The following is a 112,507-nucleotide window of genomic DNA, read 5'->3' as shown; positions in this document are numbered from 1 at the left end:
TTGCAAATGAGCAGTAGTACACAGTTTGTAGCAAAGCCCCAGATGCACAAAATATCTCCGTTCTGTATAACACAATTCACCCAGACATCTATCTGTTTCTCCACGTTACTTCTTTGTAGCTATCGTTGAGTTGTTGAATGAAATTCTGCATGTAATCCCCCTCTCGCCTCCCCCCCCACTTTAATCAGGATTAATCCCCACAGCTGCTTTGTTGTGTAACAGCATCCAGTGCTTTTAGTGAACAACGTGCCACATAATGAATTTGTCTAAGCGGAAGATCCTACTGCAGTTTCAATCAGAGGGCCTATTGCACCGAAGGGAACTTGGAAAATCCCAAAATAACAACTTACCGTAATGTGAAGGCCATTACAAGCTGCGCTTTGGGGACCAGTGCTTTAATGCATTGTTGCATAATGATTTGTATCTCATTGAAATGGCTAATTGCAGGAGATATTTGACTGCTTATTCTACGTTGTTTGGAATGTGCTAATCCTGGTCGATTTGTGAGGAAGAGCTTTCCTGACATTCTGGAATAGCGAGGGCCTCAGCTGGATTGGTTTCCCACTCTTCAAGTGTCTATAGTGAAAAGAAAAAAATGTACACTTGCAGTGCGATCATATGCATATTTATTTTACTCATTTATTTGGAAGCAAGTTTCTTTGAACTCAGTGGGATGTACAGCAGTATCCCCTGTGCATCCACTAGGCAAGTCTCACTGGGGCTCATAGGTGCATAGGGATGTGCTTCTTTCATGTGGCACACTGCTAGTTTGAAAGGGGGTGTATTCTGAAGGATGACATTGGCACCCTGCCATCAAGCCACGTGTGCATTCGGCCTCTCTGAAGGACTGTTTTTTAATGTTGATCTCTTCAATATCATTAACAATATTGCCAGCAGAAGCAAGTACTTCCTTAGCTGTTATTTTAACTTCAGAACTGTTTAAAACTTTTTTGGCTGGTCCACGTTGTTGAACTTTTTATTATTATTTAAGTATAGTTGTTGTTTTTGTCCAAAATCACTTTCAAAATGCTTTTAGATGAGAAAACGCATTGGGCTAGAAATTAACCCTGTATCATTTTCTTTCCCCCCAATGCAGGCTCACAAATAGGTAGGTCATATTATAATCCTTGCAGCTTGGTTGGGTAAAGGTAAAGGACCCCTGACAGTTAAGTCCAGTCGCGAACGACTCTGGGGTTGCGGCGCTCATCTCGCTTTACTGGCTGAGGAAGCCGGCATTTGTCTGCAGACAGCTTCCGGGTCATGTGGCCAGCATGACTAAGCCACTTCTGGTGAAACCAGAGCAGCGCATGGAAACACCGCTTTCCTTCCCACCAGAGTGGTACCTATTTATCTACTTGCACTTTGATATGCTTTCAAACAGCTAGGTTGGCAGGAGCTGGGACCCAGCAACGGGAGCTCACCCCGTTACGGGGATTTGAACCACCAACCTTCCGAATGGCAAGCCCCAGGCTCAGTGGTTTAGACCACAGAGCCACCTGTGTCCCTTAGATTGGTTGGGATTGTAGCCTAAATATTAAAATTCCTTCAATAGATGACATAAGTGCATATTACAGGTCTACTGGTAGCTAAATCTGGAAAGGTGTTCCATAGAGGGGTTTTTTTAAATACTCCAAACAGGAAACTACAGGTGTCCAAATGTTTTGACTGCACCAGGTATGATTTAGGCCCCTTCACTTTGCTTTCAGTATGCTCTTCCTGCTGGCTTGGGAAGTGGTGTACACATGACTATTAGCCACAATCCATGCCTATCTTGTTTCTAATGAAATACTCTTTCCCTCAAAACCAACATTGTTCCAAATTGAGAAAAGGAATGACCTACCTGCATTCTAAACTTGTAATGTGTACACAGCTTGCAAAACACAAGCTGGCATGCATTTTATTGGTGTAGAGTGAGAATTTTACAGAACAGCAAATGAAGCATTTAGATTACACTCCTACTCAGTGTAACAATAACCTTCAACCTTTCTCTTACAATGTGGAGATCTAGCTTTTAACCCAGAAGTGGAACATGGGCTCCGTCTTATCCCCCCCCCCCCCATATATGCTCACCCTTCCTTGTGGTTCGCTACCACTGTTTTCATGGTAGAGGCCAAAACACAGTAGCAGTAGTAAAGCATGTTGTATGCATGCAGGAAAAGTTTGTTCACTGGCATCTCTAGTTAACAGAAAAATCTGAAAGACCTGTACCACAAACTGTGGTACACTAAGTCAGACACTAAGTACATATTAGAGATAGCAAAGTGTCTGAGATGTATAAGGTAGCTTTTTAGACTTTTGCTTGTCCTTCTGTTAAACTTTAAACAAGGAAATGATGTGATGGGTGTGGTGCTACTGGTGTAACACAGCTGAGATCAAGGTGAGACCCAGCGGCTGTTCAAAACCCACCAGTGACCAATGCTGGGAGAGATAAGTCTGATGAATTACTAGCATGCTGTGCCGGTCATCAGGGAGGCAGCTTTGACTGTCTTTGATAAAGCATGGGGTAGTTATTTTATTGGAGAGGCAAATGTCCAAGATGCTGGGTGCAAGTTTTTCAGTGATGCAGGCCTCTTCCTCTTCCATTTGTGCTCCAAGCAAAAATTAAAAAGTATGATATGGCCAGCCTGCTTTTTAAAATCACGGGGGGGGGGGTAGGACATTTAACCAGGGGCAATGATAAGTGGATGCTGCCCTTCCAGTTACTGTACATGATCACTCATAAATGAAGCATAACAAATTGCAACAGGGCAAGGTGGTGAGAAAATTAAGCCAGGAAGTATGCACTTACTTTTAGAAAAGGCTCAGCCTTACTGGGTTAGCATTGGGCTGTGCATGTGAAATCAAATACGTTGCTTTGACAGCTGATGCCTGACAGCTAATTTTGTATAACTCAAAAGCCCACTTCCAACATTGTGGAAACACTAGCTGATGCAAGAGAATAATCGTATCACTTGTTCTGTGAAACTACACACACCGACTACCTCACTCGGGAACAATGTGAGCTGCAAACCAACAATACAGTGGTACCTCGGGTTAAGTACTTAATTTGTTCCAGAGGTCCGTTCTTAACCTGAAACTGTTCTTAACCTGAGGTACCACTTTAGCTAATGGGGCCTCCTGCTGCTGCCGCACCGCCCGAGCACAATTTTTGTTCTTATCCTGGAGCAAAGTTCTTAACCCGAGGTACTATTTCTGGGTTAGCGGAGTCTGTAACCTGAAGTGTATGTAACCTGAAGCGTATGTAACCCGAGGTACCACTGTATCTGGAGGGCCAGAGGCTAGATGCTGCTGCTTTAGCCAATACTGAGCTGCAAGCACAAACAGCGTGACTGTAGAATTGCAGCTTTCTGTCTGGTCCTACCCTCCATAAAACTAGCTTGGCTTGAGAAATAAATGGCGGAAGATGTGTGGATCCTATATAATACTGAGGGAAAGCAGACAAAACATTCCAGTGCTAATGGAGAACATTTAGCAGGTGGGTAAAATCCAGCTATAGGAAGATATGTAGCTGCAAAATACAAAAGGATGTCATCTGTTGTGATGTCAGGAAGCAAATGTGGTGTGGTAAGCAGAGGAGAGGGAGAGAGAGAATGCTGAGAAATAAGTAAACAGGATGTAAGCAGTTACAACAGCTTGCAATCACCATGTGCAATTATATGGTCATAGAGGTCATATGGTAATATGCTAAAACCAAATAGCGTACTCAGGCATTGCCTCTCATTTTGCATACAGTATGCTGGGGGGGGGGGGGAGAGAGGAAATGCCACGACAATCTTATCATATTCAACAACAGAGCTGTGAGATTGGAAGGTGTGCTGCTCTACCCGCAAATAAAACATTCTGCTTCTTTTCTGAGAGTGATGTATAGAACTCCCATTAGATTAGATTGCATTGTAGGCAGCATGTGACAGGTGAGGATGTACCTCCTTAGTTCATTCATTAACTCATCAGCCCCTTCTGTTGGAGTGAGTCAGCCTGCCCACTCCATTTCCTCTGGCAACGCTGTCATTGTTCATCTCTTTTTCCCCCCCTGGAGCCACATATGTAAAAGCCTCTGTGCTTTCTCTGTTAGCAGTATTTAATTAAAACATGCATTTGGAAAGTAAAAACATTTGATTATCTTCAGCACAATACTATCCTTTTCTTAAAAAAATATATACCGTATTTTTTGCTCTATAGGATGCACCCAATCATAAGAAGCACCTAGTTTTAGAGGGGAAGAACAAGAAAAAAAAACTCTCTCTCTGTGCAGCGCCCCTTCAGGGAAGCGGCAGGAGAAACTGAGCCCCTGCCATTTCTCTTCCCGCTTCGCTGAAGGGGCACTGCGTGAGAGGGAAAGCTGCACAGCTCCTCTCCAGCGAAGCCAAGCCAGGAGAGCAAGAGGGATCAGTGCGCAATGATCCCTCTTGCTCTCCTGGCTTCAGCGAAAGGTTGGTGCACTCCAAGCCCTCTCACTCTCCAGGCTTCAGGGATAGCTGCCTGAAGCCTCCCAAGCATGGCGGGAGCGCTCCCACTGCGCTTCGGAGGCTTAGCATTGCTTTTGCTGAAGCCATGGAGCCTGCATTCGCTCCATAAGACGCACACACATTTCCTCTTAATTTTTGGAGGGGAAAAAGTGCGTCTTATAAAGCGAAAAATACGGTGTATGATGGTTTTGATCTTCATTACAGCACAGTCATACTGATGTTGGTAACCAGGAGACCCACTTTAAGTAAACTCAAGGTTTACATTACACCAGGAATGGGGCACCTCCACCAAGCCCTGCAGGAGGAAAAGAAGTACAGTGGTACCTTGGTTGTCAAACTTAATCTGTTTGACTCCCGAAACAGTTCGAAAACCAAGGTGTGGCTTCCAATTGGCTGCAGGAGCTTCCTGCACTCAAACAGAAGCCACGCCAGACGTTCGGCTTCTGAAAAACGTTCGCAAACCAGAACACTTCTGGGTTTGCGGCATTCGGGAGCCAATTTGTTCAGGAGACAAGCCGTTCGAGAACCAAGGTATACCACTGTATGTCTTTTTAATTTTTGGTTCTCCCAGCCCCTCCGGCCACCACTGAAACTAGAGCGGCCAAATATGAATCCAACCTTTATTTATTTTGTATATTTATTAAATTTCTATACCACCCTTCACCCGAGGATCACGGGTGGTTTACAACATAAAAGCACAAAAATACACAACGTAGCAGCAAACAAAAACAGAGCCCCCCCCAAGTTAAAAGGCCATAGTTTAATTAGCCAGAGGCCTGAGAGAAGAGGAATGTTTTTGCCTGACACCTAAAGATGTGTAACACAGGCTGCAGGTGAGCTTCCCTGGGGAGAGTGGAACTACTGCAGATAAGGCCTGTTCTTGTGTTGCCACCCTCTGGACCTCTCATGGAGGAGGAACACAAAAAAGGGCCTCAGATTATGATTGCAGAGTCTGGGTCAGTTCATATGGAGAAAGGCAATGCCTTAGGTATTGTGGTCCTGAGCCATTTAAGGCTTTATAGGTCAAAACCAGCACTTTGAACGGGGTCTGGAATCTAATTGGCAGCCAGTGCAGTTGGGCGAGGATTGGCGTTTTATGCTCAAAGTGTCTTACCTCAGTGAGTAACCTGACTGCTGAATTTACAACACCCGAGTTTCTGAACTGTCTTCAGAGGCAGTCCCACGTATGATGCGTTGCAGTAATCTAACCTAGAGGTTACCAGAGCATAGACAACAGATAGTTGTGGGGCTGGCTACTATATTAAGGAAGGTGAAGTATAAATTACAGGCCTTTTGGGAAAACCCATGTATATTCAAAAGATTTTGTATGTTCACAATGGGACACAATTTCGTCTTCTCCCAGTCAAGTACCTTCCACGAAATCCCTTAAGGTGGTTTGGATGGATTTATTTATTTATTTTTTGATGTAGGGACAGGGCAGGGCATGTGGCATTTGAACCCACAACCACTTGTACGAAATGTGAGGGCCATGACCTTACAATTGATGAGGACATGAGGCACTGGAGTGTGCAAGGTAGGCCAAAATGGACAATTGTATCTGTACACTTAGCTATGAATTTGTTCAGGGGTGACATGCTAGCAAAATGTTTGGATATCACTTCTGTTCGTGGTACAGCTTTTGGAATTGAGTGTGCTGGCTATACCATGAATGCGTGACATTAATTTTATAGAAGAAGGATGGAAGTGTCTGTACGTGTATGCATTTGAGGAGCTGCTGTTACATGTTGCAGAAAGGTGCACCTGAACAGTGTATTCTTAGCGCATGTCATCATACTATAATAATATGCTCAACCATCCATCTTCATTCAGCTGAGTCTGTCACCCTTCAACAAGCATGCGAGGAATGCAAGAATACAGGGGTAGGGGAGTAATTAAGACATAATTGCTCATTTTCTAGTGACTAAAAGATGCCAATGCTACTTGGCATATTTGTTTACAGAACCAGTCAAGACAATTCATACTGTTAAAAGGGCTCCATTCTCAGATTTAAATGTCTGGCTGCTTCCCTGGAAACATAATTCAAGACGTTTCCTCAACAGATGTTCTCTGTGCTAAAACTTAGGTAAATATGCTTTTGTATATCTTATGTCCCACTGCACAATTTAACAAACGCACAATTTGGGCTGCATGCATCTGAAGAAAAAGACAAATATGTTTCTGAACCAGCTAAATTGTTCAGTGTTGTGTGCCTTACACTAGGGATGGAGAACATGTGGTCCTCCAGATGTTGTAGGTCTACTCTTATATTGGGGGAGTCCATGCCATCAATGGCATGGAAGATCTTTGGTTCAGTACAGTACAGTAGCTCACAAACTGTTGTTTTGTTGCCTGTTGCAGGAGAGAGGACAGGTATTTTTCTCAGACTGGGCCTCTGGATTTTGAAATGAGAGGGAAGGATGGATAAATGGCCACTATTCAAGCTATGCTAGAATGGCCTATAGTGTGAATAATATACAGAGTTAGATACATACAGAGATAAGTTATTTGGAGCTCATCAGTTGCAGCAACACAAAGCGAAGTTTATTTTTCAAATTCACGTTTCAAAGAAAGCTTTGCTTTTATATCTCATTCTTGCCATTTGAAGTTGTTTTTCATGGGGTTAGGTGCATCTATGCTGAGCTTTCCATAGCCCTTTGTACAGATTGGATTAAGTTTTTTAATGCTTGGGGTTTTCCTTTTAACTTCTCTGAACGGCTTGTGATTTTTTTTCTGGGCTTTGGCCTACAGGCAGCCTTGAATATGTTTAATTTTTATGTTGCTTTCCCCTTCTCCTTACTTAATTTATTCCCTGTAAAGATTTCACCCCTCTATTTTTAAATATTCTCATTTTCCACTGAATTATTTTTTCTTGGGTCTTATATTGGGCTGATTTATACAAAATTTCACATGGGGATCAACCTGCCTTCCTTAACCTTTATTTCTATCTGCTATGCAGCGTGCAGTGTATAAACCTTAACTAGAAGGTTGTTGGAATTTAGGTGGGTTGGTGGCTAGAGTGCATTTAATTTTAATCATGCATGCTGCAATCTTACATAAAAGCTACTTTACCTGATTGCTTCACATTTTCTCCCGCAATCACTGTGTTCCAATTTTTGCCTCTTGTATACACAGCTTCTTATATTTTCTTTTATCCCAAAATTAATTCATGTAAAATGTTATTTTGATTTTCCTTTGACATTATTTGTGGACTATGCTTACATCTTTCACATACTAAATTGCATTCACTGGTCTTCTGTTGCTAACTGAAATCCATTTAGACAGTTTATCTTTGTACATAACTCCCTTGTTTACTAGGGCAAATTATGAACTTCACATTCAAACTCCCAACTCCCATTGCCCCTGATTACTGACCATACTGGCTGTGGTAGCTGGAGTCCATAACATCTGACAGGGCACAGTTTCCCTTTTAATCTTAGTCTATCCTGTTTGGATGCAGATCTGAGGGAGGTGTATGGGAGTTATCGCCACGCCAATCCCGAGATGTAAATTAGGCTAAAAGATTGGGATTGGCACAAGGCTATCTGGTGAACTGTATGAACCAAGGAAATGGGATTTCCTCAATCTGTCTGTCTTTCATGAAGGGGGGAAATCATACAAGCAACGAGGCAGTGTGCATAGAATGTATAACCTACCATAATGAGCATTTTAGCTATACTACAATTGGAAAAACCAATATATGGAGAATATGTCAGCATAGGAAACGAGTGCATCCTGTGTACAGTCTCATATTACACACATACGTTTACATACATTTGTTTTTAGATTTACACTCACATGTGGGTTGCATCTTATTCATATCAAAGTACTTTCCCTGTAAGAATTTTTTTTGGTTTTTTTGGTGCACCTTTAGACAAATGCCAGCAGTTGGAAGTATGGACGTTTGAGAAGCTTATACTAATTGGATTGTTCTAAATTCAGACCTGTTTGCCTTTCCTTCTTCTAACCAAACACCATATGTGTGCCTGCTGAACATATTCTTCCTGAGAGACTATGCTCATTTTTCTTGGATGTTATGAAAATATTTCTAAGGAAACAGAAGGCATACAGAATCAGTAACTCACCACACTCTTTTCGCCAATAATTTCCCCTTCTGTCCAAAGGCCCTTTATATCGTTATCAGTGATGGGCAAACTGTGGCTTTGCAGATGTGGGTGGAATCCAAGTCCTATCAGCCTCAACCAGCATGGCCATTGGTCAGGGTTGAGGACCAGGGCAGGAGATACATTAGCTGAAGCCTTCTCACAGATTTAGAGCATTGAAATACATTAGGAGCAGTAACATGTATGGGCGAGGAAGTTCTACTGACAATGTTCTTGATATAGGCTGAGTTTGGAAATATGACATAAATTGTTGATTGGGATAATTTGTGTGACTTCTTGAGCTCATTTCTGAGATAGTTCCTTGTTCCAGCAAATGAGCAAGTCAGTTGTGCTTGCAAACACAATTTCTGGCACAAATAGTAGATGTAAGTACATTGGACCTTGGCCACAGTCCCAAGTCCCTTGCATACACAAGGGCTCGCTGTTCTCTCCCTTGAAGGGAAGCAGTCTGTGTGAAATGCAGCAGCAGTTCTCTATGAACAGAAATGAGTGAGGAAGTCTCAATGTAGCTGTATATATGCTGATAAGACCTGCTGGATGATTGATCACAGCCTTACTTTTTCAAATCCAACACAATCTGAGTTAAGCCAGTACTGGTCACACTCTGACCTATGATTTATAGTTCACCACACATATACAACCACCTTGGTTATTTGTTACAGGATGCAAATGATTAACTTTAGAAGAGCCCTGCTGAGATCTGACCAAAGATCTTGCTGCCAGTAAGTCAAAACTTTTAGGACTCCCTTAATTCATCAGACATAGCTTCAGTTTCTGATGTAGGCCTTGAACCTAAAAAGGCTGCCCCAAATTACAGGAGGTGAAAAGGAAATTGATAATATGGCAGAAATTCCAAGCTAGATTCTAAGGCAATCAATGAGAGTGTGACAGCTGAAATGGTGATGCAGTTAATTTCTCTGGACAAAAACAACAAATGACTCTGCTCACTGAGAAAATGTGGGCAGGGGTAGTGGTACAGGAAAGTGGATTTTAAAAAGTGCGTGTGTTCTTAAGAATAACATTAATAACTTAAAGAACTGCGCCTGAGGGAATAATCTAAGATCATACAGGATGCTAGACTATGATGAGGTGCTGAACCAGAACATTTTGCAAGGGTGCTTGGTTGAACTCACAGATATATCAGAAGATAAACTGCTTACCTAGCACGTTCTTAGTTTGTGTTAGCCTCCATTGATGAAAGCTACAAAACCAAAATACTTCATGTTATCTAGAACAAGAGCTCTCATACCTGGGTCTTGCTGTACTCTTGGAGGCATATTGAGAGGGCTTCCTCATGCGGTAGATGCTGAAGGACATGGTGGCTGTCCATGGTCATTTCTCTACGTGTTCCTCCTTACAGGTATTGCCATTTTCCTGAACTGGTATCTTAGTGGCAGTGATGCTTTCCTGTTACAGGCTGGGCTTTCTGTTTTGCCTGGTCACATTTCCCAAACCACCTCACAGTAAGGTGTGTTGAATTTTTCAACTTTCAAACTGCAAAAAATGAGGGGTGCTAAAAAGTTTGCAACATGACTTGGGCATTCAAAGATATTTTGGTTACATTAATATAATGGTAGTTTTGCTTGGTAAATAATATGTATGTAAAATTGCATAGACATAATTATAAATGATTGCCAAGTACAGTGGTACCTCGGGTTACAGACGCTTTAGGTTACAGACTCCACTAATCCAGAAATAGTACCTTGGGTTAAGAACAGAAATCGCGCGGCGGCGGCAGCAGGAAGCCCTATTAGCTAAAGTGGTACCTCAGGTTAAGAACAGTTTCAGGTTAAGAACGGCCTCCAGAATGAATTGAGTTCTTAACCTGAGGTACCACTGTACTTGCAGTCATATTATATATTAATATTATTTTTTCATTTACGGTATATATTATACATATTTTATATTACCTGACACTTTCAAAAGGTAAAATTAAAATTCTTTGTTTCTCCAAGAATAGTTTATGTGCTTCTTCATCAAATGTCGACTTACCAAGCTAAATGTTGTCTATTCACAAAAAAAGCAGGTTTGAATTCCTTACCCCCCCAACATATTTTTAATACCTCTCACTGAAGATATTTGCAAAAATTAAGATCCACCCCCTAAAATGACATGCTCTGACCTCACACTGTTAGGAAAGTTGCCTATGCAGGCAAGCAGTCAGGCAGACAGAGGCAACCAGCCCAGGTCATGTGCTCCTCCATTCATGTGTTGCACAATGGTGCTGCACTGCAGCATTGGAGCAGGCAGTGAGCAGGAAGCAGGAAGCAGAGAAGCCAGTGAGTAAAGTTAGAAGGGAGATCTACATATATCACGTGGCCTGCCCTGCACCCTCTTAAGCTAGCCTGCTACTCCCAAATCCTGTGGAGGACTCTCTCTTGTCAGCAGTGCTGAAATAAGACCAAATTGCCTCGATGGCAGATGGGAGGTGGAACACCTTCGCTCCAAGCGGCAAAATATATTGGGCCAGCTCAGATCATATTCTGTTAAGTAACAGAAATGATGGAGATGAAATTTGGGATTCAACCACCTTTTACTGTATGGCTTTATGCCAGTTTACTAATGACATTTGCATCTCACTGCCATTCAGCTCCCACAGTACAATTTTCTCCTTTATGCACTTGCCAACTTAGATTTCACTTCACTCACCTGGCAAAGTGGGTTTGTCCATGAAAGCATAAGCAATTTGCTTTATTGTTTTTATTTATTTCATAAAAATTATACACCGCTTGATTGTAAATAACCTCATTAGTCTTTATTTGCTTGTACAAATTGTTAAGTCTCCAAAGTGCTACAAAACTTTGTGCTGCTTTGGCTGCAAGATAGTAATAAGATAGTAACACCTTTAGAATTTGTTTCACCTAAGAAAGCTTAATGAAACTGGAGTGTTAGGGATACTTTACTTTACTTACATGGTTTAAATGGGAGAAACGGATGGCTATTTCTAAAATAGTGTTATTTTCTGAAATGTATTATGAAGAAATGATTCAAGGATTTTCAGCAAAATTACGCAAAATGTTACATCATCTTTCTGCTTTCAGTGCCATGGAGTTTGATAAGTTCAAACACTTGTCTCAAATAGTGAATCTTCCTCTTTATCAGTATCTTGAATTGAGGCACATTTTGTTCATTTCTACAGAAGTTTATTGTTCACTGGACTCTTCTGCAATATTGGTTAGAAGTGCACAATGTTGCCACTAAATTAGTATTGTAATATAGTACATCAGTACTGATGGGGAAACTTCTATAAAATTACAATGAAACAATTGCTTTTAAATGAAGCCACTGATTATGCAAAATGCAACCACCACCACCACCTCAATGTGGGTGGTGACACATAAAACAATGAAATTGGAGTTTCTGCAGATATTTCATCCTGTGATAAATATCCAGGTTGAAGTTTGAATAATACATTTTTTGTGGGGGTGCACACAAACACAAAGTTTAAATCATAAAACAAATAACTGCTGAATATTTCCATTCTGATTTTATTTGATCCTCTTTTATATTGTTCTATTTTTCTATTTTCTGGATCAGTGGAAATAATAATTTATAATAATTTATTATTTATACCCCGCCCATCCCCAGCCACTCTGGGTGGCTTCCAACAAAAGCTTAAAAATACATTAAAACATCAACATTAAAAACTTCCTTAAACAGGACTGCCTTCAGATGTCTTCTAAATGTTTATTTCTTTGACATCTGATGAGAGGGCGTTCCACAGGGTGGGCGCCACTACCGTGAAGGCCCTCTGCCTAGTTCCCTGTGATTTCGCTTCTCACAATGAGGGAACCGCCAGAAGGCCCTTGGCGCTGCACCTCAGTGTCCAGGTTGAACGACGGGGGTGGAGACGCTCCTTCAGGTATACTGGGCGGAGTCCTTTTAGGGCTTTAAAGGTCAGCACCAACACTTTGAATTGTGCTCGGAAACATACTGGGAGCCAATGTAGGTCTTTCAAGACAGGTGTTATGTGGTCTTGGTGGCCACTCCCAGTCACCAGTCTAGCTGCCGCAATCTGAATTAGTTGTAGTTTCCAGGTCACCTTCAAAGGTAGCCCCATGTAGAGCGTGTTGCAGTAGTCCAAGCTGGAGATAACTAGAACATGCACCACTCTGGCGAGACAGTCCGCGGGCAGGTAGGGTCTCAGCCTGTGTACCAGATGGAGCTGGTAGACAGCTGCCCTGGACACAGAATTGACCTGCGCCTCTATGGGCAGCTGTGAGTCCAAACTGACTCCCAGGCTGCACACCTGCTCCTTCAGGGGAACAGTTGCCCCATTCAGGGCCAAGGAGTCCCCCAAACCCACCCGCCCTCTGTCCCCCCAAAACAGTACTTCTGTCTTGTCAGGATTCAACCTCAATCCGTTAGCCGCCACCCATCCTTCAACCGCCTCCAGGCACTCACACAGGACCTTCACCACCTTCACTGGTTCTGATTTGAAAGAGAGGTAGAGCTGGGTATCATCTGCATACTGATGAACACCCAGCCCAAACCCCCTCATGATCTCTCCCAGCGGCTTCATATAGATGTTAAAAAGCATGGTAAAGAGTATGCTGTTGCCAAAAGCTGTGTAATTGATATGCTATAGTGTATTTTTTTTGGCTTGACTTTTAAAGCTGAATTTATGTTTTGCATATCTTCTGTTGTATCCAATAAACTACTTTGATAAACATAGTTAAAAAGGTGTGGTGGTGGTGGTGGTGGAAGGAACCATAATAGGAGATGAAGTGCGTGAAACAACTATAGCCCAGTCTCAAGAAGGCTGATCTCTAAATCACCGACATAAAAATAACCATATTCATGGCACCATGCTCTTATGAGCTTTGTAAAATTTAAGGCACAGTCAACTAAGTGGTGTGCTGGTGTAAGTGTTTATATAAGGCTGAAAGAGCGTTTTATCTTGCCGATTGAGAGCTTTCAAAAGGAAACCATCAAAGGAAGTTGGAAGAGAAGTGAAACGGAAGAGAGCATAAGATCAGAAAAAAGCAAAACTGTGAGGCATCTAATATAAGGTTTTTGAATTTCTGCGCTTTATGAGAAAGAAGTTCTTATACAAACTGAAGTTATGTGAATATGTAATTAATTGTAAACTGTTACAAGTGGGAACTGCAAACAGCTTGCAAAGTCATACACGACTTAGGACTCAAGGAGAACCCAGCCTAGAACTAGCCAGCCTGAGTTTTGTGATCTGCAGGGGATGCTTCGCTTGTGTTGTCCTCAGGCAATATGGCTCAGGGGGACATTGCAAGGCTATGGAACTCCTTCCCTGAAGAGATCAAATTGTCTTCCACACTACCATATGTTCAGTAAGACTTAGCTGTTGCAGCAGGCCACTAGAACATAATAGAAGTGACATCATTTGCACAATGTAATGTTGATTATTTTTGTATGTTTTATTGTGGTTCTACTCTTGCTTTTAATGCTTTTTAATAATGTTAACAATTATTAATAATAATAATTAATTTTGCTACATGGACTGCTTCTGTTCAAAACTCTCCATTCCATTCCATTTCCCCCAAACAGGTTTCCATATTTCTCCCCAATGTACAGTGAGCATTCCATGACTACTGCGCATACATAATTCTTTCTCATTGAACTGTACTCTGGGTTCCTCTGAGCCTGCTGATACCCCACTTCTTGTATGTAGGTGGTGTCCTTTTGGCTACATAAGAGTGATACTCACAGCCTGAAGCTTGAAAATAGAAGTAACTATGAGAACATCTGGTTTAGGCGGCCCAGCCACCACTTTCTGCTGGAGGATTAAGCAGAACAAAAACTGATCGCTCATTAGTTTTGTCTTGCATTTGATATGCAGTTTGGATTTGAAGTTCAAGCACTTAGTTTCCCAGAAATAAAAAGTGTAGCTGTATGAGCAGTGAAACAACCCAGTGCAAAGAGCAGTGTTAAATTCCATAACAAGAATATATTACAATCATAAAAACAAAGTAAACTTGAACCACCAACATCAAGATGCATATCCCCCCCCACCCCCAGAAAAAAGAACATTTAACTAATACCTTTAGATTCTGCTTGAGGAAATGAAAATGAAAAGAAAATGAACAGGGAAAATGAAAATGAAATTACCAGAGTCACAACGAGCACAAGGGGATAGATTATAAAGCAAACTTTGATGAATCATTTTAGGGAAAAGGTTGAAAGGCAGATTTTTTTTGGGGGGTGGAGGCATGAAAACTCAACTGAGCGACATAAAGGCATTGAAAGGCCAGGACAAAATCAGTTAGTGGGAACAAGGGGATACAGGAAACCCTGCTTAGGCTCAATAATACTGAGGCTAGGTAGATGAATTAGTAGAGAAAGAAAGGTTGCATTTTCCTAGAGTGTCAGAATCAAGTATTGATCGCAATCATCAAAAAGATGTTCTATTTATTAAAATTATTATTATTATTCTGTTAAGAATTTTGCTTTATGAGTGGTGAATAATGGGTATGTGTGTTGTGGATCTGGTGGTGTGAGGGTTGCCTGTGGTTTGAGACTGGAGGCACAGTGTGTGTGTGGCTTGTCACTGTGGTTGTAGACCACAGTGTCATGTGTCTGCGGTTGCCACAACATGCACTGAACTGAATAATTTGAATATTAAATGTTTGTAAGTGGGACCTGCAACAAAATATTAAAGTATGGAGGGTTCCTGTTCAGTATTCCAGTATTACTACTTTTGGAAGAGTAGTATTATGGGATACAGCACAATCTATCCCTTCATGAGAAGGCTATAATTCAGATACAGTAAGTAAACCAGCAAATAAGTGTGGAACAGCAGTCATTTTGAATGGAATCCACTTCAGAAATAACAATATGTGGATATATGTATGTGAAATACTGTAGATGCTTGTCTTGGCTGCAAAAGGAGAGACAGAATGAGGTCTTAACTCACATCAAATTCTGCACAGGTCTTAGAGAAGATTTCACACACACACACACATACACAGCGAAAGTAGAGAAAGTTCTCTGTACATTCAACCTCTCCTACTTTACCTGGTAAGCTATTGTTATCTTCACTTTTAAGACGAAGTGTGGAAGCCCTTAGTGTCCAGCAGTCTGTTATTCTCAGGTCCACCAGTTGAGCCTGCAGAAAACAAACAAACAAACAAATAAATGCTACAAACTGGGACGGCAATTCAAACCCTGGCCAGGCTTAATGGAGTGGATGGGTGGGTCACTGCTGCATCTGCAGCCCTGCGTCTTACACCGCTCAGTGCAAGAGGACAGGCAAATTGTTTTGCCAACTTGGAGTTAGTGTAGCAATGGACCCAATGTTGGGGATTCAGTGGACTGTGAATAGCGCAACCCCTCAGTGTTTCGGGGCTTTCTGTGGCCTACCTACCAGTGCGGATTCTCCCGGCTGCACTTCCTAGGAGGATGGAGCGAAATATTTTGCAGTACTAGTGCCAGGGGCTTAGCCAAGAGGGGGGCAGGGAGGGGCAGCTGCCCCCATTAATAAAAAGAATAACTGAGGTTTTGTCCCCCCAAAAAACAAAAATCCTGGCTATGTCCATGACTAGTGTAGTAATGCTGGTGCGGAGGAAATTTTACTTGCAGCCTAAAACCCAAGTGCTAAAAAACACTTCCAAACACATTCTAAGCGAGACCTACCCAAAGACATCCAGGTGCTACAGCAGTCAAGCCTTTGTGGAAGCAAATTCCCATCAGGAAAAGTATTGCACTGAAGACTTAATAGGCAAGGTGTTTCATGTTCATCCCCATCCTCAGTGCTAATAATAGATGTGTGGGCACAAGCGGCTCCAACAAGCACAGAAACAGCCTTATTATATATCTTCTTCCTCATCAAAATGTTGATTGCACTCATCAAAGGCCATAACAACATTCGTAACATCAACGAACACAGCAATCAAAACCCAATCTGGTGAAAACGTTTTTGTTACACAAGGCGAGTTAAAATAGAGGGGAGTCACATATGGTCTGTGCGTGTTAGATCCTCCGAATCTCTTTTACAATGAACGGATAATATATCCAAATTATTCCCCTTATACTACTCTAGGGCAAAGTGAAGTGGCAAGTGCTGGGGAGCAGCACAGGTGATGCAGGACCTTGCTGCCTACGTATGCCAGGTAACCAAAGACAATCCTGCTGCTGCCTCAGGTGCAGTGGGAGAAATCCCTTTTCCAGGCTCGAAGCGAAGCCCACTCCGTGTCAGTGCACGGAAATGCGAGGTGTGCTGCATCCACACTGCCCTTCACCTCAGGCAGAAGAAAGGTTTTGAACCGCTCGGATTGGGCGGGGAGAGGCCAGAGAGCTTCAGGGGAGAATGACCCAAGGCTTTGCTCGAAGGGCGTCCCGTGTGAACCCCAGCACATTCCCGTGCGCCCCTTCTCCAGCATGGAGGGCTTCGACCCTTACTCCCCCTTCAGCAGCGCATCCCCCCCCCCCCGGCTTCGACGGGCGCCTCTCCTAAGATGGCGCCGGCCCCTCCCCTCGGCTCTCTCTTGGGAAATCGAGCTGGGGCGGGATGCCGCCGAGGCTCGTCCTCCTCGCCGCTTGGAGGCCGGCCCAGGGTGTTGTGTGTGAGAGAGCGTGTGTGTGTGTGAACGCGCACGAGCGGCGGGCGGGGCAGCGGTGGCGGCAGTAGCCCGACGAGCAACGGCGGCTGAAGGAAACCGAGGGAGAGCGAGAAGCAACAAGCTGCGGACCTGGGAAGCGGAGCGAAGGGAGGGCGCGCTTCGGTTTCTCAGTAAGCGGCGCGCTCGGGTCAGGGGGGCGCGGGGAGAGAGCAGCCTGCCGTCCCCCTTCGGGGCGAAGCCGAGAGCCGGCGGAGGTGGTGCGGAGGAAACTTTCTCCTCCCGGTCCCTGGCGGATCCGCGGCCATGTTGGGATCCCGTCTGTTCTGGGGAGCGAGGACGGCGGCGGTGCGAGGAAGGGGGAAGAAGGAGGCGTCCCACAAAGACCCGGACGGTGTCCCTTGACTTAGGGGCGGCCCCGCGGAACCTCCCTCCGGAGGAAAGGCGGCTCCGGCTTTGCCCATTGGGAGCCGGCGTCCCAGGCGCCGTCGGGGCCGTGTGTTTCTGCTTGCGGTGGGTTTCGGGCGCGCCCTGACTCCGTCGCGCACAGGCGGCGGCACACGACTTGGCACGGATGGGGGACCCCTGCCTGGCAGCAGCAAAGGGCGGCTGCGTGAAAGGAGAGAAGAGGGGACGTGGCGGCCTCCCAGAGTCGTAAAATTTAAACCGGTTCCCCTTTTAAGTGACACTTTCCGAAAGTAGTGGTAGCCGAAGCTCCTTTCCCCCTCAAACTCTGGCAAAAGTGAGAAGCGGCCGTCCCCCTTTTGCGTTCAGTGTGGATCTGAGATCAAGTGGCTGCAGCCTAATTGGCACCCCGTGGATGCCTGTGTGTGCAGGGGGGAGTGTGCGCACCTCCCACTCCTCAGCGTGCCATTGATTTGGGGTAAAATGAGGCGTATGTGGTCTCCCCCCCTCAGTAAACAAAACGGAAATCATTTCCCATTTCTCCAGAGAAAATCGACTTCCCGCTCAGTTCTCTTTTATTCTCGCACTGGAATAGTAGTGTTTCGTTTTGTTTTTTAAAATACCATATTTATGAGATTTATTTTTTATTGGGTTGCGGGTGGTCTCTTTGCTTTTAAAGGCTGCCTGTCAAAAGTTGCGTGCGTTGCGTTTCCCTTCTTTCCCGGGCGAGTTTTGTGATGGTGCCTGATTGTTTTGCATCAGAAGGCAGGGAACTTCCTGTGACTGTCAACAAGGGTTAGCAAAGCAAGTGGATTCCGGTTGGAAGGAAGTTAGCTCTCCTAAGTTTTCTTCTGATAGGCTGGGCTTGGCTGAGATGTTGTTCATGCCAGTGGTTTTTTGTTTTAAGTTTCTAATGCCATGGCATCCTGGAGAGGGTGCCAACTTTCTGTTAGCTGCTACAGAAATAAGAAGGGCTGGTTCTTTTTGTGTGTTACCTGTCTGCATTTGGGATTTCATTTGCTTATTTATTTAGCAAACCCATACCTGCTTTTCCCTTAAAATAGCACTCAGTGCAGCTTGTGAAAATTGCTGTTGACAACACAGACAAGTCTAACACTTAAAAATGAGGCAAACAGTTTTATAGGTGTAAAGTCACACAGTGCTAAACATGGCTTTTAAACAATAATGATTGTGATAAGTCTATTGAAGTGGTAAGTCAATTGAAGTGATTAAAGCCTTTTCCCCACATTATTCAGATTTTATTTAAAAAATTGCTTTCTGTTATCAGGTAAGATAAATATGTTACCTGAAAATATTATTTTTTTCTGATGTTGTAACTTACATTGGAATATATTGGTCCAGTCAGCTACTGTTTCTTATATTGATGGCCATGAGACCTAACAGTTTCAAACTAGCCAGTACATTTTCTTTTTCCATATTTACATTCAGATGACCTTGTTTTTTTATTTGTGTAAATATTTTGCCGTGCAGTCTTACACCTCCTCCCAGATCAGCTGATTAGAGAGGGTTAGGAAGGAGGGGAGGCACCTCCACTGGTGGAGAAGAACCTGGCTGATAGAGGACTGTTGAGATCCCTCCCATGCATAGAACTTCAGTTGGTGGTTCTTTTCTCTTTTTTGCCGGTGGTGGTTCTTTTGCCAACAGTAGCTGGCATTAAGCCCTAAAGTGGGATGACCTGGGGCAGGGGTGGGACAGGGGCAGCCCTGGATCTGATAGATTCAAGGTCCCTTTTTTCCAGGTTAGAATGCTCCATCCTCCCTGAAATTGGCTTAACTAATTCCTTCCATGTAGGAATATAGAAGGGGGAATTTAAAGAGAAAAGCTGTGTGAAGCAAAAGAAGCAGCAGCAAGTTCCTTTCACCTTCTGGACTGGCCAGCACAAGCTGGCAGGGCTTCAGAAGTGATAGTAGGTGCAGCACTCAGTGATGTGGGGGCAGTGATGTGCTTTATTTTTCTGCAGAAAACTGTTTCATCCATTCTTCAGTAACAGTGACCGTCAGTGTCCCTTCCAGCTCTACAATTCTATGGTTCTATGCATTAGTTAGCTGTGACTTACGTATATTTCTCCAGGGTTGGTTTCATATAGCATTGGGTGATTGTCTTTTGGCCCCCTAGCAGTTGTGCAGTTTGGGTGCCGCAGGGTATCATATTGTCCCTAGTGTTGTGTAACATATGTATGAAGTCATGGGAATGGTTATTAGGAGATTTGGGGTGAGCTGTCATCAGTATGCTAATGATCCCCAGCTCTCTAACATCTGGACCAGGAGAGGCCATGTAAGCCCGGGAGTGGTGCCTGGACTTGGTGGTGAGCTGGATGAAGGCCAACAAACTGACTGAATCCTGGCAAGACAGAAGTGCTGTGGATGGGTGATTCCTGAGTCCAGATAATTTGTCTTCCCTAAATGGAGTCGTATTCCCCCTAAAAGAGCAGTTTTATAGTATGGGAGTGTTGCTGGGTGCATCTTTGCCTCAAGAGGCCCAGGTGACCTAGGTGGCTAGGAGTTCCTTTCACCAGCTTCAGCCATTCCTGAATCAGGATAGTCTGAGCACTGTCATCCATGTACTTGTAACCTCCAGGTTGGATTACTGCAAAGTACTGCAGGTGGAACTGCCCTTGAGGTTGGTCTGAAAGTTTCAACTAATGCAAAATAGGACAGCTACAGGGTATCTCCACCATGCTACACCACTGCTGAAGTAATTGCAATGACTGCCAGTTAGCTACTGGACTACTTTCAAAGTGTCAATTTTGGTGTTTAAAACTATATACCATATTGGCCTGAATATAAGCCTCACTTTCCCCCCAAATTCCGACCGTGAAAAGTTAAAGTACGGCTTATATTCCCAACCTTATGGTATTGCAGCCAGGAGCGCGGGGCAAACAGCGCCAGGAGTGTGGCCTCTCCCCCAAGGCTGGGAAGGAAGAGAGCAAAGAAGGGGAAAGGCCGCCGGCAACACAGTGCAGTCCCCCCCAGTATGTAGCCAGGAGCAGCGAGGAATGGAGCGACTTATATTTGGGTATTTTTTCTTTTTCTCTCTCCCTCCCCTCCAGTTTTAAAGGTGCGGCTTATATTCGGGCCAATACGGTACAGCTTGGGACCAGGATTGTCTCATTCCTTATATAGTCACTGTGCTGTTTAGTTGAGGGCCTCCTGCAAATACCATGTTATCAGGAGGTCCATTCCACACTGTATAGGAATTGGGCCTCTAGAACTGCGGCACCTGCCCCTTGGAATGTCCTCCCATTAAATAATAGGTGGCAGTTTGGTTGGCTTTTTGGCACCTCCTGAATTCCTTCCTCTTCCAACAAGCCTTTTAAGCAGGCCTTTCCCCCATCTGCATCTGTATTGGAATTGTTTTTAGATGTTTTTATTGCTGGTGTACTTGCCGCTCTCAGCTCCTTTGGTAGGACAGGCAGGATATAAATTTAATACAGTAAATACTTCTGTTCATAGTTCAGCAGTGAAATGCCGAATGCTTGCCAATGTATCTGTGGAGGGAAATATATCCAGTTCACTTCATAACCTACCCATATATTGGTAGGCTGCTGCCCAAAGACGCTTTTTCGATCCCTGTTTAACAATGGATGTGTTTTCTCTACTACCTATGTATCTTGAACATAATACATTTGACATTTCCTTTTCAGGAAATGAATGCTGGCATGTACGGAGGTGGTACTGGCTTTCTCACCAGCTGAGATCTTAGGCCAGTCCTGGTTATTAATTTTTCGTCCCAGCATTCACAGTCATGAGTTTTGATCTTGTTCATGTAGGTGGCCTTGAATCTGTAGTGTAAGATTCTTCATCTGTGTTTTGATAGGAGCTCCTGTCACATTTATGTTTTCCTTACAGTGGTGCCTCGCAAGACGAAATTAATTCGTTCCGCAATTCTCTTCGTCTTGCGGTTTTTTCGTCTTGCGATGCACGGTTTCCCATAGGAATGCATTGAAAATCAATTAATGCGTTCCTAGGGAAACCGCCTTCAGACCAGGTCCGGGGACAGTCTGTCCCCGGACCTCTTCTGAAGGCTGGGGGGGGGGGACAAGGGCTTTTCTTCCCACCCCCAGCATTTTAAAAAACCCCGGGACAGCGGAGGACTTCTCCGCTGTCCGGGCGATCTTAAAATGCTGGCGGGCGGCATTTTAAAATCGCCCCGGGACAGCGGAGGACTCCTCCGCTGTCTGGGGCGATTTAAAAGCCCCTGGGAAGGCAGGCAGGGGGGACAAAGACTTTCGCCCCCCCCGCCCGCCTTCAGAAGGTGTCCCCCCCCCACCCTGCTTCGGGGCAGCGTTCCGAAGCGGGGTGGCTGGGGCAGGTGTTCCTGCCCCCCCGCCCGGCTTCGCAGCACCGCTCCGAAGCTCGGCGGTGGGGGCAGGTGTTCCCTCCCCCCCCACCCTGCTTCGGGGCAGCGTTCCGAAGCGGGGTGGCTGGGGCAGGTGTTCCTGCCCCCCCGCCCGGCTTCGCAGCACCGCTCCGAAGCTCGGCGGTGGGGGCAGGTGTTCCCTCCCCCCCACCCTGCTTCGGGGCAGCGTTCCGAAGCGGGGTGGCTGGGGCAGGTGTTCCTGCCCCCCGCCCGGCTTCGCAGCACCGCTCCGAAGCTCGGCGGTGGGGGCAGGTGTTCCCTCCCCCCCACCCTGCTTCGGGGCAGCGTTCCGAAGCGGGGTGGCTGGGGCAGGTGTTCCTGCCCCCCGCCCGGCTTCGCAGCACCGCTCCGAAGCTCGGCGGTGGGGGCAGGTGTTCCCTCCCCCCCACCCTGCTTCGGGGCAGCGTTCCGAAGCGGGGTGGCTGGGGCAGGTGTTCCTGCCCCCCGCCCGGCTTCGCAGCACCGCTCCGAAGCTCGGCGGTGGGGGCAGGTGTTCCCTCCCCCCCACCCTGCTTCGGGGCAGCGTTCCGAAGCGGGGTGGCTGGGGCAGGTGTTCCTGCCCCCCGCCCGGCTTCGCAGCACCGCTCCGAAGCTCGGCGGTGGGGGCAGGTGTTCCCTCCCCCCCACCCTGCTTCGGGGCAGCGTTCCGAAGCGGGGTGGCTGGGGCAGGTGTTCCTGCCCCCCGCCCGGCTTCGCAGCACCGCTCCGAAGCTCGGCGGTGGGGGCAGGTGTTCCCTCCCCCCCACCCTGCTTCGGGGCAGCGTTCCGAAGCGGGGTGGCTGGGGCAGGTGTTCCTGCCCCCCCGCCCGGCTTCGCAGCACCGCTCCGAAGCTCGGCGGTGAGGGCAGGTGTTCCCTCCCCCCCACCCTGCTTCGGGGCAGCGTTCCGAAGCGGGGTGGCTGGGGCAGGTGTTCCTGCCCCCCGCCCGGCTTCGCAGCACCGCTCCGAAGCTCGGCGGTGGGGGCAGGTGTAACCGGGACCTCTTTTGAAGCAAGCGGCTGCGGAGAGAAGCGATCTCCCTGCAGCCGCTTGCTTCAAAAGCTTTTGAAGCAAGCGGCTGCAGGGAGATCGCTTCTCTCCGCAGCCGCTTGCTTCAAAAGAGGTCCCGGACCTGTTTTGAAGCAAGCAGCTGCAAGGAGATCGCTTCTCTCCGCAGCCGCTTGCTTCAAAAGAGGTCCCGGACCTGTTTTGAAGCAAGCAGCTGCAAGGAGATCGCTTCTCTCCGCAGCCGCTTGCTTCAAAAGAGGTCCGGGACCTCTTTTGAAGCAAGCGGCTGCGGGGAGAAGCGCAGCAGCTTGCTTCAAAAGAGGTCGGGGCAGCGGAAAGCGCTTCCCGCTGCCCCCGGACCTCTTTTGAAGCAAGCAGCTGCGGGGAGAAGCGATCTCCCTGCAGCCGCTTGCTTCAAAAGATGTCCGGGAGATCGCTTCTCCGAAGCGGGGTGGGGGGGCGGGAACACCTGCCCCCACCGCCGAGCTTCGGAGCGGTGCTGCGAAGCCGGGCGGGGGGGCAGGAACACCTGCCCCAGCCACCCCGCTTCGGAACGCTGCCCCGAAGCAGGGTGGGGGGGAGGGAACACCTGCCCCCACCGCCGAGCTTCGGAGCGGTGCTGCGAAGCCGGGCGGGGGGCAGGAACACCTGCCCCAGCCACCCCGCTTCGGAACGCTGCCCCGAAGCAGGGTGGGGGGGAGGGAACACCTGCCCCCACCGCCGAGCTTCGGAGCGGTGCTGCGAAGCCGGGCGGGGGGCAGGAACACCTGCCCCAGCCACCCCGCTTCGGAACGCTGCCCCGAAGCAGGGTGGGGGGGAGGGAACACCTGCCCCCACCGCCGAGCTTCGGAGCGGTGCTGCGAAGCCGGGGGGGGGCAGGAACACCTGCCCCAGCCACCCCGCTTCGGAACGCTGCCCCGAAGCAGGGTGGGGGGGAGGGAACACCTGTCCCCACCGCCGAGCTTCGGAGCGGTGCTGCGAAGCCGGGCGGGGGGCAGGAACACCTGCCCCAGCCACCCCGCTTCGGAACGCTGCCCCGAAGCAGGGTGGGGGGGAGGGAACACCTGCCCCCACCGCCGAGCTTCGGAGCGGTGCTGCGAAGCCGGGCGGGGGACGGGAACACCTGCCCCAGCCACCCCGCTTCTCTCCGCAGCCGCTTGCTTCAAAAGAGATCGGGGGCAGCTTTTGAAGCAAGCGGCTGCAGGGAGATCGCTTCTCTCCGCAGCCGCTTGCTTCAAAAGAGGTCCGGGGGCAGCGGGAAGCGCTGCCCCCGGACCTCTTTTGAAGCAAGGGGCGGTGGGGAGAAGCGATCTCCCCGCCGCCCCTTGCTTCAAAAGAGAAGACCCGCTGTCCCCGGGGCAAGCTTCGTTTTGCGAAGCAAGCCCATAGGGAACTTCGTCTTGCGAGGCAACTCGAAAACGAAAAAACCTTTCGTTTTGCGAGTTTTTCGTCTCGCGAGGCGTTCGTCTTGCGGGGTACCACTGTATTTCTAAAAAAGACTTAAGCGCAAAATCAGTATGTGAAGTACTTCATATTCCTCCCACAAAAGTTTCTTTGCTTGTTAGCCCACAAAATCTTGGAAGGATGTAGGTCAGCATTTCCTAACCTAGTGCCCTCCAGTCGTTTTGGACTGTAACCACCATTAGCCTCAGCCAACACAACTGTGGCAGCTGGACCTGATGGAAGTTGTAGTCCAGAGCATTTGGAGGGCACCAGGCCGGCAAGGCTGCTGTGACTACATGTAGAAGTCTTGGTTCAGATGAAGTTTTTGAACTCTTTTACGTTTTTCCCTTATAAAACAAAAAGGGGAAAGTCTTATGTAAAAGATGAAAAGCCACAACTAAGAGTGTTCATATGTTCATACAATATACAAAAAGCAAGAAAATTAGAGAAAGGAGGCACAAAATAGTAAAAGCATGTCCTATAAATGTTGTCTTGCCAGATCTAGTGACAAACAAGCCAATGGTTGCAGTCTTTACACAGCCACACAGGAAGCGTAGAGGGAGTGGATGATTTTAAGGCTCATGCATTCCAGTTGGGCATATGTTAACAATAGAACTAAAGATTTGTTCTTGAATTGTCACAAACCTGAAATGATGTCTTGAATTCCATGAGAGCATGCATTAGTTGGTTAATCTTCCTGGAGGAATACAGGAAGGAATTCTTATACTTGCATTTGGACTTTTGTGTTAGCTGTTTACTTGAACATGTTTGTACACTTATGATTTGTTTGTTCTGGCAGCTAAAATCCTGTTCGTAGAGATAAAAAAATTATGTGCTTCCTCCTATTATGTGATTTTTTAAATTATGCAATGACTGCAGAAATCACTGCACACATTTACAAACCTGTTTGGGACTATCATATATTGGCTTAATAAGCTGCAAACATTTTGCCAAAGCATACAACCCCTTCCATTCTTCCTTCCCTGAGTGCAGCAATCAAACCTGGAAGTCTACAGTTATCTGTAGTTTACCACATAATCCGATATGGAAAATTATGGTTACCTGGTTCAGAACAAGTTGGGATCTCAAATAAATATCTAACTTATCTGTGAGCTATTGACTTGTTCTGAATGTGGTGGGCATACTTTCCCAGTTAATTATTAATTTGAGGCTTAATTTCAATGAGGAGGGAAGGGGCTGCATGTGAAGGTTAAAAGGCTTTAACATATTTGTTAATTAAGCAGAGATATAATAATCTGAATATGACCAATTGTCAGGAGAAGTTTTTAAAAGACAAAACAGAGCCAACATCGCTCTGATTTATCTGAAACAAACCTGTGTTGTTAAAATGGGTCCTGTGCTGCCATAAGATTCCAGAAATACATTTTTGTACGTAATGAACTTGTTGAGAAGTGAAAGAGCTTTGTTAGGGCCGTTAACATCAGAGCTGAAAAAGCAAAATTTGTTGCGGCCGCCGCATCAAAGATTTGGGGGCCCCAGCCCTAAGAGCACCAAATTTAGTTTCATTGGGGAGCAAAGACTTGCCTTTTTAAGGACATAAAGAGTCTGCTGAATCAGGCCACTGGCCCCTCCTGCTCTAGACCAGCATCCTGTTCTCACAGTGAGCGACCAAATGCCTGGGGAAAACCAGCAAGCAGAACATGAGCACAAGAGCAGCCTCCCCTTCCCTCCTGCAGTTTCCAGCAACTGGTATTCAGAAGCGTTACTACTACTACAACTGTGGAGGTATTATGTAGCCATCACGGCTAAGTAACCATTGGTAGCGCTTTCCTCCATGAATTTGTCTATTAATAAAACAGATCCTCTTGCGTTTCTAATATAAATACATACCGTACTTTTCTGTGTATAAGACTAGGGTTTTTTTAAACTAAAAAATAATGTTAAAAGGGGGGGGTAGTCTTATACACGGGGGCAATCCCCCCCCCCCCATTTTCTAAATTTTGAGTTTCCCAAAATAGGGAGCGTCTTATACATGGGGGCATGTTATACACGGAAAAATACAGTACGTTTTCATTTTAGACAGTGGCCCAAAGGCTCAGAGGGGTTGGTTAAGCCTTTAAGGCAGCAAAAAGAAAACACATCTCTTCCCAATACAAGGTGACATTCATTAATGGCTGATGCCTCTTATGTCTGGTAGGGTGGAAGGCAGAGAGCCCAACAGGAGCTGGAGCCGGAGTCAATGACAGGCAGAGCCAGCTGTTCGAGTTTTGTCCCCAACCTCTTCCCTGTTGAGTTCTACAAAGGCATCAGCTAAAGGCAAGGAAGCTGAAAGGCAGTGCCGTCCCCTGTGCTGGTTGTAAGTAGCAAAGCGCAGACAGGGCGAGGGCAGGCTGAGGTTAGTGGGCCAGAGCCCCATTTGCCCTGATATACCAGCCTCCACTCTGACATCCACTTGTGTCTTGTCTGTGAGCTGAACAGACACCTTCCTCGCCTCCCTCCTGCAACTCCCACATGCGCCCACAAAACTTCACCAGAGGGTTGGTGGACCCTGCCAGAGGGGAGGAATGAACTACAAAGGGAGAAGAGGAAGGGGAAGTTTCATTACACAAGTAGCAGTTGCTCACACAGCATTGCATTTTGCCAACTGTGTAAGTTGTTTTAATGCTGATAATTTCTAAAGTGATACGGCTTGCCTTTCTGTTCCCTTTGGCTACTATGTAAAGTAAATATTATTAAGAAAATTGGCTACATTCCAAATACTGACTAAAACCCCGACTTTCTAAATATGTTTGGCAAGATAAGCTTTTGTGTTCTTGCCTCGAACCTCAGATTAAGAATTTCATCAGTATTCATTGACTACATTCCAGAAGCTTTCAGTAGACTCATTCCATTAAGTTTATTTGGTTGCTGTGAGGATTAAAGCATGCTTGTCACATCTGTGTGTGCTTTTTCTGCACCTGATTTAGCACTATGGGAAAATGGAGACTAGAAGCCAAAACTTACAAAATTATCAAGGCTTTTGAGAGCATGCTGCCACTTTCTTTATAACTAGATACAGTGGTACCTCGCAAGACGAATGCTTCGCAAGACAAAAAACTCGCTAGACGAAAGGGTTTTTTGTTTTTTGAGCTGCTTCGCAAGACGATTTTCCCTATGGGCTTGCTTCGCACAACTGTATTGTGGAGTTGTGACTTGACTTCGAGGAGCAACTCATAGAACGTGATGTGGTAGCCTTTTTTGAGGTTTTTAAAGACTTTGGTGATTTTTGAAGCTTCTCCAAAACTTTCCCGACACCGTGCTTCGCAAGACGAAAAAAATCGCAAGACGACAAAACTCACGGAACGAATTAATTTCGTCTTGCGAGGCACCACTGTACCTCCTTTCCTGAGTTAGTAATATACTTCAAAGAGGAATGAAAGCTGTTAGATCATGCAACAATTTCTGTTATATTAGTTATTCAAGTGGCAGCTTAAAAGGTATTTCCAGTGGCACATTTTTCTTTTTAAAATGTGGTGTTAGTTTCTCACAGTGGTAGTGTAGGGGAAATTAGGAAGTTATTTTACTGGATGTAAATAAGAAGATAATGAATTCAAAAACATTTATTGATTGCACGTGCTACTTTGCATGTGCAATCAATAAATGTTATCAAATTCATTTTCGTGTTATTTACCTCCAGTAAGGAAACCTCCTATTCTCTGCCATTTAATTAATGGACACCTCCATGGGTAGGGCTCGTATTTGGATAGAAAGAAGGCAATAAATTACTTATTAGTAAAAATACAACAAAAACTTTTTGCTTGTAGATTTGCTGTAGAGGACTATGAGTCACCTTTGTCTGTCTCCCTTGCCTATGCAATTAAGAGTGAACCACATTTTCTGAAGCGATTCCTGGTTGGATAGAGAAATGTGCACTTGGTGTTGGAGACACAGGTATTTAAAATATGGAGAACGCTGACTTGCATTTTGAGTTATGGACCGTGTGCAGAAGTATGCTGCAAAAATTTTTTAGCCCATAGGGCACTGGCAAGGAGAGGGCAAGAACTCTGTGCTGGGTGCAGCTGAGGGGGCTTCTCTCCTGTAACAGCCTGCTTGCTTTCTCTGCTGGGTGCAGAGATGGAGCAAAGTACTCCATCCACCTGTGCTGCTTTCTCAATACTCACTTACATGCAATCTGTTGTTGCCTATGGCCACAAGGCTGAAAATAGGGGCCATACTGCACCTATTTTTAATAAGCATTTCTCTATATTCAGTTGCTACTGGCATCATTTTCCAAAGGATTAAATCCTTTGATGTAGTTTTACCTATTTCTTTCACTTTCTTTTGTTGCACATTTGTCTTTTGCAGCTTTGGACTTTCTTGCTGACAGTGGCTGCTTCAGATTTCATCTCCTTTCCGTATAACCTCTCAGACTGATAATTGTTAATGAGTACACTCCCGATTTAATGCTCCAGAGTAACTCAGAGTGGCTTAACCTTCTTATCTATTTTGAGTTGCCTAGAGATTCATGAATCAGTCGCTGGCGAGCTAATCTTCTGAATGCATGCACTTTTGTGATGATTAGTAATCCAAATTTAAGTTTAGATCATGGCCAGTTCAGTTAGCTGTGTCTCTTATACAAACAAGGTGTGCTCTTGAAGTGGTCATTGAACAATAACAAAGCACCCTGAGTCAGGCTGTAGTATCTACTTATCAAAGGAGGAAGAGTGACATTGTCATTCCTAGTGGGTTGCAACTGTTGTGAGATGCGGCATAATTTAGATAGGTTTAGTTTACTTTGGTCCTGTTGGGCAGAGGAGATCGTGTGTTGAAACCTTGCTAATTAATTACAGCTGTGTCTGGCGGGAAAGTTTGGACTTAATTTAAACGTAAAGCAAGAAACGTTTGGTCTTTCTTATTTTCTTTAGGAATAAGGATAGCATAATCTAGAGAAAACTATTTGGTATCCTGTGGATATTTATACAAAAACATCTCAACTCCTCCTCCCAGTTTAGCTTGTTCTACCTTTTGTGCCCCCCAACTCCACCAATCCAGACCCATCTGTGTTGCTTGTGTATAGTATGCCGCTGGTCTTTGGGCTAGGGCATTCCTCTGAAATTGACATTGCATGAAAGAAAGCACAAGAAACAGTGGTGCCTTCCTAAAACTGACAATAAACCAACATTAGGATAAAGCAGCAACTCCTTTTTGCAAAGAACCGGACCTTTATCTTTATCCAAGAGTCCTCTGGAGGTTTCTTCATTGGAAGTGGCTGCAGCGATTGTAAAATGCCAAACCTCAGCTGCACTGAGGCAGGATTCATCTCCTTAAGGATCTTTTTGTACTAAATGTCTCCTTGGCAGGACGATTGATTCCATGCTTGGAGACGCTAGTTTCGTAATAAAGGTAAACACAATATGCAGTAAACAGCTTTATACTTTCCTGATACTCTTTTGATTCAGAGGATCACCATGCCAGTTCAAAATCTTCCCCTCTTTTATGTTATGGATATTGTTTTGAAGTAGCATGATTTGTTTTATATAAAGCCAGGAAACCAGTGTAATTCTATTGGTCCGATGTCAAGCAGATCTTTAATTAATAACATAGTCATTTTAAAAGACACTCAAATCCTTGATGTGTGTCTATATGTTCTGCATCTGTCCAGTAACTCATGCTGCCTGTATTACACATTTTCAGTTGCTCGTTGTTTTTATATTCATAGAGAGAACACCATCTTTTTAAAGTGTTGGTGAGCTGTCTAACACCTTTCACAGACAGAGTACAACTTTAAGAAAATTGTGCAACCAGTTTTAACTAGCTTTGCAAACAGAGTGTTTGAAACATCCTAGGGTTTGTGTAAGTATGGTTAGTGCTGGTTCAGATGTAAGGAAACCGGGGTTATCTGGGGCATACAGGCTGATGATTTGGCAACACTCTTCTTATATACTGACTTTGGAAGCAGTATGCATGCACCTGATTATTAGATTCACCTTGCATCTCTAAAGTTTTCCATGAAGCACAGTGAAAGATGCAGTGTCAACTGTGAGAAGTAAAGGGTGAGGGGTGTGGGAGAGAACTGAAACACTTTACAGTAAATGCTTTACTATGCGGTGGGATCACCGAGTAAAACCGAATAGTGTAACAGTTGGATAAATTTAGCAGTATAGTGAATCTAACTCGAGTTCTTGTGGTTAAATACGTGGACTTCCTCCACATCATCAAAATTATTCAGTGTGCTGCATTCGTAGCTTGAATTCTGTTCTTCACGGTACAGTTAGTTCACTTCCAGAACATTTTAACTAGTTATTTACATATTCTTTTTTCATTTATTTGGGTGGTTTATAGTCCAACCTCCAGTTTTAGTGTACAAAAAGTGAAAATTACAACAAAACATATTGGAGCAAAAGCATTAGATGCCATGTCAATTTGAATTTTTTCAAATCCAAATAACAAATGTTTGGGTGATGCCACTATTTATTTTCATATTTGCATTAAGCTTGCTGCATGCTTTACCAGTTAATTTATTTGTATGGGAAGTATGATCTAACCTTATTCTGAGGGATGTATAGTTATTGGGTGAGACAGAGAAAATACATGGGATGCCTATCCAGGCTCTCAGCTTTGAGAGTAACCAATATATCCTGTCATGGGTGGTTGGTCCAGTAGGATAAGAATTTACACTAGAATGACCATCTTCTATGTTTTCAAAAACTACCCTGTTTCTCCAGACACTCGTCTGGTGAGGACTAGATCATTTCAGTTGACCTAGTGAGTTGTTGGACTGTATGTATGTCATTTGGCAGTAAAGGAGTTAGAGGTACAGAAAAAGGGCTGTGATGGCATTGATTGGATGGGACGCATATCTGATGAATGTGCTTTCCTGAAAGATCCTCTTAAGGAGAAGTTTAGTAATGGGTCTTGCCATTCCAGAATGCAAACAATGTACAGTAAAACTGATATGAAATTCACATGTAGTCTCATTGCTCTGCATGTGAAACAGTAAAAGGTCTTGCTGTACCTTGTTTTAAAATATGGTATGGCAACTGGGGGCAAAATATACCGTATTTTTTGCACCATAACACTCACTTTTTTCCTCCTAGAAAGTAAGGGGAAATGTCTGTGCGTGTTATGGAGGGAATGCCTACGGGTGGCATGCCTACGGATTTTCCTCCTCTAAAAACTACGTGCGTGTTAAGGTCGGGTGCGTGTTATAGAGCGAAAAATACGGCAATTGCTTCATGTGCCGATCTAGTTAGCATCATGCCTCGGCTCTGCACCATACAGAATAATTTTATGTTTAAATCATGATTGGGTAAAATTATTTAAGAAAAGGCTGTTTCTTGCACGGAAGATTAAGTCAGATGAGAATCATGAGCTTGTTATAGCATAGTGTTTGTACTGTTGCAAAGTCTTCAATGAATAGCAATCTTCTTGTGGGTAATGCTGAGGGAATCTTCCCAGGAAATCCCGCAGGTCCTACGACAGCAATAGCAGATTATGTAAAGCTGGTTATTGTCGAAGACCTAATTGATGTAACATAAAAACGTAAGAGTCATGCTGGATCAGACCAAAGGCTTTGCTTTCCACCACCAAGTCAGGTGCATTTAGCAGGGATGACTTTTCATGGGCAGCTCAATGATTGTTGAACTCTCTTCCAAAGAAGGCTAGACTGGCCCTGCCTCTGCCAACCTTTAGGTGGGAGGTTGAGAAATTTTTGTTGCACCAGGCTTTTAAATGTTTTAATTTATCTAGTTTAATGTGCTTTTTAGTTGCATTGATGTTTTGTTATAAACTGCCTTTCTTTTTAAGGATGAAAGGTAGTATAAAATGTTTTATGAAATAAAATAGCCCACAGAAAGAATTCTAAATTTATAATTTAGCATAGATTGTTCCATTCCATTATTCCATAAGGAACACGGGTGGCGCTGTGGGTTAAACCACAGAGCCTAGGGCTTCCTGATCAGAAGATCGGTGGTTCAAATCCCCGTGATGGGGTGAGCTCCCGTTGCTCCATCCCTGCTCCTGCCAACCTAGCAGTTTGAAAGCATGAAGTGCAAGTAGATAAATAGGTACGGCTCCGGCGGGAAGGTAAATGGCATTTCCGTGCACTGCTCTGGTTCACCAGAAGCGGCTTAGTTATGCTGGCCACATAACCCAGAAGCTGTATGCCGGCTCCCTCAGCCAGTAAAGCGAGATGAGCGCCGCAACCCCAGTTGTCTGTGACTGGACCTAACGGTCAGGGGCCCCTTTACCTTTATTCCATAAGGTTAGAGGGTACATATTTAGTCTAACAGAGTTTCTGACAGATTCACATCTACTTTTAATTTAATTTATTATACTGTTCCATCTTTCCAAGAGCTCAAGGCAGTATGTATAGTTCATTTTCATTCTCTCTCCCCCCCCCCCGCCCCCTCACAATCACCTTGGCAGGTAGGTTAGGCTGAGAGGAAGTGGGAGGACCAAGTTCACTTGCTGAACTTCATGGCTAAGCAAGCATTTTTACTGATTCTTGTAGCTTCATGGGACTACATAGTCACATTTTGTGGAAATGGAATTAATATAATTATAACTTAGTATTAAAGTAACCCTACTGTTACATTCATGTAAAATTCTTACTGCAGTCTAGCCATATACAGATGCATGCACAAACTGTGCTTTCTAATTATTTAAAAGAGGCAGAGTTGACTGCCATAGCTGATAGTGGAAGTCCACCTCAAGGGCTGATTTTATGCACTTATTTGGCTATGTATATTTCTTTAGGAAGTGATACTTGGATTCAGGTCACTGTTCCTGTTTTGTTTTCCCATTTCTTATTCCCGCAACAAGTAAGTGTAAAAGTTTTAATTTCTGACATGAAGTTTGATTCTGCAGCCCTGATGGCTAAATTCAGTGACTCTATTAACTAAGTCCTTTTAAACGTGAATGATAGTGAATCTGATCCAGCACTTTCAAGTAACATTTTAAAAGCCAATTTGTGACATTTGTTTGCTGTAATAAGCCTTCTTTATAACACTGGTGTATCTTAGAACAAGATTTGCATGATAAGTTGAGCATTGATATAAGAACACAAGGTAAATTTCCAGACTCTCCGTAAATGTTCATGAATTATGATTGCAAAGTGAAGGAATGCAACTGGATACCTGGATTGTGCTTTCATTGACAGGCCCAGGCACCTTTCATGGAATTCATTGTAAACTTCTTTGGAGTCCATTTGAAGGAATGGTTGGAATCCAAGCCACACATATAAATGGACTTCAGAAGAGCTCACTGTAACTGCCAATCAGCTGACTGGCAGTTACAGCAACTCTTTTTTGACAGGTGGGCATAATTATCATGTTAATTGATTGACAGGTGGCAGCCATCCCTGCTGTCAAAGTTGACCTATGGAGAGTGGAGGAACTCAGGATCCAGACTTCCAGCCACTTCCAGCTCCCTACCATGGTGCTGACTGTCATTTTAGTGCAATGGGAACATGCTGCAGCAGGCCCTGTGCTTGTAAACTCTCCTCCACTTCTCCTGCATGTTGACTAGGTCAGGCTTCCTCAACCTCAGCCCTCCAGATGTTATTGGCCTACAACTCCCATGATCCCTAGCTAGCAGGACCAGTGGGCAGGGATGATGGGAATTGTAGTCTCAAAACATCTGGAGGGGTCGAGTTTGAGGAAGCTTGGACTAGGTACTAACCTGCTAAAGAATGGATTAGGCATGCCTCTTGTTTTCATGTAGGTACTTATTTTTAATGTATAGATATAGCTGTATAGCAGAGAGTTTTGTCATGATAATGGATTTCGCCCACCCCTTAGGAGCTATTTTTGGCAGGTGCATAGTTAGAAACCTAGAAACTTGGGCCCTGGGCTGTCATCTGTATATTTTAAATGTAATAGTATACAAGGGACTTCACATACCTGCTCTGGAAGGAGAATTTTCTGTAGCTTCTTTTTTTCCTTGAGCAAAGGTCAGTTTGGGTGCATGCTTTTAATTTTTAAATGCAAGTTGGTTTATTATTGCCTAGGGGTATTAGCTTAGCTCTGCACATGTGAAGAGGACTTGTTTGCATTTGCTTTTTAAATAACATACATTAGGTTAAACTGAATTTACTTCATTCGTGAATCTGAACTAATGCCATGTCATTATAGGATGCAGAACGATATGTCAAGGTGGCTCTCTCTCTCTCTCTCTCTCTGTGTGTGTGTGTGTGTGTGTGAGAGAGAGAGAGAGAGAGAGAGAGAGAGAGAGAGAGTGTGTGTGTGTGTTTGGCTGATACCAGAAGCTGGATACACATAGGCTGGTCTTGTTCTGTGCTGAACCCAAAGCTATGACTTGGGGCTTCACTGGAAACCTAAAGGGGAAGCAAGATCTGCTGGAGTGTTAATGCTGTGAGCCTCCTTCAAAGAAAAACAAAAAACCCTGTGCTCAGGTTGTATATATGTATATATAATATACATCCTAAAAACACCACAGTCTCAATTGATCCTCATTATAAGGAAGCCAAACCCTGGGTGAGCACTGGAACCCCTGGAGTCCCTTGCCACTCAGAGATTGGGGTGTGCACAACAGTATTTAAAGTAGTGGCCTTCAGAAAGCTGGTGCTGCCTACTGCTGAAAATATCATAAAGTTGTAAGGTGGCTAGATTAGCACAACAATATTAGAAATCTAAACTTGGAACAATGTGGTGGTTTTCATAGTTTCCATTTGGCATTCTGCCTTTCTAGTACATTTCTAGGAAAAGGGTATCATGACAAAAGGTTAAAAGACTTTCCACTCAGTGTGCAGTGCTGATGAGTTAACTTCCCTAAAATGAGCAGTATTGGCTTATGGTTTGTTTTTTTGCTGTCTTTGTACGCAGTAGCTTTCACCCTCAAGTCATCTCACCACATATCTCTAAACTGGGACTTAGAAAAACTAATAATTGGATATGACAAAGATCAAAAGTTATAGTTGTGGAAAGGCCACAAAGTTAAAACGAACATATGCAGGACATTCAGCAAGAGACCACTCAGGGCAATGGAATAAAGCAGTGTTATTATGGAGACCCTACAATTTTAAAATGGTATCTCTTGGAAGAAATCTGAAGACAATCAAGTTGCCTTGTGTTGCTCAAATCCTGTTAAGTTTTATAAAGCAGCCTAATAGCCCCCCCTTTTTTTACTGTCTTGTTATTCCTTGGTAGGAAAGCAAAATAAGAGGGGGGAGGTACTGGCTCATTCTTGTGTTTAGTCTTCTTGCTTAAGCTGTTGATTAGTTGAAAAATGCAAACCACAGCTGTGGAGGCTGTCAGATAGCAACAGCCACTATGGAAATCCTTTAATGACAGGCAAGAGGGTGGCAAAAAATGGGAAGGAAGGGTTTCCCCACTCTTTTCTAGTGATGCTCACCAAATTCCCCCTGTCATTTAAAATAACTCTCTACGCTTGGGGGGGGGGGGTTAGGGAAACAGCTTAATGGTTTGGTGAGGGACCTGCTGCTAGAGGAGAAGCTGACAGAAAAATGCATGCTGATAACATCTTGCTTGATCTTCAGCAATTGGCTGAATAGCTGCAACAACCTAACGTTATTCCTTTTTGTTTTAGGATACTAGTGAAAGATGGTGGATCGCTTGGCAAACAGTGAAGCAAATACTAGGCGAATAAGCATCGTGGAAAACTGTTTTGGAGCCGCTGGTCAGCCTCTGACTATTCCAGGCCGTGTCCTGATTGGTGAAGGAGTACTAACAAAGCTGTGTCGGAAGAAACCAAAAGCGAGGCAGTTCTTCTTATTCAATGATATCCTTGTGTATGGTAACATTGTCATCCAGAAGAAGAAATATAACAAACAGCACATCATTCCACTGGAAAACGTGACTATTGAGTCCATCCAGGATGAGGGGGATCTACGGAATGGGTGGCTTATCAAGACCCCGACTAAATCTTTTGCAGTGTATGCTGCTACTGCCACGGAGAAATCTGAATGGATGAACCACATAAATAAATGTGTTTCTGATTTGCTTTCCAAAAGCGGGAAGACTCCCAGTAATGAACACGCGGCTGTTTGGGTACCTGATTCTGAAGCCACTGTATGCATGCGCTGCCAGAAAGCAAAATTCACCCCCGTCAATCGTCGACACCACTGCCGGAAATGTGGATTTGTTGTATGTGGGCCCTGCTCTGAAAAGAGGTTTCTTATTCCCAGTCAGTCCTCCAAGCCTGTGCGAATCTGCGACTTCTGCTATGACCTCCTTTCCACAGGAGAGATGCCTACATGTCAGCCTACAAGATCGGACTCCTACAGTCACCCACCGAAGCTTCCTTTAAATGATATGTCAGATGACGACGACGACGATGACAGCAGTGACTAAGTAATGAAAGCGAATGTCTTAATATTACAATTGGTATTTGAACCTGAGTTGCTGGATGAGGAAACCTCTAGTTGCAGACTCTTCCGAGAGGCCTGACCTAGCCATAAAATCTGCCTGAAAAACCTTCAGCTCAAATGTGCCTCAGTATCTGAATCTCTTAGATATATCATTGCTCTCTTTTCTGCAGGGATAGACTGTTGCAAATATATCCTTTTTTTCCAGCTTTGTATACTTGATTTCCTATTTAGGGGTGAGCTGATGATCATCCTTTCCTTCCCCTTCTTTCCCAGCGGAAGAATAGAGAATGAACAGTTTTTGTTCTTTCCTTTTGCTACCAAGAAGCATCCCACAGTGTGTTTGGTAGTGATATCCTACCACTTCTTTTTAATATTGGGGAGGGGGCAATTAAACCAGCACTGGTATTTTTGGTTAGCGGATTGAATAGAACATCTAACCAGGCTTTGAAATTGATGCTGTGCTATGACCCCTTTTAACATAAATGCATTCTGTAACATTATTAACTTCTAAAACTTTATGCAAGAAGTCATATACCAAGCAGTGCCTTTTAATGACTGCACTGTTGCAGGAAGAAACTAATCCAATGTACCCTCTGTTGTGCAACAAACTAAGAAAAAGTTGGTGCTATTGACAATAATTGCTGTTGTGTAACTTGGATCTGAGTAGTGAGGACTATGTTACGGCAATTTGAGTTGTGCCCCAGCCCCCAGTACCTCTAATAGGATGCATGAGGGTAGATTAAACCTTATTGTGGAGTCTGATGAATACAGCTTGAGCTCCCACACCATGTATACAACTACTCATCTTGGGGACCGCTAATAAATTAGATATTCTTCAAATGGATTTAATATCTTGCTATTTTCAAAACTGTGTGAGATTTTTTAATGTTTATAGCTATCAGGTATTTATAATTGAGAACTGTTTTTTTGTCTCAGATCATGGTATTTGCTGTAATGTTTTTTGATTTGATATTTATAAAATTAATTCCTTAGAACTTACGCTAACCATTTTAAATTTTAGCAATGGGTTTTAAAAAAATAATTAGAATGTCTTTTAAAAGCACAACACCATGGGAAAACATCCCAATCAGCCACCCGAAGAGAACTTGCAAAAAATATCCATCCTTTGTACACAGCTGACCTCGAGATAGAAAAGAAATGCAGATGACTTCATTTTAAATATATAAATCCAGGAAGCAGGGCAGTTAGGGCAAAAAGTGTTTCCAATAGAGTATTTTCTTTTTACCTTTAACAATACTATTTTCTATGATGGTTTCGTTTTTAGAGAAGTGTCAGATTTAGCTCTGTGAAGTTTTGTAAAACCCCAATACATATCTCTATTTTTATATAACGGTAGCGTGTTTAATCACTTTATGTAAAAGTCCCCTGATGGAATTGTGTTGGGAATTCAGTAGCATCTGAGAGTTTATAAAAAGTGTTGAATATTGTTTGTACAAAAAAAAAAGTTATAGTATCTAGAATTTCATTTATTAAGTGACAGTTTCTGCACTGTTTGCCTCATCTGGCACTAACCGGGCTATATTTATTGAATAAACAATCAATTCTGCATCTTGTTCTAGTCTCCTAGTCTGTAATCTGGCCACTGTAGCACAGAAGTCAGTGTTGGCAAAATGAGATGGGGAGTGCACTCCATCAGGGCAGGATGGTGAACTTGTGACCACCCAGTGTTCTACTCCAGCTCCCATCTGTGATTATTGGCCCTGCAGTCAGGGGCTGATGAAAGTAGGTTCCCCATCCCAGCATTAGCTGATGTGGAGCAGCTACCATTCACTTGGGGGTTGCTTGGGAATTTGTTGGAGAATGTGCAGCAGCAGTGCCTTCCTCGTTGGTTATGCCAATTTACAGCTATGGTTTCTATCTTATATACAGATAACTGAATAGTGCTAACAGGGAAGGAAGGAGCCATGGCGTTAATTCAGGTGGCAGCCCAGAATAAGGCACATAATTACTGAGAACTTCTCTTAAGAAATGCTCCCCAAATGTAGCCAATTCCCAAGTTGTAAAGCAGTTCGGGGGATTTGGGAAGAAGGCACTTGAAGGTTAAAATGTTTTCATTTTGTAAACCATAGTTTAGTGTTACAAGTTTCAATGAGCATCGGTCTCTGCATTCCCTCCTCCCCTCTCCTGCTTTGCCAGTTTCAGGTTAACCACAGTTTAGCACAAAATGTGGTTAAACTTAACTATGGTGTGTTAGAGCAAGCCAGCTTCAAGCCATGATCACTATGGTCTGAAGATGGCTTGTTTTTCAAATAATAATAATTACCCATGGTTGTTCTGGGTTGGGACAACACAGCAAAATATTATTAAAATAGAAATGACAGTTTCTGAACTTCTCAGCAGTGCTGGAAGGTGGCTGGGAGAGCACACAAGCCCCATGTTTGTTGAGGCTCATGCTTGTAATGCTAAAACATGGTTTAGCAGTGTGTCCAAACGAGGCGTTTGACTTGCTGTTAAAGCTATAGATCATTAAAACACTAAAAATCAGATGAGCAATAACGTGCAGTTGATGTCAGGAAATGGATGGCCCTGAAACGCTGAGATGTGATCTCAAGGAAGGAATCCTATGTGCATTTACTTGAGAGAAAGTCATACTGAAATCAGACTTTCTTCTAAGCAGACCTTTGTAGGAGCTTTTGCTGTAAATGGAATTCGTCTGTTTCTTCCACTGAAAGCATAATTTGAAGATTGTTTCTTTTTCATGGCACAGATTTGAACTATAAGGTACATCTTGATATAGTTCATCTTCATTCTTATCCTACGTTGTGCAAAAGATTTTGCATAGTCAATATTGAATGTCATACATGTATTTACCCAATTATTTTTGAATGTTGCACAAACGCTTCAGCACTTTCTACCTGCAAGAAAATTTATCCTCCCATTTGGCAATGTGTTCTGCCTACCTACCTTAACCCCATCATTATCTGTGAATGAAATTCACATTATGCTGCAATTGATCCCTGAAGCTGTTACCAAATTCACATTGTAGAGAAAATAATTGTAGGACTAGGAGTGTGAAAATAGGTTGCCACTTTGTGGTTCCATTCAGGATGTTTATTGTGTAAAATAAACTTTTGTCTTGTGTGTTAGTCGAACTTTAAAAGGGCTTAATAAATGGTTTTGTAACTTTGTCAGTCTGGGCTGCTTTCATTTTGTAAATATGCGAATAGTTTTGAATAAGCAAGTCTTTATACTTTTCTTGTAAGGTATCTAAAAAGGAAAGCGTTTTAAAGTGTCATGTCCAAAAGATGAGCGTGGTCAGATAAGCAACAATTAAGCTGCAACTCTGTATGCACTTAACCTGGGAATAAAGCCCACTGAACACAGTAGGATTTATTTCTGAGACGGTATAAGAATGAACTGTAGGGTTATATTTATTTTTAGTAAATGTGCTAATTTCCATTTTCAGACAACAATCTAATTCCCTTTTCGTTACAGTTAATTTATTCCTGATTTATCTCTTTTGTCTGTGTTAATGATTATTGGGGTGCCAAAAGCTGGTGTGTGCCCGCCACTTGCCATCAACTGAACCCTATAATTGAGTGTCAGATTGCATGCAAGCCTGCGATTCTCACATGCAAACTGCACACCTCATAACACTGGAAAGATGGGTGGGAATTAGTATATGGCAAGGGAGGAGGGAAGCAAGGCAAAGGGGGCAATTTTTTGTGTAGGCCAGCAAGACAGTTTTTTAAACCACACTCCGTGGAATGGACCTGAAGGTTTGTTTAATGTACACCAAAATCTGTGGCACTGCTAAGGAAACGTATCATCCCTAGGAAATAGTTATATGAGCACTGTGTAGTCTAGTTGAGGTTTCTGTCCCTATTTATCAATGCTGCTATTTAAAACAAGGTGGGCTGGAGACATCCAGTGTCTTGTTAATAGCATTATTGCTAAGCCTGCACCTGTCCTGACCTTAATGTTATATTGGCACTAGGATTCAAAATGACAAAGGTCAGGGACGAAGCGTACAGTGTCTGTGAGTATCAAGTGGCTGAACTGGCAGAAATGAATGGAAAGATGTTTGCTTCCTCTACCACTACGTTCAGTAAGATCAGCATTGTTTTTTAATACTGCGTGGTTCTTCAGGTATTAACGATCTGTGCGAAAGTCTGCTGTTCATATCAGTAGTGTAATGTGAAGTGATCACGCACTGAATTTTCACCAGCAGTAAAGGGCAGGAAGCATTCACTTCAATCTGAACTACTGTCACAGAGAAGAGAAAGAGTTTGTATGTTGTGCCTCTCAACTTAAAAATGCCCCAAAGTGACTTTAAATGGCTCAACATTTGATTTGGCAATAACATAAAGAACTGAAACTCACCATATATATCCAACAGGTTCCAGGAAGCAAACTACATGCAACAATAAATCATCTTGTCATTTTGTTGTGAAATACCAAAATGGAAAGAAAAACTTGAGGAGGTGTGAAATTTGGTTTGTTGTACATTACATCATAGCAGTGCTTTTTCCCCTTAAAAAATGTGTTTAGGGGTACTCTCATTTTCCTACTCATATTGAAATATTGCCCCTCAATGAGGCCAAACTTAGATTCACAAAATATTTAGGGGTATGCGTACCCCTGCGTCCCCCCAGGAAAAAACACTGCATCATAGTAAATTGGGTAATGTACTCACTTCATTGATTTAAAAAAAAAACCAGGAGCCAGGAGCGAGCTCAGCTGGAAATTGGTGTGTGTTTTCCAAGAGAAGGTGAGAATGCAACTTGGTAGTACTTTCCACAACGTTTGGGTTATCTTTTAGCTATTTACAAATAAACCACTCATTGGGTAATTGTGTGATAGGTGAAAAGATCTGGACATCAGATCAGTCACTTGAGGGGTGCTAACCATTCCTTCAGTTGAACTTTCTGGGAAGACTTGTGTTCCTGTGTATGTGGGGTGTATGTGCTGGTAATGTGGGGTGGCCGCATTTGGTGGAGAGTAGGTTGGTTGAGGCCACCCCATAAGTATAATGGCTGAAGAGGTCTGAACCCCATTTTTGCCCAGCTAAGTCCAGTGCTCTAGCTATAACCCCAACGGCACTTTACATTTTAAGCTGCATGAAACCAGCTTAAATAGTCATTGGGAACTAACTAGTTAAGGGTGATGGTAGTTGTTAGGAGACCCCTGTTCCCCTCACAGAACTGCAGTTCCCAGAGTGGTTTAAGAATTCATCTGCCAGGGAACTCTGGGATTTGTAGCTATGTAAGAGAAATCGGGGTCTCCCAACACCCTTTACAAACCACAGTTCCCAGGATTCTTTGAGGGAAGCCATAGCAGTTTGAAGTGGTGTGGTATTTGCTTTAAATGTATAGGGCAGATGGGGCCTATGTCTCATTTGCTCTACTCTTTGATACGGGAATGTGATCCAGCCAAAATTTAGCACTTACTAAGTCTTGCAGATTTAAGCACAAGTTTAAATCTTTCCCTTTGGAATCCACGAGTCTTTGAATTTCCTGTCTTAGGGTAAGAACGAGCCGAACACATGAAAGAGATGAGCCTTGCCATCTAGGACATGCTCAGACCTGATAGACGTAAACTTGGGTACTGTAAAGGGAAAAAAACCAGTTTCCCCACAGAGGCTTTGAAGGAAAGGAAAGAGATTTGGGTTCATACTCAGTCACAGGTGTGTCTTAACTCTGTAGAAGCAGAGGAGGGCAGAGGACAGTTGAATTAGGATTGGGTGTGCTCTACTTCCACTCTTGGCAGAGGGCACAGAGGGCACCTGTCTTGTGCAACTGGAGTTCAGTCTGCTTTACTGGACAGGTGTTAATCATCATGTTGGGAGGAAATACCTTTGCCGTGTGAGAAATCATTCCTATAACCCCTACTCAGCTGAAGGGAAAGAGTTATCAGATTAGCAATGATTATTTCATATTCGGTCCTCTATCTGAAACAGTGATGTTACTTATCTGGATTTGCATTTTCCTTGGCTCACAGACGATGCACAAGATGCGCTATGGCCAATGTCTTATGGTAGGCAATGCAGACGTGACTCTAGTCTCCTGCATGATAGAGGATGCTCAAATGTGTTCACTGGTTTAAAACTAAAATAAGGGAAAGAAGATAAACATATCCTTCAACAATGAAGGGGTTCCCCCCCCAAACACCCTTCCTCCTAAAAAAATATGTTTTTAAAACAGTGATGCAAATATCTGGAGAACCCCTATAGGGAAAGAAAGCGATACTTTCCGTTTTGTGTTTTCTGTATCTAAAATGCAGCAATCTCCCCTCATGCCTGAATGAATGTTTTCATTTTTTCCTAGGAAAGCAAGCACTCGTTTACTGAAATACTCCTCTTACTCCAGCTTGAATTTGGAGCCTCTTTGTGAAAAGCACTGGCATTGCTTCAGTTAGGATGATAAGAACCAAGGAAGTAACTGTAAGCATCAGACAGGCGAGGGTAAGGCTATTGATAGCTAACAGCCTCCGCCGCTCTTTTTCTACCTCCACTGTCAGAGGCAATGCTAGTGGTTGGGAATTGTTAAGTGCAGGGAGGACTATTACACTTGGATTCTGCTTGCGAGCTTCCCTGTTGCATCATACCACCGTGAGAAAAACATGTCAGACTCGATGGGCCTGTGGCCTGATTCAGCAGGACTCCTATGCAGCGGTGGAGCAAGCCGATCGAGCAACTTGGGCAGCCTGTGCCCCCTGCACCCAGGGGCAGGGCCAGCTGCCTGTGGGGCAGGGCCAGCTGGGGCAGGGCGCTCCACAGGGCCTCTGAGGAGTCTGCCTGCCTCCTCCCACTCAGCTGCCCTACAGCTGAGGGGGAGGCGGCGGGCAGACCATTTGGGGCAGAGCATAGCCTGCAGGCACCCAAGCCGCCGCGTCACTCCCAGGAGAGACGTGTGGCTCGGGCACGCTGCAAGCCCCACAGTGAGTGCCGCCCAGCATTCTGTCTCCCCTCTCAGTGGTGACACCTGGGGCTGCCCGCCCCTACTGCCCGCCCCTTCCTCTGCCCCTGCTCTTATGTGAGGGGATTTTGGCAGGTGCCACTTGCCATGTTTGGAAGGTGAAAGCCAACTCTCTGAAAGACTGTTTCCCTGCAGACCCTTTCAGGTGTTCAGATAAACAGAAGGAACCCTCTTGGCAGTTTCACTGCCCTTGGAAGTTCAGGTGATGCCATTATGGGAGAGCTGTCTCCCCACAGAGATACCTCTGGCACCTTCCTTGTAGAGTTTTTTATCAGGTGCTAAAGACACCTGATAGGTGTTTATCTTTCGGGCCTGCCCTGTTCTGACTGTTAACTATTTTTGTATTGTGGCCACCTACCAGCTCATAGTGAATTGCGTTTAAGAACTCCAGTTAACAACAACAACAATCTATAATTATGCTTGCTAAAATACCTTCTGTAACAAGGCAAATGCGTCCTGACAAGCTTTGTTTTTGGTTATTCTAGGTGCGATAGTCTAATAAATCTCACTAGTTTCCTAAATGGAATAAGTAACCCTGAGTCATCCAGCACCACCTTGTGTTAAAATGGGATGCCTTGCACCTGACTAAAATAATGTAAGAGTAGCAGAGATTTCTTCTATTTCTTCTTTATTATTAAGCGTGCTACAAACACGCGCACAAACTAAATCTGTCTTCCACTCCTGTAGTTCCGAGAGGTTTCTAGCACCGTTGAAGGACTGTGCTGTCTTCTGGTCTGTTCATATGTCTCGTGCTGCGTACCAGGCACGGCTCCAGCTACTGATGGAAAATCCTGTTAGGGTTTTCCTTATTAAAGCCATATGCTTCTTTCTTCACTGTGCAGCTAAGTGGCTAGTATTAGGATCCCTTCCCCTTCCTTGCAGACTGTAATTTCCAGTTAATTGCAGTGTAGCATTTGCCTTCTTGTTTTTCCAAAGTTTCCATCTGAAAGTGAAGTGGTTAATAGAGTAGTAATTTGCATCAGACTTTGCTAAGATGAAAATGAGAACAGGGGCAGGACTGGTGCTGAGAATCATAGCCTTTCGAAGATAGGGCAGCTTTCCCTGTGTGGATTTTAATACACATCTCAAGTTTCGTGGCTTTTATTTATTTAAAAACACCCACAATTACTGGAAACATCCTTTTGAAATGAAAATCCTTCCCAGAGCACAAAATGCAGGAATGAGTGCTGGCTTCTTGCACACTTGGTACCATTTAAGCTCATCCACTGGCCGCTCGTTATTTTTGCATTTGTATTATTTTACTGATTGCTATTTTTAATAAACCATCGTTTAGCATTATATGCAAATCATGCCATACTACAAGGCTGTGTTCATCTGTGTATAAATTCAGGGCTATAGATAGGGAGCTCTGGTCTGTATTTACTATAAAAGATAATTTTCCTAAGAGACAGAAGGCAACATGAAAGGGAGCAAATCATTTTGGAGATTGGAAGTCGGAATGTTCCATTCTATCCAGGGGGTGGTCACAAGCGGCTTCTTTCTGGCCCATTGAATTCAAAGTTGTTTTTCTTTGTGGGTCTGAAGCACTTTGAGACATTAGTCACATTCCTGAATGCCACGGAACCATAGCGATAAATTTTCAGTTATCTGCGTCAATGTTTAATGCGATTTGCAAGCTGGGCTTGTTTTTGTTTTGTTTTGCATTGCTGTAAGAATGACAAATTGGGGTCCCACTGTTTCCTAGCCGAAAACTGAGATGATGAGAGGAGGGTGGGTGGGTTTGTTTTCTTGGTTTAACATCCTCAAGTATCTTGGGAGGATTTCTGGACGACTTACAGCCACAGGACGAAAGGGGACCCTCCTGTTCTCAGCTGTTTCATTTTCAGATTTTCCTTGAAGAGGAAAATCTCAAAACAGCCCAGACTGCAAAAACAAAACAAAACTAAAAAACAAAACAAAACAAAAACCTAGCACAAGCTGACATATGTTTCATTTCCCTGCAGTTAGCAAATATGAAAAAGGAAGTGTGTGCTACTTGCTTTGTATAGTTCCTCAGCAATCAATATAGTTTTTGCCTCCTTCTGGAAAAAATAAATGCGGTTGGGATTTCAAGCCAGGAGCAAGCCTAGAGGTTCTTGAATATGCTCTGCCACTTTCCAACTTGTTTGAGTTTCTACCAGTCTGGAATTCTGCCTCCTGCAGCTTTTGTACATGGGCTTTGACTTGAGAGGCTCAGGATACAAGCGTACAAATATGATGCAGCACAATCTGTGCAGGTGATTTTATTTTATTTTTTACCTTAAAGCATTTTTAGTCACACTTCAGTAGTAACCATCCCCTCAGTTTCTTTTTGCTTTAGTTTTTTTAAAATAAAAAATATGTGATGTCTCCCTCATCTCTCTGGCGCTATTCTCACTCACCAATTAGCTCTTGTGCTGCTCTTTGCAGTGTTGACTATATATATATGCGTGTGTGTGTGTGTGTGTGTGTGTGTGCGCGCGCGCAGTTGCATTAGATTTAATTGACAGCATCTCCAGTTAAAAGATCTTGGGTACAAGAGGAATACCTGCTGAGCCTCTGACAGTCAGAGTAGACAGAGTAGGACCAAATGGTTCAGATTCACCTAAAGCAGCTTAATATGTTCAACACAACAGATTTCAAAAGGAAACTTTGCAAATTCAAGACGAGAGCTTTGAATTATAAAACGTTGCTGAATTTTAGTAAAGGGATCCCTGACCATTAATTAGGTCCAGTTGTGGCCGACTCTGGGGTTGCGGCGCTCATCTCGTTTTATTGGCTGAGGGAGCCGGCATACAGCTTCCAGGTCATGTGGCCAGCATGACTAAGCCACTTCTGGCGAACCAGAGCAGCGCACGGAAATGCCGTTTACCTTCCCGCTGGGAAGGTCTACTTGCACTTTGATGTGTTTTCGAACTGCTAGGTTGGCAGGAGTAGGGACCGAGCAACGTGAGCTCACCCCGTCGCGGGGATTCGAAGCACCGACCTTCTGATCAGCAAGTCCTAGGCTCTGTGGTTTAACCCACAGCGCCACCCGCGTCCCACTGAATTTTAAATGTGTGCAAAAATTACTTTCTGCTCTACTGTCATCATATTGTGGCTGCTGTACACTATTCAGTCTGAATCTAACCATGGCCCCAAAAGTCATTGTTTCCTATTTATGGAGACAAAATAGACCCACCAAAATTTCTGTGCTGCCTGTTACGCTTAATTTGGTTAGTATTCTTTTCTTGATCCAGCAAGGGATATCTGCACATATAGGGGAATGTGTTCAGGTCCGATGCATGCCATTATGTTGGTTTAGTTTCTGTTGGATGATAATCTTGCTAACAGACTGGAAAGAACATCCTCAACTCAAGGTTGGTGTTCATATATACCACAAAATGCAACTGGATCAAGACCAGCTTGTTTAATGGAACTGTTGTGGCCAGATAGGAACCAGGCATCTCTCTGTTAATCTCTTCAACCATAAAATTACAGGGGAGGGCTGGAAAACAGCTGACATTTTGTAATGAAAGGTTAGCACTGGATCTCCTATATAAAGGACAGCTATGGGAGAGGTGGCATTTGCTTGCTGGGGACTGCCAGAAATTAATCTTTGACATCCATGAGGGATTGAATCTCAAAGGAGAAAGATAGTAGTGGGTTAAAGCACTTTATTTAAAGCCTGGAATGATGTTGCATGGATTTTTCCACCATCAAACCATAGAACAAACCACTTTTGGCCCAACCACTAGGCTGGTACGATCCACCAAAAGTCCCATTGAAAGCAGCAGATCAACAAACCTTATTCCATTTCCACAGAACTTAGTTACTGCTAAATTGGGCTGGTTTGTGCCTCTTGTCTCTAGGGATCTAACACACCTGATTTTTTTGCTATGTAGATTTCCAACATGTACAGACATCAGTCTGGTTTTAAGAGAGCCCAAAGCCTAGCCATTAGGTGTGCTTTCAGAGTGTAATTATGACTGTTGCAGAGTTCCAATTGAAAGGCGTAATTTTGAGCTCTTCCTGCAGTAGAATCACCTCTCTCCTCCAGTAAAGAAACAAACAAAAAATAGCAGCGGTTTGTATACACAGAGGGCAGAGGGGGGTGGGGGGAGAAGGAAAATGAGAAGGATGATCTGAAAAACCTCATTGAAACACCCCAAGTCAACATTTCACAGTGCTGGAGATCCAATGTGGGTTTGTTTCTTGCCCCAGCTGAATGTCTTCCAGATGTTTTGGAGTATAACTTCCATAAGCTCCAAGCAGTAGACCAAAACATCTGGAGAGCACTCAGCTGGGAAACACTGGCCTAAATCAGTGAACTGACTTAACTTTGGTCATGTGTTTATAAGCTCATTTTGCATAGCTTAGCTTGGGTGTGTTCAGAGTCAAGTGTTCTGTGTGTAAACAGCAAAGTCGCAAGAACGTGATCCTACATGCATTGGCCGAGGCCAAATTCCATTCCCTTTAATCAGAGAATAATGGCAAAGGAGAATATCTGGGCAAGGAAGGTCATGCTGCAAGATGGGAAGAGGATGGTTTTCCTTTGTTAAGCTAAGTGCTTACTGATGGTGAGGAATTGATTGCTTCCTCAGTAGGATATGGTGGCAAGGAGATGAATGAGAAATCTACTTGCGGCTGAGATCTGAGACTGAGATCTTGTGTGCCTGTGTGAAAGAGAGAGAAAAATGGAGGGAGCTGGCTGTGTGATTGTTGGGGTGAGAGACAAGACGTTCATTTTTTAGATGGAGTTGGTTCTGCTGAAGCATCTTTGAGGTTCAGGTGCTCTGTGGGACCCTCATGCAGGATTAGTGATTGCGCTGCCTGCCTTAGGAGTCTGCTTGCTCCCAATAGGCTCTGCTTATTTATTTGTAAACAACCGATTTAGGAAGCTACCAATGCACTCTATCATCCAAGAGAAAAGAAACCCTGCAATGCTGCTCCTAAACACCTCATATTTGGGGAAGTGGGAATAAATACCAACGCTACAGTATGATGCAACATGATTTAAATTGCAGAGGGAAGACAAACCTGAATGGCTCAGTTGGTTTGAGCGTAGTGCTGATAACGCCAAGGTTGCAGGTTTGATCCCCATAAGGGACAGCTGCATATTTGTGCATTGTAGGGGGTTGGACTAGATCGGGCTTCCTCAACCTCGGCCCTCCAGAGGCTTTGAGACTACGATTCCCAGCATCCCTGACCACTGGTCCTGTTAGTTGATCATGGGAGTTGTAAGCCAAAAACATCTGGAGAGCTGAGGTTAAGGAAGCCAAGACTAGATGATCCTCAGGTTCCCTCCCAACTCTACAATTCTCTGATTCTATGAAATGTGAACACAGGGGGTCTCTAGTCAATTAGTGAATACATATTTTTAACCTCTGTATTATGGCCCCACAAGCCTCCATTCAAAGTCAGTAGCATAACAGAAGGGAGGGGAATAATTTTGCCGACAGAAAAAGGTTTTTATCCATATTGTTCTGTCCCTCTGAAGAACAACAGTAGCAATTATATGTATGCTGCAGCTCTGTGAAGAGGGAATCCATAGGCTCAACTTACATACTTAACCCTGTTTATGGTCCTCTTCTTTCTCTGGCTAAGTGCAGGTAAAGATTGTAGGATCAAATGTTAGCAATGCAGCCACAGCACTGCAAGGTTCTATTAACATGCACTTTATCCTGTGCCACGTTATGGCTTCAATTGGGAGATGCTTTCCTGCGCTGTTCATGGGCTGGGAACAGAGTGCAGGAAACAGAAGACCACAGACGCAGTGATTGTAAGAAGTGCAAAGCACCATGCAGGTAAGACCTCAACCTACCACCTCAATTTGTTTACAGTATCCTGGGACCATAAAGTCCTGTTGGCAACCCATAACTCAGAGAAGGGGTCGCCAACATGATGCCCGTTGGTGTACATGCACCTACAGAGGCATTCACTATCACTCACCTTGCCTCTTCTAGTTAAATCAGACTTGAAAGAAGCATTCTGCTGTAGCCAATAGGTTGTGGTGTGCGAGAGACTGCATGTGTGTTGTGTCCACAAATGCGCCTCTGGCCCCAAAAATTTGGCACCCCCAGAGCAAAAGCAAGAACTGTTGTTTTGCTCCTCTGAAAGTTGCCATATATTTGCATCTGTAAACAAGCACAAGCAAATTTTATGCAAAGTTGTGTCGTGGACTATGCCTTGAGTCTTTTAAATACTTAGCATGCAGCTGTAGTCTGCAGAATGAGATCTCCTTTGTTAAACTTCCCAAGTCTAACAGGTATCATAGCCTAACCGGGATTTTTGTTGAGGTTAATAGGATTTGTCATGGGATTTTAAGTGAAATTCTGTGCTCAGTTACACTCATGTAAACTAAAACTAATTCCATGGGATTATATTGGGCTTATTTCAGTGTGCAGCCCTGAGCTCTCTCACACATACTAGCACCACTGCAGCTCTCCTTGTTTTTGACCAAGTGGCAGCTTCTCTCTGGCTTGATGCCCAAATTTCACAAAATGGCTCTGGTGGAATACAAGTGATTTCATCAGTCCTTTGCATACTTTAACAAACGTACTCTCTGCCCCAATGGTGGTCTAGCAATAGTCTACATACCATGCTATTTTTTTAAACAGATCACTGCAGAGATTATTTTAAACACGCTCTAATCCATTCTGTATTCTCCTCTCATTGTGCACAGAGATTTATGGATGTAACTTCCTGCACATCTGGATTATGACAGACCTCACAGTCGTTCCCCGCACCCACCCCTTACAGCAAAAACACCAATGCTTTCAACAATTTCTGCCCCTGGAAAGTGCTGTGCTTTTAAAACAGAGAAATAGTGTAGAATTAGGGGAGGCAACAAAGATGGAGAGGATCTAACAAATATGAACAAGTGTTTCCTTTGATGCAAGAGGAGTCCTGCATTCACTGAAAATGATCATGTTAGTGTGTGTATGGCCTCCAGAATGTCAGTATTTTGCAGGAGGGACCAAAGCACTAGCCTGAAATTTAGGCTTGCACAGTTGAAATGGATTTAAGTGCTCTTTTGCCCTGGCACATCAAAACCATTTTTCTTTTTAAAAAGTTGGGAAAGTGACAGGAAAATACATTCAAAAGTGTAGGATGAACAAATGGGAAGCTGTGTAAACAGCTCCCAAGCAGATCAGGATGAAGGCTAATTGTCATATAACTACCCCATGAGCAAATGAGAATTAATGATCACTGAAGACAGGACACAACACCATGTAAGCTTTTTTCCCCAAGCAAATCAAATTAACAGGAGGAACCCAGAGAGAAGAAACACAAGTAGTGAAGACACATGCCACAGTCCTACAGTTATGTGCCTGGTGCTTCCTTATTCCCTTTATTCCAAACAATTCTGTACTATGACACCAGAGAAAGTTGCATTACAGGTTTCTCCTGTAACTATGTTTTTAGGAGAAATAGAATGGCACAAGGAAATGCCTCAGTGCTTATTCTACACTTGCAGTACAATTCTATGCACGTCTTCTCAGAAGTCCCATTTAATCCAATGGGCTGTACTCCAAGTAAGTGTGTCTAGGATTGCAGTCTTCAGTATGCCTCTGCTGGATTGTGTCCAAATGCTCCATATAAATGAATCCCCCATATGATTCAATGTGCAGATGAAGATCCTCTCACTCATCTCTGTGCAAACTTCTCAGCTTGATTCTACGTAGGGATGTAAGTTTTCAAATTCCACTAAAATTGAATGAGATCTGATTTAGCAGGTGTTGGTGACACGCAATTTCGTTTTTAATTTACCTCCTTATTTATATCCACCCTCCTTAAAAAAAAAAAAAGTGGGGGAGCAATCCTATGCACAAGAAGCCGGTGTTAAGTTTAGCCACCATAAAGCCACACCGGATCATAAACCCCGTTCTGCATCTGAGCTACTGCTGCTGCTCTGCCTGAGCCTGACAGAGGGAAAACAAGCCTTAAATAATGTTCTAATGCAGGTTTGCATGACTGAGCTGGGTTTAGGATCCAGACTAAGTTCTCTCTCTGGTTCTGTCCTCACGACACTCCTTGAACACCCCTTTTTGGGGAATTTACACTGGCCAGCTTTGGCTCAGCCAGGATGTGCAAGTTACACCGGCATCTCTTTGGCTAAGCCAGGGTTGGGAACTTAATGTCAACCAAGACAGAGATCTGCTGCATCTGAAATTGCTCAGCCCAGTCGATTTTACCACAGGATCGCCCCCCCTAGTTATGAGATTGAAAATACTGTAATCTGTATGCTTCCTGGAGGTTGTCGCTTGCAAACACTTAATCAGAACTGCCACCAGTTAATTGTATGAAAACAACCTGTTTTTTTTAAAAAAAGAAATGGATAGTTTAACATAGGAAAATAAGAATAGTGATTTCCCCCACCTCATATTGCCCTTTTGTGTTTGATCTTGATGTTCTTTTTAATTTATGCCTACCCTGCTGTTTCAAAGTCATCCGTTTGATGACATCTTGTGGTGGTGAGTTCCAGAGATAAACCATGTGCTGTGTGAAGATGTACTTTCTTTTGTCTTTCCTGACAACATTCAGCTTCAGTAACTGATAAATTACTCAACGTAAAGATGTGGGTGGTGGTGGGAACCCCTATCTGAGGTCAAAAGGAGAAGGGGGGGAGGGGAGAACTATTGTTTGACATATTTTTATCAGGCATTATGCAACATACAGAAAACTAGGTTTTGATATCTTGGGTTCATATTACTCAGTTTATAGCCAGAGGAGTGGCTTGAAGGAGCTCTGGGTCAGCTTTTAAGAAGTGCTTAAGACTTCCTGTGCAAATAAACACAAATGCAAGAGACCTACCTTGGTGTAAGTCTGCCCTCTGCAGTTTTGAATAGGAATACTACGCTTACTTTAACTACATGGACAATCAATCCTCCTTTTTGTGATCTGAGAACATAAAAAAAACCCTTCTAAGACGTTAAAATAGTGGACTGGAATGTAGAATCTAGCATGTGTGCTTTTAGCCAGATGGAGGGCAGAATGGGCTGTTACAGGCTCTCAAATAAACTGCTAAGAGGGCTTTTCCTCATATAGAAATAAAATGCTAATTTGGTTCGGCTTAATTTTGGGTGCCTGGCTAATGCTAAAAGCACAGGCCAGGAGCAACATCATACTAGAAGAACCAAAGTAGACATAACAGGGGAAATCCAGTGTTTTTACTTCTGAAGGAGAGGTGCTGAACCTTTTTGGCCCTCTGAGACAGCGTTTTATCCCCCCCGCCGCAAGCAGGCCCACATTGACAGGTTGGTGGTGATCACTCACCTGTCAATTATCCATAAATCTCTGCGTATATATTTTGTTCTATTTGCCCACAACCAGTATTGATTTTTCAGTCAACTATGAAGAACCAATCAGCTTTCCCTTCCTCTGTTGTTTCACCTGTTACATTTAAAACACATAACTGCGAATGGTAGTTTGATAAGGTGGCTGCGAACAGTAGCTCTGTGGGGACAAACTACAATTCCCAGGATTTTGGGGGGGATGGTGGTGAGGAGCAATGACTGTAGAAGTGGTATAAATGAGCTTTAAATGTATGGTGTAGATGTGACCTTTATAAGCTCCTCAGAACAAAAACCCGTCCTCTTGTACTCTGTAAGAGTACCAGACTCACAGATGGCATTAAAATTATAAAAACACTCTTAAGGTTCCTATTTTGAATAGGACTACCTTATACATTCTCGGATATTGGAAACTCCCCTGTGATCCTCAGGTGAAGGGTGGTATAGAAATTTAATAAATAAAAATAATAAATAAAAGTCAGCAGGAGTGGACACAGACCAACGTTGCTAGCAATGTGTTAGATCAATTTCTAAGTGTGATCGGGGTCTCTTAGTATGAATGCTGACTTGAAGCATCCAGCAAACCAACTTGTACAGGTCAAAGCCGGGTTGACCAAAAGCTGAAGTGCGCTGGGAAAAACATGGAAAAGGATGATGATATTTTTATGAATCATCCTGGGGCTAGTTCATATACTTGGCCTGCTGGCAGTTGGATGCTCTTACCCCTGAATAGTCGCTGGAAGGTTTTGCAATCCCATTCATGGAGTTTTATCATGGCAAACAGTACAGGTATCTCATTCGCCATGAGCAAAGGGTTCATGTAAATAAGCCCCCCTTTCAGCAACTCTGAGGGGGGAAAGAATCCTATTTGGCTTCAAACGTGGCATTGTGAAGCCCTCCCTTCAGACTGCCTATGTAGGTCAACTGCTTTCCCAACAGATGGCTCAGAACCAAATAATCAACTCTGTCCATGCCCACTTAGCCCCCTAAATCCTGCAGGTTTCAGAGACCTGAGCTGCCAACATTATCGAGAGAATGAAAACTACAGGACTGCAGGGGATAATACTGTGCTTTGCATTTATAGCGTGTGTTTTAATTTAAAAAACAAACAAACGAAACATCAAGTACAACTTCCATTATCAGATAGTTATGCAGGTAGGAAAGAATAATATGTCAGTGACCCACACACAGCGTGTAACAGAAGATCAACCAGGTAAGTCAAATGAAAAGCAAATAATATCCTACTCTGAATACCACCCCTCCCAGATTCAGTTCTAAGTGCATTAGCTTTGCTTTCTTTTACGTTCTTGCTCATTTGTTATGACACTCAACATTTTTGTATTCTTACGAAGGGTTTCAGCTAATGGTTCTAATGAAGGAACCAATAACAAAGGGAAAAGGGGACACCCCTGTTCAGTTCCCCTATGTGTTTTGAAACTCCGTCAATCACGTCAGTTGACGTGGACTCTTGTCATTATTGGACAATATAGAACTCTGATTACCTGTGTAGAATATTTACCAAATTTTATTCTTTCCAAGACACAAAATGAAAAGGACCAATGAAGATGATCAAACACCTAAACATATGATACTTAATGTCTTGTGCTGTGTAAAATGTGTCATATTTAAAATCTTTCTGATATAGTCTGCAATATTTTAAATTGCCAATTACTGTTTCTATTTCATCTACAATCCATGTCCGGCTAAGATCCTTTTCTTTAATCCCCTCCCACCCCCACCCCCCGAGTTGAAGTCTTGTTTAAGAAGTCAAATTGCTATACTTGTTTGTAACACACTGAGGCACAGGTCAACAGTGTATATAGCATCTTTTAGGCTTTTGAAGTTCTTCAAGCACAATAGTTCAGTAATTCCAACCGTAACCTGATAAGACTGGTCTGTGCTGTTCTCCACATACTGCAGATGGTGTGCGTGTAGGACCAGTGCTTTGTCTAAGGTCACCTAGTGAATTTGTATCTGAGGAACCTCCTGGCTTACACTGCACAGAACTAGCTCTTAAAGATGATAGAATCTAGTGGTGTTTGCTGTGTCAACCACTGTCTAAGTCAGGGATGCCCTCTGGATGTTGTTGGACTACAACTCCCAACTTTCCTGACTGTGGGCTAGGCTGATGGGAGTTGGGAGTCCAACATTTGGACTCCTCATTCCTGGTCTAAAAACACCTTAGGTCCAGCCAGCTATATCTGGCTAGGATCAGTCCCACCAAACCCTGCCAACCATCAGTAACCAATATTTATAGTCACTCCCAACCCCATCTCTCAATGATGATGATGATGATGATAATAATAATAATAATAATAATAATAATAATAATAATAATAATCAGTATTTATATAGTGCTGTTTACTAATTATTCAGTGGGTTTCACACTCCTTATTTCATAAATACCAAACTATGCATGTATTTAACATTTCAGGCATGTGTTAGCTATCAAGACACCATGGGGGCCAAAAAGAACAAATACAACAGGCAATTAATATATGAAATTTAACCAACTAACTCAGATATGCCAAGAATACAACTTTTAATGACTCTGGCATTACAGAGAAATTAGATGGAACGATTTCTGCCTTGTGGACTTTTAGACTCCATATTTTGGTTTAAAAGAAAGTATATCCTAGTTATTTATACTCTGATTCTAAACAGATTACGTGGTCTAAAAGAAATTCCTTGCATAGGATGATGTGTTTTGAGATCATATGAGCAACAATTTTTTTCCCAAATGTGCTATTGTTTCCCACATTCTGAGTACTACTCACTTGCTACAATTGTTTATGCTTCAATGCGCTTTTAAACTTTCAGTGCTACAGAAAAAATTCCTGGAATAGTGCTACATGTGTTGGTTGAGAAAATAATTCAGGATCAGCTAAATCATACAACTCAAAATCATACAACCCTGCTAAGTCATCCTCTGAGCAGACCCACTGAAATCAAGGGAATTCAGTTATGCAAGTCCAGTTCATTTCAATATGTCTACTCTGGGTCTGACTAACACTGGGCATCACCCATCGGCTCAATTCTTTTTTTAAGATGGAAATGGGGATGCAAGAGTTCTGAACCGCTTTGATTATATTTGGTATTCCGATACAAAGATTAAAATATGGAATGTGGATGCACTGACAGTCTCAAAAGACAACTGAAATAGACATCTAACAACAGTTTTCTGATAACTTAAAACTTGCAGAGTGCCAGTGAAGGTGGAATAATCCTACACCTAATAGGACGTTTACCCTTGTCCCCCGCAAAGAAATACACTGATTTTGAATATCTTTCCAAAAAAATTGTTTAGGCTCCGTCGCAGTATCATTTACACGAACAGCTTTGAGTGGCTCAATCCAATGCATTCTACTCAGAAGTAAGTCCTACTGAATTCAGTGGGACTTCGTTCCAAGTGAGTGTGCACAGGATTGCAGACTTAAGGGAGCAGAAAGAGCTCCACCCTAGCTCAACTCTAGTTATGTTTACTTAGAAGCAAGTACCACCGTGTCCAGTGGGGCTAATTCCTGGGATGACGTGCATGAAGACTGCAGCCTAAGAACCTGGCTCACAACTAGAAATGAGCTTATTAAAATGCTGGAGCTGTCGTGTCATTTTTCTTCCCATTGCTGGACTGTCCAAGCTATTTGCTCTTGCTCTGAAAGCAAGCTTCAGCATCTTGCTAAAACAACTCCGAAATGATATTAATTTGAAGATTGGCTCCCTACATACACATCTGCAGGTAAAAAGCCAAAGCCAAAATATCCCACATGCATATTCAAAAAGTGTTCTGACCCAGGTATTAGCTTAGACAGATTTCTCTTTCTTTTCAGGTGTATCTCACACTTCTACATTTGTGGGATGCCTTCTAGGACCCAGACCTTGTTTCCTTTCAGCTTCACTTCCTGCTACACTGGAAGTACTCAACAGTTCTGCCAGCCTGGTCCTCTAGGCCAAGGAAGGTCTCCAGCTTACCATGCCCCCCCAGTTCCATTAGTTCACAAGGGAATTGCAGACAAGGCAAAGTCCAGAGTTTGTATTTGGATTATCAAGATCTAAGTGTACATGGAACACACTCAATTCATCACTCGTGATGCCGAGCGATGAACAGATGGTCTTCATACAGAAATGAGCATGTGGATGACAAAGACAACTTCATTCGACGTGTTTGCTGCAAACCCAGCGGAGCTGTCGATCCACAGTGAGGTCTGTTAATTCATCTATTGATCTCCAAGTGCACTGACAAGCATAGGCCCTCGATCCTTTCTTGGTTAGCATCTTCGTCCTCAACTTGCGGAATTCAGGCATGTTATTCCTACCAATCAAAAATATTCTATTTCAACAGCGTTCTTGTTTTATTATGCTTTTGCGTTTGTTGGAAGCCGCCTGGACTGGCTGGGGCAACCCAGTCAGATGGATGGGATAACAACAACAACAACAACAACAAAAAGACCCAACGCCCTCAGAACCACACAGCCAATCGTTGCCCAATTAGCCACAGAGTGGAACAAAGACAAAGACACTCTACCCTTGTCACTGAAATGAAAGCCTTTGGGTCTTTCTGCTATAGGCTTTCCCCCCCAATCTATGTACTGAAATATCCACATCTGCAATTCTGTAAAGTTGATATCAGAACATTTACAGACCACAGCATTTATATGATACCCCACTGCCATATAGTAAAGGGGTAAAGGGACCCCTGACCATTAGATCCAGTTGTGGCGAACTCTGGGGTTGCAGCGTTCATCCCGCTCTATAGGCTGAGGGAGCCAGTGTACAGCTTCTGGGTCATGTGGCCAGCATGACTAAGCTGCTTCTGGCGAACCAGAGCAGTGCACAGAAACGCCATTTACCTTCCCGCCAGAGCGGTATGTATTTATCTACTTGCACTTTGAGGTGCTTTCGAACTGCTAGGTTGGCAGGAACAGGGACCGAGCAATGGGAGCTCAACCCGTCACGGGGATTCGAACCGCCGACCTTCTGATCGGCAAGTCCTAGGCTCTGTCGTTTAACCCACAGCACCACCCGCGTCTCTCCACTACCATATAGGTCACATCAAATATTCCTATCAATATTACCCGCAAAGCATACCTGAAAAAGAGGTAATCACATGACTGATCCCACTGAAAGTCATCGTATTGCAAAACGCGGAAGTCACATGCAGTACAGCGCAGCTGATCACAGGTTCTGTCCAAAAAAGATTACAAACATTATAGATTAAGCACATGGAACAGTTCAATGAACTAATTTCTTAACTTATTAAACTTGTTCATATTATCCAATCTCATAATAGGTGCATTTCTTAAATCTTGACAGAAGTGTGAAAAGACTCACAACTTAATAAACAGCTGTTAAAAGGAAAGGAATACTCTGTTTCACATTTCCTATCCTAACACACCAGAACTAGACTAACCTTTAAACAGAATGGTTACACTCTAAGCTTTCAGTGCCACTGTTTAAAATTAACCTCCACTAAATAAAATCGATTCTTACCATTCAATAAGATAAAACCTCAGTTGATTAAAGGCTGCAACTCTGGTATTTACTAATTCAATTTTCACCCTTTTTTCTATGTATGGGTAAAAGTTTGGGTGCCTCCATTTTACAGGAATAAGTTAGCCTAGGAAAAATCCTTATGGCAACTGACCTTTATGGCACATCACAGCTGATCTCTCACCACTTCCCTCCTCGCAAGAGGATCATGTCTGTGAAACTATGTGAACATATATCCAAGATCCTCTGTGTTTCTGATTCATATGCTTCTTTAACATGGGTAAGCATGATCTGTACACACGAATGCTAGTGGTATACAGAAATCTAAACAAACATGGGCTGAATCTTGCATGTGCTGGGGGCTTTTCTCACCTGCCTTGCCACTGGCTGATGCAGCTGAATAGTGAAATCAGACTGACTCCTTGTGGCTACCAGACCACAGGCTGAGATAACTGTGTGCAGCAGCTTGGGTGGGGGTGGAGAGGGTCACAGATGGTGCAAAAGCTCCCAGGTTCAGTCCCAGCCATCTCCAAGGAGGACTGAGAAATGCCTCTGCCTGAAACGTCAGAGGGTTGCTGCCAGTCCGTGTAGACAATACTATGCCAGATGGACCAACAGTCTGATTCAGTATAAAGCAGCAGCTTACAGTATGCTCCTTCCTAATATAGCAGTAAGAGAAACATGAAGGTCTCATAATGCAATTGCCAGTATTTATTTATTTTTAAATGCCTACCTCTGAGAAATATTTGTTCCTATACCATGTGGTGCGGTGCTTCCACCAAGATATACAGGGCAACATCTACAAGAAATAAATCAGAAAGCCTTGAAATAGTTGTGAAGAAGAAGAAAACCCCACACCCCAAACCATTTGCCTGCAAAGTTTGTATCATTTGATTTCTCAGGTGTTATTACGCTAGTGAGCATGTGTACCTTTTCAACAAACCTTTTGTTTGTAGAACTATAAGGCAGGACAATTCAGAAGAAATGGCAATATTGTTATCTGCATGATATATGTATCTTGGGGGCAAAAAACCCAACTGGAAGAGAAATACTTCAGAACCCGCAGGGTTTCTACAAAACACAACAGGGGCTAGAAATCAAGCAAACATCATCATCAACATGGAGAATTAAGTTCTGAAAAGCTATTAAAATTCCCCCGCCCTCATTTCATGGCATATTCTATATAGTTAAAAGAAGAACTGTTGCTACCATTTCTTCATAAACATCAACTGGTGCTCCCACATACTCACAAAACTGTCAGCATTAGGGAGACCAGAAGCTAAAGAGTAGAGCGTAGCTTGCCAAACACACATGCTGAAATTCCATCTTCTGCACAGCTATTAAAGATGTAGGAGCCCTGTTCTCTTTTGCATCTGGCTGCTCTAACCAGCAATAATGCAACAAGCAATAAAATTCTGTCCACTGAAAACATAGGGTTTGATCCATGCTATGCTAGTTGTACTTAGGTCCCATTGAAATCAAAGTGAAAAGTTAGCAGTGATTCAAATGAATCTGCCCTTTCTTCCTTACTGTCATGCACAGTGGTACCTCAGGTTAAGAACTTAATTTGTTCTGGAGGTCCATTCTTAACCTGAAACTGTTCTTAACCTGATGTACCACTTTAGCTAATAGGGCATCCCGCTGCACCACCACAGCACGATTTCTGTTCTCACCCTGAAGCAAAGTTCTTAACCTGAGGTACAATTTCTGGGTTAGCTGAGCCTGTAACCTGAAGTGTCTGTAACCTGAAGCGTCTGTAACCCGAAGTACCACTGCAGTTTGAAACTGCGTCCCAGGTAAGACTCTTCCTTCTAATCCACCCTCAAAATACACATACCCTATGTGGATCTTTTGGCAGAACTTTCTCATTCCCATGTTGAACATAGACAAATTTACTTCTGAGAAAACATACATAGTTAGCTTCTGACGAACAATGATATCCTAGAAATAGCTATATGGAAGTACCCTTGTGTTCGATGGGGCTTAGTCTCCGATAACCTGGCATCAGATTGCAGCCTAAACCTATGCACATGTAAATGAAATAACCATACCATTCTTCCAATTTGCCCCTGCCTTCCCTTCCACTGCTGTTTTGCTTATCCTGCACTTTAGATTGTAAGCTCTTTGGGGCAGTGACCTACGCAATGGTGCAATGTAAATAACTCAAGTCCCATTGATTTCAATGAGAACTAACAGCAAAAAGTAAATCCCACTGAGTTCAATAGGACTTACTCTCAGGTAAGTGTGTACAGGCTTGCAGTCTTAGTGCAACTAAGTCACTCTTGATCCAACCCATGCATTCTTTCGTTTACTGACACTCAATAGAGTTAAGTTGAAATTAGCTGTTTACTGTTCAAAGCATTTACTCACTCATGTGATTTTTGCTTACCTCTTACTGTGAACTTGAACGGAGGTAGTTCTATTTTCAGATGTAGGGCTAGGTGACATAGATTTATGTTTCTAATAGAGAGAGAGAGAGATGGGGACCTCTTAACACAAACTAGCAACACGGTAAAGCTTTCCTGCTTTTGTTTCCAAATAACAAGGACCAGAAGTCTACTCGAAAAGGAGGAAGACAGAGGGTAGAAAAACAGCAAACAACACGAGGGCTTCACAAATGGCTCCCATTTCTGCAGTCAGCTGCAGCAAGGATACATGGGGAACCATACTGCTCCATCAGTCAGGCAGCATTTTCCTTCCTCCAGTACCCATTCTCTTAATGTGAACTTTGGGTTCTGGCCTGGAGTAAATGGCTCTGGCTGATGCATAGGACTAGAAATTCTAATCTGATGTGACAACTGAAGCACTGTTAGCTTTACTCCACATTAGGGAATCCAGAACACTTTTTCTCTGCTTCCTTGGCTTTCGTTCTACCCACCACCACCATGCGGCCCTGACTGATTACTCCTGAGGGAACCCCGTCCTTGACTGCGGGGAAAGGTTGTCTATTCTTACTCTAGACTTTCACCACTTTCCCTTTTCATCTGGCTTTCTTCTTCAAAGGTTCTGACTGACACTCCCTCCCCCCCCGCAACTTTCCCTTTCCTCAGAGGTTGCTTTGTCTTGACCTACCACAAGATTTTTGGCATAGCTGTTTTCGTCGATGATATCTTTAATTATGTCATCTATGTCTTCTTCTTCACTAGCACCTTTTGTCAATACTTTGGAAAATCTGGAAAGAAATGGAAGAGGAGCATCCTTTGGTAAGTTTATTTAGAAGACGCTGGCCAGTATGGGGATAGCTGCTTCAGACACTTAAAACCCCAGTGGCAATTGTCACACGTGAAAACGATATGTTTTGTCTCCAAGTATCCGCAGTGTGCACAGTGGCCAAACACAGTTTCCCACAAAGGTGAGAGGAAGCAATGATTGTTCATCCATGATACTTGCTGCTTATGCAAGCCTGCCCAGATGCTTAGAAAGCTGAGGTAATTTTAATCTGTTTTAGTATTTTAACTTTTGCATGTTTTAAAGCAGGGTTGTGATTTTTTATATTTTATTTTACTATATATAATAATAATAATAATAATAATAATAATAATAATAATAATAATTTATTATTTATACCCCGCCCATCTGGCTGGGTTTCCCCAGCCACTTTGGGCGGCTTCCAAAAGAATATTAAAATACTGCAATACATCAAACATTAAAAGCTTCCCTAAACAGGGCTGCCTTCAGATGTCTTCTAAAAGTCTGGTAGTTGTTGTTCTCTTGGACATCTGGTGGGAGGGCGTTCCACAGGGCGGGTGCCACTACCGAGAAGGCCCTCTGCCTGGTTCCCTGTAACTTGGTTTCTCGCAGCGAGGGGAACCGCCAGAAGGCCCTCAGTGCTGGACCTCAGTGTCCGGGTAGAACGATGGGGGTGGAGACACTCCTTCAGATATACTGGACCGAGGCCGTTTAGGGCTTTAAAGGTCAGCACCAACACTTTGAATTGTGCTCGGAAACGTACTGGGAGCCAATGTAGGTCTTTCAAGACCGGTGTTATATGGTCTCGGCGGCCGTTCCCAGTCACCAGTCTGGCTACTGCATTCTGGATTAGTTGTAGTTTCCGGGTCACCTTCAAAGGTAGCCCCACGTTTTACTGTTTTATCTTCTGTAAACCGCTTTGTTAGTTTGTTTGCAGTGCCTAAGTTTTATGAAATATAATAAATAAATGCACAGACTGTGGCCTGCAACTGTGGCTTGAGATGCATCTTCCCTGGGTTTGACATAATTCAGTGGAGCAGTTGGTGGAAGGGGAAGAGGGGTAAACTGAGAGATAAGCTAGAGGGGGTGTTGGAGAATGTTAAAAAGATGCAGAGATGGGGATAGTCTGAAGGACTTGGGAAACGCTGGTGTGTTCATGCAAGCTAAGATTCTGGCAGCAGTAACAGCTGGGTGGTCGCGCGTCACGTCGCCTGGAAACGAGGGAGGGAGTAGAACGGAGAGACTAAGCGGCACCCACAGAGGTAGAACACGCGGAAGAGTCGCGCACAACCCTCATTTCTGGTTTCCGCTCGAACACGCTCCTGTGCGAGCCAGGAGTATCATGCACAAGAAAGAAGGCAAGGGAAAGGCATGTTCCGCCAAAGCACTGGTGTCCTTGCTGTACAGTATTTTCTTCTTTTTCTCTGCATGGGTTGCCCAAAGGCTGGGTGGGTGGAAGGTGGGAAAAGCATGAGATGCGCAAACGGATGCATGCTTGCTCGGAAGAATCACCTAATTCAATTGGGCTACTTTCGTAGCAACTTCGCTTAGGGTTTGGTGAGTGCAACCTAAACACGCTTAGAAAATGAGGGATTTTTTGTTTCGTTTTTAAAGGCTTCGGAGCTTTCTGAAGTTTGCACTACACGCTAACAGGGAACCGGAAGTGCCGCTAATACTTCTCTTTGAAACTGCGCTCCCCTTTAGGGGCATCTCGGAGGGGCGGGGGGAGAAAGGCGCGAGCATGCGCAGTGCTCACCTGGCCCTCTCCCCCGCCGCGGCGGCCTCGGCTTCGGCCTCTTCTTCCTCCTCGCGGAAGCGGTTCCTTTTCCGCCCTTGGCCTGGCCGGCCTCGCTCCGAACAGTCTCGCCTCGAGAGGCGGCAGAACTTGTTCTCTACCTCGTCCAGCAGCTCATCTAGGTCGTCCGCCATCTTAGCCTCGCCTCACGTCTCTCACCCCCCTTCCCCTCGTTGCCATGGTAGCAGCGGGGGGTGGGAGAAGGGCGAGGGCAGGCGCGCCCCGCCCCCTCTGCCCCCACGTCTAAGCCGCCGTGGAGAATGGTTAAATAAATAAACAAAACCTATTCCTTAAAGTCTGGGATTGAAAGTTAAAAGCAGAACGTCACATTCACGAAGCGCGTAAACAAATAAAATTTATTTTTTTCGTCTCGCACGTAGTCGGCAGGATTCGAACCTGCGCGGGGAGACCCCAATGGATTTCTAGTCCATCGCCTTAACCACTCGGCCACGACTACAGAACATACGTGTTGCCTTTTGCACAACAACTGAGCTCACTTTGGAATGCAGCGTCTGCCTGTGCAATGTCTCCTGTTAGGCTGCTTCGCCGCCACAACCGCCTAAAATGATTTAACAAGATTAAGCACAGTTAAAATCATAGCTGTCAACTTTTCCCTTTTCTTGCGAGGAATCCTTTTCGGAATAAGGGAATTTCCCTTAAAAAAAGGAAAACGTTGACAGCTATGGTTAAAATATTATTATAAACATTTTGGAAGACATCTATAAGGATGCACCGTGCAACAGAGAGCACTGGGATTTGGCTTTCCAACAAGGGCAGTTATAAATTTATTCTCCAAATAGCTTTGCAATAAGCATTTTTTTTAAAATTGCTCTTTTGAATTGATACTTGTTTTGTTTTACGACAAGCACAACCTTTTTTTTATTCTGCACCAAATCGCAGTTGTCCTCCCTGCTGTCAGCTTCCTACATTTTCTTTCTCTTGTTTGGACCACAGAGCATCCTCTAATGCTTACTCGGAAGTAAGCCTCATTGTACTCCATGGAACTTACTTTCCAAGGCTGCAGCCCTATGCAACCTTACCTGGGCCTAAGTCCCACTGATGCCTGTGGGACGTGTGTAGACAGGTGTGTAAGATTGCAAGGCTGCATAGAATTTTCTCCTGGAAGTTACTATAGGACTAAGATGGCTATAATATGTATGCCTTTCAAACCCAGGTTCGATGTGAATCCATCTTTATTTGTAGCAATCAATTTTGGGGTACAATTATTTGCAAATGCCACTTAGATGATATTAGAGACTTGGAGTCTGACAACATCTGGAAGGCCACAGCTTTTTAATCCCTGCGCATTTGCAACTGCACATTTGTGTGATGTCTTCTTTTAGAATAAGAGCACTCCTTTTTTAATACAAAATAAAACAATGTGGCTGAGCGGTTGTGGGTTCAAAGTGGCCTCCTCTGCTCTTTCTCATTCCTGCACGGCAGGGGGTTGGACTAGATGACCCTTAGGATCCTTCCAGCTCTACAATTCTACGATTTTATGATTCTATGAAATATACTAAGGCAAGCAACAGCACCACCTACCTTGCTAGCAGGGCAAATGACATATAGTTGCCCTGTTGACTTAAATTTATATTCCATTTCAGGACTAAAAATATACAACACTAAGAATGACAAATTTATAGAAAGGTGGTCAACTATTGAATAGTAAGGCCACACATTTCTCTCTCTCTCCACTTTAATTAATTTGTTTATTAAGCTATGATGATGGAGCATATGAGGAACAAATTAGCTCAAATTACCTCCATGTTTGTTACTCTTACCATTTTTCATTCTATATATTACATATCTATCTATCCATCTATCTATCTATCTATCTATCTATCCATCCTCTTTGCAAACCAGTGCAGCTTCACATTTTATGCAGGAAGTGTAATTAAGAAACATGTGCATTCTCCTCTCTTGAATTTTATCAGCCTTATAATAACTATTATTCTTTGGGCCTGCACAGGTACCATGAAATATTCCAAATGTGTATAGGTATAAAATGCTGTTTGGTGTGCTGTGTGTTCAAAGTCCCTGGCATGTGGCCACTATTGTCTCTTTCTATTCATTCATAAAAGTGACGGAGAGGGAATGCTCTGTTATGTTGTGTTTGATTGGTAACCCAAGGAAACAATCAGAAGAGCCCCTCTGAACTAAGAATCATTGTCTCTTCTAAGCAAAATGACAGAAAACCTATTGCTGGATTTCTGCTGCCAAGATCGCTCAACATTCGTCAGACTCCTTTTTTTCTTTTTTTTCTTTAAAAAGAAAAAGCAAAGCCTGCAGTCCTTAACAGCTACAGGCGAAGCCTTTCAGTTACAAGGTGTTTTATAATCCTCTTGGTACCATAAGTAATGAATTGCAAGCCCTCTTTAGATTCTCTTGTACTTGGAGCTTTTTATATTGTTGTTCCGTTCCCCTTCCTCCACCTCTCAAGGCTCCTATAATATCACTGCCCTATAATGACAGACGTGTTGGGCAGGGCGGTTGTGAGCCCCTCAGTGGCTGATGCTATGGAAGAAACTGAATAGCCCTGATGCCTCTCCAAGTCTTTTTCAAGCACTCCCTTGGTTTAGGTCGTGGTGTCATGTAGGTAAATTGAGTCCAGAAGTTGTGGATCCTCAAGTGGAATTTTTACATCCATCCCTCGCAGCTGTGGAGAGTTTAGACTAATCACAATTCTCCCTGGTATACCATCATCTCTGTAATTTGAAAAAGGATCAGGAGGAGCCTGAAGGCTTGCAGGGGAGGGGGGGGGGAGGACATCTTAAAGAAACCTTTTGTCTCAAAATACATCACATGTGGAAAGCGAGCACTTGTTCCTTCAGTGCGAGGGGCTTAAGGAATGCACAAGTCAAATACATTGTTGGCAGCCTTTCAGGTGTCCCTCAGAAATGCAGCGGCACACGTTTGCAATACAAAATAGCACCTTCTCCCTTTTGGCTCAGTTCCCGACCAGCTTTAGCAAGTGCCCATGTACATGTGTACATGGACAGCAATATCAGAACGGATAGGGATAGAGTATGCTCTCAGACTGTTTTCAGGGGAATTCAATCCCATGCTGGCAAATTCAGCTTGCACAACTTAAGCTGATTTGGAGTTCTTGCGTAACAAAGCCGTTTCTTCCCCGTAAGATAAGACCTTCTGCTGTAAGCAAAGTGATGGGGAAAGTTACAGATAGGTAGCCGTGTTGGTCTGCCATAGTCAAAATAAAAAAAATTCCTTCCAGTAGCACCTTAAAGACCAACTAAGTTAGTTCTTGGTATGAGCTTTCGTGTGCATGCACACTTCTTCAGATACACTGAAACAGAAGTTGCCAGACCCTTCTATATAGTGAGAAGGTGGGGAGGGGTATTACTCAGAAGGGTGGTGGGAATTACCAAACTTAAAACCATGGAGAGACCTGGTCTGAACAAAGTCATTGGATTCTTATCTCATTATACATGACTAAGCCATTTCTCACCTTCTCACCCCTTGCCTTTTCCTGTAAGACCTATTACAGTCGTTAAGAGTCGTCAACAGGCTCATCTCAGCTATCTGCCAATCTCCCATTCCCACCACCCTTCTGAGTAATACCCCTCCCCACCTTCTCACTATATAGAAGGGTCTGGCAACTTCTGTTTCAGTGTATCTGAAGAAGTGTGCATGCACACGAAAGCTCATACCAAGAACTAACTTAGTTGGTCTTTAAGGTGCTACTGGAAGGAATTTTTTTATTTTGATGGGGAAAGTGTGGAGGATGGAGGATGAGCCATATTGGTGATGAATACGCCACTCACATAGTTTTGACCAATTTTCAGTTGCTTGATGTCTGAGCTTCAAAGACAAAGCAGCAACTCCCCATCTTCCCTGCACACTTTTGGAAATGGAAGTGTATATATATTTATTATGCTGTGTCCTTGCTCATTTCACTCACCAGCCTTGCCTACCACCACCTGCTTGCCAAAACCTCTCCCACCTCAAACCACCCCATTTGGATCTCACCCCCTCCTCAATTCCTTTGTTTGTTGAGACCAGGGCTGCCCTGGCCATGAGGCAGGCTGAGGCAGCCACTTCAGGCAGCAGAACCCCAAGAGGTGGTGCCCCCACAGGTCCCCTGCTTTCCTTGCAACTTCCATTGCTGGTGGGGAAGTGGTGGCTTTCAGTGAAATCTAATTGGAACCTGCTGCTGCTGCTTCATAGACACTCAGTGCTTTTTTTCTGGGAGGACACATACCCCTAAACATTTTGTGAATTTAACGGGAGAAGAAACTAAAACTTTTAAATATTTTAGTTTCTTCTTTAGCATGGTGAATCGTTAGTTCTGTTGAATAGTGTGGTGAATCATCAGTTCTGTTGCTACCCCTGATGGTGGCCTCATTTCCTGTCACAGTGTTTCCTGAGTCTCAAGACAGAAGCGGGCGTTTAATGTGTGAAGTAGGAGTTGGACTCTAGCATGGTGATTGGTCAGTTTCGTTGTTACCACCTCTGATGGCAGCTTCATTTCTTTTTCCAGTGTTTCCTGAGTCTCAGATGGAAGCATGTTCTTTGTACTTTTGTCCATTTATTGTATTTATTTTCCCCGAATTGAACTATAAAATGGTGATTTTCTTGAGTAAAAATGAAAGTACCCTTAAACATTTTTTTAAAGAAAAAAAATCACTGGAGGCACTGCAGTGTGACTCAGATGGGGATTCAGGCTTTGGTGGTGGGGATTCTATGGCAGGATAGCAGCACCTTCCTGGTTAGGGCCACACCACACATCTCAAGCCCCACACACGCTTGGCTGTGACAGAAGAGTGAGTGCAATAAGGACAGACAGCAGAGAAGTGGAATGGAATGGTGGGTGGAGTTAAAGTTGAATGACAGGTAGAGAGCATCGGTTGGAAAATGACAGTTGAAAGGAGAGAGATTCGGCTGTGAGAGTCTGAGGGAAAGGGGGAACGAGATGAGAGGCATAATTGAAGTATACGTAACAGAGTTAGGACAGCTATTCTTAAAGGTAGAATAGGCAGTAGCATGTATTTTTAGTCTGGACTTAGAGGAGTAGCTGAGGAACTGACTTTAGTGAGAACTTGGGGACAGGAGCTTGTAGGTTTGCCCAGGAAACGTCACAATTTGTTGGCAGCCTGGTGGGATCCAAAGCCATGAGATATTGCTATACAGGAGTTAAAACTGTGAGAGTGGGATCAAAATTTAGTAGCAGAGTATGATCCTAATATATAGGAGCTAAATATGTGAGAGCAGATTCACAAATTGGCCTCAGTGGTGTGGGATTTGAAGTTATGGTTTATTAATATATGGTTTATTAATGGTTTGTGTATCTGAGAGGAGAATTTGTAAGATTTGAATGTGTGAGATACATGTTAGTGGGATTTTTGAAACAACGGAATAAAATCAGTGAGTCGCCTTGAAATGCTTCAAAATTTGATTGCAGAACAAGTGCCACAACTTTGTTTTGGTCTGAGGAGAGAAATTAAAGAATGCTGTGTAACAAAGCACCCAGGTCAAAAGAGGCTTGTAAGGATGCAGCTATGGATCTTGACTCAATAGACTACTGGAGGATAAAGGAGGTGCTCGAGATGACACGTCTGGAAGTGGAACAGAAGAAGAAAACGAAAGAGAATCAGAAAGAATTGGAATTAATGATGAAGGACAATAAAAGAAACCAGAGAGAGATGGAGCATCAGAACCAGATAGAACGGGAGCAGAGGAAGAAGTATGAATTAGCGATGTTTAGAAGGGAAATAAAGGAGAATGAGGTTGCCAGAGAATATGAGGGGGTAGGTCCTGTGCAGAGTGTGTCCCAAGCAGGCCTTGCATTGAATGTTCCAAAGGTAGAGCAGTTTATCTTGGAGAAACGAAGATTGCCTGAGAGCCAATTTATGCCAGAAGTGGGAGATGCCACTAGTAGTCCAAAGAGACCAGTTGAGGCCTGCATTTTGCCCACTGGCGGAGGGGATGAGCCTGTCTTCTTGGAATTGGCTGATAAGGCCAAGATGCCCAAAGCCATAGGGGGGAAGCCAGCTCAAGAGTCGGAGCGCATTCAAGAAGATGTAGAACGTCTGAAAGAAGAGCTCACAGTAGCCAGTGCTGCAAAGGCAGAGCTACAGTTAAAGCTGGATGAGCTACAGAGATCAATAAAGTATTCTGAGAAAAAATGGGAGGATGAAAAAGAATTCTTGCATAATCAGAACATTCGGTTGGCTACAGAACTGAAGGCAAAAACAGATGAACTTCTGGTTCTTGCTTGGGAAAAAAGAAGTGAAATTGTGGGTCTTCAGTATGACCTGCAGAACAAGAGAGAAGAAGTGTCTTGCATGGAAAAGGAAGTCAGTGAACTAAAAAAATCAAATGAAAATCTACGGAAACAGGTGGCAGATCTTTTAGTAGAAGTGAAGGAGGCAAAAGTACAGCAGCGAGCTAGTATGGAAGAGAGATCCCACAATGAACGAAACACCCATATTGAGTTGTCTAATTCATACAAGAGTTTTGCTGATGAATGGGAGACAAAATGCAAAGCGTTATGCCACGGTATACAGGAGCTGTGCAAATATCTGAAAGGCGCAAGTGAAGCTAACAAAGAAATACAGGATCATTTGGTTGAGATGCAACAATACATGGGGGGAAATAAAGGAAAAGATTCATTAGCTGGAGGAATAATGGGACAATGTGAATGATCTTGTTTCAGTCACCAAATGCATAGTGATCCTCTTTCCAGAGGCTGTGTTTCTTCCATCCCTTCAAGACTCTGAATCAGAGATTATGGATAGTAATCTTGCTGTGGTGAAGCAGAAAGGGAATAAATGCAAGGCCAGCAAAAGAGACTGTGAAATTATTCTTTATAGCTGTGGGAAAGAACTGTGTTTTATTTAAGTCTATAACTTGACAAGATGCTGGAAACAGATAATCCAGTCAAAGGAATGTGGGTGCAAGCTAGGGTTGTACATAATACCTGGGTATCTAAATGAATATGTAAGTGGCATTTCACCAAGGCAAGCGACTGTCAGCCTTGCTGGAACTTTGAACAATGGCTATGTGAATCCTAGAAGGGGCTGCCTTTTTTTGGGGGGGGGGGAATTGCTCCCTGTGAATCTGGATTAAATGTGGACCTTGTTCTTGGGCAAGTGACTCCCCCTCCTAGTTTGAACTGTCAGTCCTTTTGCTATTAAGGCTCTCTGTGGGGTCCAATAAGCAATTTGATGATGATATTATTCATTTTTGATACAATTGTCTCAAGGTGATGTACAATAAACACAGCAAAAACAGTTTAGAAACAGCACAAAAACAGCATATACATCTAAAAGAAAACCAAAATCCTACAAAATAAGATATCCATGGCAAAGATCCATTTATCCAGCTGAGGAAGCCTTTCAGAACTAAATTTGTTTCTGGAAAGTGCAGATGGTTGGTGCCTTTTGTATCTTGTCAGCAATGCTATTCCACAGATGTGTCCTGATTTCCCATACCTACACGGCGCAGATAAGAAGCATGCAAATAATTCTTTAACTTTACAGATGGACAGCTGAGGCTGACTGAGCCAAAGACACCAAATGAGTTCATAATGGAGCAAGCATTGTCCTAGGCATAAATCTAATACATTCTCCAATGGACCAAACTGGCTAAGCACTTTCAAACGTTATCCCTATATACACAGCTTGACTGAGGAAATCTGTACAGTGTATGCTGAATGCACTGTATTTGAACTGACAACACAAAAGGTTAAAAAATATTGCCACCCGTTGCCAGTCTCTTAAGCCATCCAATATGCCTGTATATTAAAAGATCTGGAATATCTCCCCTATGAATTTAGTTCGCCTAGGAATAACATATTTTTAAGTGGTTACAGCCACACAGGAAAAATTATTTTTGGATAAGTAGGTCAGCTCTGTAACAGCACAGGTGTTTCTGCATGTACAAGACACAGCAGGAAAATGTTTTTAAATAAATAAATGTTGCAATGCAAATTAAAAAAAAAAAGGGGGGGAGGAGGAGAGAAAACACCCTCTGAACCCAAAAGCAACCCCTACTCATGAGCCAGTATCCTTTTTAATGAATTTGGCACAGTTTCAAAATTTCCACTCATAACCATGCCTGTTTGATCTCTATGAGGTATAGCAAACAATTGTAAAAGAGTTTCTGGCAGAAAAAAGCACCATTGGCTTATGCTGGTGTGTATCAAAAAGTTCCCACTTCCAAATCAGCAATAATTAAGTGCACCATCAAAAAATAAAAATAAATATGCCACACCTGCTTTCTCTGGCACGCTGTTTCAGATCCTGTAGGCTCAGCAAGCAGCATTTCATTTCTAATGAAAGAGAAGTGTCAGGACCGTAGATAACCTGAAGAAACACAAGCCTGCCGACCTAGGAGTCCAGAAGGCAAAAAAAGGTAAAGGTACCCCTGACTGTTAGGTCTAGCTGCGGACGACTCTGGAGTTGCGCGCTCATTTCGCTCTATAGGCCAAGGGAGCCAACGTTTGTCCGCAGGCAGTTTTTCTGGGTCATGTGGCCAGCATGAGTAAGCTGCTTCTGGCGAACCAGAAGGCCTGTGAGAGGTGAGAGAAGTAGCTTGGGGATTGCTCTCTTGCCATTGGTTGTGCTTGGATATTGAGGATCTCACAAGTATGAGGTCTGAAGCTGGTTTTAACCACTCCTGGGAGGGAGGTGAACCTGGCTCCTCCAAACATTTGGGGTGGGGGGGAGAGACTGCAGTTTGCTAGTAGAGCATATACAAATGCTTCCAGGGTCAGGCCTCAACACCTGCAATTAAAGGACCTGGAATCTCCTTCCTTGGAGAGCCAGTGTGGTGTAGTGGTTAAGAGCGGTAGACTCGTAATCTGGTGATCTGGGTTCGCTTCCCTGCTCCTCCACATGCAGCTGCTGGGTGACCTTGGGCTGGTCACACTTCTCTGAAGTCTCTCAGCCCCACTTACCTCACAGAGTGTTTGTTGTGGGGGAGGAAGGGAAAGGAGAATGTTAGCCGCTTTGAGACTCCTAAGGGTAGTGATAAAGCGGGATATCAAATCCAAACTCCTCTTCTTGGAGAGCTTGGATGGCCATCTGTTATGGATGATTTTGTTGAGATGCCTGCATTGCTGGGGGTTGGACTAGATGACCCTTGGGGTCCTATTCAAGTCTGCAATTCTACAATTCTATGAAACGCTTAAGCAACAGAGCTCCAATTTGGGATGTAGTTCACGGCTGGCAAGACAGCATTCCTGCACAGGCACCAATTTTGTCTTTTTCAAGAAGAGAAATTGTGTGATTTCCCAAAGTGCTGGGATAAGAAAAACTATGAGATTAAGATTGTTGCGAAATATTACGTTTCTTGCAGTGAGAAGAGCGTCGCTAAAAAGCACAAGCAACTCCAATGATTTTGTTCAAACTTTAGGATATCTCCACCAGCAGGGGGCACTGCAGTGTGACATTTAAGGAGCAAGACACAAGTGGAATTACATTTGAAGCAATCATTTCAGTACAAACAGGTTCAACCTTTAGTAACTGTCTCTGGAAAATGCCCAAATTATCACCTGCAAGTTGAAAAGCAAGAGGTACTTTTATTGATATGATTAGTTGGCCAATATAGGTAGAGAATGAAAGGGAGAAAGAATAAAATCCATGTTTTTGTTTTTTAATCTTGCAGGTGACGCACAACTTCTGATATCACCCCTTTAGGGTAATTACATAGAACATGAAGGCATAATTTTAAGAGCAAGAAGGGGCTGCAGTAATTAGAAAACATGCAAAGATTGCTAAGTCATTATAGCGTGCAAGGCACTGACAAATTTAGCGGTTAATGGCACACATGCATAGATTATTCTGAATCATTGGTATCCTTTGAGGCTTTGCCCAGGATCTCTTAGGGAGTGTGCTCATAAAATAATGTCTAGGTAACAATCTTCCTAACAGCTTTGAAATTGGCCAATTATTTGTGGAAATAACTTCTATTTCTGGGTGAAGCTTCTCAGATTTTGGTGCATTGGCAGCAGGATACTGAGCAGAATCTGAGCATGGTCATATTTAACGTGCTTTATTATATATATATATATATATATATATATATATATATATATATACACACACAGTGGTACCTCACAAGACGAAAAACACGCAAGACGAAAAACGCGCAAGACGAAAGAGTTTTCCGTTTTTTGAGTCGTTCCGCAAGACGAATTTCCCTATGGGCTTGCTTTGCAAGACGAAACGTCTTGCGAGTTCTTGTGAGTTTGTTTCCTTTTTCTTAAAACCGCTAAGCCGCTAAGCCATTAATAGCCACTAAGCCGCTAAGCCGCTAATAGCCGCTAAGCCGCTAATAGCTGTGCTTCGCAAGACAAAAAAACCGCAAGACGAAGAGACTCGCGGAACGGATTAATTTCGTCTTGCGAGGCACCACTCTGTGTGTGTGTGTGTGTGTGTGTGTGTGTATATCCATTCTAAAGGAAATTAGTCCTGAGTGCTCACTGGGAGGACAGATCCTGAAGTTGAGGCTCCAATACTTTGGCCACCTCATGAGAAGAGAAGACTCCCTGGAAAAGACCCTGATGTTGGGAACGATGGAGGGCACAAGGAGAAGGGGATGACAGAGGACAAGATGGTTGGACAGTGTTCTTGAAGCTACTAACATGAGTTTGATCAAACTGCGGGAGTCAGTGGAAGACAGGAGTGCCTGGCGTGCTCTGGTCCAGGGGGTCACAAAGAGTCGGACACGACTAAACAGCTAAACAAAACAAATATATATGTGTATATATATGTATGTATATGTGTGTGTGTATATGAACAGAATGAACTCAGAGCAGACAGTTCTGAGTGAGGTGGACAAATAGACTGCCCTGACATAAGGCAGTTTCCTATGGAAAACAGATCTAACACAGAAGGGAGAGTCTAACAGATAAAAGTGGTGCATAGCGTCACATGGGATGATGATGTTTTAAAAGTATGACACAATTCATTATGAACAGTTCTCTTTGTAAACAAAGGATTACAGAGGTTGGACATCATGGGTGCTTTAGCTGAGATTCCTGCATCGCAGGGGGTTGAACTAAATGACCTTTGTGGTCCCTTCCAGCTCTACAATTCTGTGATTCTATGAAAGGAAGCTTCATTCTACCACATCAAACTATTTCTCTGTCTCTAGCCTAGCATTGCCAATCTCACTGGAAGTGGCTCTCCAGGTGCTTGACAGGACAGAGTTCTTTGCCACCACCTTCTGCACGACACCTTTGACAAGAATTGCCTGGGATCAGACTTTTATCTGCATGCAAAGCTTGTCCATTTCCAGTGTGATGTCAGCCGAAGGGACAACTTGCCTGCTCTGCCTGCCGAGAGGTACATGAGTGGCTTCTGCTCCGGGAACATGCATAGATCTTCACACGACTTCCCTCTTGCACGAGATGCAGGAGTTCCCCTTTACTCTAGAAATGTGGCTCTCCAGGTGCCACCCGACTCTCCAGGTGCCACCCGACTCTCCCATCAGCTCTAGCCAGCATTGTTTGTAGGCAAGGATTACGGGAATTGTGGTCCAGCAGCATCTTGATGGTTTCAGGTTTCCCGACAGTGGTATAGTTTGTGTAAAACCATTCATAGTAGACCACATTTTTATTCTTTGCAGTTGTATGTTTTGCAGTACGAGAGAGAGGGAGAGAGAGAGAGAGAGAAGAAAAGAAGAAGAAGAAGAAGAAGAAGAAGAAGAAGAAGAAGAAGAAGAAGAAGAAGAAGAAGACATGGTGCAATCAAGTCTGTAAGTAGGTTAATGAGATGTAGTGGGAAAGCAAAGGGATGTATGCACAGAACTGCCCCCCTCTGCTAAAGCGTATGGGAAAACGCTTGTGGGTGGAAGATTTGTATGAGCGATGGAAGTTCTGTGCCTGCAAGGAATTATTGGATTGAGCTGATTGTATGCATATATATATCCCAAATTGATGCAGAATGCCAGTGCAAGCACAGTCATGGGGGAAAAAAAGAAAAGAAAACAGAATGTACATGTGAGGAAATAAATCTTTACTTATGGGTACAGTTTCACAAGCCACACCTGTGTTTGAAGATACATGCAGCTATAATTAATGAATTTACCTCCGAGAGAAAACTGTGAGAGAAGACAGCTGTGAACGTTGCCTTTAAAAATGCAAGAAGAGGCCTGAAGTTGATAGAGAGGAAATATTGGGCTTATTTGATTAAGCTCTGAATTTAATCAAACAGGCATTTTGTTTTGCGGGGTGATTTCTTTTTTTAAAAAAAATGCCATAAATTTATTTTATTTCATACACTGCTTGATTGTAGAAAAAACAACACCTCAAAGCAGTCAAAAAGTCTCTCATTTTCATGGCACATTTATCTGTAAATCTAGTGTGCAGCAAAGTCTCAGAATTCCCATAATAAGCAGAAGTCCTTTGAAATCTTGTTTGTTACTATAAAATTAAGGTTATGGGAGCTGGTTACATTTTATGTTAGGTTAGCTCCATGAGCAACCAGCGAAACAGTATAAAGTTTATTCTCCTAAGATTTCAAATGCAGTGGTAATGGCTTCCGAAAGTACATTGGTTGGAAAGAGGAAGAAGACTGGTGATGTGGGCTTGTGGGGGAGGGGGCAAGGTATGCTTTACTTCCAACTGACATATGCCACAGCACAAGATGAATAAAATCTGCATCTTTTGGTCCTGTCTTCTGGCGTGGTCAGAGCATGGCATCCAAAACAAGGCATCCGGGATTGGGATCAGAAGCTAGGGTGTAATGCTTAAAATGGGACAGTTGCGTAGTATGCTAGTCGAACATCCTGTTTTCACAGTGACCACCCAGATGCCTGTGGGAAACGCTCAACAGGACCTGAGTACAAGAGCACTCCTCCCTCCTGTGGTCTCTAGCAACTGTCCTTCAGAAACATGACTGTCTGTGACCGCGGAAGGAGGGCAAGAGTCAACATGGCTCAGAGTACCATTGAATTTGTCCAATCCTCTTTTTACAGCCGTCAAAGTTGTCCACCATCTGAGTGTTTGCGTGTTCAGGAAGACACAGGGCCCTGTCCTGGTCTCTGATCCATAACTGACTTCTGACTTCTGCTCAATGATTGAAACTAAGATCTTCACGTCAAATTTGACTATGGACTAACATGAACTTATCTCTACTCATAAACTCTTTTCTCTAATACTGTAACAAATTGTGTTATACATATCCTTATGAGTTTGAGTTTGAAATCTCTGTTTGAGTTTGGAATCCTTGTCAGAATACATACTTTTGAATGATTAGTTTTTGTTACAATTGACTATTGATTTGCGAGTAGGGACCACTCCCACTATTGAAACTTATATTGGCCAGAGTTCTTGGTGTGGTTTTTTCTTAGCCTACCAAAGAGCCTTGCATAAATGTGTAATGCACAATGGAACTTAAAAAAATGTGCATACCTTTTTTATATAAAAAAACCTATCTGGCCTCCAGAAATCCCTCAGAGATGTGCAGTTCCTGGGCCCCAGATGATAAGCATGGAAAGAACAGCATTCAGTGCCAATATCCATTATTAGATATTACACTTCAAAGGTTCCAGTCTACAGATAGCTCATCTTAAATTAATAATGGATACTCATCTAAATTGTGAGAGGATAACTTTCAGAAACAGCAGAGATACAGGATTACTTTTGTTCTTGCAAGGAAGCCCTACTAACATGTCAGAAGGCCAGCTGCAAAAAAGGGGCACTTTTAACAGACAATTTAGAGAGTTTAAATCTAAAAAATCCTTCTCAGTTACTTGGGTCATATCCACACTTACCTTTTGCCCCTCTTTTGCCAGGCAGAGGTCTGCACTTTAAAGTTCCGTGTCCAAATGGATTTTTTAAAAAATTGTCCTGAGCTTTCCCTGTGAAAACCACTCTTTAAATCTTAATCAGAGCAAACGTCAATTCATGTTTTTCACAGAATGACGTTTGCTCCAATCGAGCTTTAAAGAGTGGGCTTTTGCAAGGAAAGCTCTGGAGCAAAAAAAAAAAAAAATAAAAAAAAAAATGGTGCTCCAACATGCTGTTTTAAACCACTGACCACGCTTGGAAAGAGTGGAGGAAAGGTAAATTTGGATAATAAGCCCTTAATCTCTGTTTGCTGAATTTGTTTTGAGACAACAGGGAGCAGTCTTTCCCCCAGATCTATATTGTCCATTATGAACCTAAACAATTTTGGTCCTTAGCTTAAAATCTATAAACTATCATCGTTGGCTTTCCATATTGCAGCCTGTATATTTTTCCATGATTGTGTGTGTGTTTTCTTTTTTCCTGTGCATCCACAAGTAGCATCAGGTCTAAGTTCATCATTATGTCTTAACCATCTTGTTTGCTATTATGCAAATGCGATCTTCATTTACTTGAAAAAGCTCAATAAAAAATAAAGAAGTCATCTAAGCCTTTCACCGCTGCTGCACGTTATGATACCTAATTCCATTCATTAAGGAGTGTGTCCTTTTGGCAGTCCTGAATTGCATTGCATGGAAGTGCATTTCTTTGTATGATTCCAAGTTCTAAGATTACAAATCTGATTTTATTTGCAACCATGTCTCTATCATACCTTCATCTGCTCTTTGTCTCTAGTCTAAATATGCTTGATATGATCCAGTTTCGATATTGAGCATTTTATAAATGTTTTGGTTAAATCCACTCAGTGCTTTTTTCTGGGGGGATGCAGGGGTACGCATACCCCTAAACATTTTGTGAATCTAAATTTGGTCTCATTGAAGGGCAATATTTCAATATGAGTAGGAAAATGAGAGTCCCCCTAAACATATTTTTTAGAAAAAAGCACTGAATATACTGCAGGAAAACTAGTGGTTAACAGGGAGTGACAAAGGGCAAAATGATTTTTTAAATATCCTACACAGTTATAAAAATTGTGATGAGCTGTGCTTATTTTCCAGAGAAAGGAGCATAGTTGCACCTGCAGTAGGGCTATGTTTCCTTTATCGCTGTGACAGAAAACATGAATCATGGATTCTTGCAGATTTTTCCTGTGTACATCATGGGCTTCCTCTTATTTATCACAATTCCTATAGGAACCAACCCTGGCCTTGAGTAATAAGTATGTTGCCATGCTCTGGGACATGAGTTGAAAAAAGAAGTTTATTATACAAGATGACTCAACCCTGCCTGCAGCCACTGAAAGCAAAAGGGAGGGGAAATGCTGACATCTTGACCTTCGTATTATCAAGCCCAACTCCACTCCCATTTGTTTATATCTCAACTGGATCCACTGAGGTGAGGCCCTGCGCAAACCTGCAAACTGTAAGGGAGTGGCAGATGTAGCAACAGAAGGACTTCAGTTCACCTGCGCTGTAAAGAAAGCCGACACAGGAGTCAGGTAAGCAGCCTGGAGCAGTGGTTTTCAACCAGTGTGCCGTGGCACCCTGGGGTGCCTTGAATGATAACCAGGGGTGCCGTGGGTAACACTGGCCTCTGTTCCTCTTTTCTTCCACCCTTCCTCTAATGCTCTCTCATGTCTCTGTTTCCCAAAGGCTTGCACAGCTGAAGCAGTCCCAACTACAAGCTCCCCAGGCGAATGGTGCCTCTGGGGATGGCCAATGGGTGCTTCCCAGGCCCCTGTAGGGCAGTGTGAGGAGGCACCTCTCTTTGGGGGCAGGGGGGCCAGCTCAGAGACCAGGGGTGGCAACTGCGGCTGCCCAGAGGACTCCCGAGGAGAGGGGAGAAGAAAGGAGGCTGAAGGAACACTCCACAAGGGGGGGTTTGAAAAGGGGTGAGGGGCTGCCAGCTCTGCAGGCAACTGGGCTTTTGAGCCCCAAAGGGAAGCCGCAGAAAGAATGTAGTTGGTCAAGCAAGCTGTGGATCCAAAAAGGTTGAAAACCTCTCGTCTAGAGTTTCACCCCTCACAGAGACTCGGGCAAATACTGTTTCGGGGCTCCAGAGCAAAGGACATACTCACACTGCAGTCAGTATGGGCACCTAAGAATGACAGAATATGAAGAGGTGTCAAATTACAGTAAGAAAGAAAACAAGTGTCAAAGAAGAAGACAGCCAGTGGCAGGATAAATAGAGCAAGGAAGAAGTACATTGAGAAGCATGGAACAAAGGACAATAAAGTGTGTGTTAGCTATAATAATAATAATAATAATAATAATAATAATAATAATTTTATTATATATACCCTTACCCAAATCTGGCTGGGTTTCCCCAGCCACTCTGGGCAGCTTACAGCATATATGGTTGTCAGGGGACTGTCATCGGAACAAGGGAAGGAGGCAGGGGGGCCGTTGGGATACAGAGAGCCTCCGAAACTCCTGAGGAGCAGTTCCTCTTCCAGCGGTGGGAAAAGCCACACCTCCAGTGGAGAAGAGAGGGAAGGGGCCAGCCAAGCGAGGAAAGGGCTCGAGGATGCTGCTGAGAACCCCAGAGCCTCACCTTGCCAGGCTGGCCAGGAGGGACGCATGCCACTTCCATCGCCCAGCTTGTGCAGAAGGGTGAAAGGCAAGGAGGGGAGGAGGAGGCTTGGGGTGCTGAAGTTCTTATGTTAGGGGAGAAGCCGGAAGGGGCCACTCCCGGATTCTGCAAGTGACTAAGACGGACATGAACTTTGTAGAACTGCACTGTAAATAGTTTGCACAATAAAACCTGTAAAAGACAAGTCAGTGTCCTGCCTGGTTACTCACAAGCAACCACCATCAGCATCTGACAATGGTCATCCACTAATGGCGGAAACAAAAGCACCATTCAGGTGAGCTGCAGTTAGGGATGGGAGAAATTTGTTTTGGGTTGCATTTACAGGTGAACCTATCTAATCTGCCCTTCCCAAAACAAAATGTGAATCAAGACACAGCCATCCTTTGAAGTTTGCACTTCCTTAAATTTTGCAATTCAGTTGTCCATTCGACTAATGTGTAGAAAAATGTATATGGTGGAGTAAATTCTGCACATAAATGTGTTTATTCGTGAAAATAACACAAAATGCTGGTGCCTAAAATTTATTTACTTAATAAAATTTGTACATTTGATTGTAGTAAAAACCTCAAAGCAGCTGTAACGGTGGGCTAGCCATGTGTTACAACTTATAGCCCTGCATCAGGTGTACATTCCAATTTGCACCAAAATACATGTTTGGACGATTCAACAAATGTGTGGACGATCATCAAAATGGGGATGGGAATGTGTCTATAAGCATTGGCAAAACTACTGCAGATCTCCGGTGCTGGGTTGTGGGTGAATGATGTCAGGCTTTCTTTTCTTTTCTTTTTTTATAGATTTTGCAGTGGTTGGAGATCACTCCAAAATACAGTACAGGCACTCCCCCACTTATGTATAATCAACTCGCACATGACCACATATACCTGCGTTGGTGGGATGTAAATAATTCAATTCAAACCCGGAAATGGCGGGAGAGAACTGGAGAGTCCACATGGCTTGTGAGGAGACCCTCCCTAGAGCCCGAAGAGAATGTCAGTGAGGGTGAATGAAGCCCTGAAGAGACCAGAGGCGCAGTGGGGCTTTGTTTATGCTGCTCAGCCTCCCCATCTAACAGCTGACGTGTGGGGTAGCGTAGCAGCAGCAGCAGCCTCTTTCCCTTGCTTCCTCCTGCCGGCCCCAGATCTTCAATTCTAGTTGTGGATATTTTTGAATACAGTATTTTTGGTATGGACTGAAGATAGAGCAGCAGAGAGGATGTTTAAAGGGTGTTTAGAGGGTGCTCCCCACTTAATAAATTTCACTTATGCATGCAGGGGCCCGGAACGTAACCCCTGCGTAAGTTGGGGTGGTGGTGCCTGTAGATACTTATGAAGAAGGTAGGTATACTGGTTTGGTGTGCAGAGACCTGTTAAAAATGTGAATTCTGATTTCCTATTAAAAGAGTGAAAAATATTTACAGCCACACTGTCCATTTTTCAGCACAGTATGTGTGCAGAGAGAGAGAGAGAGAGAGAGAGAGAGAGAGAGAGAGATGAAAATTAAAGAGAAGTTTAAGGAATAACACCAAAGGCACAGAGCATATGGGAATGTAGAGATTTCCATTTTCTATAGGGAGCATATAATGAAGGAAGAATGTTACTCTTACGAAAGCTGGACATCATCTGATACCACAGAACCACTTCTATCTCTTGCATTCTTTCCATGTTTAGTTTGAAAACGCCTTTCATGGGCTTTCAGTACATTCTTTGATTTTCTGCCAGTGTTTATTTTTTAAAAAATATATTGAAGAATTACTCTTGGTGTTGAGTAACTTGCAGCACAGAGCAATAGAAAAGGCTGGCTTGTGATATGGAAGCCATGCACTAATCTCCTGTTCCCTGGAATGCCCCAGTACACTGCTTGGGTGTGCAACTCTCTGCACATGTCCCAAATGTGAAGGGGGAAGCAATAATGCTCTATTAAGCCCTATAGAGATTCCTCAAAATCTGGATGCTGTCCTTTCAAATGGGGAAAGATCAGAATTTATGTAGCATTCTTCCCCTGAGTGCTCAAAGCGCTTTGCGTATATCATGTCACTAATCCTTACAAAGCCTTCTAAGGTAGGGTAGTATTATATTTTTGTCTCTCAGTTTCTGTGGATGTGCAGGATGAGATTGGGGCCCCTGGGGGGTGAATGAAGTTTTGGGCACATGTTCTTTCATTCGTCTTCCTTCTACGTTTCTGCAACTTAAGTGCTTATTGGCCTTCAGCTCCAAAAGAAGGCAGAGAATCAAGATACCCATGGAATCTGCTTTTAATGGTTCCAAGGCTTTGCCGAATGAGAAAGAATTTGGCTGAAATGAGAAAGACTGGCCAAATTTCTAGGATCAAGGACCCATAAGCGGGAGTCGAGAAAACTTTAGAAACTCATGTCACTTATGTTTTGTTTATATTCCCCTGACAGTTTTAATAATGCTGAAGATTTAGCTTTGCATTCTCAACAACTGAGTGGTATTTCTCTTTGAGCTACAGAGCAATTAGGACTTTTCGCACAGTACATGCAATGTCTTTTTATGGCCTCGGGCAGACGTTTCTGGCAGTTTTGCTGAAACCTGGGGTCCTAAAGAGAGCTGTTAGGAGCTGAACCTGCAACCTTTTGAATGCTCAACCACTGAGCTAGATGCCTTCCTCCGATCTGCCGTTTCCCATAATCCATGAGTATGGAGCCAGTGGCGTAGCGTGGGGGGTGCAGGGGGGCCCGGCCGCACCAGGCGCAACATCTGGGGGTTAGGGTTAGGGGGCGCAAATCCACGGGTTAGGGGGTGCAAATTACTTGCCTTGCCCCGGGTGCTGACAACCCACGCTACGCCACTGTATGGAGCTACCTTACTCGATAGTCTTTCTTGATGAGGCTCAAAAAGGGCATTGCAATCTCTGGAGTCCTGCTTGCACTGGCCGAAGTGAACAACTTTATTTGAATGTTTGGCTAGTTATATAGCTCGATGCAAATATTTTACGGCTTGGGTAATTTATCAAATTATTTCTCAAGGGGGGTGAAATAATTTTGGGAAGAAAATAAATTTGCAAGTAAGTGGCCAATCTTCCAATTGTGAGAATATTTGCCAGCCCTCAGCTTTGATTTATCATTAATTTTTGCCAAATAATGTGCTAATGGACCAGAATTTGCGTCTCTTATTCCCTAACTTGTATCTAAAATGGCCAATTCAATTTTATTTCGTCATTTTCACTCTCGGGACCAAGATGGCCTGAACTTACATACTTAGATTGGAAATCAATGTACTGTTAAACTGTAACACAGGCTCTGAGTAGTTGCTATTAAACAGAAAAATAAAAAGCATTCAGTTAATGTGTAATTAATAGTTTGGCATTCCCCCCGAGTTTAGCCCGGGACCCTTTCTGTTTCTGTTTTGTATTACTGAACTCCCTTGCCAAAGATTTCCAGATCGTATAGATTTAGATAGGACATGTTCCAGAACTTGTAGCATTTTTATTTTGACTTTTATAGTATTTATTGGAATAATGAAAATAATACTTTGACAACTTACCAAATATATGGCAATATTCACACATAAATAGTTAAATGAAGTGTCCGGGCATTTTTTCCATGAGGCATATTAACCAGGGGTTAAGGTTTATAGCTACTTGGATGGATATTCTTTTCTTTTTTTTAACACTTCAGTGTTACTCATCCTCTTAACCAGCCAGTTGGATGCAATGCTAAACTAAGGATGGGGAACCTGACGTACTCCAGGTGTTTTTGAACTCAGCCTCTGGTCCACTCCAGCCAGCATGGCTAATGGTCGTGAATGGGAGCTACAGTCCAAGATCTCAAGAACTGCAGTTTCCCCATCCCTGAACTAAACAATAGTTTTATTTATTGGGCAGCTTCCAACAAAGATTAAAAATACATTAAAATGTCACACATTAAAAACTTCCCTAAACAGGGCTGCCTTCTGATGTCTTCTAAATGTCAGGTAGTTGTTTATCTCTTTGACATCTGATGGGAGGGCGTTCCACAGGGCAGGCGCCACTACTGAGAAGGCCCTCTGCCTGGTTCCCTGTGACTTCGCTTCTTGCAGTGAGGGAACCGCCAGAAGGCCCTCGGCGCTGGACCTCGGCGTCCGGGCAGAACAATTGGGGTGGAGACACTCCTTCAGATATACGGTATATAAAAGTGGCTTACAAACATTAAAAATTTAATAAAATCAATCTATAAATCATAATCAGAAACATCAATAAAACAACAGGAACTATAAGTTGGTAAAAATAGAGAAATTCATATTGCGGAAGGCCAGTTTAAACAGTACAGCTTTCAGAAGTCTTAGAAGGGATGGCAAAGACATTCCTGCAGAATTTCTACCAGTAGGGAGTTCCACAGGGCAGGGCCTGCCAAAATATAGGCTCACAGTTGCAATTCCCGGCAGCTCTTAACAAACTGCAGTGCCCAGAGTTCTTTGAGCGAAAGAACGTGCTTTGAATGAACTTTGACGGTATAGTGTGAGCACAGCCACCACCTCTTGGGTTGAACTGGGAGTAGAATTGCCAGCCTTAAGGCAGGAACAGGAGGTGGCAACAGAAGGCAGGTCCAGGAATATCAGGAGCTCTGAGTGCATGATGGGAGCAGCATGACATAATCATGCCATGTGGATAAAACTGTCTCTCTGGATACTTTCCTCATACCTAGGGCAAAGGAATGAAAGCACTGTTACAAACATCGGCCTCTTTCTTTAAAATCACCACTGTCCAGCACTGCTGGTCAACCCTTCCAGTCTTAGGCCCCACTGAAGGAATGCCCTCTCTTCATCCTGGACTAGAATTAAGGTGGTGTTGTGACAGTCAGATATTTCCCGGTAAGTGAAAGTTACATCAAAGTTGTTTGCCATAGCCTTAAACACTGCTGGGAAGACATGTGAAGCCCTTACAGTTGAGAATCCTTTTTTTGGTAGATCCTGACTTCCCACCCAAATCCACAAGTCATCTTGAAAAACCCCACTGTTTTTAAGTCTCATTTCTCAAGACTCTTCAGTCAACCTATGGAAGTTGGTTAAAAGGGGAAGTGTTGGAGTCAATATCGTATCTACTTTTCATGTGCCCTAATCTCTGTCGTTATTACATTGCAATATCAAAGACGGAAGCTCGATCTGTCTGGCATAATTTGTTTGTAACAAATAGCGTTTTGAGATTGACTAGATCATATACCGTATTTTTCGCTCTATAACACGCAGATTTTTTCTCCTAAAAAGGAAGGGGAAATGTCTGTGCGTGTTATGCAGCGAATGTGTGGTCCCTGGAGCCGAAAAATAAGGCAAAAATCAAACCGCGCTTCAGGGAGAAGGGAGCTCCGTGAGAGAGAAAGCTGTTGCTTTCCTGCATTCTGCCTCAGGGTCTTACTGCCCACCCTGCTCTGTTTCGTTGCTGTGTTTGCTCAAACGGAACAAAGAGCAGGGAAAGCCCCTCCCCTCCAGGCAAGTAGAGAGGAAAGCAGAGCGTCGCTCTATCCTGTCCCTGCTCCGGAGGGAACAATGTTTGTGAAGGGAAGAGAGATTACAGGTTCGGCTTAAAATTCTGATTTGACTTCCTGCTTTTTGTTTTTGGAGACACACAGCATTCAAATATGCTTTCTTCCATTTAAAAGGATGAAATCCTTAAACAGTGGCTGGCTTGTGTGGGTGGGTGGGTGGAAACTTTTGCCTTCCTTTCCTCACGTTATAGCCCTCTCCTGCATTCTTAGCCTTCTGTGTTTTTCCTTCCCTCCCCACTTAAAATGTGGTTACAAAGCATGGATCCACATGGATCCTCAGGATCTTTGCATTGGGTCAGCCAAAATTCACCATCAGAGCACATAGCATGTCCATGGCTACAGCCTGTCCCCCCCCAAAAAAATCACGCACCCACTGTTGCCTGGGGCTGCAATGGTGCAAAAACGTGGTTACAAAGCATGGATCCACAGGGATTCTCAGGATTTTTGCATTGGGTCACCCCAAATTCACCATCAGAGCACATAGCATGTCCATGGCTACAGCCTGCCCCCCCCCAAATCACGCACCCACTGTTGCCTGGGGCTGCAATGGTGCAAAAACGTGGTTACAAAGCATGGATCCACAGGGATTCTCAGGATTTTTGCATTGGGTCACCCCAAATTCACCATCAGATCACATGTCTGTGGCCACAGCATGAAGCACAAAAATGATACGTCCACTGTTTCATTCAGAATATTTTTTCCCTTGTTTTCCTCCTCTAAAAACGATGTGCGTGTTATGGTCAGGTGCGTGTTATAGAGCGAAAAATACGGTACGTTCTAAGTTTGCAGCTTGGATCCAGGTGGGGGCAGAATTGGTCGCTCCTCGATTTTAGTCATTGCTGTGCATTCATGCCATATATTTGCTAAGGAACAATCCTTTACTGTTGAGGCAGCTTGCTGCGACTTGTAGAGTACACAATGTTTGCTAAATTTGAATGTAATCCATTTTACATTTTCATACATAGAGGCTTCCATCTGTGGAAGATCAAAAAGTCATTATTGCTGGTAAACTCACCATCTGGCCAGAGTAGGTTAGAAGAAAGATCAACTTGACCCATACCTATCACCTCATTAAGCAGTTGTTGCTCATTTGTTACGTGGAATCCCACCACACCTTTTCCTTTAAGGAAGCTCTTCTTTCCTCGGGACGTTGTATTTTCCCAGCACTCCATCAACAATATACTCTTGGGGAAGTGAAATGTGAAATGTTTTCCCCAGCTAGTGGGGCCATTGTGATTTTTAGTGCTTCCTGGAATTTGATTACATGAAAGTCTCAGGCACGTATTGGATAGTGCCTGTGATGTCACTTATGGTCAGTGACAGCTTCAGATGACACTGCTGTCTAGAATACACCTTCCCCATGACCAGTGCTATTTTGGTGCCAGAACTCACCATGAACGCCTCCCTTGTTCTCTCATAATGGTGCCCACCTAAGAGTTCTGTTGAGTTCTGACGGAAAAAAAAGCCCCATCTGTGACAAAAGCTTACAACATTTGGACCATTTAGTTTAGGGAAAAGGTGAGTGAAGGGGAACATGATAGAGGTGCGTAAAATTTTGCCAGATTTGAAGAAAGTGAATGGAGAGATATTTTTCTCCCTCTGTCAAGATACTCGAATCTGAACATTGAATGCTGGAAGATTCGGGACAGACACAAAAAGAAAGCACGTCTTCACAAAGCGCATAATTTATCTCTGGAATTCACAACCACAAGACGTAGTAATGGCCAGTCATCAACAGTTCCCAGAACTCTTAACAAACTACAGTTCCCAGGATTCTTTGCAGGGAAAATGTCATTTGAACGTATGCAGCCCTATGGCTCTTAGCTTCAAGAAAGATGCAGGGGCTGCACAGCCATTTGTTGCTGAGGACGCTTGAGCTCTGGATTTTTTGTACTGAGCAGTGGGGGTGGACTGGATGGCCGAGAAGAAACCTTCCACCTCCACCTCAAGGCTTCTATGGTTTTCCTTTGCTCTGTGACAGATTATAGCACCTCACAGATGGATGTGTCTATGGCCTATCGGTTGTTAGTGCTGAACTTGAAATGACATAATTCATTTAACCTTTCCACTCTTGCTGTGTTAGTGCAAAAGTAACTGTAAATCTTGTTGACTATTGCTTGTATATGTATTGGCAGCAAGTCAACTTTCAGCTTGAACAACATGGGAACAATATGCGCAGCACAGCGAAAAACCCATTAACTGTCTCTTTCTTTCCTCCCGGTGCTCATAGAACACATTTAGGTCCCAGGTGATCGGCTTTTACAAATATTAATACAGGATTAACTGGCACCAGCTCACAGTTGTGTATTTGGTTACACTCACTTTTCAGTAATATTTCATGATATTCTATAACCCAGGAAGGTAATGAGTTTTGCCAGTTGAGGTGGCAGTGGGAGATGATGGGGCAGTTTCCCCCACTTGTCAAAGTCATGTTTTAGAAAGCCATTTAGGGATGGCACAGAATAGCCTCCCCGCCCCCAACCTAATGTTTCATATGACTTGGGATACTCATTTGGAAGTATCTATTTTGCTGGCCAATACAGTGGTTTAGTACACACTTTCTATTGTTATAAACAATTAAATGGACCTAAATGCCAGGTATGTAGGCCAAATGCAAATATATATATTGCAGCATTTGTCCACGTTGTTGTATTTTCTGTATTGACTTTTCATTTGCAAGCAGCTTCAGGAGATTATTTTGTTTCAGAACCAGGCTCAGAATACACTATTATAGACACACAAACATGGATGACATGGAAGAACAGTCTTCTATTCAAAGTAATAAGAAGTTTACTTACATTCAGTCCACAGTATGATCCTGAAGGCAGGCTTTAGCTTGTAGTTACAGAAGAGAGTGTGGGTTCATCCCATATGGGGATTGAACCCATGTGCTGCTGGCTGAGAGCTAGCAGACAGCAGAAGACATCCAGATGGAATGAAGCAGGCTTCCTCAAACTCAGCCCTCCAGATGTTTTGAGACAACAATTCCTGCCATCCCTGACCACTGGTCCTGCTAGCTAGGGATCATGGGAGTTGTAGGCCAAAAACATCTGGAGGGCCGAGTTTGAGGAAGCCTGGAATAAAGCAAAGAAGAAGGGAAGATGGCTGTGTGACCAGCCCTTTTATGGGGTCTCCCAGGGTTATGCCCATCTACCTGGTCACATGCAGGGGGAGGATGCTCCAGACAGGTGTGACAGGAAGTCCTCCAGGCTGGAGTAACACCCCCCCTGCATATTCACTCTGGGCAAACATGAAATGTTGTATTTGACTGCTTTCTGTGATGTCACATCCCACACAGATTGGCAGTTGAATATTACTTCAACACTGGTGACAGGTCAGCATTTTCCACCACACTTCAGGCAGACCACGCGGTACACATAACTCTCACTATTCCTAGCTAGCAGGATCAGGGATGGTGGGAATTGTAGTCCAACAACAGCTGGAGACCCAAGTTTGAGAAACACCGTCGTAAGGAGGAGAGGAGAACACAAACACACCCCAACCAACGAGGCTGAGCCACTGGATTTTTAGTTCTTTATTGGCAAAGCACTGAGTTACATCAGCTCCTAATGTGCAAGTGAATACATCAACAGTCCTTGCTAACTAGCTGTCTAGGCACCTAAGACTGCAGACTTGTGTTCCGTCTTGGACAGAACACTCCCTTCTTAAACCCCCTTGCCAGGTGTGGGTGGCTCAAGCACCCATCGGCTCTTCTTCAATGGTAGTTCGAGCTGATCCTGGTGCCCCTCCTACAGTATGGAGACAATGGAGTGTGCGGGGGACTCAGGGGTTTCCAAAGCAATGACTCTCTCTGTACATGCTGCAGTCTCTCCACAATCTGAGGCTCTTCTCTTGTCTCCTCCCCTGTCTCCAGTTGCCCAGTGCCATCCTCCTTCACCACCAGCAGCTGCCTCATGAGTGGCACAGGACCCCACAAATCACTGGCCCATTCTCCTGGATCATCCTTCTCCCTACCTGTCTCCTCTGCCCACACATCCCTCCATCTTTCGGGCTCCTCGCGGTCCCTGACAACTCCTACAGTTGATGAAGGCACAAGTAGTCCTTACGGCAAGGACTACTTGGACAAGGACAACTTAAGCATGATGGCCCATGCATTGGTAACTTCACAGCTGGATTGCTGCAATGTGCTCTGTTTGGGTGGCCCTTGAATTTAGTTCAGAAGCTGCAGCTTCTATGGAACACAGCAGCTAGACTGGCGAGTATATAACACCTGTTTTAAAAAAATGGCAAATCTATCCATTTCAGATTCTTTCCGTTTCAAATTTTTCCAGTCTCACGTTCACTTCTCCACATTTGCACGTCAGCTTGAAAATCTATTTTAGTTTGCAAAATTTGATGTTGGAAGCTGGAGACACAGAGGCTTGTCTTGCTTTGTGGCGGACCCAGAGCTGTGGCGTCTCTGAAAACAATGCGGGAAGCAAGTTCTGTTGGGGTGTTAATGCTGCGAGCCCCTCGATCCTATGCTCAGGTGGCAAATATGTGTAAATTCAGCCCTATATCTCAAAGACACCAGAGTCTCTATGGACATTTGCTCCAAAGATACTGACCACTAGGTGAGCGCACCCCCTCCCCCAGAGTCTCTTGCTGCTTGGAGATTGGGGTGCGCACAAGAATATTAACCAAGAGATAACTACCAGATACATTAAAGCTCTTTGGCTGCCATGTAAGGCACTGCAGTGCTTTCACATCAAAAAAGGTGTTTTCAAAGCCTGTGAAAACTTTGAGGACAGATGGTTCGGCACCAGTTTGAGCAGAACTGGCTGCTATGCTTTGTCCCTTTAAACCTGTCCGTGGCTGTAACCTGAGAAGCCCAGCAGTGCTGCTAGGATCAGTTATTAGTAAGTGCACAAGCTGTTACCGAGTGTGAAGCAGGCGCTTGGAGCCCAGCCAGTAATATAGTGTTGGACTTGTTCCTCCAAGTGTGCCATAGATTTATTTCCCTCAAGACGGTCCACGTGCTCTGCTGGACTTGACAGAAACTGTAATAGAAAATGACCAGCAGAATGCAAGGTATCCAATATCTCCCCAGGTTTCCCTGAGGAGAGTTTGCTGCAACTGTTGCTCTGCCAAAGACAACAGAACTGGGATTCTCAACTGTTTTCCAGCAGGGATACCTCAAGCACTTGAACGAACCTGGGAGTGTCTCTGTAGTTTTTGAACTCGTTGGGATTGTGTTGATTAGAAAGGGATGCTTAGGCATAGCCTGCCACTTGTTGCTTCAGAAGATGCAGGAAAATCACTCAGTCCTTTGTGGTGACATCCTGGATTCCCTGTAAGTGTCGCATTAGCACAAGGGGAGGTCAATTCAGTCCTGCAAACACAGCAGTCTGCAGTCTCCTGAGACAGACAGATGGCAAGAACAACAACAATGGGAGTCCTTTTTTCCTGTGGGTTCCCCCCATGACGCTGCTATAATGTTTAAAGGCCTGCAGCCACATGGACAGGGACTTTTTAGTCTAGAGAAAAGGCAAGTGAGAGGTGGCAAGTTAGGAGTTGATGGAATTATGCATGGCATGGAGAAAGCGGATGGAGAAAAGTGCTTCTTCATCTCTCAGAACACTTGAACCCATGAACCTCCAACAGAGCTGAATCTACTTCTTCACATGCTTCTATGGCATCCTCTCTCTCAGGAACTGGTGATGGGCACCAACTTGGATGGGTTTAGAAGAGGATTCAGCAAATTTGTGGATAAGAGTATCAATGGCTACTCGTCACGATGGCTATGTTCTGCCTCCAGGACCAGTTCACTCATAAGGCAAGGTGAGGTGGTTGCCTCAGGTGGCAGGATTCACTGGGGCAGCAGAGCCCATTGTAGATCTTTGTTCACAGCCAGTCCACTCATGAGGGAAGGTGAGGTGGTTGCCTCAGGTGGCAGGATTCACTGGGGCAGCAGATCTTGACGTCAATCTTTCTTAACCTCCTTGTTCCTGATGTAGCTCTTCCCTCACTGCTTCTTTCCTGACGGGTGAGGATGCCAAAATGTCCTGGGCCAACCCTGTCTGTCATGGGCCAGGAGTCAGCTTTGCTTGCTGAAGAGCAGCCGGGGGGGGGAGGGGGGAGTGACTCCACCTGCAGCTGATCAGCCTTCAAGGGCACAGAGGAGAAGGCTCTGATGGGAATCAGGTGGCTTCAGCCTTCTTAAGCAGAGCTTCCACCAGCAGTCAGATGTTGGTAACTATGCTTGTAGTTCCTGGCCTTACCTTGCTGCTTCTTGCTTATCTTGAGCCTTGACCCCACAATCATTGGATTCCCTGACCCCTGAACCATCTGACCATGTGGATTCCTGTTTGCCCGACCCTAGGACTGAACCTGACTGTGGATGCTGACTCTGCCCCAAGGCAAGTACACCTCAGAGACTCTTCTGGTTGGCTGGCTGGCCTCCCACTCCACTGAGCTATGAACGTTGTCGCTCAGTAACAAGACTACAATGCTGTCTGCCTCTGTGGTTGGAGGCAGCAATGCCTCTGAATACTGGGTGCTGGAGGGGAGAGTGGTCTTGTGTTTAGGTCCTGCTTGCCGGTTTTCCACAGGCATCTGGTTGGCTACTGTGAGAATAGGATGCTGGACTAGATGGACAGTTGGCCTGATCTAGCAGGCTCTTCCGATGTTCTTATGGCTAGTTGCATTATGGATTCTTTACACAAAATTGTCACCCTGATTTTGGCTGGGTAATGCTTTAGTGGCAGCAATAATAATAATAATAATAATAATAATAATAATAATACATTTATTATTTATACCCCATCCATCTGGCCGGGCGGCGTTCAACAAAATATTAAAATACAGTAATGCATCAAACATTAAAAGCTTCCCTAAACAGGGCTGCCTTCAGATATCTTCTAAAAGTCTGGTAGTTGTTGTTCTCTTTGACATCTGGTGGGAGGGCGTTCCACAGGGCAGGTGCCACTACTGAGAAGGCCCTCTGCCAGAAGGCCCTCAGCGCTGGACCTCAGTGTCCGGGTAGAAAGGTGGGGGTGGAGACGCTCCTTCAGATATACTGGACCAAGGCCATTTAGGCTTTAAAGGTCAGCACCAACACTTTGAATTGTGCTCGGAAACGCAAGAAGGATTTAAGTGATCACCTTTCCACATGGTTTTAACTATGAGACGCCCCTAAGCAAAGTGTACTTCTGGTGTGGTCCCCTGCTAAAACCAAGCCCTGGTGGTGGCAGCAGAAAAGTGCCCCAATATAGCATTGCTCATGCACATTGTGAGAAACTTAAGTAGCAGCTCCCAGACACCTGACCCTGATCATCAAAGATCTGTTCCTTTTTTTTCTTTTTAAAAAGATGCCCACTGTGGACCCTGTTTTGGAGCTGTGGCCCTGGCACCTGCCCGAGGATGCCATGCGGTGACACCAGGGCTGAGATCAAGGACTGCGCTAGAAGCCTCCAAGTTCTGCAACCAGAAAACCCAGATTCTGTGACTGGAATGAACGATGAAAAATGAGCAACATCTGAATGCGTTCTACTCATTTCCCTATTCATTCTCCTTCTACAAATGTGTTTGGTGGAGAGTGTGTCCCTTTGTGTGTGTCAAGATGACAGTTAAGCCATGGCAGTTAAAAGAGCTTAAGCTCAGTTTAATTGGAAACACCCTTTAATACGATTGCATTAAAAACAAACAAACTCTGCAATCATTATGTGAAGGGAGCTCTGGTCAGTGGTTTCAGAACCATTCCCCGTTGGTTTGCAGAGAAGTTAATTGCAACATTTGAGCTGTGTACACAAGAGGAGGCTGGAGCTATGGATTGCTGAGCACTGCAAGGGGCTAGATGGATTCGGCAAGTGAGGGAAAGGTTAAAGACGCACACCTGCAGGCACTACAGGAGGCCATGCTTGGAGAGAGACAGTCTCCATGCAGGCAAGAGGCTGGGATTTTTAAGATGTTGTCAGCATTTTTCCCTCATAAGCGGTGGTTGGTTAGCTGCAGGTTTTGGGTGAGGGAGAACAGGTGGAGAAAGAGGAGTTAAATCTGGGCAGTTAATGGAATATTTCTTAAATGGATATGGATATTCTCTGTTTCCAGCTTTGAAATATTTAAAAGGGTGTCATGAAGCAGAAGGACGGTGAAAGAAACAGTGAGGTCAAAAGACAGGAAGGTAGATCTGAACCAAAAACTTTGACTGCTTCCAGGTTGCTGTTATTTGGGGAGAGGGATTCAGTGGCATACCAGCAAATTTGGGTTGCTCAACTAGCGTGGATTTGCACAATAACTTGGCATCCCCCCCCATCAATCTTTTTGCAGTAGGGAAGGTATGCACAGGAAAGCGTGGGATAAAAATTGCTTGACACAACATTGTCTAACCTTCCTGCAAATGTGGTGCGAACAAAATGGTCAATGAACATGTCATCTGGATGAAGGCACCTTTAAAAAGACCACTAGAGCAGTTCACCAGTGGAAGAAATTGCCTAGGGAGCTGAAGGTTTTCAAGAGAGGAACAACAGGGATGTGTTAAAGCTTAAAATGTAAGCCAAGGTTAACCTTGCAGAGGGGCCATAATGAAACTCCATGGCTCAAGGTAGACTGCAGGTTCCCCTTTGACAAAGTACCACACTCTGGGGCCATGTACTTACTTGGTGGTGGCAGCACAACAATTGCCTTGGAATGACTCAACATAGAAGGTTATTGTGGTCCCAAGACTTGGGGAGGGACCATTTTAATTTCCCATGCTGTCAGGCATAAGTCAGCAACAAAAACAATCACCTGAGGTCAGTGCAGTTAAATCTTTATTCAAGGAAACCATAGCCCAAGCTTAATGGGCTCAGCCACTCTTTCTAGGAGGCCTTGCCCTGAAGAGGCAAATGAAGCTGCCCAAGAATAGTGCATGTGGATGCCAGTCTCAACACAGAATTATCCTAGTTTAATAGACATTCACTTTCCTGAGAAACTGTGGTAATTGTAGTTCTGTGAGAGGGTTTGAGTCTTCAAGGGAATGCTCAGCAGCCCCATCAAACTACAGTTCGCAGGATTTCAGGGGGGAGAAGGAGTTGTGGCAGTCAAACCGCTATAAAATTATGTAAGCTTCTATTGCAAATATTTCTTCCAGAGTGGATGCTTACCCCTTCCTCCGGGTGGGCTGTTGCTGCAGATCCCCATGCTCGGTCACCATCCTTGGACAGCTAGAACAGAATGCCCATGGCCAGGTGGCCATTGAGGGAATTCCCCCTGGCAGCATGGCTAGCTGGCTCAAGTTCCCACCAATGTGTGGCCTGTTCTGGGGGGTGTGCCTCTCTGGCAGAAAGGGCATTGGCTGCACGCATGCCCAGGCAGTTGGTGAGGCACAAAAGCGGGCTGCACCTTAATATGCCTTCTAGAGCTGCAGAAGATGTCTAAGACAAGGGAGCCAGTCTCATGGAATTTAGGGACTTGTGCCTGACTGAATGCACCAAAGATTACACTCCACATGTGTCCCCTCTCTTCCAGCTCTAATGGCCAGCACGGACATTTCTTTGACTGGATCACACTCTTCACTCCACTAACACTTCATGGAAGGTCCTAGGCTTGGTAGTTTAGGTGCCTGGAGGCAAAGGGCAGCTGGCCAGAGCTTTAGATGTGTCAGCAGCTGCAGAAGAATAATCTCTGGAGGGACAATGCTGCCAGGAAGCATCCCTAGGTGTAACCTTCCCAAAACTCACATGCCTTTGCCTGTGTATACAAGTATTTTTGGAACTGGCTGTACACTCTTATTTGTAGTGTGAACAGTGATGGCTTAGCCTTCCATCGTAGCTCATTCATTTTCATATGAAAGCAGGATGTTCCTTTAGTATGTTGCAAAACTGGATTGAAGGGACTTGCTGGGGGGGGGGGGACTCTTTCAAATGATCAAATGTTCCTGTGCAAATATACTGTTATGGGATTGTAGCTGGTCAGGTGTCTTCTCATAAATGTAAACAAGAAGAGTGGTAATATTCAGGGTCGACGCATTCAAAATGCACTTAACTAAATCATGACTATAAAGTCCATTGCTTTCAGTGAGTCTGCTCAAAGTGTGACTCAGTCAGCTGTTTCTCTGAACGAATATGGGGTTGCCCCTGTAGATGGTCCATTGGACATCCTTGCTTACTCCAAAATGGGCTAAGTCCACCTTGCTTTACCTGGGAGCCCTCCTGCTCATTCTGCTGAGAGTGGCCCTGGACCTCTTCCCTAAAGTCATGCTCTGGTGGTACCTCCAGATCCATCATTTAATTAAGAGATATGATTTTAAAATTTTTAAAAAGCCTAGTACATTCTTGCCAAATATCAATTTTTGAGGTTCAACCTAAAGCGCTTCTTTGCTCTTGAATCTGAGTGAAACTTAATGTAACTTGCATGTCAGAGTGCAGAACAGATTCCCAAGGCAAGTGGTGGAACCCCGTTGCTTGAGACTCTTAAAAGTGGATTAGACAGCAGACTCAGAATTGCCCTGTAGGGAACAATCTCGCATTGACAGTGTGATGGAATAGATGACCTCATAGTACAGCTGTGTGTGAGAGAAAAAAATGTCTAATATACGAGTTTTTCTTCTCCCATGAAGCTATGCAGTGATAAACCGCCAAAGAAATAAACTTAGACATATAGTGTGATCTTGGATGGTAAAGCTCGCCTTGTAAAGTTCCATTGCAGACCTGTTCTATTTTCAGTCTTGCATATGTCCAGTTACATTTATTGCATTGTAGATATAATAAACAGAGATAACCTGTTCTTCATATGCTCCAGAAGAACACAAAGCATCTTCATGCTTCTGGTTACTATATTTCAGATTTTACAAGCCTATGGGATAAGATTTCTTCTCTGATCTTTGCAGTCCTGAGGTTAATCATACAATAAATCAGTGTTTCCTAGACTTTTTGGTACATGGGACACAGTCCTCCTCTGGATTGCAACTGGAGCTTCACTCTTGCACTTATTCCCAATGGTCTTCTGATTTTTCTGCTTAGGTTCTTTCCTGGGTTGAGTTCAAACAGACTTTCTAATATTTTTGTTTAGGGCCTGCTTTTGTGCAGGAGTGCAGACAGTAGGAGATGGTACCAGTGGTGGCTGGTGCCTGTTCTGACTGCTGGGGGGGGGGGGAAGCAGCAAGACCAGATGTGGGTGGAGCCACTCCCAATGACAGATGGAACCATTCCCTGATTGGCTGAAAGTAAGAAAGCCGACTGACTTTGGTGAACCTTTACGAACCAGCCTCCACTGGCTACCAGTATGGTGGGGCAGAGCCATGGAGCTGCTGTCCTGACTCCAGCTTACCTGAACAGGACTGCAGGGAGGTTGGGGCTGCACAGGCCCACCGCACACAGTCCCAGCCTTACAACCGCCCTGCCAGCCCAGGTAAGCTGCAGTGATTCTGGTGTTGGAAGGGCAGTTCTATGGCGCCACCTCACCCCACTGGACTGCTCCTGGCTACAAGAAAGGTGCAGTCCATTTGTGTGTGTGTGTGTGTGTGTGGTCAAGCTGAGTTTGATTCCCTGGAGAGCAATGTGGTGCAGGGGTAGGAGTGCCAGACTAGGACTATTTAAAAAAAATAATTATTATATTTTACTCTTTTTTGCAAACCGCTTAAAGGCTTTATTAAAACCCATCAGTACATGAATGTTGTGAAAAATATAAGATGGTCCAGATCAGGGATTCCACCAAACAACTCTAACATAGAATTCTTGACATGCCTTGCTGAGAACTTCTTTCTGGTGGTGGAAGAAGGAATGAGGGAATCAATTGTCCTGGATGAACCTAACCAATAGGGCAGATGTGGTTGATGAGATCAAAGTAGTGTAAACTGTGAGGGAAAGTGACCATATAATGCTGGAATTATTGATCTCATGGAAAGCTCTTGGTTGTGTAGTCAAACATGTGCCTTGGATTTCAGGAAAGCTAATTTTAATAAGCTCAGAAACGCTAGGTGGAATTCCAGTGCTAGATAAACTAATTGGTGAAGGAAGCCTCCTAAGGCTCTGTCCTGGGCTCAGCACTCTTCAATGTTTTAAAAAAGTTATTAATAGCTTAGATGAAAGCCTGGGGGAATCACTATGCAATATAAAGATGACACACAATGGGGGGGGGGAAACAATAGATAACACCCCAGAAGACAGGAATAAAATGCAGAATGGCTGTGATGGAATGGGAAACTGGACTGAAAGTAACAAAATTTAATTCAACAGGGACAGATGCATAGTTTTGCACCGGGGAAGAGAAATCAAATGCAGAGGCAAGGGATTGGAACCACCTGGTTTGGCAGTAGTACATGTGAAAAGGATCTTGGGATAGCAGCCAATTACAAAATAAACATGATTCAGAAAAAATGACGTGGCTTCATAGAAGGCAAATGTGGTTTTAGGTTCCATCACAGAACCATTGTTTCCAAGATGCGTAAAGTGATAGCTCTACTTTATTCTTCACCAGGGCCTGTCCAGATTGATGTTTTATCGCAGGTGCATTCCGCAACATGTTCTTGACACAGTAGCACATTTGTGGTGGATTTATTCTGCTCTACTAGTTGTTGTGGGATGCTTCCCCAATGCTGCCATGCTATTGCTGTTTGGAGGGACAATAATGCAACAAAAGCCGGACAAAAAAAAGATAAACCAGAACATTTGTGGTGTAAAACGTTACAGGATTTCCACGGAAAGCTATCAGATATAACTGGAAATAAAACAGTGTGACTGCCTCAAACTTCCTCAGGCACAAACGACATTGAAAAGGGGGATCATGTATGACTGCCCCGATAGAATCATGAGTTTACAATAAAAAGTACACATGGAAGGCTCCATAGAAGAGGGGAAAGACTTGTCCTTAGCTCTCCTAGAGGGTAGGACTAAATAGAACAGGCTTATGTACGTAGCACGAAGGTACATTTCAGCTGAACAGTTTGACACTGGGGTCAATTGTCTAGAGAGCTGGTGCACTCTTACTGGAAGGTAAAGATGGACAGCCATCCACTTCCTAGCTTGAGCAGAAGTTTAGACTAGATGGTTTACTAAACCCTCTGGCTCTGTGATTCTGTTAATCTCATGGAGAGCTGCTGCCAGTTTATGTCAATCTCATGGAGATGGTGCTGAGCTAGACAAACAGACAGTCTGACCTGGGACAGACAGCTTTCTATGTTGCCATCTAAGATAGTTCCATTTGCCCCCCTACTGTTGACGTCAGAACTGGAAGCCCCTGCGTTAAATGTGCCCCCACCAGAGGGATGTTCTCTGGCCCTCAATTGTCAACTGGGAAGCATAAAGGAGGCAGGAGAGAAGTTTCTATGGGAACATAGGAAGCGGCCTAAAACCTCAGGCCATGGATCTGGCTCAGTGTTGTCTACACTAACAGACTGGGTTTCAGACATGGTTCTTTCCCTGGAGATTGACCTTAGGTTCTTCTACAAGCAAAACAGATGTTCTGTCACTGACCTGTGGCGCAGTAGAATTAGTTGGCGAGCTGCTTTGAGTATTCAGGGTTGAGCCTTTGACCTGCCATCCACATTACCCTCTTCAAATGGCCATCTGGGGGTGGGAGGGGGAAGAAGACCTGCTGACTGAGGGTAGTATCACACCATGCATTTAAGGTATATTCAATGCATATTTAAAGCACAAAGAATACTGGGAAGTGTAGTTTCTCCCTCACAGAGCTGTAATTCCCAGAACCCTTAACAAACTACAGTTTTCAAGATCGTATGTGCTTTGACTGGAGTGGCCCTTGACTGTCTCCTGTTCCCATCTGGCCAACAATAAAAAAATGGTAAGGCTGCAAAACAGCAGAGGGCTCCTTGGCTTTTAAAAATATGTGCAGAGGAGCCCAGTGTCCCTGGCAAGAGAAGACAGCCCAGATCCTCTCTTCCTAAGCCTTGGTATGCTCCTACTGTTAGCTCAGACATTCAAACTATGCTCATGCATGCTTGCTCATACAGGTGATTTTTCTAATACACTAACGACAGAAGACAGCTTCTCACCCAACATATAAAGTCATCTGTTATTTTTCCAGCTAGGGAAATTGTTAGTTTTTAATGTTGCTTTTTCAGCTGGAACAATTTAGCGAGCCAGGATCAATGTGAAATGCTGCACATCAATCATTTTCTATGGATCACAAACCAAAGGCGAGTAAAAGAAGAAGAAGGGGGGGGGGGAAGGCTTTGCTCATCGGCACTAAATCAAGCACCCCCTCCATTGCCCCATTTTTTATTTTTTTATTTTTTTGCACAGAAGGAGCAAAATGTTTACACGAATCGTTTTGCATCACTTCAGTTATATAATGAGAAGTAGCTTACATTTAAAGGGTAGTATTTCTACCACATTACATCTGGAATATGATTCTCCATGGAGTTGGATCTCTTTTGGCTGTACTAACTCATCATGTGCTGAAGGCCTCTTAATATTTTTTCATTCTAAATAACTTCTGAAGTTGTTTATTTTTTATATACAGATGTTGTTATGACTATATTGTGTGCAAGCTAGCAATGGACAAATATGTCGGTACTGGTTTTTCCCAGCTCTTAATTTTCCCAGTCTTAAGTTCGGACCCCCTCACTACTGTATCAGTTTGCAATTTTCTTTATAAAAACACCCCTGTACACAACAATGTGCAAACATTCTCATGTGCAATTCTCTCAAGATACCCATTTTTGTATGCAATCTTGCCTAGTATATGCAATTTTCATGAACACATGCATTCTTGTACATGTTTACTCCTAATATATGCTTTTTGTCTGCCTCCTTTGGTTGGAGAACTACATTATGAAATTTGGAGGAGTGCAAATTTTAAAGGATAGCTGTGCTTCGGCTTGCATATCATTTTAGAAAAAATTAAAATGTGGACTAAATGACCCTCCCCCTCACATCCTTATGTGCAACAATATCTTGCTATTCAGAAGGGAGGAAAACCCTTTAGACCAGCGTTTCTGAAACTTGAGTTTACTGCTGTTTTTGGATTATAATTCACATCATCCCTGAACACTGGTACTGCTAGCTAGGGATGATGAGAGTTGTAATCCAAAAACAGCTGGAGACCCAAGTTTGTAAAGCACTGCTTTAGACCAGTGATGCCCTCCAGATGTTGTTGGACTGTAACACTCATCATCCGTAACCATTAGCCATGCCTACTGGGGGTGACGGGAGCTGAAGCCCAACAGCGTCTGAAGGACCACAGGTTTTCCATCCCTTGTTTAGTGTTGCATCCAAACTGTGTGTAGGGGGCAGTGTCAATGGGTGTGATCCTGTGCCTTCCTCCATCCATCTCCAGTGAAAGGTATGAAGGACCATCTTATCAACAACTGAATCTACACCTCAGTTTTCTTTATCAATGCTATCTGAAGGGCAAAACCAAAATGTTAAAGCAAAGGACCTGCTGATATATATTTTATTTGAAGCATGATTATCTATGGAGAGCTCTTACAAAGTCAAACCATTGGTTCATTTTGCACAGTGTTGTCTACAGTCAATCAGCAGCTCTCCAATGTTTCAGAAAGGAAACATCTTTCCCAGCCCAAACTGGAGAAGCCAAAGGACTGAACCTGGCATGTTCTACATGTAAAGCATGTGCTCTTCCATTGGGTTATGGGCGCTTCTCCTCCTTAAGATCTATTAATTGCTGTAAATCAAACTTCAGGGTTCATCCACACTTCTGCTCGTCTCATTATTTCTAGGCAAGGGTTTGTGTGGTTTTGCATTTAAGCTACAGCTTTCCCCTGGAAAACATGCTCTTCACTGCTGAGTCGGAACAAATGGCAATTGGCAGAAAACCCGATTGTCATTTGGTCTGATTCAGCAGCAAATCATAGATTTCCCTAGGAGAAAATGGTGGGACAAATAGCAGTGTGGATGAGCCCACAGTTACAATTACACACTTACAGACAAACCTCAGATCCCGAACGCCTCTGTTTTGGAATGTTTCGGCTCCTGAACACTGAAAACCCGGAAGTAAATGCTCTGGTTTTTGAATGTTTTTTGGAAGCTGAACATCCAACAGCTTCCGGTTGAGTGCAGGAAGCTCCTGCAACAAATCATAAACTGCAGTTTGGTTTTCGAACATTTTGGAAGGCAAACATGCTTCCGGAACGGATTACGGTTGACAACCAAGGTTTGACTGTACAAAGGTCTTAAATGTTTTGGCAGCTCAGTGCAATAGAAAGTATATTATCTAGGAGGTCTGCAGAACCTGTCAGGTGTTCAACAATGCCTTTGTTTGCAAGCGTTCACCATTCTGATGATGACCAACATGGAACCAAGAAGGCCTGAACAGAAGTTATGCAACCTGTTTTTCCCCTTTAACTAATTATAGTGACAGAGTAGCTCAGTTCTCATGATGAAGGCAGCGAATGGGGAAGGAGAGGCTCCACTTCTCCACTAAGATGAACCTCCCAGTAGATAAGATGAGCCCATGATAATATAGCTACCCAGCAAAAAGAAACAAGAAAGCGCTTATTCTCAGCTGCTGAATTGTAGACCAAAATACTGACACACACTTTGGAGACGTGGATATCTTGCATTTTGCCTTAGTCGGTAGACTGTAGGTGATGATGTTTCTCTCTGTATATTTTGATGCACGTTTGTGATCTGTTGTGTTATTCTTTTTTTTAACCCTCAGGCCCTGCAGAAGTCTTAAATTCAGGAGGGTAAATCTGTGATGTAAATGAGCAGCAAGTTGCCCTTTTAAACTCTTATGATAAGAGAATATTGTACTGTTAATGAATAATGGAAAGGGGGAGGAGAAGAACCTCAAGAGAAACATTCAAACAGCAGGGCATACATTATTGCATCTCCACAGAGGCATCTGAGGTAGCGCTTGCAAACTTATTTATCCTGCTACTCAACCAAAATGATGCATGCCATTTGCCATGGCAACCCTTCCTTCATCGTATGTGCCTATATATTGCTTCAGATGTGTGGGCCACTTTCTTAAAAAGAAACAAACGCATACCCAGACATCGATGTCACATGAAATCCTATTCATTTCACAGTGCTTTGATGTGAAAACATGTACCTCAGGACACAGACATCCATTTCTTCCCTCTGCCCCATATTATTGCTGTTCTGTCTTCAAGTATCTGTGGCAACAATGTGTTTCAGACAGAAGTCTCCTGTTGCCCATCTCTTTCCAGGAAGAGATTAGTGATACAGGACCACCCTTTGACCAAGGCGCCTCTGTTCTTCTGGTTCTATTCGTCAGTGAGGGAGACAGTGAAGTCTGAGCTATGTAAATACAGATCTCCAGGATCTCTGGGAAAAAGGCAACCCTTAAGCAGTCTTCTCCGTAATAGGAATGGACAAATCTGTCAGTGTTGGTTTCTATTAGTTTCTCATTTTTCCAGTCTGTTCCCCCCATTTCCAAAACAGTTTATGGTTGTTGTTTTTAAAGACATCCACACAAAAATGTGCACATTTTGTGTGATTTCCCCTAAGATATGCATTTTGTGCACAATTTTGCCCAATATATGCATTTCTGCAAGCAATTTCTCCTGATACAATGCATCATTTAATATATAGTTTCTTTTTTTAAAAAATAAATTTTTATTAAGTTTTACACAAATATCTCCAATTAACAATTTCCCAATTAACATATTTTCATCTTTAGGACTTCCCTCAGCTTCTCTGACAATCATCCGTATTTAAATTTATTATCTACGCATTCTCCAAAATTAATATCACCTTTTAATACAGTGGTGCCTCGCAAGACGAAATTAATTCGTTCCGCAAGTTTTTTCTTCTTGCGAGTTTTTCGTCTTGCGAAGCACGGTTTCCCATAGGAATGCACTGAAAATCAATCAATGCGTTCCTATGGAGACCGTCCGGGGACAGAGGGGAAGCGCCGCGCGCCTTCCCCTCTGTCCCCGGACCTGTTTAAAGCAAGGGGTGGCGGGGAGAAGATTGCTTCTCCCCGTTGCCTGCCCCGCAATCTCCGGGGACAGAGGGGAAGGCGCGCGCGCCTTCCCCTCTGTCCCTGGACCTGTTTTAAAGCAAGGGAAGGGGCAGTGGGGAGAATCGCTTCTCCCCGTTGCCGCCCCTTGGTTCAAAAAGGGTCCGGGGACAGCGAGGAAGACGTGCTGCGCTTCCCCGCTATCCCCAGAGCTTGCGGGGCAAGCTTCGTTTTGCGAAGCAAGCCCATAGGGAAATGTGTCTTGCGAAGCGGCTAAGAAAACGAAAAACTCCTTCGTCTAGCGAGTTTTTCGTCTTCCGAGGCGTTCGTCTTGCGGGACACCACTGTATACCTTTACCAACATATTTGCATTTTTGCAACATTCCTTATTCTTTCACAAAGCTTCTTTAAAACCCACTAGCGTTGTTTGCTCATCACATACACTCTTCAAATACTCAGAAAATTTTCCCCAGTCCTCAATGAACTTGTGATCTCGTTGGTATCTTATTTTTCCAGTTAGTTTGTCCAGTTCTGCATAGTCCGTTAACTTCATTCTCCATTCCTCAAGAGTCGGTAGTTCTTCCTGCTCATTTAATATATATTTTCATGAATGTAGTGTTTTGTATGCACTTTCCCCTAATCTTTGCATTTTTATACACATTGTTGGGTTGGAGAACTGCAACATAAAAATCTGGAGAGTTCTAAATTTCAAAGAAGAACTCAGGTTTTGTTTGCATGTTGTTCTGGAGCTGTGAATTAGATAGCACCTGTGTGATTCTACCTATGTGTGCTTCTAGAGGAGGTGGTGTTTTTGTGATATGTGTGTGTGTGTGTGTGTGTGTGTGTGTGTGTGTGTTTGTGTAGGCTGAGCATAAGATGGAAAGGCCCACAGCGTTAATACTCCAACAGATATTGGTCCCTATTAGGCATCCAAGCCCCTGTCCCCACAAGTCATACTTCTGGATTCAACACAGAGCAAGTTAAATCTTTGTGCCTTTTCCCAGGTCAAGTTAAAGATGAGACTTTCTCACATTCCCCAATGATATCATCTCCAACTGAAGAAGGGGAGGGGAAAAAGCTTTCCCCCATCCACATCTGCAAGTATCTCCAGCTAGTAGCACTAGGTCTTTAGTCATGTAAAGAGATACCGGTACTTAACAGACTTCTAATCGAGGCACTAAGTCAACTAAGAGAATTATTTGACTACTTTAGCAGCCTCTATTTCTGCACAATCCCATCATATGGATATAAAACATCAAGGCCAACCCACCCAGTCTTATAATAATATTTCCAAGCATCTGAAGACCAGAAATGAAAATAGTAAGCTGCTATAGGATTTTCTGTTCATGTTAGAGTAGGCCCATGAAAGAGAACAACATCCATCTCCTCACTTTCACCATGTACATCCTAGCTCTAGGTTTAGGCTGTAATCCTAGTCTCACTGAAGCACTGTTATTCTCTCTCTTTTTGTCTTCCTGCCAATTTGGCGTCGAAGGTCTGCCTCATGTCCTGTCACAGAAATGCATTCAGGAAAGGCCCTCACCTGGCTGTTAGCTTTGCCATTCATATTTGTTATGTTCTTTGAAGGTTGGTTTGAAGTTAAGCAGAAGCCATGTTTCTAATAAATCTTAAGTAGAGACCCTTTATGCGAATTAACGTCTAAGTCACTCCTTGGAGGTTTTTTAATGTTCCAAAAATAGTTCCCAAGCTTCTGCCAAAGTAGATGTTGCCAGAATTTCCATGGAAAGCATTATCAGTGTGGATGGGTTGATGCCAGTCAGGGTACAAATAATGGCCGCCCAAACCCTTCTCCTCTTCCTGCTTCAGCTGATTTGTGGCAGAGGGTGTGTGTGTGTGTGTGTGTGTGTGTGTGTGTGTGTGTGTGTGAAGGGGGGAATTATTAGGTTTTTGAAATGAAATCATGCTCCCAAGTTCAGAAGAAGATCACCAAAGCCTTCCCCTCCCCTTTTCTTTAAGTCTTTGACAAATATGCCTCACCAGAGACTCTTAAGGAAACCAGTCATGGACCAAGACGTGAAAGGCTGTCATGAGTAGTTTACATCTGGCTGGGAGACAGAAAGCAAAAGCCATGGAAAAAAACGATCAGCTGAAAGTGGCAGAAGGTGAGTGCCTTTACCAAGGGCCAAGGTTCATGATGGAGAAGGACCCAGAACAACATGTCAAACTAGGATGGCTAATTGAAATGCAGCAATGACCATTTTAAGATGGCTCTCACCTTTGGCTCTCACAATTTTACCAGACTTGATTTCATACAATGGATCATTTCACATGCACTTGGCACATCACAAAAAACAGGGTTTGTCAACAGATGTAGCCCTGACAGGGGTCAATAGCCCATCCTGGCTTCATGACATGCATCAAATTAGGTAGTTTTGCAATGAACCATGAGCTGAATAAGCCAGGGAGGGGGCGGAGCAACAGCCAGCAACCAAAGGGGGAGTCACCCTGGCACAGGAAGTTTGCGTCGGGTCACAAACCCTGCCCACTGCTTCGATGAGTGAGTGGTAATTTCTTCTCCATCCCTACTGTCATGATCATCTGTTCATCATTGCTCTGTTTCATATGTACACATAGGGTGAAAACGGAGATCATGATGAATGCTTTCTCTGCTTTTGTCCTAAACATACATACGAAACAGAAACAGGTCTGAACCAGATGTGACATGCAGTTACATGTCTCTGCACTGATTTATTTTTAAAACCAAAAGCAGATTTAGGAGGTTGAAGTTTGAGCAGAGGGATGGTGGGTGAAGGGACTGCCCAATCCTTTCCCTCTCCAGCTTTACCCCCAACTTGAAAGCATACCCCAAGCTTCATTTCTTCAGACATGGGGAAAATCAAGATCTGGTGGTGGGTGGTGGTGATTTTGAGTGAGGAAAGGGTTAAGCAGTCCCTTGCCTCTGCTTTTTCTCCATTTGAACTCAGCCTCCTGAAGCTACTTTTGGTTATAAGAATACCAGAGGAGAAAGGATACATGTCACTCAAGACTAGGGATGAAAAAAGGCATAGTTTTCTGTTCTGCCCTGTATCTGTTGCATGCAGCCCTCTTCACATTCTGCTATAGTTCAGGTTCCACAAAAACCATTATTTTGCTCACTGTTTGTTGCGGCCAAATTTAGCAAGGCAATTCATTACATTATTGTCAACAGAATTAACTACATTATAGTTATGTGATTCAGTACATCATCGACAATGTACTGAAAAGCATTGCAGACTCGGGGGGGAAAAGAATGATGACAGTGAATACCCATTCACTGCCTGAATCTCAATCTTGTTTGCAAGTGAACAAGTGAACCCACTCAATTTCTGATGCCATCTCCCACTTTGATGGAATTCTCCTAAATTCCTACTCACAACTGCTAGTTTGGATCATGTGGGCAAGTCAATGTGACCTAGATTCAAGGAGAAGAGGGCTATCAAAGTCATGATGGTTATGCTCTACCTCAACAGTAGGGAGACAGCTGTGCTTTTGAATGACAGTTGCTGGAAACCACATGAGGGGAGAGTGCTCCTGTGCTTGGTGGTTTCCCAAAGACATCTGGTTGGCCACTGTGAGAACAGGATGATAGACTAGATGGGCCATTGGCCTGATCTAGCAGGCTTTTCTTATTTTCTTAGATTTCACCAGTTTTCTAGAGTATACATCCCGAAAAAGGAGGGGAAAAAAAGCCCAACTTGGGAAAGAAACCAGCTTTCATCCTGTCAAGTCATTTCTTCATACATATGCTATGTAGATGTCACCTCCCTTAGATTAACGTTTGCCGTCTGGCTCATCCGTAGATTGCCCCTAAGCACAACAGAAGTGAATGGAAGGAAAGGACCTATTCCTGGCTGTAAGCATCATTCAGATCCGCATTTTCCAGAGAACGGATCAATCAGTCCTTTGGTCACGAGCAGGATGAAGTGTGGGGGACACAGAGAAAATGCTTCACAGAGGTTTTGGAAAGCACTGGCGAAGGGGAAAGCTGTGATGGACTGCACAGACTTTCAGATGTCTCTTTGAAGCTGCTGGGCTTTGGAGGGGAACCAAGATGTCTAGGGAACTGCACTTTTTCAAAACCTGGTGAATAAGCTTCTTCTTCTTCTTCTTTGGTTTCTCTTGATGCGTTTTAAAGTCTTTGAAAACTCCAGTCCTGTGAGAAGCAAAGGGCTGCTTGGGAACTTGTTCTGGCCTCTGTCCTTATAAACAAAACCTCTGTTATCTACCAACCCAGGAGAAGCTGCCAGGTGTGAACAAAGGAAACAGGTACTTTCAGGGGATGGGAGGCTTTGAAAAACTCTATTCTCCCCAAAACGGAGTGCTAAAAATTATTATATGTTCATTACTTGTATTGTGCCGCTTTCCAGCTTGTTATTTGCAGGATGTTTCTGCAAAGCACAGTTGTTGCTGTGCCCTGTAAGGGCTGGTAGAGGGCAGTCCTCTACTCGGAGGGGTTCTCTATTTGAAAGGCTGTTTTGTCAAAGTCTGCTTTGGAGATAAAGACTCACACAAAGGGAGAGCAGCAGGGGCCTTGAAGGCACCCATCCACAGTTAGAGTGTTGACAGCAGACTGAGCAGGCATCTGGGTCACCTGCCACAGTCTTCCCCACTATGGTGAGGTGTATTAGTAAATGTTTTGAAATTTGCACCCATATATATATATATATATATATATATATATATATATATATATATGCTAGCAAATGCAATTTTTTTACGCAGTCTTCTTTTTCAGTCCGGTGTAAGTGGTTACCTGGTCTGCTTCTAGTCTCATGTAACTACTACACCATTGGGGCTTCCAACTTTCCCTCTCCCTAAGCCTTTTGAGCTGACACCAAACATTTAAAGCACATGGCTTCCCCCATTATCCTGTCCCCCTTAGAGCAAGAATAGGCAGTATGGTGCCCGCGAGAGATTTTTGGGCTACAAATTCCATCAGCCCCGACTTCCGGGTTGGCGCCAGCGCCGAATGGCGGATTCCCTCCGAGCTCCGGAGGGAGTCTGCTCGATAGGGGTTGGGTCCTGCCGCGCCGGCGACGCGGGGACCCTTAAAAACCACGGGCGCGGATGCCCGTGGACTTGGTGACTCGGCGGGCACCAATAGCGCCCTCCCGACCCACGAAGGAGCCTTTTTAAAGGCTATGGAGCGGGGGACGGGGAGCGGCGCGGTGCTGAGAGTCCATTGCTTCCCCTGCCGAGCGAAGCCGCATGCCATTCGACGGAGAGCGCTAACTTCTTCTTCTGGAAATTTGGACTTAATCTGAAACAACAACCCGTGAGTAACCTGGAAACTGGACTAAAATTTTTCTTTATTGAATTCGGCACGAGCGGGGGGAGGTGCAAAGAGGAAGTCCGTCTCCCCCCCCATTGTAAACATTTCAAAGCAAGGAATTGACAACCAAGATCGAGAAAGGAGCTTTTGTTTTGGATAAAAGTTTTTAATTGCATGGATTGACAATATAAGTGACTGTGCTGGAGGAGAAGAGTTAATACTTTGATTAATGTGCCACCCCCCCCCCCGAGACCGGGAGCGATCCGTGAGAGGAGCCTGCCGAGAGACATAAAGACTTTGACAGCTGTCAAATTAGCTGTCAAAGTTGGAAAAATAGAGAACTTTGTTTCTGACGTTCCTGCCGGCTACATTGGATATAATATAGTTGCAAGTTGTTGAAAGTAAATAAGGGCTGAAACAAACTATCTTGGCTGTTGGGCTTGAAGTGAAAGAAATACTGAATAACCAGAATCCCTCTAGAGGGGATTCAGGGACACTACAAGAATGGAAATAGGCCGGAAAATACTAGCTGGCCTGGAAGAGGTTGCCTTTCTCATGGGAAAGCTACAAAGGATGTATGAACAAGGCCATGTTTTGTCTACAAGCGTTATAACTTCTGAGTCAATAACAAGGGCACCTACTGAATTGGAAAAGGACTTGACGTACAAAATCCAGGCAGCAGAACAAGGAAAGAACCCAGGGAAAATTGAAGAAGTGGAAGAAGTGGAAGAAGATGCTGACCAGAAGGAGCAGGAAGGAGGGGCTGCAATGCTGCAGAAGGCAAGGGTGAGCCGGAGGCCTGCAAAGATGGAGATTATAAATTTGATTAAGGTGGAAGCTGGAGCTTTTGGGACATTTGAATTTAAAAATATTAAGAAACAAGATTGGAGCTCCACCTTTAAAGATGGAGGCCTGGCTGGAAAGATCATGGAAATTATAGGGATTGTGCCCCTCCAAGCCTTGGTGTCAAATTTAAAGGACATTCAAAGAAACCGGCAGAGAGGGATTGAAAGAGATTTAAGAGCCTCGGACGTGAGGTCGCCAGGCTGACAGTAAATGGACTAATGGACAACGGTTTTGGGATCGAAGCCGAGGAAGGGAGGGTGGGGTCTGGAAACCCAAAAGCTGTTTGATACCTTTGATATTCTTTTTAAGTTTTTGCTGTTATTAATATAAAGTTGGGGAATCCGTGGAAGGGAAATTGGGTTGATCTTAGGAAGGAAGTTTTAAGTATAAAGGATTCATGTATAATAAGTTAAAAACTGATACGTAAACTGAATTAAATATAATAAATAAGTTAAGGTTAAAAGTTAGGGAAAAGAACTTGCTAGATAAATATCTGGATGTGGAATACAAGAAGGGGAGGTGAGGGGAAGTCCGGGAAGAAAAAGTTACTGAAAATTTGGAAATGTAATGGGGAAAACTTTCTTTTTTGTTGATTCTTTCCCCCCCCCTTTTTTCTTTTTTCTTCTGTATTACTTGAAACTTTAATAAATATTATAAAAAAAAAACAAAAAACAAATTCCATCAGCCCCAGCCAGCGTGGGGTTCCAGTCAGGTGGTCCAACACCATCTGGAGGGCACCACATTGATTACCCTTTCTCTTGAGCAGGGATAGGAACCACATTCAGAAGAGTGGGATTCATTGATGATAGTAATAGCCAAGCCCTCACAGCCATACCCCATCATGCTATGTTCCTTTAAGATTATGCAACCTTTGAAATTATGCAACAATCTTATAATTATACAATAATAAAAACATTGTAATGGAATGATCAATGCAGATCTCCATGTGCTGCCTTTCACCTAGATCTACTATTTTTTGTGAAAGCACATGGGTAAATGATTTGGAGTGCCTCAATATCTTATTTCAGAGTGACTTATGTTGCATTTTCCTTGATGTTCTATTGCATGTTCCAGGACTTCCATGCCATTCTCTTGAAACTGAAGCACCTTGTGTTATCAATGTTCCAAAATGCTTAGCTTTGGAGTACACAGAACAACTTCTCCTCAGTGTTCTTCCCAGAGTGACCCTAGGAGCCAATCCTCAGGGGCTGACTCACCTGCTTTCACTCTGATTGGCTCCAACCAGCACCAAGAGTGAGAAGACTTATTCTCAGTGGCTAAAAAACCCCCCTCCCCTTTAGGCAGCTGTAGGGTGTTGGAAACAGGGACCCTGCTGCAGAAATAGGAATGGGACTTCGACCCACCGCAACCCCAGACTACTACATCTCTGATGGGGAGCCTGTGGCCCTCAAAGTGTTGATGGCCTGCAAATCCTATCTTCCATAACCTGGAGCTGATGGGAGCTGATGGGAGTTGCAGTCTAACAACACCTGGAGGACTGCAGGCTCCCCACCCTGCCCCAGAGCAACAAGATGTCAAGGTGGATCTCCTGTTGTGTTGACATGTGTTTCCAGAGAACCTATATAGTTAGGAGTTCCCATGTAATCAACATTTGGAAGACTTCAGCAAGATCAATGTGAAGCAATGCCAGATTAACTCAAAGGGTAGCCTCAGGCACCATTATTTGACTGGTCCCTGGAAACTGTTGTTTATCCTTGCACCTGGGAAGGAAGGCCTCTGGCAGCACACCTGTCCAGAGAAGTCTGCATATGTTTACAAACAGATGCGAAAGTGTAGCCAGCAATGCCTTTCTTGGCCACAATTCTTCTTGCAATACCATCCATCAAAGCAAGCAGCAGTAACTTCAGCTCCTACAACGATTGGGATCATGGATCTTCCTTTTATTATGCTTGAATGTCTTTCCTTTTAAACATTATCCTGTGAGCCAGACTCATGCCAAGAAAGCAAAGGGAAATATTTCTTGTGAAACTAGTTGCCGGGAGCAAAATAACAGCAAACGAAGTGTCATCTAGTCCAGCATCTTGTTCGCACAGTGGCCAACCAGAAACCTATGGAAAGCTGGCAAGCAGGACGTAAACACAACAGCACTCTCCCTGCTAGTGATATCTAGCAGCAGGTATTGAGAGGCACACCACCTCCAGCACTGGAGAAAAAACATAGTCATCTTGGCTTGTTGTCACTGATAGCCTTATCCTACATGAATTGGTCCAATTCTCTTTTAATAAAGCCATCCAAGTCAGTGTCCATCATTACATTTATGGAGCAAATCCCATAGTCTATCCTTTCTCCACTAGATGTCCTTCTCTATGTACATAACAAAACAAGCTCCAGTAATGAGCTGTTTATCAGACAATTGAGCATGTCTGTGCTACATCACTTCTGCACTAAAATGGTCCACCCATCAATTTTTTCTCTGCTATTGCTACAGTCTCTAGGTCTCCTAGGAATACAGGGTCCTTGTGCCTTTAAATGTTTGAGGTAGTGAAATAGGCTGCAGCTGCTGCATGCAACTCATTCTGTTGGTTCTCTTACCTACTTTTCCTTCCCCCTCCACCTGTGGCCAGGTGACTGGAAAGTGTGGCCTGCAGCTGGAGGGCAACATAAAGTGGTTGCTTCCTGTTTCTGAACAGGCACCATTTCTTGTCAAGAACCAAAAAACACTTAAGTTATTTTGTGTTCAGTGGTAAATTTTGAAGTGCAGGAGCTGGTCATGGAGGATAAGACTCCCAATGGCTACTAACCATGATGGCTATGGGTGGCACTGTTGTCTAAACCACAGAGCCTTTTGGGCTTGCCGATCAGAAGGTCGGCGGTTCAAATCCCCGCAATGAGGTGAGCTCCTGTTGCTCTGCCCCAGCTCCTGCCAACCTAGCAGTTCGAAAGCACACCAGTGCAAGTAGATAAATAGTTGTTGCTGCGGTGGGAAGGTAAACGGCATTTCCATGAGCTCTAGTTTCCATCATGATGTTCTGCTGCGCCAGAAGCAGTTTAGTCATGCTGGCCACATGATCTGGAAAGCTGTCTGTGGACAAATGCTGGCTCCTTCGGCCTGAATGCGAGATGAGCGCCGCAACCCCATAGTCGCCTTTGACTGGACTTAACCACCCAGGGATCCTTTACCTTTTTTACCTTTACCTCCATTGTTGGAGGCACCATGTCTGTTGCTGGAAATGGCACTCAGGAGAATGCTCTTGCACTCAGGTCCTAGGCAAGAGACCATGGCTCAGTGGTAGAGCATCTTTCTTGCATACAAAAGCTGTCTGGTTCAATCCCTGGCACTTCCAGGTAGGGCTGGGAGAGAGAATTGTGTTTGAAGTCCTGGAGAGTCACTGCCAGTCATGGCTTAATGGTCCAGTTCAGTATAAGT

At 43.9% G+C, this 112,507-nt stretch overlaps 3 protein-coding genes and 1 long non-coding RNA gene across 8 annotated transcripts; 2 read left to right on the top strand and 2 right to left on the bottom strand.

Moving 5' to 3' along the window:
* Window positions 1-13,595: 13,595 nt before the first annotated feature.
* LOC310713423 lies at window positions 13,596-27,344 on the bottom strand. Its single transcript, XR_014529227.1, has 4 exons — window positions 24,373-27,344; window positions 15,578-21,385; window positions 14,271-14,339; window positions 13,596-13,920 (listed from the first exon to the last, which is right to left on the bottom strand). It is a non-coding gene; the product is annotated as an uncharacterized lncRNA (long non-coding RNA).
* On the top strand, window positions 17,156-39,774 carry PLEKHF2 (pleckstrin homology and FYVE domain containing 2). Of its 5 annotated transcripts, none has more exons than XM_083517443.1 (3): window positions 17,383-17,631; window positions 33,434-33,588; window positions 35,842-39,774. In XM_083517443.1, the coding sequence occupies exon 3, from the start codon at window positions 35,856-35,858 to the stop codon at window positions 36,603-36,605; it is 750 nt and encodes a 249-aa protein (XP_083373569.1). In that variant the 5' UTR covers window positions 17,383-17,631; window positions 33,434-33,588; window positions 35,842-35,855; the 3' UTR covers window positions 36,606-39,774. The 5 variants fall into 5 exon arrangements, with proteins under 5 accessions (XP_083373566.1, XP_083373569.1, XP_083373570.1 ...); XM_083517442.1 differs by lacking the exon at window positions 17,383-17,631 and adding an exon at window positions 32,958-33,095; XM_083517440.1 differs by lacking the exons at window positions 17,383-17,631; window positions 33,434-33,588 and adding an exon at window positions 17,156-17,291.
* Window positions 39,775-53,874: 14,100 nt separating this feature from the next.
* On the bottom strand, window positions 53,875-63,735 carry CFAP418 (cilia and flagella associated protein 418). Its single transcript, XM_083517454.1, has 6 exons — window positions 63,247-63,735; window positions 61,374-61,473; window positions 60,691-60,761; window positions 59,035-59,100; window positions 57,900-57,995; window positions 53,875-57,123 (listed from the first exon to the last, which is right to left on the bottom strand). The coding sequence occupies exons 1-6, from the start codon at window positions 63,417-63,419 to the stop codon at window positions 56,964-56,966; spliced, it is 666 nt and encodes a 221-aa protein (XP_083373580.1). The 5' UTR covers window positions 63,420-63,735; the 3' UTR covers window positions 53,875-56,963.
* Window positions 63,736-68,137: 4,402 nt separating this feature from the next.
* LOC310713341 (uncharacterized protein) lies at window positions 68,138-71,220 on the top strand. Its single transcript, XM_083517371.1, has 2 exons — window positions 68,138-68,186; window positions 68,705-71,220. Exon 2 carries the CDS (start codon window positions 68,751-68,753, stop codon window positions 69,945-69,947), a length of 1,197 nt encoding a protein of 398 aa, XP_083373497.1. The 5' UTR covers window positions 68,138-68,186; window positions 68,705-68,750; the 3' UTR covers window positions 69,948-71,220.
* Window positions 71,221-112,507: the final 41,287 nt, after the last annotated feature.

The sequence above is a fragment of the Podarcis liolepis genome (assembly GCF_965112155.1).
Source record: "Podarcis liolepis genome assembly, chromosome: 8".
NCBI lineage: Eukaryota > Metazoa > Chordata > Lepidosauria > Squamata > Lacertidae > Podarcis > Podarcis liolepis.
This window is presented reverse-complemented; position numbering and strand designations above follow the sequence as displayed.

Excerpts from the sequence above, each read along its gene's own strand:
- LOC310713341 (XM_083517371.1), top strand. The coding sequence starts at position 68,751 with ATGCTGTGTAACAAAGCACCCAGGTCAAAAGAGGCTTGTAAGGATGCA.
- PLEKHF2 (XM_083517440.1), top strand. The coding sequence starts at position 35,856 with ATGGTGGATCGCTTGGCAAACAGTGAAGCAAATACTAGGCGAATAAGC.
- CFAP418 (XM_083517454.1), bottom strand. The coding sequence starts at position 63,419 with ATGGCGGACGACCTAGATGAGCTGCTGGACGAGGTAGAGAACAAGTTC. Across the intron at positions 61,474-63,246 it reads GCGGCGGGGGAGAGGGCCAG|ATTTTCCAAAGTATTGACAA; the intron begins GTGAGCACTGCG and ends ATTTCTTTCCAG. Across the intron at positions 57,124-57,899 it reads TGTGATTACCTCTTTTTCAG|GAATAACATGCCTGAATTCC; the intron begins GTATGCTTTGCG and ends TTTGATTGGTAG.